The sequence below is a fragment of the Hyperolius riggenbachi genome, chromosome 7 (genome assembly GCF_040937935.1).
Source record: "Hyperolius riggenbachi isolate aHypRig1 chromosome 7, aHypRig1.pri, whole genome shotgun sequence".
Lineage (NCBI taxonomy): Eukaryota > Metazoa > Chordata > Amphibia > Anura > Hyperoliidae > Hyperolius > Hyperolius riggenbachi.
The window spans coordinates 40,671,792-40,815,970 of NC_090652.1; the positions used below are offsets into that span (position 1 = coordinate 40,671,792).

The following is a 144,179-nucleotide window of genomic DNA, read 5'->3' on the forward strand; positions in this document are numbered from 1 at the left end:
TTCAATACTTTACATTGAAGCGCTAACGCTCCCAAAATGCTGCAGGTCCTGCGTTTGCGTTTCTGGGAAACGCAAACGCTCCTGTGAAAGTTGCCCCATCCATTAACATCAGCTGAGCGTTTTGGCAAACTGCTAGCGTATCGCAGCGCTGCCAAAATGCTCAAAAAAAACGCTCTTGTGGGTTCCAGCCCTGACAGCTGATCTGCTGCATGCTTGTTCAGGGTCTATGACAGCCAGGCAACTGGTATTGTATTTTCCCCTGACATTTTGAATACATTTCTGCTTGATTACCTACTGGTGTGAGTGCCAATCTTTATTTATCACCCCTATGTTGTGCACCCATGTTCATATCTTGCTTTCTACTGTTATAGTGACATAATGTAAACCAACAAATAATGATGTGGTGAGCAAACAGATTAAGCAGACAGAAGGACCACAGTGTTCTGCACAGGTTCTCACAATCTATATTGCTATGACAGCACAAGGCCTCATTAGAACAGGATGTATAGATTATAATGCTGTAGGCCTCACAGGGACATTTAGTACTGATAAAGAGCTGGCCAAACAATGATTCATAAACCTGCTCACCATCAATTTACATTCCCAGAATTCTACTCTTCTACAGAAACTGTTTGTGGAATAGCTGTGTAATATGAGGAGTTCTAACAGCTTTTCAGGATAATCGGGTGAAAACATGGCAGCTATTGTTTCACCACATCCAGACTTCCCAGCCCTGGCTTTGAACTGCATGCCTCAAATATAGGTGAAAAATAATGCTAAAGTCCATTTATTTTAGTCATTCAACTTAAAAGGTGAAACTAATATATGAAATAGACTCATTACATGCCAAGCTAGATATTACAAGCCTTTGTTTGTTATACAGCTTATGAGAACCCCAAAATCTCAGACCATTAGAGGTTCAATAATCTCTAGGTTCAAAGTGGTTGATTCACAAAGGTTAATATTTTTCACCTTAACTGTAAGAAGTGCTAATGCATTAGATAAACAAATATGGAGAGATAATTCATGAGATAAATAGATAAGGAGAGCTAAACCATGAGTTATGTCAAATAAGGAGAGCTAAACCATGATTTATGTTAGATAAGGAGAGCTAAACCATGAGTTAAAGGGGCACTATGGTGAAAAATTATAAAATGTAATATATGTGCAAACATATACAAATAAGTACGTTTTTCCAGAGTAAAATGAGCCATAAATTACTTTTCTCCTATGTTGCTGTCACTTACAGTAGGTTGTAGAAATCTGACAGAAGCTACAGGTTTTGGACTAGCCCATCTCTTAATAGGGGATTCTCAGGGATTTATATTCAGAAGCACTTAACCCCCCTGGCGGTTTGCAAAAAATCCGCCAGGGGGCAGCAAATCTTTTTTTTAATTTTTTTTTCATGTAGCGAGACAAAGTCTCGCTACATGATAGCCGCTGCTCAGCGGCATCCCCCCAGCCCCTCCGATCGCCTCCGGCGATCGGAGATCCCGTTCAAGGAACGGGATCTCCTGGAGGGCTTCCCCCGTCGCCATGGCGACGGGCGGGATGACGTCACCGACGTCATCGACGTCGTGACGTCAGAGGGGACTCCGATCTGCCCCATAGCGCTGCCTGGCACTGATTGGCCAGGCAGCGCACGGGGTCTGGGGGGGGGGGGGCGGCCGCGGCGAGAGGAATTGCGGCAGATCGGCGGGTAGCGGCGGCGATCAGATGCTACACGCAGCTAGCAAAGTGCTAGCTGCGTGTAGCAAAAAAAAAAATTATGCAAATCGGCCCAGCGGGGCCTGAGCGGTGCCTCCCGGCGGCATAGCCCGTGCTCAGCACGGGCTTACCGCCAGGGAGGTTAGTGAATGGCAGTTGCTCTGTCTAACTGCCAAAAAAAGTTTGTAGCAAGCAGGGAAAATGGCCAGCATCATTGTTTAAGGGCTCATTCACACTACGCAACGCAAGCACGAACATGATTTCGTGCTTGCGTTGCCATCGCACGGTCAACGCACGGAATGTACCTCGGGGAGCGCTAGAGCGCATACGCCGGCAGCCTTACCCATTGGGAAACGTGTGCGTCGTGCGATTTTATGTCCCCAGAAACGTTACATCGCAACGCATGGAACGCACGCCTGTAGTGTGAATGGTAACATGAGAGTCTATGGACTTTCATGTTGCCATGTGGATCGTACACTATGTGCGTTGCGTCAAAACTGACAGCGCAGCACATAGTGTGAATGAGCCCTAAATCCTTTTTAGGGAATATCTTTATAAAGAATAAAAGCCTTGCTGAGAATCCCCTATGAAGAGATGAACTAGTCCAAAACCTGTACTTCTGTTAGATTTCTACTACCTACTGTAAGTGACAACAACATAGGAGAAGAGCCATTTATGGCTCAGTTTACTCTGGAAAAAACGTACTACTTATTTGTCTATGTTTTCACATATTTTACATTTTAAAATGTTTCGCACTTAGTGCCCCTTTAAGTTAGATAAGGAGAGCTAAAACATGAGTTAAGTTAGATAAGGAGAGGTAAATCTTGAGTTAAGTTAGATAAGGAGAGGTAAACCATGAGTTAAGTTAGATAAGGAGAGGTAAACCATGAGTTAAGTTAGATAAGGAGAGGTAAATCTTGAGTTAAGTCATTTAACCACCTGGGCGGTATGGACGAGCTCAGCTCGTCCATCACCGCCGGAGGCTGCCGCTCAGGCCCTGCTGGGCCGATTTGCGCCAAATAAAGAGCAGCACACGCAGCCGGCACTTTGCCAGCCGCGTGTGCTGCCCGATCGCCACCGCTCTGCGGCGATTCGCCGTGAGCAGCGGCGAAAGAGGGTCCCCCCAGCCGCCTGAGCCCTGCGCAGCCGGAACAAAAAGTTCCGGCCAGCGCTAAGGGCTGGATCGGAGGCGTCTGACGTCAGGACGTCGGCTGACGTCCATGACGTCACTCCGCTCGTCGCTATGGCGACGGTGTAAGCAAAACAAGGAAGGCCGCTCATTGCGGCCTTCCTTGTTTATTCTGGGCGCCGGAGGCGATCGGAAGAACGCCTCCGGAGCGCCCTCTAGTGGGCTTTCATGCAGCCAACTTTCAGTTGGCTGCATGAAATAGTTTTTTTTTAATTTAAAAAAAACCCTCCCGCAGCCTCCCTGGCGATCTTATCAGAACGCCAGAGATCATTTGTGAGTTAGAAAATAAGGTGAGATAATTTAACAGAAAATCTTTGTGAATCAGGCGCAAAGTGTCAGACTCTAATCAGCTAATTCATCAAAAACACCTGCAAATGGCTCCTACTTCATTAGTTTCAAGTTTTAAATTAAATTACTGAAATAAATAGAGCTTTGCACAATATTTAAATTTTTTGAGTATCACCTGTAATTTGAGGTTTACCATTAGGTACAAGAATCCACACCATACTATCATGTTCATGCATATTTCTACAAGGATCACCTCCAGTGAGGACAGCGGCCAGTCTCCGTTGCGTTTTTCGTTTGTGATTATCGTGCGCCGTTACCACAACAAACCTGATCGAGCACTTTGGCTTGAGATTTCCCAGCACGTCCGATCAATACATCAATAATAATGCCAACTCGTTGATTGGGCATGCTTGTGGCGGCACCAAATTATCACCCGACACAACAATATGATAATTATCAAATCGGATGGTCGATCGGCTGCCAAGTTCATAAGATGTAAGGCCACCTTAAGGGCTGGAACCCACAGGAGCGCTTTTGGCAGCGTTTTGGCAGCACTGCGATACGCTAGCAGTTTGCCAAAACGCTGGGCTAATGTTAATGGATGGGGCAACTTCCACAGGAGCGTTTGCGTTTCCCAGAAACGCAAACGCAGGACCTGCAGCATTTTGGGAGCGTTAGCGCTTCAATGTAAAGTATTGAAACGCTAGCAGAAACGCTCAGCAAAACCTAAACTGAGCGGTTTTGCTAGCGTTTTGCGGTTCAGCACACTGTAACAAAATGAAAAATAATTCACAGGACCAATCAGGATAAAAACGCAAAACGCAAAACGCTACGCAACCGCTGAGCAAACAAATACAATGTTGCAAAACACAACCAAAAACATGCATGAATCCGCTTGCAAACCGCTCAGACAAAACGCTAGCGGTTGCGTTTTGCGTTTGCTGATTTCAGTGGGTTCCAGGCCTAAGGGTCCAGTTCCACGGGCAGTTGATGGGCAGTGAAAAGACTCTCAAACTCTCACAACTGCTTGCTGCTGCCTGGTAACTACTTGCTGAGCACACAGTTCAATAGTCCGTGGAAATGAGGCCTTAGGGCCCTTTTCTACGGGCAGTTGGTAGGCAGTGAAAAGACTCTCGAGCTTTCACAACTGCTTGCAGCTGCCTGGTAACTGCTCGCTGCTGCCTGGAAACTGCGCAATGCTGCCTGGTAACTGCCTGCTAAGCAAACTGTAAACTGCCAGTGGTAATAAGGCCTTAGGGCCCTTTTCTTCGAGCAGTTGGTAGGCAGTGAAAAGACTCTCAAACTCTCACAACTGCTTGCTGCTGCCCGGTAACTGCTCACTGCTGCTTGGCAATTGCTCACTGAGTGTGCAGTTACCAAGATGCCTAATGCTAGGTACACACTATGAGATTTTCTGGTCGATTTACTGTCAGATTGATTATTTCAAACATGTTCGATTTGCTTTCCGATCGATTTCCATGCATTTTCCGATCGATTTCCTATTAAAGTGAACGGAAATCGATCAGAAAATGCTCGGAAATCAATCGAAAAGCAAATCGGACATGTTGAAAATAATCGATCTGACAGTAAATCGACTAGAAAATCTCATAGTGTGTACCTAGCATAAGATGCATTGCACTGGAGTCCCTTTTGAGCTGGGTCGTCGCAAAGGTCACAGTGCAGTAATGTCAGAAATACTAGGCAGGTTAGTGTAAGGGCCACAGGCAGCTGAACTGAGCACTTAGTGAGTAGTTCTAATACCAAGCAGCAGCCAGCAGTTACCAGGAAGCAGCAAACTGTTGTGAGAGTTCATTTAATGTATGTTCCAGCCCCCCGGCAGTCTGAAGTATGTTGACCAGGCCCTTGACCAAAAAAGTTTGGGGACCCCTGACTTAAAGGAATGGGGGGAGAACAAGAGGTGGGGTAATATACAGTATTCGTACAGGCAGTGTGTAAAGGTTACCTAGTGAGGAGTACAACTTGATCAAAGCCCGAAAGGGGAATGGCCTAAAGTAGAGCATATGCTTGTCGGAAAAAGTGAGTTTTAAGGGACCGTTTAACCTCCCTGGCGGTATTGATGTGTATGCTCGTCCATACAAAACATGCTGCGAATGGTATGGATGGGCATACACGTCCAGAAGTTCGCTCACCCCCCCACTGCTGATTGCGGCGTTGTCTGCCGGCTCCGTCTACTTCTGCTGCCCGTCTGAGTGTCCCTCCAGCCACAGGAATCCTCCCTGTCCAGTCGGTAAAACTAAGATGGCGACTCCCAGCTCCTAGTGATGCTCGGTGTGCGCCCCCTACTGACGGGCGCACATATAACAACACAAAATGAATGAATTCAAAAGTGTTTGTATTAGATTCAAAATACAAACATCTATATTTGAATCTAATACCAACAAGTATACATAGCTTGGCAGTTATTCCCCTCCTTCTCTTTTCAGAGTCCCAGAGTCCAGTACTAGTTGTTTTCACAGTTCCTGAGATATGTGCTTTGATTGCCTATTTGCCTGCTATTTCTGCCTTAGTTTTGTTCAGAGTTGTGGTATAGTCGTTCTAACGGCTGCTGTACTTTCTGGCGATCTTCGCTGCAGATTTTTTTTTGTCTTTACCTTTGATCTTTGGTTGACCTTTAGCTGACTGCTGTCATGGCCTCGAGTTCCAAAAGGCATCTCTCCGACCAAGCGCTCCTGGACATCTTGGAGGATAGTGACAGCGACGTGGATTCCTTGGTGGAGTCGACTGACAGCGATATGCCTGAAGACCTGTCATCTGCATCCGAGACCACCAGTGAGAGCGACAGCGAAAGCTCAGTTAGTGGGGTGTGCACCTGGTGCGAGATGGGCTGCCTGACTCAGGAACCGCCCCCTAGGTTCCCTTTTACTGGGTCACCTGGACAGAAGCGGGAGTGTGACCACAGCCCTCTGGCCTACCTTGAACACTTCTTGACGGAGGGTGATTGGCATGATTGCGCAGGAGACCAATCGCTACACAGCACAGCAGCTGGCTGCTCCTTTTAGCAGGTTCTCCAGGACCAGGAAATGGGAACCTGTCACCAGCGAGGACATCTGGCTGTTCCTGGGCCTCGTTATCCTCCAGGGAGTGGTGGGGAAGCCACTCCAGAAGTGGTACTGGTCCACAAATCGAATCCTGGCCACACCGTTCTTTGGGTCTGTGATGCCGGAGTACCGCTTCTCCCTCATCATGAAATTCTTGCACTTCAGCAACAATGAGGACATTGATGAGGACACCCACCCTGCACCCAAGCTGAAAAAGATTTGGGAGCTGTACCAGCTGATCATGTCCAAATTCAGGACCGCCTATACGCCAGCAGAGGCGTATCTAGGGATAACAGCGCCTATGGCAAGCATTGAAATTGCGCCCCCCCCCAAGATATTGAAAATACTATGGAGCAGAACTATATGACGGCGCTTAAGTATGCGATGACAAATAAGCTAAGCGTGCACTGTTCTCCCGCAATAGTCGATGTTCTTTTGGCCGACCCACATAACCTAGAACCCGGACATACTGTGCTGCGTATGTACTGTATGTCCCCTGTGCCCGTGCCGAATGATGTCCCTATACAGGAGAATGCTCGCTACCCGCGCTCCACTGCAGTGAGAGTACACGCAGGACAGGAGTTAGCGCGCTCCTGTATAATGACATCATTCATGCACAGGGGAGAAGGACATACTATGCATACACAGTATGTCCGGGTCATGCGAGTTGCCCAAAAGAACATTGATTATTGCAGGAGAACAGCAAGTGAGGGACAGGAAAAGAAAGTGGTATTTGCTTATACCACCCTACCATTACCACAACATATGCCTATTTAACCAGTCTTTCGGCTCTGGTATCCTATTTGGTCAGTGGACACTGGACAGTGGTAATCAATCAGTTCTTATTACCTTATAATATTTTAAATTTCACTGCTGCCACCAGCCAGATGTGATCTCTGCTGGACTGCTGCCCATGCCCAATGCCTCACAGAGACAGTCAATGTGCACACTCACCGCCAGCGCTACTGTATAGGTCCGCCGCCTGCCCGCAGGAGGAGAGGAGAAGCCAAGGGATTCTGTGACATTTACTGCTGTGCCGGTGACCTGCCGTGCAGTGCCCCCCACGTGTCACCTAACCGCCTGGTGCCAGCTACATCCACGCAAGACAAATAACATTTATATTGCGCTTTTCTCCTTGCGGACAAAAAGCACCAGAGCAGAGCAGCAGCCACTAGGGCGCGCTCTATTGGCAGTAGCAGTGTAAGGGAGACTTGCCAAAGGTCTCCTATTGAATTAGTGCTGGCTTACTGAACAGGCAGAGCCTATTTCCTGCTAGTGAGTCTCCCCTCCCACCTCCATTACATATGTGGCCAATCAGGAGCGGGAACGAGGATACAAGGCAGCGAGCAGCGCTGCAGTTGCTATGGCGACCAGAGACGCTGCGGGGACCTCCGTCCCCGCAGTGTTTCTGGTCGCCATAGCAACGCCGGCGCCTTCTCGCTGCCTTGTATCCCAAATCCGATCCCGCTCCTGATTGGCCACATATGTAATGGAGGTGGGAGGGGAGACTCACTAGCAGGAAATAGTGCGTGGATGTAGCTGGCACCAGGCGGTTAGGTGACACGTGGGGGGCACTGCACGGCAGGTCACCGGCACAGCAGTAAATGTCACAGAATCCCTTGGCTTCTCCTCTCCTCCTGCGGGCAGGCGGCGGACCTATACAATAGCGCTGGCGGTGAGCCAGCTAATACAGGGGGGATTCATTGCTTGTTGGGGATGCGCCCCCCCCCACAAGGGGGCGCCTATAGCAGGTGCCCTATGTGCACCCCTACAAATACGCGTCTGTACGCCAGAGCGCAATATCACAATCGACTAGTCTCTCATGGCTTGTAAAGGTAGGCTCAGCTGGATACAATTCATTGCATCTAAAAGGGCACGCTTTGGGGTCAAGAGTATCATGTTGTGTGAGTCAAAGTCTGGATACATCTGGAACTCATCTATACAGGGAAAGGCACTAAGTTTGACCCCAAGTATAGTGCCTATTGCTGGGAATACATGATGCGTTTTTGCGTTCGTTTTTGCCGTCGTTTTCGCTTTCGTTCGATTCTACTCTCGATTCACTGCTCGATTCTCCTCTCGATTCCTTATCTTTTCTTATCAATTACATTCACTTGAATGAGGAGAATCGAAACGAAAGTAGAATCGACCAGATCCAACAGGTTGGAATTTATCTATCGAACCCATCTATCTAAAGTAAAAACTTAACGTGTATTCCCAGCATAAGGCCTGGCAACTTCATCTGTGCTCACCCTCATTAATCAGTTGCTGGATAAGGGATACTGTTTGACGACGGACGACTTTTACACCTCGCCAGAACTGTACGAGTACCTGTTGTTACACAAAAACAGACGCTTATGGCATTCTAAGGGCTTGCTGCCACCAAATGCCACCCACGTTTTCTAGCAAAAAATTGAAAACTGGGGAAATTGAGGCCTGGCAGAAGGGCAAGATACTGGCGCTGCGGTGGCACGATAAAAAGGACGTGTGCCTTCTAAGCACAGTACACAGTGCTGCCAGTCCTCACAGTAAACAGAGGTGGAAAGGCAGTCCAGAAACCCTAAGTTGTGCTGGACTACAACCACACCATGGCGGGGGTGGCGGAGCGAGCTGACCAGGCCATGACATTCTTTCCTAATGCCTCCATGGCAGCACCTACGGGTTGTTGCCCCGCCCCTCAACCCCATAGGACAGGTAACTAGATAAATTTGACTCACACCCCCTCACACCTGTCTATGTTTTTCGTCCTCACCTCGGGACAGGTAGCTTCAGTGCATCTCACCGGCCACTTCGTGGTTTTTTACACCAGGTTCAGCCTCTCCTGGTGGGCCCTGTGATTACTAAACGTAGTCCTGCGGTAGCCCCCAACTCTGCTGGTCTCAGGGGGGCAGGAATGCTGCGGGGCTGTCAGGTAAGTGATTAAATATCACTTTATGCAGCATGTCCAGAAATCTCTATTCCTGTCAGGCAGCTAATGGCAGCCTCCGTGCGGATCCAACAAGCTCTCAAACCTGACCTTGTAGCTAGCAGTGCGGGTCCGCTCAGCCTCTGCAGTTCTGGGCGGCTCCCAGCGCGGGCCGCGCGCTGGCTGGGGAGGGATGCGACCGCTGATGCGGAAGTCAGCGAGTCGTCACTTCCGGATGCGCTCCAGCACCCGGAAGTAGTCTTTGCCGGCCACGTACGCCCACGCTGGAGGCGGGGGGCTACTTTAGATGGCGCTTTCGCAGCATTCGGCGTCCATTGCACAGATCCTCTCTGGTGCAGAATCTGGATGCCGAGCCGTGCGAGTGTTCTCTCTGCGCTGTCATCTCCTTTCGCCTCCGTTCTAGGTATGTGTGGGGGTATGTGCCAGGCAGGGAGGCTGCAATACTGGGTAACCGGCTATCTGACTTTAACCCTCATTCCCTCCTCAGACACTGCGGGAAATATATCCCTTCGGGATTATGGATCAAGAAGCGCATGTAGACCAGCTTCAACCTCAAAGGTATGAGATGCACTAGGTGAGTATAGGTATGCATTTAAAAAGAGAGCGAAGAATTAAGAGACATTCCTTTGTTCCCTGACAGCCCCAGAAGACTGACAGAGCTGCAAGCAGCTGAACAGCAAGAACACGTAGATCAGCATGTCAGCGATCCGCAAGACTACAGATATTATACGGACTATACAGAATATAGAGGAGCGTACCCAACTTACCAGGATAGATCACGATCACCGAGAAGGGACTATTACTATCGACCCCATTATAGGTCAAGGAGTGGATCTCCTAAGGAATATTATAGAGAACATCGCCACCACAGACAATCTTCAAGGCACTGTCGAGCTTGTGGTAAGCGACCACTACCGGACAAGCAAGTATGCCAGGAATGCTTCACTCAACTGTCCACGGAACTACAGCAGCCTGTGGAAGTCACAGAACTCATAAGGAAGGCAGTACAAGAGTCGATGGCGGAATATGCGGCCAACTTTCCACAGTCAAGCCAAGGACAGCCATTACCTTCTACGCCACAGGAAGAGATGTCGAATATAGAGGAAACAGAGGGAGGCTTTGACTTTAGCCTCGTGGAACCGTATATCACAGCGGTGAAGCAGGCAATTGAATGGGAAGACGAGGAGGATGAGCTTCAGAAGGACTCACGACAAAAAATAACTTACTTTAAACACCTCAAGAAATCATCAACCACTTTCCCCTTCATGGAAGAGATCTCAGAAGTTATCCAAGAGGAGTGGAAAAAGTTGGAAAAGAAAGCAAGCTTTAATAATAAATTCTCGAAACTCTATCCGTTGCCAGAGAAAAAATGCACTAGTTTTGATAACATCCCAGCGGTGGACGCTGCGGTCATGAGACTGGCTAAACACGTCACACTCCCACTAGAGGACGCCATCTCGTTTAAGGAGCCCTTAGAAAGAAAGACGGATGGGGATTTGAAAAAGGTATACTCAGTAATAGGAGGCACAATGAAACCAGCGGTGGCTTTAACTTCGGTAAGCCGGGCAATTAAGGCATGGGCAGAGAACCTGGAAACAGCTATTACGAATAATACAGATAATGAGTCATTGATCAAGTCCTTACAAGAGTTCAAACTGACGTCGGACTTTATAGGGGAAGCAGCGGTGGACATCATCCGATCCCTAGCTAGAGCTTTACTACACTCCGTCACTGCCAGGAGAGCATTGTGGCTCAGATCATGGTCGGCGGATCCCGCATCCAAGCACAATTGGTGCAAAATACCCTTTGATGGGAAGAACCTATTCGGGGAAAGACTAGACTCAGCGATATCTCGGGTCACAGGGGGGAAATCTGGGCTGATCCCTCAGGACCGAAAGCAGAAGAAGATATTTAACCAGCAAGGTCGCACCCAACAGGTTAGATTTCGCAATGCCAAATCTTACAGGCCGGGCAAAGACTACCGGCGTAACTGGCAGGGGGGCCAGGCGAACTTACAGAGAATGAACAGGCAGAAGGCCACCTCCACAACGACGAATTCCACAAAGGGATTTTGATGGTGTGCCCGCCCAGCTGGACCCCGTAGGAGGGAGGCTCCAGGGATTTGGGTCCATTTGGGCGGAGCATATTCGGAACCCATGGGTAATAGACACAATAACCCAGGGACACCGTTGGAGCTTCAAGTCACTACCTCCACACAGTCTTTTCGTGCCAACACGAATTCCAAACTCTTCGGAGAAGCAAAAAATCTTAAATCAATACATACAGGACTTAATCGCGAAGCAGGCGGTGGTCCCAGTGCCTCCCGCACAGAGGGGCGAGGGGTTATACTCACCTCTGTTTTTCGTAACGAAGAAGTCGGGGGAACTCAGGCCAGTCCTAGACCTCAGGACCCTAAACAAGCACATAAACATCCATCACTTCAAGATGGAATCTCTGCAGTCGATACTACTATCTATAAGGCAGGGGGACTGGATGCTATCAGCGGACCTCGAAGACGCCTACCTCCATGTGCCGATCCATCCCGATTTTCAACAATACCTGAGGTTTGCCATAGCGGAAGATCACCTCCAGTTCAGATGCCTTCCCTTTGGAATCAACACCGCACCCAGAACGTTCACCAAAGTCTTGGTTCAGGTAGTAGCTCTTCTTCGTCTCAGAGGTTTACGTCTACACCACTATCTGGACGATATAATCCTGCTAGCTCAGGACAAGGAGAACATACTATCCCAGAGAGATATTCTGCTAACGACGTTACAACAGTTCGGCTGGAGAGTGAGCTGGAAGAAGAGCCACCTCGAACCGGTGCAAGACATGGTCTTCTTGGGCGCAAGGATACGAACTGCTCAGAATCTAGTCTCCCTCCCGCAGGAGAAGAAGGACACAGTGATACACAAGGTCATGGGAGTTATCCAGAGGGCGACAATACAAGCAAGACAATGCCTCAGCATATTGGGAACACTAACATCAACAATACCGATGATTCCCTGGGCGCAATGGCATTGCAGGACATTCCAGTGGGGCTTCTTATCCCAATGGGATGGGGCGAGCATGCATCAATGGATTCAGTTGACCCCACAGATGAGCGACGGCCTGCAGTGGTGGACAGTGAGGGAACACTTGTCCAGGGCCCACAACATAGAGCGAAGGGTTCCCCTAGTGGTAACCACAGACGCCAGCAGCAAAGGTTGGGGAGCCCATTTCCGAGAACTATCCGCTCAGGGAACTTGGAGCCAACCAATATCTGCTCTACCGGCCAATGTGCTAGAGCTAAAGGCAGCGTATCAGGCGCTACAGTACTTCCTGCCGCTGCTGAGACACGAAGCAGTATTGTTAAAGATGGACAACAAGACCGCAGTTGCATACGTGAACAGGCAGGGGGGTACAAAAAGCCGGAAGCTCCTGATGGAGACGGAACAAATTATCAGTCTGGCGGAGGGAAACCTACACGACCTGAGAGCAGCTTACATTCCGGGAGTGGAGAATGTCAAAGCGGATTACCTGAGCCGGAGTTATATCTCCAACAACGAGTGGTCTCTCCACCAGGACATATTCCATACGATCTGTCAGAGATGGGGTACTCCGGAGGTGGATCTGATGGCCACCTCCAGAAATACCAAATGCACGAGATTTTACTCTCGCCAGTGGGATCCGAAGTCAGAATCAGTGGACGCGATAACAACAACATGGGACTTCCGATTGGGATATGTATTCCCGCCTACACCAATGATCAGCAAAGTACTCAAGAGATTAACCCAGGAGAGAGTAACCTTGTTAGCCATAATACCTCTATGGCCCCACAGGCCGTGGTTCCCCCTCCTCTGGAGTCTGAAGCTGGAGGCACCCTGGCAAATTCCGGTGACATCACACATGCTCAGCCAAGGACCAATTCTACACCACAATCCACAGATATTGAATTTAACGGCATGGCGGTTGAGGGGGATAAGCTGAAGAAGGCAGGTTGCTCTGACAAAGTGATCGAAACCCTACTTAAAGCTAGGAAAACTACAACGAACAAGACATACCACAATATATGGCGAAGATTCATGCAATTTGCAGAGGAAAACAAATTTGATTCAGCACAGCCCCTGCCAAACCAGGTACTAGAGTTCCTACAGACAGGGGTGGACAAACAACTGAGCTACTCAGCATTAAAAGTCCAAGTAACAGCCCTCTCGGCACTGACAGGAACCAGGTGGGCGGTGAATCCTCTGGTAACACAATTCCTTAAGGGAGTCATGAAAATTAGACCGCCTAGAAGAAATTTTTTTCCCAAATGGGACCTTCCTACAGTACTAGATTTCCTGGCAGGATCACCGTTTGAGCCTTTGGAATCATGTATGATATGGGACCTGACTCTAAAAGCAGTATTCCTCACAGCGATATCCTCGGCTAGGAGAGTCTCAGAGTTGCAGGCAATAGGAACAACGGAACCATTCCTAACCTTTTTCCCGGATAGGGTGGTCATAAGACCAATGCAACACTTTGTGCCAAAGGTTGTCTCGGTATACCACTTTAACCAGGACTGGACCCTGCCTACGTTCCAGGAACAAGATCAGGGGGAACTGCATAAACTGGATGTAGGAAGAACACTAAAACAATACTTGCAAGCAACTCAACCATTTAGGAAGTCGGAGAGACTCTTCATAGTACCTGCAGGCTACAGGAAGGGGGAGCCAGCTTCCTCACGCACGATAGCCAGCTGGATAGTAAAAACAATTCAGGCAGCCTATAAAGCCAATAATATGGAGCCTTTAGAACAAATTAGTGCACACTCAACGAGATCAGTTGCAGCCTCATGGGCGGCCTATGCCAAAGTATCGGCAGATAAGATCTGCCAAGCAGCCAATTGGCGCACTATACATACATTCATGCACCACTATAAAGTAGATCCATCTGTGAACTCTATGATACAGTTTGGCAGATCAGTACTATCTGTATTGCCAACTTAAGTTTCTTTTCTTTGCTTTCTGTATGGGATAAGAATTATGTCTCATTAAAGTGTTATTCCTTTGATGCACCAGCAAAATGCCCTCCCTTGTATTATTTACAGCATTCTCTAGTTAGATCCCGTAGGTGCTGCCATGGAGGCATTAGGAAAACGGAAAATTGTATACTTACCTACCGGTAATTTTCCTTTCCTGATGCATCCATGGCAGCACGGGAGACCCACCCCTTTGCTCGGTGAGGTCGAAAAAGTAGTAGACAGGTGTGAGGGGGTGTGAGTCAAATTCATCTAGTTACCTGTCCTATGGGGTTGAGGGGCGGGGCAACAACCCGTAGGTGCTGCCATGGATGCATCAGGAAAGGAAAATTACCGGTAGGTAAGTATACAATTTTCCGTTATTCTGCGGTCCGTAAGCAGCAGAAAAAATATTATAGAAAAATGTTCTGCAACCTTCTCGAACAGTGTCTGTGGAACGCTTTTGTTCTGTATAAAAAACGGTGTGAAAGAACTATGCCACACCATGACTTCGTGTGGAAAATCTGTGAGGCAATATGCCTGAAGTACCCCCCACCACAGGCATGTAGAGTGGGACGACGGGCGTCCTATGTCAAGAACCCGGCACGACTCACTGGGCGTCATTTTGCGGATCTGCTGCCATCGACTGCAAAGAAGCAACATCCTGCCAGAAGGTGCATGGTGTGCTCTTCAAAGACGGGTGAGGATGGTAAAAAAGTCCGTAAGGAGACCCGGTACTATTGCCCGGATTGTGATGTGGCACTGTGTGTGGCGCCTTGCTTCAAAGAGTACCACACAAGAGAAGTGTTCTAAACACTGTAAAGTATTTTTTTCCCCCGCATTTTATTTTGATCATATTTCTGCATCGTATTGGAGATGGATTTTTCTGTTTGTAATGATTCAATTTAAATTTTTTTTAACCATTATTTAGTGTCTGACAGTTTTATAATTATATATATTATTAATATTACTCAAAATGTATACCAGGCCTTTGATTAACACATTGTGGTAAGTTGCAAGAAAAAAATGTCAAGAAAATTAATTGTACCATTTTATCAGAAATCCCTGGGAAATTGAACGCCTGGGAGGTTAAGGCCTCGTTCACATTGTCAAACGCAGATGGCCATGCGTTCAAACCGCAACACATACGATCGCACTCCAACTGCATTTTTGTGTGCATTGCATGGCTTATCCCATTCACTGAAGTGAATGGGTCAGCCGCACATTTTGGGAAGTAAATGCGTGCAGCATGCGTTCGAAGACTGCACTGGTATGAACCGTATGCAATGTGAACATCAGACAGTGCAATCTATGTACTTCTGATGTTCGTGCTTGTCTGCCTCCTGCACGCGTTGCCGAAATACAGAATGCAATGTGAACGAGGCCTAAAGAAAACAAAGGTTGTTGGAGAGTGATGGATTTGTTGTGGAAAGGCATTCCAGAGGAAGTGTGAAGCACGTGAGATGTCTTGTATACGTGAATGCGAGGAGGTGATTTTAGAGGACAAAAGGAGCTCCTGTGCAGATCTGAGATTGCAATTGGGTTGGTATCTGGAAACGAATGAGGAGATGTACAGAGGAAAGAGATTGTGGAAAGCTTTGTAGGTTAGGTTTAAAGGGCAACCGAAAAGAAAGGAATATGGAAGCTACCATATTTCCTTTTAAGCAATACCAGTTGCCTGGCAGCCCTGCTGATCCTCTTCCTCCAATACTTTTAGTAACAGACCCTAAACAAGCATGCAACAGATCAGGTGTTTCTGATATTATTGTCAGATCTGACAAGATTAGCTGCATGCTTGTTTCAGGCGTTATTCAGTCACTGCTAAGCCCAAAAAAATCAGTAGGGCTCCCAGGCAACTGGTAATATGGAAATATTGCAGCCTCCATATCCCTCTCACTTCAGTTGCCCTTTAAGAGTTTGAAATTGACCCTCTCGCTAACTGGCAGTCAATGAATTGCTTGACAGAGAGGAGTAGCAGAGGAAAAGTGGAACGAAAGATGATTGAGACGAGCAGCTGAGTTCAGTACAGATTGGAGTCTGATAGTTGGTTGTCCACAAAGCAGTATGTTACAGTAGTCCAAGAGGATAATATAAGACCATGTACTAACATTTTAGATAGCACAATATCGGTAATTTTACAGATATTCTACTATCTGGAATCTGCTAGTAGAATATTGGTAAAATTACCAATATAGTACTATCCGGAATAGCCACTAGTAAAACGGCAGTATTATTACTGTTATACTAGTTCTGTATCCGTATTTCTTGCAGCCAAATTTCCTTTCATCTTTATTACATGCATCCATATTGTGCCCTATTCTGGGGTAATAAAAAAAATTTACAAAATACCCCAGGGGACATTTTCCAGTGATGTCCTGAAAAGTACATAAACTAGTTTGTCACACATCACCCATGCAGCCCAACTCTACGGTGACCTGCCTTGCATACGAGCAACCATGCTATTCTCTGAGCCATCGCTGTGCAACTTGAGAACTATTCAGCCTTCTTTTGCATAACAAGTGACTCGTGCTGGTAAAATGCAGCTTTGTCACAATCCATTACCCTTGCTAGGACACGGCTTACGTCAGAGTGTCACATTACAGTACAAACACCTGCCCGTTAGCATGTTGTTGCATCACATGGCTGCCCAGACGCCGCACAGCCTCAGCTGGTAATACAGGTATAGGCAATTGCAACGCTAGCTATTCTCTGTAGCAGAACTGGCCAATGAGATTCAAGTGCTTCACAGCTTACATGCAATTCATACAAATTGTATGCGGCTTTAAAGAGGAAGTAGGCTACCTGATCCGTGGGGCTGAGCGGATCAGGTAGCCGCAAAATCCGCCGCTCCCGTGGGCCGCAATGGCCCACTTTCATGACGCTGCACTGAGAAACTGTCTCTATCATAGCGTGCAGGGAGGCGGGGGAACGGCCAGAGGCGTGGCCAGGGAGAGAGAGCTGCCCAATGGCAGCTCAGGAAACCCTGTAGGAAAGCCCCTGGCGGGCGTTTTGAACAGGGAATTCCCCTCCCCTGTATTTACCTTAGAGTTAGCGACAAATCTTGTCTCTAAACTCGGGAGGCTATAGCACAGCATGGGGGGAGGGGGGGCAGAGAGCGGCGGGGTGGGGACACAGAGACATGTCATTAGGCAGAAGACATGTCTCTGTGTCCCATCTGCCCCTGAAGATCCACCTCAGGTTCTCTTTAAACTGGACCAACCATGTAAACTCTACTGATCATTATCGCATGAATAAAACATGGAAACTTGCAGATTCCATGCGCCAGACTGGCCTTCAGTGATTAAGAACGATCAAGGACATCCAATTCAAGGCAGAATCATGCAAATTGCTTAAAGGACAACTGAAGTGAGAAGTAAATGGAGGTTGCTATATTTATTACCTCTTAAGCAATACCAGTTGCCTGGTAGTTCTGCTGATCCTCTGCCTCTAATACATTTAGCCATAGACCCTGAACATGCATGCAGCAGATCAGGCGTTTCTGACATTGTACGATCTGACAAATTAGCTGCATGCTTGTTTCTGGTGTTATTTAGACACTACTGCAGCCAAATATATCAGCAGGGCTGCCAGGCAATTGGTATTGTTTAAAAGGATATAAATATGGAAGCCTCCATATACCTCTCACAGTACAGCTGCCGGTGGAAAAGGGCCCATAGAGTGGTGGCATTTCACTGGCCTTTTTTAACCTCCCTGGCGGTACAATAAATCCGCCAGGGGGCAGCGCAGCACTTTTTTTTTTTTTTAAAGCATGTAGCTAGCCTAGCGCTAGCTACATGCTTCCCCCCTCCCTTCGCTATCCCACCCACCCCTCCGATCGCCGCCAGCGCTTTTACCCTGCAGGGAATCCCGTTCTGAACGGGATTCCCTGTATGGGCTTCCCCGTCGCCATGGCGACGATCGCGATGACGTCAGCGGGTGTTCCGATCCACCCCTCAGCGCTGCCTGCCACTGATTGGCCAGGCAGCTTAAGGGGTCTGGGAGGGGCGGCGCGGCAGATAGCAAAGTGCTAGGTGTGTGTAGCAAAAAAAAAATTTATATAAATCGGCCCGGCAGGGCCTGAGCGGCACCCTCCGGCGGCTTACCCCGTGTCACACACGGGGTTACCGCCAAGGAGGTTAAGCTACATAACTATTTGATCGTCCCTTATGATTGGCAAGATGGGTCATTTTTCCCAAGTTGACACAAATTTGGTTGCAATCTGTAAGCAGTAGTGGCTGGTTGGTGTACTGGTTAAAAAGGGAACTGAAGAGGTATACGGAGGCTGTCATATTTATTTCCTTTTAATCAATACCAGTTGCCTGGCAGCCCTGCTGGTCTATTTCTCTGCAGTAGTATCTGAATAACACCAGAAACAAGCATGCAGCTAGTCTTGTCAGATCTGTCTTTTAAGTCTGAAACACCTAATCTGATGCATGCTTGTTCAGGGGCTATGGCTAATAGTATTAGGAAAGAGTCACGCTGCCTATCCCAGGGGCGGCTGACACCGTGAGGAGATTATGTGAAAGGAAGATGTAATCAATCCTCGAATATGTGTTATGAGGGTGAGAGAAAAATGTGTAATCCTTTGCAGAGGGATTGTGCATTCGCCATACATCTACCAATTGCATGGAATGCAGAAGAGCGTGGCACTTCCGTAGTAACCTCTGAGATACAGGACACCTTCCCGAAGAGGAATCTACCGTTGGATTCAGGGTGAGGTTTAGATCTCCGCCTAGAAGGACACTCCCTTCTGCAAACATATATAGGCGCGAAAAAAAAGATTGAAGGAAGGGAACCTGATTTGTGTTTGGCGCATAATAAAAGCCTATGGTAATTTTTTGGTTGTGTAATGTACCTTTAATTAGGTTGAATCGACCTTGTGGGTCCCCATATTCCTCAATTAAAGTAAAGGGGGTGTCTTTGGAAAGAAGTATCGCCGTTCCCTTCACCTTAAACTCTTGGACAGGACTACAGTATAATGTTCTGTAATATTTATTGTAAAGTTTAGGTACTTTGGGGTGTTTGAAATGGGTCTCTTGTAGACATACAATGTTGGCGTGTTCTTTACGACATAATTTAAGGACAGCTGACCTTTTTTTCTGGGACATTCAATCCCCTGACATTTAAGGACAGTAGTTTAAGTGACCGCTGGAATGTTGGTCACTAATAGATGCTCCCCAGGACCCGCACCCCCCCCCCACAACCCACTTTTAAACCCGCAGTTCGTTAGAGAAGAGAAAGAGACACAACAGGAAAGAGATATAGAGAAATGAAAAACGTAATGCGTATAGAGCACATGAGAAGCAAAAAAGTTGGCAATAGAAAATTGCTCACCCATATTGCTCGCCAGAATACAACATCCTGACATTGGATAATTTTGCCTAGGGGCCTCTTGGGCACCATTTTGTGACCGGCAAATCCCACTGGGGTAGGGGAACTCAATGAAAGAACCGCCGTCACGAGCCCTAGCCCCGGCCATGTACACATTACTAGTAACATCTTAGTAAGCAGCACGGTGGCGTAGTGGTTAGCTCTCTCGCCTTGCAGCGCTGGGTCCCTGGTTCGAATCCCAGCCAGGGTACTATCTGCAAAGAGTTTGTATGTTCTCTCCGTGTCTGTGTGGGTTTCCTCCGGGCACTCCAGTTTCCTCCCACATTCCAAAAACATACGGATAAGTTAATTGGCTCCCACTAAAATTGGCCCTAGACTACAGTACTTACACTACATAATATAGATATATGGCAATGGTAGGGATTAGATTGTGAGCTCCTTTGAGGGACAGTTAGTGATAAGACAACAGTGTTCTCCCCAGGGCTAATTAAGTGGGCGGGCCGCCCGGCTGATTTGAAGCCCCGCCCGCCTGTTGTCATGTGCTTGCCTGGAGCTTCTAGTAAACTTCACATAGGAGCGCTCCATTGCCTGCTTTCAGTCAGCGCCAGCCTCGCACAATAGCAAAGGCTGACACTACACTGCAGGAGCGCTCCTCTGCCTGTCAGCTCATGTGTTCTGGTGAGACAGGGAGGGATTGGCTGGGCGGGTTGTAAGGGGCGGGACTCCTGTTCCGATTCTCCCTTCTGCTCTCCGAGTATTAGGATCTATTTTATTACGGTGCCTCTCACTCTCGTGAATGAAAACAGAGAGAGCAGTAAAGCAACAAAAAAAAAAAAAACGATACAGCAGCAGCTTCCAGGAGTGAGATGAGAGCCACGTGGGTCTCCGGGACAGCCTCAGAGCGGCTCATGTAGTCTCTCCTTCTCCTCCAGACTGCAGGTAAACAACATGCCTGTGTAGTTGAAACCGGCAGCTGCACGTTTAATCCGGCTGGAGGGAGACACGGAGATCAGGAGAAGTGATGCCCCTTCACACCTCTGCATGTTTATTTATTTGCTGTGAGGGCAGAGGAGACACAGCCATGCAGAGCATCTGTCTGTAAAAAGGCAGCCCCCTGTGCACTTGTCTCCTGCTGGCCCCAGCTTTGTATCGTGTCTGTAGTGCTGCCCCTCCCCCTGCACACTGGGGACACTTAGTGGAGCTGAACTCTTGCACAGGACAGAAGGAAACAGAGAAATGCACCCTGTATTTACACAGTTTAGCCTGTCTAATTTGATCTCTTTCTGTGTCACATGACTGCAGAGAAGCTCATTTGAAAAGCACTAAATGTTAACATGTCTGCTTACAAGAAAGCAGGAAGTAGACACACTGCAGATTTATTGCAGCATTTGTATCAGCTGTAACAAAGAAATGTTTTTCTTTAAAGGACAACTGAAGTGAAACGGATATGGAAGCTGCCATAATTATTTACTTATAAGCAATGCCAGTTGCCTGGCTGTCCTGCTGATCCCCTGCCTCTAATAATTTTACCCTAGCCTCTGAACAAGCATGCAGCATATCCGATGTTTCTGATCATATTGACAGATCTGACAAGATTAGCTGCATGCTTGTTTCTGGTGTGATTCAGACACTACTGCAGCCAAATATATCAACAGGGCTGCCAGGCAATTGGTATTGTTTAAGAAGAAATAAATATGGCAGTCTCCATATTCTTCTCACTACAGTTGTCCTTTAAAGGTTATGCTGTTGTGCATCTTTTAGAGCAGAGAGCAAGTTCTCTGTTCAGGTCTGCTTAAAAAGGGATCTGAGCACCTTAATCTGAAACAATCTGCTGGGTACACACAATGCAATTTTCTGACAGATCTACTGTCAGATCGATTATTCCCAACATGTCCTATCTGATTTCTGCACAATTTCCTATAGAAGTGAACTGAAAATCAGATCAGGCATGTTGAAAATTGTCGATCTGACAATAAATCTGTCCGGAAATTGCATTGTGTGTACTTAGCAGGTACACCGGCTTGCCTCCTCATCCTCTTTTTATTCTGTAAGCAGAGTTGCATTCCCCCCTCGCATGCCACCCGGCTACTTTTTCATGCCACCCGGCTGGAAAAAAATTCTGGGGAGAACACTGAGACAATATATATATATATATATATATATATATATATATATATACACACACACTGTACAGCGCTGCGTAATATGTCGGCGCTATATAAATACTAAATAATAATAATAATAATATATTAACCTTCCAACCCTTTCAAAAACAGATAGGAGAACATGAAAATTAACCTCAGACATACTAATGGTTAACGAAGTATGTTATTGGATCAGAAATAATCAAATAACAAGAAAAGCACACTGTAAAAGTCCCTTCCCCTCGCCAACCCCCCTAAGCCCCTTAAGATGTGATGTTTTATTGTTACGGTGGAGCGTTATGAACGGCCCACCCCTCCCCCATATCCCAACAGACCCGTTTTGCTTGTCTCATTGGAAGGTGGTCCGCTCCCAAGTTTCTTACTAAAGGGTGGGGTGTGCCTCTAATTAAACCCCTGATTCTACCGCCCACTCTCCCCCAATCCTAAGTCAGATCCCCCTTTCCCCAAAAATCAACCCTGGGGATGGTAATGAGATGACGCACACGGAGACACAGCGCAGATCACGCTCCCTATGATATTATGCTTCTGTGAAGCGGAAGAAGGAGAGCCGAAACGCCCCCACACCTCCGAAAAAGAAAACGTGGCGGAAGGCATCTATAGTTGCTACCTCCCTGAAGGCACAAGAACATCCGGGCCCCCCTCCCAATCCGCCCTGCGTGCACTCCGACATGCGCCACACCAAGACATCCCCCAACATCTTTATCTTGAGGGCTCTCTGAATCACATGACGTATAGTTCACAAACATAGTATTCCGCCATCCCCAGACAGTAATAAAGATACAAAACTCCCCATGAACCCCCGTAATCGTTGTAAATATATTATGTGCTCGAGGAGAATGTTCCGTATCGTGGGAGGTGAGGCGCCGGAACCCATCCTTACATCAGAAAAAGGGGGGGCCAAGGGGAGCAGGCAGACAAGGCCCCTCCCCTCCACCCCCCATGCTAGGGCCCGTTTGCACCCCACCAAGGCCGCCCTCCCGGTTCACCTAGGTAGCAATCCTTAGGGAGTGTCAGGTTCCCCCACTGCTTACTGAAGAAATCTTCTGAGCCCATGATGACACGACTTCTTTATCCCACATAGATGAGGGTGACTGTTAGCTTTAAGGCTTCTGTCGTGGCTTCTTCAGGTTAGGGAAGGAAATGTCCAGCAAAGTGCGTGTGACAGTCCAGTAGGGGCTATGAGGTCCGCTGGCAGAGATCAAATGTATGTGACGATTATGATAAAATAAAACCCGCACCTCGTGATCATGTGGGCGATGGGGGCCATAGTACATGGGGCAGTATGTGGGCAACAGGGTAAAGGCACAACAGTACTTAAGAATCGACCCACTCTTTAACGTTGCCTGCGTGGTTTCTGCGGCCCTGCAAAATCCATAGTATCCGGATTCCATTCGGGGACCGCCACTGTAGGGATGTCCATAACTCGGAAGAACTCCGGGAGATCCTTAGGGTGGTGAATAGAAAAGGACTGGGTTCCTTTCATTACAATTAGTTGGAAGAGGAATCCCCACTTGTATGTGACTTCTTCAGAAGTAAAAGACTGTAATAGAGGCTTTAGCGCTTGCCGTTGTGCCAGCGTGGAGAGCGCCAGGTCCTGAAAGAGGGATACCACTGCTCCTTCCCACTCTAGGTTGCCCTTCTTCCTCGCTGCTACCATGATCTGCTCCTTCTCCTGGTAGTTATGCAGCCTGCAGATGATGTCGCGGGGCTGTTCCTCTCTTCCTGGAGCTGCCCGAAGAGCTCTGTCAAATTTGAGCTTTTGATCCGCCGGTCTATTTATAAGGCCATTAAAAAGGGTGCGCAACGTGGGTATAATATTGTCCGTAGTGACATGCTCTGGGACACCCCTCACACGTACATTGTTCCTGCGCCCCCTGTTCTGCATGTCTTCCATTTGAGTACGCATGGAGCAGGATACAGTAGACTGTTTCTCAGAGTCCTCACGCAACTTGGCCACCTCCGCTCTAAGCGATGCCATATCATTCTCCACCGACGTGACCCGCTCTGCCAGGCCGTTAATGTCTGCGTGGATGGCAGCAATTTCGGATCTCGTGGAGGAGACTATTCTTTCCGTCTGCTCCTCCATGTCTTGCTTGGTGGGGAGCCCCTTCAGGAATCTTCAGATGTCCTCCAGGTTAGTGAGGGCAGATGGGCCCGACTTCAGGGAGCTTGAGGTAGCCGGAGGCAAAGGCGCCGGGTCCGCCATGTTGGGAGTGGCCGGGGTCTCACTTAGGGCCTGGAAATACCTGGTCAGAGGTCTTTGTGCGGGGGTATTAGGGCACTGCTGGGCCGAGTCACTCTTCTTGGATCTTTTCATGCCACTTCAGATCGAGAAGGAAGGGATTCAAGGCTCGTTTGAGTTAGAAAAGTGTGCACATGGCCGGGAGCTGAATGAGACCACGTCCTCACCCTTCCATCGCAGGCTCTGCCCCCAGCTAATAGTATTAGAGGCAGAGGATCAGCAGGGCTGCCAGGCAACTGGTATTGCTTAAAAGGAAATAAACATGGCAGCCTACATATACCGCTCTCTTCAGTTCTCCTTTAAGGGCACCACCTCTGTAAGTAAGGGTTCAAATCTACCTATTCAGTAAGGAGTCCTTGACCAAAACTGCAAGGTACCCTATTGAGTGAGGCCCTTAGTGGCTGCAGCTCCAGCATTTTCAGACATGATAAAAGCGCTATTTTATCATTAACCACTTCACAATCACAGATTAATTTCCCTTTAAAAAAAAACACAGCACATTTCAGCCCTTCACCCATTCATTTGCCAATAACTTTATCACACCAAATTGATCTATATATTTTTATTCTTACACAAATTAGGCTTTCTTTGGGTGGTACTTTTTGCTAAGAATTACTTTGTATGCATTTTAAAGGGAATAAGAAACATACTTATTTCTCAGTTTTCAGCCTTTATGGTTTTAAAATAAAATGTACTACTGTAGCTGAAATCTTTATTTTATTTGTTCATTTGTCCCAGGTATTACTAAATTTAATTATGTCCCTAGTACAATGTATGGCGACAATATTTTATTTGGAAATAAAGGTATATATTTTTCAGTTGTGTTTCTTTTTAAGATATCAATAATTACAAGATATTATTTGCAAAACAAAAATATTTTTACTTGCCTGGGGCTTCCTCCAGCAATCATTCCTTCAGCGCATGCGACGCCCAGCCATGCGCCCCCAATCGCACTACTGGGAGTACACTACCGTGACAGAGTTCCAATTACAGGCAAACATTGCTGAAGAATGGAGCCACCTGGGAGGACAGTGAGGAAGCCCCTCGTAAGTAAAATACTGATCATTCTTACCTAACCTTAATCTGTGATTTTATTTTTACTTTTTGACCACTAGATGTCAGACTACCCAGGAAGCTCACAGTGAACTCATTGGAGTGTGCAAGGGGGCTACAAAGGACCCAAAAGCCCTCTTACTAAAATGTTATTGAAAACTAGTTTGGTCATCAGTGCATGGCATGGATTAATGTGGCTCTGGTTCGGTTTTAAGAAAACAACCAGTCTGTACGCATGTTGGATTATTGCGGCTCGGTACAATTAACAAGCTGACACATTGCATTCCAGCAGTTCTGGAGGTGTTATCTTACAGGGACAAGGGATAATTTGCATATTCAGCAGTAATGCATTGTGGGAAGCATCATATGATCACTCCATCCTGAATTATCGTAAATATCTTGTTTTAAGAAGGCAAACTTGTTTACCACTAGATGTCTCCACACTTAATCCTGTAAACTGCAAACAGTACACAGGAAGTGTTGTGTCTGTTTTACTTTCTTTGTGAATGGTGACAGGCATCTCTGAGATGCAAGTGATTAATCGTAACTTTGATAGGCTTTGGGAGCACTCAATCCCATTCATGGACCAGCAAAAAGAACACATGTGAATTTGCATGGTAGCAAATACATGGAAGTACATATAAGTGGGTGTGTATATTTAGCCCCTGACCCGCAAGTGAAGTTTTCAGGGGAATATATATTTGTGTGTACCAGAGAGCTGGAACTGGTTAAATTTGACCAATAAAATAGTCTGAAGCTGCATTTGATTGATCAGATTTCAAATTGCATGGACTATTTCATAATATAGTGCTGCATCATTTAGCATTGCCTGACACATTTTGCAGCCCCTCTGCCACTTCCTCAGATAAATCACAACTTCAGTTTACAGATACTAATTTTATTTCTATCTATTTGGGCAGTGGTAAAAAAAAAAAAGAAGAAAATCCAGCAATCACTATTTTTTGGAAATATTCTATTGGGATGTAACAAACCTTTTCAAAGGTCCCAGGACTGCCATGAATAAAAATTGCATGGAAATATGGTATAAATTGTAATCACCCCAATCACTCGCTTGCTGGCATCCCATGTGCAACTGGTCGTCCATGTTAAACAAGATCTTATGCAGATATTAAAAGTGCTTAGCTAAAGTTTGGTCTATAAAACATAATTCATGACTAGCAGTGTTGTAGGCTCCCAATCAATGTTGTCTTCTGCTGTAGAGTGATACATGGAGGGGGAATGTAAAGCGTAAACACTGATAACTTGTGGCTCTAAACTCAGATCTTCCCCTCTGCTCTAAAAGATAAGCAACAGTATAATAACATTTAAAGAAAAAGTTCCTGCTGCAACTTGCAGTGTGTTGTGCAAAAAAATTAGTTCTATTTTTGTAACAAAGGAGATTGCTTAAAGAGAACCCGAGCTGGGTTTGAACAATGTAATCTGCATAGTGAGGCTGGATCTGCCTATACAGCCCAGCCTCTGTTGGTATTCCAAACCCCCCTAAGGTCCCCCTGCACTCTGCAATCCCTGATAAATCACAGCCATACACGTTTGTCACAGCGGCTGTTTTTCACAATAGTGTCAGTCTGCTGCTCTCCCCACCTCTTGCAGAACTCCGGTCCCCGCCTGCCTCCCTTCCCTCCTCGCTGATTAAAGGGAAGGGAGGGGGGGCAGGGACCGGAGCTCTGCAGGAGGCAGAGGAGCAGCCGAGACTGACACTACAGATGTAAACACTGCCACACAGCGTGGCTGTGATCTATGTCTGATTTCAGAGTGCAGGGGGACATTAGGGGGGTTTGGAATACCAACAGAGGCTGGGCTGTATAGGCAGATCCAGCCTCTATTCAGATCATTCTTCAAACCCAGCTCGGGTTCTCTTTAAAGGGTTGTTATAGCTCCTGCCTACCTGGTCACATGGGTAAACTGTAGCAGCATTCCATGGGCATAGACATCACACCATTGCAGGGGGGGGGGGGGGGGGAAGAGGCTTTAAGGGCCCCAACCAACCAACATTTTCTCACACAAACCATGTGCAGGAGCGTGTGTAATTTTTTTCCCCGATTCCAGACACTGCTTTACAGCAGAACACTCCCTGCTGCCATTTGCTGGCTCCCAATCATGTGACCCACGAGGTTCGGGGCCCCATGCTATCATTTTTGCAGGGGGGCCCTATTAAGTCTAGTTACATCAATAACAATTGTAATGTGGGAAATAAGATACCTTCACCTCAGCAATGGGAAGCCTCCTGAGTGACCAGACAATTTCTAGAACCTCCTACAGCCCACTGTTCCAGTGCAGGGCCCATCTAGATCTATTTGACTTAGCAAGTCTAATAGGTTTCTGTACTGCATGCCTCTGTATTGGTCATGGGTAAAGACCATGCATGCTCAGTGGAAGGAGGTGTGTGCACAGGAGGAACAAACCCTTACAAAAGCAAAGGGACCCTGCGCTGCAACCCTGGTCTGTAGTAGGTCCTGGGTAACCTCTGACCGAATCAGTGGCTTTTCACGTGACCTCTCCCATTACCCTGATAGGATGGATCAGTGTATCAGGGAATGTAGCTGTCAATTACTGCTGTAAAGATGGATATGGCATACAAAAGGCAGTGTGAAAGCTGCATGAAGGCGACATCATATAACTTCAGTCAGTTAAGAACCTGGTGTGAGGGATATGGAGGATGGAATGTTGCCTGGTAGTCCAGTTGATCCTGTTTCTCATACATTTAGGCATAGACTGAAGCATGCAGATCAGATGTGTGACAAGAATGGCCACGTGTGTGATTCAGACTACAGCAGCCAAAGAAATTTGCAGAACAGTCAGGCAACTGGCAATTAAAATCCATATCCCTCACTTCAGGTTCCCTTTAAGATTGGAATTTCTGATCTTACGAGCAAGACACTGCTGTGAAGGTTTACCAGTGTGGTGAGTTTCCTGTAGCGGTTATTCTCTGATGTATGAGACACAGTGAGTATCCACTACACAACTTGCATGGCTTTACAGGTCACACAATGTACAGTTTATGCACACCAAGAAAAAGGGTAAAAAAAAAAGGCAGCCGTGTATGGAAATGTACACACAAGTTCAGTTTAATGGCAAATACTTTACAAAGACAGGTAAAATACATAGCGCAGTGCGGAGGTAATACAAAGTACATAGAACGTTTCAGAGGAATCCATAGGATACAGCTCAATATGTATAAAATTAAACTAAAAAAAAAAATAACCATAGAAACGACATGCATCACAGCTAGTAGGGCCGCTCCCGCCTGTCCTGTCTGTGGTCACCCCTGGAAGAGAAGGAAGAACAGGTTACACGCAAGCAGTGATAAGTACCTTGTTATGCTACCACTTATTTACTTTGGCTTCACCTCTCCTCCCTTTGTACGCTACAAAAACATCTGCTGTACAACTCACATTATTGCAATACCTTATAGTGGTTATGTACAAATTATTTGTTATATGGAAACTGGTAACTTAAAATCATAAGCTAATCTGTTGATGGAAGCTTTTGGATGGTCCAGAAACTTCCTGAGCCACCTTGATGCATGGCCACTGCTGTGCAGGACCCCTCTGAACAATAAGCGTGTTGGATAGATTCTCATGACCATGCTCAGTCATGTACAAGTGCAGCCCCGTGCTCACAATTGGGGTGTGTCTTAAAATAAATGTAGTAGCAATGATGTACAAAGCCTTCCTGGTGTCAGCCATATCTTCACGTATGACCAGCCTTAGGAGGGATTGCAGCCAAGGAACAAGATAGGGAAGAGATAAAACCGTGATTACATCGTTGTCCGGGCTACTGAGAGTTATGGGAAGAAATGATAGCATAAGCCACGGAAGGAAGAGGAAGTTCTGCCCAAGGCTCATTTCCACTGGGAATGTTTGTGCTAGATTTCACGTGAGCGAAAGCAGATCAGGAATATCAGATTATTGAAATCAATGGGCTGCTTCCAAATCTGTGCTGCATGAATAATATTCTGAAGCATTGCTTCAGAATTCTGGTCCGAATCCCCACAGCTGTGCACGGCAATGAGGATTCAGATGCTTCATCTGCATGCAAAAGTGCCTGTGTGTCAGAGAGATGGCAGTAGTGGAAACCTAAAGCAGAGGGCAGGGGTTCAGTGCCCTTTAGGAACCTTCAAATCATCAATATTGCTGATTTACTGCACTCAAATGACCTGATGCTAGATGAAAACATGCACCTGATATCTGACAGTTTTGCATTTTGTGGACTGTTTATTTTTGGTACGTTTTATACCATCACCATATTTGACTGTTCCCCATTTTAAAAATATTTACTCCGCTTTGGAAGTCTACATATCTTTGGAAAGACTCCACTTTGGAAACCAATAGTTCCCGTCTCGGGGTGTTCACTCCTTTCAAAGTGATACTCCCCACTTTACTAGAATTATTACCTGCTCGCTGGGCTGTGGGCTCAGTCCTTGCTTTGCTTGGTCATTTTTTATTCTATGTGTACTTCGATATAAAACATTGAACATTAAAATCCCCGCCTCCTCGCTGGGCTTCGTGCCGGAAACTCAGGTTGCCAGGTGAGTGTGCAGTTGGCAGCCAGCAGCAGTGGGCACCCCTTTTTCAACACCCACTAAGCTCAGGAACCACCAACACACGGCATAGTACACATGAAAGCTAACGATATTGGCCTTCCACCAGATTTCCAAAGGGGAGACATTATCCTTTAAAATGGGTGGTGGGGTATGGGGGGGAAAGAGGAGTAAAAAGTGATAGAATGCTATACAAGTAACTATTTTTCTTAAATTTTTATTCAGGAGAACACCGCTGCAAAAAAGCAGCAGAAAGTTTAAATCAGGCATTGCAGTCAAATCATTTTCCCATGCAGTAGCAGCAACACTTTTGCATGCCTGTACTATTGCTTCAACTGAAACACTCCATAATTAATGGTGACATTTCTGGAGATGGCATTATACATTTTCTATGCCATACAATAGGATGGAGGAAATGCTACGTGTCACTGTAAAAACGAATCTCACCTGGAATCCATTTTGCCTGGTCCAAATCCACCACGTTCACCTCCTCTGCCACCACGGAATCCACCTCTGTCACCACCCCTTCCTCTGAAGCCACCACGATCACCAAAGCCACCTCGTCCACCACCGCCTCCTCTTCTCTCTTCACCAAAACCACCTCCTCCACCTGAAAAGAAGGAAGACATTAAAGCAGCCATAGCATTTAGATCTCAGCCATAGAAAGCTACTTTATCTATGGCCAGGTAACACTCACCACCCATATGAGAGCCTCCTGGGCTTCCAGGTCCATCAGGTTTGGGAGCTTTGCATTGGTTGCACTCATTCCTCCAGGAGAAGTTCATGTTATCACAGGTTCTACAGGGGAGAAGAGAGCATTCTATGAGGGAACAAAATACATGAGAAGTTACATAATTGCTTGCTATCAGATAATAGAACACTTACGGGTTGGGACATTTCCAATCTCCAGCTCTCTGCTGTCCACCACCACCACTGGGGAATCCACCACCACCGCCACCACGGGGGCTGCTGGTTCCACCACGGGGGCTGCCGCCATCACCAAAACCTCCACGGCCCATTGGTCCTAACAGACAGAGAAAGATAAGCTGTGACGTCACAAACTGCTCATTTTTAAACCCCCCCCCCAAAAAAAAAAATCTTAAAAATTGATCTTTAAGAGTGAAAATATTTATGTGATGGCTGATACACACGATACAACTTCCCATCTGATCGACGCAGCAAATCAATTTCCACAGCAATTGAGCACGGTTTCAACACCACTCAAAGGACTCTGCCTTCTTTATTACAGCTATGCTAGTAAAGCTCATTTATATAAAGGTATGAGTGGTACAATTTGTCAAGCCCAGCCCAGAAGAAAGACTTTGGAGTTCCATTGCTTAAAGGTTGAGAACATGAATCAAGTGATCACTTGCACGCCGATTGGCATAGGTTGAGTAGAGACCTGCTTTAAGACCGGAGCTGGCCGAGTACAAAAGATATATAGCTACCCTTGTTTGTGTGCTTCTAGAAAAAATGCCCACAGAATTAAAACTCACCTCCACGACCTCCTCTGCCTCTATTGTTTCCACCTCCGCGGCTGGTAAAGTCAGCTCTGCGTGTTGCAAAGGAGACTTTAATGGGATTCCCGGAGAAGTCTTTGCCTGCAGGAGAAAGTGGAAATATATTACAGCAGCCATAGAATACAGGAAAATTTAGACAAAAACAGGGGTCCCCAAACATTTTTGGTCAAAGGCCGGGTCAACATACTTCAGACTGCTTGGGGGGCCAGAACATACATAAAATGTTGAGATATTACATTGAATCTAGGTATTGATTCCCCCAATCAGACCCGGAGGAGAACTCCCAGCAGCTGCCATTCAGTCATGCGGCGTCCGAAGAACGTATTTGTGCACCAGACAGTGAAGCATACTCAGGTGACAACCTGCCGTCCAGCAGTGTCACCTGATGCAGAATTGGATTGGAAGCCAGTGAATGACTGCTCGCTGGCTTCTACAGTATGTGGATGGGTGGTGCCAGCACTGCTATTCTATATGTGGGCCGCCGATATTTAATGGTGCTGTGGGCCACATCTATAAGTTATAAATCTTGTATTTGGGGGCCAGTTAAAAAAACCTCGGAGGGCCAAATTCAGCCCAAGGGCCGTAGTTTGAGGACCACCTTCCTACAACTTCCTAGCATTAGCTAATGTACCACATATCTATATATCACACAGACACTCACCATCAAACCAATCAATGGCGGCCTTGGCAGAAGGAGGATCATCAAAGGACACTGTTGCTTCACCCTTCAGCTTGCCAGTTTCCCGGTCTGTGTACAGGTTTATCATGGGCTGCCCAGTCTTCTTGTTTGTCTATTGAATAGAAAAGAATACTGTAAGGTTTAGAGTCAATCCCCATTATTCTACATTCCCACAAATGTGAAAGATTGAGGGAGCCATTAATGATCTTCTGAAAACAGAACTACATCGTCCCTGACCTAGAAAACCTGCAAAGTACGTTTTGACCTCAGTCTAAATACTTGTTCATGGTAACGCCAAGCACCGAACCCATGAAGAGTTAAGTAACCAGTGAAAAATTACATGATTCTAGTACAAAAGAAATTAAAATGAAAGCTACCCAAATCACACAGCAGTAGTCAGGTATAGGTACTACACAAAGTATGAAGACTTAACCAAAGGACTTGTATTCAAAAGGAATGTCTGAGCTGCAAAATAAATGGAAACCTACTTACCCGGGGCTTCCTCCAGTCCCTAGCAGCCGCTTCTTCCGGTTTATGTGAATGCTGATTACCTTTTCTATGTAATTTATGCATTTTTTATGTAACTACAGTTATATATGTTTACATAAGGATTCTTGTCAAAGTGTTCTATTTCAATGATGATAACTTAAGTTTGTTATCCTATATTGTATAGGAGCCACCTAGGAGAGTATGAACGCTACTAAGTTTGAACATAGCACAGCTGCATCCCCAGACTCTGAACAGACTTCCCTTCAGATTATTATGCTAGCTTGGTCTCCTATATACAGCAGCTACTTTGCATGTTCAGTGCAGTTTCCGGAGGGAGCCTTGTGTGCACACAAAGCGGACAGCATGACTCAGAAGAGGAGAGACTTGGCAAAAAGGCCGGGCAGTTTGCTAAATTAAGTATGGGTAAAGAAACCACAACAGCAGTCATAGTGGTGCATTCATATACACGGATAGGCTCACAGGGCCCCTTTAAAGAGACTGTATTGAAAAAATGCCCATGGGGGGTAGTCACCTCGGCAGGGGGAAGACTCTTGGATCCTATCGAGGCTTCCCCCGTCCCACAGCAGTCTCACTCTGCCCATGGATTGCACAGCCGACAATGTGTCAGGCTGTGCAATATTTACCTTTCCCTCTTCCAGCGGGGGGTGCTCTTGCAGCTCTCCGCTCAGAAATAGCTGATCTCAGTTGGGTCTGATCTACTGCGCAGGAGACTTCCGCCTGTGCAGTAGAGCGGACCCGACTGGGATTGGCTATTTCCGGGCAGAGAGTCGCTACTGCACTGGAAAGGTAAATATTTACATCCCCGCCATTCGGGGAGCTCCATCGCTGCCGCCGTGGGACGGAGGACGACGGGGAAAGCCTCAATATGATCTAGAGTCTTCCCCCCCCCCTCCCGAGGAGCGTACCCCCTACGGGCATTTTTTCCCCAATACAGATCCTCTTTAAAGACCCAGTGCTCTCCCCAGAATTTTTTTTCCAGGTGGGTGGCATGAAAACGTAGGTGGGGTGAGATGAGAGAATGCAGGGTCAGCACTTCTCTGCTTACAGCAGAGGAAGTGAGCTGATGACAGCCGGGTGCTCATTAGCCAGGTGTAGCACCCGGATAAAAGCCTGGGGAGAACACTTAAGACCCTCCACCATTCAGCTGCTGTGACGTGCAACTGCATGGTGCACAACTTCAACCTATAGTCATAGTAGGTGGACACCGCTTCAGACAGGTGAATCCGATGTACACAAATGGGTTTCACCTCCAGTCCTGAAAACTACACCTGGCAAAAACTGAATAGTGGCTTTACAGGTAGTGACCAAGCAGCTTCCCATATTACCGAACAAACCAGTCTTAAAGCGGAATATAACCCTGCATTTCAACTTTGCTCTAAAACATTTACAGTATATTATATGCAACCAGCATTGGAAGGGTTACACAGAGCTTTAAAGTTCCTGGACAGAACTGCAGATGCATCAGAAGCTTACATAGATACATTTTGTTTACATAAATGTAACTAAGTGTGTAATGTGACTCACTCTCTGACTAAGGCCTCATTCACATCAGGGCCGTTTCTGTGCGCTTTTTACAGCGCACTGCCCTATGCGATCAGCAAGGTATTTACTTTCCCATGTAACTAAATGTAACTGGTTCACATCTATGCGCTGCGCTGATGCATTTCTGTGCGTTGAGCTGGAAAGCGCACATCAATGCAAGTGAATGGGTGCGCTTTTTTAGCGCATAGAAGCGCATGCGTTTTTTACCCCTAATTGGAGAAAAAAATACATTTACATACAAAAACAAAGTTTGATTGACAACTGCTGCTGGTACAACAAGCAAAATGTGCTTTAACCCTTTCTGGACCAGCACCCTCTGCCCCCTTAAGGACCAGAGGGTGCTGGTCCCGTAAATCGCCGCAATGATCCGCCGCTCCCGACGAACACGCCGCTCTCTCCCCTCTGCCGTCGCTATGACGGCAGAGCGCTGTGCGCCGGTCAGGAGCCGCTTTCATTGGCTCCTGACCCTGTCACTCCATGTAAGCCAATGAGAGCGGCTTACATGAATGACAGGGCCAGGAGCCAATGAAAACGGCTCCTGCCCGGCTCACAGTGCTCTGCCGTCATAGAGGCGGCAGGGCAGCAACGAGCGGCGGGAGCAGAGCGGACCGAGCGACGGGGATGGGCAGGGGGCGCGCGGTCAATGGAACGTAGAGCTTACGTCTGGTCAGGACCGCAGCGCCCCCTGCCCGACGTAGAGTCGCACTCGCTCGGTCCGCAGGTAGTGCAACGCACAGAAACGCGCACTAAAGCGTGTGCGGTTTTTACCACGCGCTTTCACACGTTTTTCAGCGTAGCAGATGTGAACAAGGCCGAAGGAGCTGGAGGACAGCCAAAGAGTGTGTAACATTTATCAATTGTTACATTCTATTTAGTTAAATGTATCTATCTGAACTTCTGCATATCTCTCCACGCAACTTTAAACCTCTGTGTTTAACCCTTCCAATGCTGGTCTAGTAAAAAAAAAAAAAATGCTGGTTGCATATAATATGCTGTAAATGTTTTAGAGCAAAGTTGAAATGCAGGGTTATATTCCGCTTTAAGGGCCTGTTTCCACTGCCCCCAAATTGTGCCAGCTGCTTTCTTTCATAGAACACATTAGAATCGTCAGCTATTTAGGTGCGATTTGGCAGGGTCATAAATGGATGCGGCACCCCAGTGGAAACCCACCCTCAAGTCCAAGTTCTTGCAGAAACATTTAACATCCATTTCAAACTCAGAATAGGCTGACCTTAATAATTCCGATCTGCTTGAAGTAGTCAGCGACTGATTCCACTGTGACATTCTCGCCTAGGCCTTGTACAAAGATTGTGTTGTTGTCAGAGTTGTCTTGTTGTTCGGCTGTTAAAAGTTAAACAAATGGTTAGTCATCCGGGTCTGGTTAAGTCGCTTACTGACAAGCGAAATCAGCTGAAACATCTAACGCTCCTTAATACTCACCCATCTCGTTTCTGGGAGGTCCGCCTTCACGTGGTCCACCTTCACGTGGTCCTTTGGGAAGAGCAGAGACAAGCTTGGTGTTAGACATGTTGGCAGCAGACCATGTGCTCAACCCCGCCCTCACACCCCTCCCATCATTCAAGACACCCAACATGAACGTTCAGACTACCCATTCTCAGTGCCTCAGCACCACATGGTGACTTCTCAGTCAAGCTAACATTAACCCTACCGAGCCTTTTTTACCAGGCCCAGAACAGGCCCTCACAGGAGCAGACATCTGACCGTGCATATAGGTTTCACATAAGAGTTAAGCGCTGTACCCCTAATACACACTATGAACGCACACCGTGAGCCATTTGTAATGATATACACCATGGATGTTCACATCTATTACACACCATTCACCCCCAATGTTTACACCCTTCCTTTAGTTCTACAATACATCCATTTCGTACTTCCACCAGAAACTTTTTTAAAATAAAAGAAATATATGAACACCTCTTATAAACCTAACACCCATTGATCCAGTTGTTTATGATCACACAATGAGGTTTTACGTTGTATACCTGTTAACCAAGGACCCAGACACCATTTTTGTTGATTGATACACCTCTTTTTTTTTATAACACCTTAATGTTTCTTATTTTTGGTTTTAATACTTAAGTTGAACAGTTTCCCTTCTGTACATGCATATAATATATACACACACCAATATATCCATAGGCCCCCAGTGTTAACCAGATCCCAGCGACTGGCTGTAGGCTTCAACCACAAGCAGTATAGTGCAGTAGAAGGGACTGTTTTTTAAAAAAAAATTTAACCAACGATAAATATGACTCAAGGTAAATTTACAGGTGCTAGTTGCACTGACAGTAGGATGAAGCCTGCCTAGCCCCCATCAACATGAATGACCGCAAAATAAAAAAACAAAAAAATGAACAGTACAAGAATTTCGGTTGGAGATTTTTTTTTTTAACTCTTCACTTACCACCAAATTTACTGAATCCTCCCCGATCACCACCGCTGAGAAGAAGACAATTAGGAGAAATTGAAGGTTTTTGTTTTTTGATTCCCGAAGCTACACAGAAGATTTCTTTACTCCGTCACACACATTTGTCTAGTACTCTGAACAACTAACACACTTGCGTCTTGTTTGTAAAGAAAAATCAGGACATCTGTTTTACACCTTCAGCCTTGTGCGGCTTTTGGTTGTTTTTTTTCCTAGGTTTTGACCTGTAGAGCTTTATTTAAACATACTTCTCTCACAATCGTGCAAACACCTTAAGGTTTTGAGACTCACTCTGGTTTGTATAACGTAGGTTTGCGTAGAGCTGTGAGTGACCCAGCTTAAGTGTGAAATGAGAGACTGATTGGCGCACAGAATGGGCTGTACTAAAAGTCTTAAAGACAGCTGTATAAATGATACATATATCGCGCTTGATAAAGCTAAGTGTGAAAGCTGAAGAGACCTTGAAAACCTGTAGCACATAAAATGCAGAATTTGTTAACATAAAAGCAGAGCAACACAGCAAACATGATTGGCAGTTGCATTCCCATCTCTCTGCTGCTCAACCATACTTACCTAATGCTGTGCATGCTCTCCTTTCAGCAACCCCCTCCCCCCTAACTGGCAGTGACTCGCACAGATCCCACCTCCCACCCCATGCAATAGTCATACAGATCCCTCAATAGTACAGACCACAAAATACATCAGGCACACCAATTACACAGATGCTCCAATTACACACAGACCCCAAATATTACATACAAAACCCAACAGATTCCAAATCCAATTTTTACACACTTCAAGCACCCGTCTAAGTCAGATGTTTCATATTCTGATCAACCTTTTTTTATCTGAATATTTTAATAAAAGCAGACTTATCTAAGCCAACCTTTTACCACGTTGGATTTCTCTATAGTTCCGTTTTCAACACCACTTATCCACTGAGACCACCAGTAGATTATACCAGATCTATATTCACTTGATAAGTATTAAGAGTAAACCGTGAACTCATCTACCAGTCACAGGACATTTCTGTTTTTATGCAATATCACCAACCATTTGTTTTTTCTTTATTTAAACCTAGTGCAGAACACTGAGCCGTTTGGTAGAGTTGACCGTTTTGGTTAGAACCATACCTCGAAAGAGAACATGTACCAGTAGACCCAAATTCCCTGCCTACACGTTCCAATAAGGCTGACACAAAGAAAGTGCCTTATAGAAAATTAAAGTTGTTGAAGATAAAACCTTTAATCGCTAACTGCGAACTCATTGCAACCTTATAAAAATGCTACGTTTTTCCGTCAGGCAAGATAAGGCTGGCCACTTGTACTTTGTTTCAGACCTCTAAAGCGGTGGATCAGCCTTGTACAGACATTTAAGTCACCCTTTTAAAGGCAGTGTGAAACCTCATTCCTCTCTTTACAGCCACAGGTCAGAGTTGTCAGTGCTTAGGAATCAGTTGTCAAACACTGGTTATCAGGTGTTTTTTTTCCATTCTCCTGGATAATATGAATTCTCTCCTCATACAGTCTCCGTCACGCAGCGACTACAGACAGCCAAGCTCCGCCCACACACACTGCCCATGGTCAGAGACTTACCCCATGCTACCACCTCTTCCGCCGCGACCTCCTCTCCCGCCTCTGTCAAAGCCTCCGCGGCCACCTCCGAATCCACCGAATCCACCACCACGGCCTCTGCCTCTGCTGTCTGGTCCACCATAGCCACCCTCAGAGCCGCCACCACCACCACTCATGTTGGGAGAGTCCTGGTTGTAGCCTCCAGCTGTAGAAATTAAAGCTTTGTTAGGTTGTGTCATGGACTCCACTTCCAACTCAGGTAAAAACGAATGCCAACTTACATCCACCGCCGCCATACTGGGACTGTTGCCCGCCGTAGCTCTGTGGGGAGCTGTAGCTGGATTGCTGGCTGCCGTAGCTGCCCTGCTGACCACCGTAGCTGCTGCTCTGACTCTGCTGTCCTCCTCCATAGCTGCTGGACTGGCCACCGTATCCACCACCCTGCTGACCTCCATATCCTCCGCCGCCACCACCACCACTGGACTGCTGCCCATAGCTGCTGCCCTGCTGCTGTTGCTGGTAGGAAGAAGACTGAGAGCCACTACCGTAACTGCTGCAAGAAAACAGACAAATTACAAATGTATAGCTGTTTAAAGTTTCACCAATTCAATCTGATTCAGCGAAGAATGGTTAGAATTCCAGGTTATATAATGGTTTCGTTAGCATAGAAATACAGGCAATATTCAGAGCAAAGTTTAATCCCATGTTGGGAAAAATAAAATCCTAAAAAAACATTAAAGAGTGCACTTCTTCTAGCTCATTCTTTGATTAAATGGAACCTGAAGTAAAAGGAGTATGGAGGCTGCCGTCTTCATTCTCTTAATGTCAGTTGCCAGACGTCTGTGCTGATGCGTTGCCTCTAGTACATACATGTCAAACTCTGGCGTGTTGGCCAAAACTGGCCCGCAGACTAAGTTGGCCCTCAAGTGGTTTCCCCAATTTGTATTATGTTTGGCCCACTCCAGATCCACAGGGAGGCCATATGGGGCATGAAAGATGAAAGCAGACACCAGGGAACTGTATAGGGGTGGGGAGTGCAGGCACTAGACAACAGGGAACTGTATAGAGGAGGGGGCCATTAGACATCAGGAAACTTAATAAGTGAGGGGGCCATTGGACAAAAGAGGACTTGCCACTAGACATTGAGGTTAGCCCACAACTTAGTCCTAGTGTTTAAACTCAAGTACAAAGTGGGCCGAAATTAAACACCCCAGCTCTAGTGTCATGCACTTGCAATTGGTCATCAATCGCCTTTTGAATATGATAAATCCAGCAGTAACCTCTGACTGGAGGTTCCAATATAAATCTCCACTAAGAAGCACTTACCTGCCGGTGCTGCTGCTGGATGGAGGCTGCTGGGAGTAGCTGGAATAGGACGACTGGGATGATTGCTGCTGCCCTCCTCCGCTGCCACCATAAGGAGTCTGAGAAGACTGTGAGCCACCGCCATAGCCACTAGAGCCATAGCTCTGAGAAGACTGGGAGCCATAACCAGCTGGGAAGAAAGGGAACACATGTTATAGTGCTGACAATGCTGTACCACTACTAAATACTGAGCAAAGACCAGAATCTACATCTAACTGTGAAGACAAATTGATATCCATCACAGATCTAGTGTCCAGACCTAAGCACTGCTCTCCTACAACTACACGTTTCTAAGTCAAGAGCTCCAGAGTGACAACTATATATACATTCCCTTTTACTAACTGTAAGCGCTAAAATTCTATGCAAACTCTCCCACAGAAAAAAAGCACATTTCTCACAGGGGGCCTAGCATATGCGACAGCATCCTCAGATTCCTTTATAGAATGTACAGTATGAAAATGTTTGTACTTTAACATGCAACTCTGCATTTCATGTGGAGTCAATGAGGAGGGCGCTTCAGTGTTTGATATATCTAGCAGTTGCTACAGCCTTCCTATTTGTAATGGAAGGCATTGAGGAGTTGGAAGTGTGTAGTCCATTAATGGGAAACCAGTACACATCACACAGCGATGAATGGGGCACTTGCGTCATGCAAAGCTCAATGAACACAAAACAAAAGTCAGATACTCACAGCCCTGCTCCTGGCCATAGGACGAGCTGTAACCTCCACTCTGTCCATAGGAAGAGGATCCTGCAGACTGCCCATAGCTGCTGTAGCCCTGCTGGCCGTATGACTGGCCACCCTGTTGGGAGTAGCTCTGTGCAGGCTGGGAAGGGTAGTTCCCGTACCCCTGAGATGCAGATTGGGAGTACTCTGGAAAAACAAACAAACAAAGAACGTTCAGACTATTAAACATAATCAGCTCATCACCAAATACAGGAGCCCCACTATTAGCGCTAGTCTACTTTGGGGGATGTAGCATGAAACCGCATAGCGGAATTCAGCTAATGTGATTGGGCAAACAGCACCCTCTAGAGCTGCAATGTTTCCAATAGGTTGTAGTAAACTACATACACACTAGGCCTGAACGATTTTAGGAAAAAATTGAATTGAGCGATTTCTGTCTGAAATTGCGATTTCGATTCGATGCACGGTTTCCTTTCAAACAAGCTTTGTTCCCCCTCTTTGCCTAGTTGTTCCCTCCTGTCTCTCTTTGTGCCCCCTTTGCCTCTTCATGCCTCCTCTGGGTCTCTCTCTTGCCCCCTTTGTGTCTCTGTGCCCGCCTTTTCTCTCTGTGTCTCTGTGCCTCCTCTGTCCCCCAAGCTGCATCAGTTCTGGACATAGCTTCTAATGCACGGAATACTTCCTGTATGTCATGTGACATACAGGAACCTGGAGTTTTGCCAAGCACACTTCTTCAAATTCCCCCATGTGAAAATGATGTGATCGCGATAATTGCCGCTTTGACGATTCCGAAATTATGATCTTGGTGATCACGATTTCGATTTAAATTCGATTTATCTTTCAGGCCTAATACACACTATTTGGCCTATCACAACCCTGTGCTATAATAGAGTACTGACTGGAGTACTGCTCCCTATGAGTCTTCCTGCTTGGTCTCCTAAAGTAGACTAGCACCCCATTGCCTACTGTACATCACAAGACCGATTAATATGGTAACCAGGATTCAGTTTTGGTGAGCATCTGGCTGTTATCAGCTCACCTCCTCCTATGCTGCGAGCAGAGTTGCGCACAGAACCACCCGCCCTGCATTCTCTCATATCGCCCCACCCGGCTACTTTTTCATGCCACCCGGCTGGAAATAATTTCCAGGGAGAACACTGTGCTTACTGTAGACCCTGGTAGCTAACATTTCCTCTGTAGCGTAAAGTTGAATTTATGTACCTAGTACACACCATACAATTTTCTGTAAGATTTTCCTGCCAGATAGATAAAGTCCAACATATTGGAAATTATCTAACCCTCTATCTGCCTAGCAATTAGGCATTGTTCTACTCAGCAGGAGATAACCAGAAGACAATGCACCAGAGATAATGACCAGTCTCTACCAGTACTTTACAGAAAATTATCTAATTACAGAAAATCTACAAAAATCTAATGCTGGGAATACAAGGGTCGATCCGGCGGCCAATTAGCCGCCGTATCGATTGCCGCTCATCCCCGCTGGCACTTATCAACGCTCAATTCCCTGCCATTGTCCGCCGGCAGGGATCGAGCGGGCGGCGGAGCAGTGCTTTTCAGCGCTGCTAGATTTGGGCGCAGCCGGCGCCTCCATAGACTACAATAGGAATCACTCCTATTGCAATGCTCAGTGAGTAGCGTCGGCTCCGTCTTCTGAGTAGCTCGGAGCCTGCGCAGTAGCGCAGTACAGCCCGGAGGACGTCCGATGAAGTCAGGGCGCACGAGTGACACGCACTTTGGAGTGCAGAAGAAGCCCGACCTGGCAGCCGGCCTGGCTCGCCACCGGAGACCCCCGGGAGTGGCGCCAAGGGCACCTCCTGCCTGCCACGGGCTGGAGGATGCCCCAGGTAAGTGGATTTGGATTTTTTTTTTTTTTTATACAGTCCCTGAACCATCCCTTTTAAGTCATTGCCTGTGCTCTGTTAGGAAACGGATTTCAGTTCCACACAAACCTCCTGCTAAGGGGGGCTAATAAATGGTGCAGGGCATTGAAAGAATGGTGCATTAATGACTACATCTCCTGGTATGTATCGTAGTGCCCGGTGTGTCTGATCGTGCTGCCTGCACATTCACGCTGCCCATACTGCGCAGTGCGACCCTGTGCGGCAACATTTCATATTCAATGATGCTCTAGCTCTGAACCCCACAAATATCTCTGCAGCCACATCTCCTACACGGCCCAAATTTTCAGGGTAAGGAGGGAACCCACATAACTACCCCTCTGCCTCTTTCTGTAATCTATCTTGTGAACCAGCGGGGCTCAGGGACTGCAATTTGGCAGAGGTAGTTCGGAGGGTCCCCTCTACCCTGAAAATGGAAGGAGTGTAGGCTGTGTAGCTGCAGAGATATTTGGGGGGGGGGGGGGGGGGGGGGGAATTATTAAATCTCCCACTGAACATCTGTGTTACTCAATGAAGAAGGCAGCAGGAACAGCCATTACACTGGGACTGCAGCAGTAAAACAAAGAGAACCACAGGTTAGGGAGCAGACCCGTGACTCATGCTTGGTGCCCCCAATGGCTCACAACATTCACTAACCTCTGGGGAGGGGTGCTAGTTTAATATAAAGATGCTCAGATACCTTTAGGGGGTAAGTAGTTTTAGGATTTTTAATGCCCGGAAGTTACCAGCCACACACAAGAATTTAAAAGCTGCATATACCATAAGATGTAACACCTTGGCCAAAGATCTGCTTCTGAGCGTTAATCAGACCTTTTTTATTGAATACATAACTCGCATTCAATTTGTACTAGCGTAGGGGCGTTTTATCTGTTTTTCAGTGTGGGAAGGGAGAGAATATCCCACCATTCTCCCTACAGCTGGATATTATCTGCAACTTCATTCAAATAGATTGCTCACAGCCTGATCCAGCAACACACACTTCCCAATGAGCGAAGGACCTTGTGGACTCGCTCAGGTCACCAGGGATGGGCTTTCCAGTCCAGAAAAACACGAATTCGGAATTCAAATCAAGTATAATTACTTCAGGTGTGACCACAGGCAGCAGGGAGTTAACACCCAGCATTCTTTGGTGACTTCTGCATCATAAGCATTTCATGACTCACTATTGCACTTCCACTCAGGCCGGAAGGAGGAAGCGCGGTAGCGAGTCATGGAACACCGGTTTCATTACGCCAATGGTGTATTATAGAACACTGAAGTCCCCGTAGACTTCTGGGCAAAGTAACTCCCCGCTGCCTGTGGTCACACCTGAAGTCATTATACTTCATTTGAATTCTGAATTGGAGTCCTTCTGTACCCAAAGCTCCCCAGCCTGAAGGTGTAATCACATGATGGACTACATGTGGCAACCAATACAGTGGCTGGGCCACACACGTAGCTAAGGAAACAACCCCCCTCCCCCCTATTTACAAACTTCTCTTTTAAATACTTTTAAATCCTTATATAGTGATGTTCAATAAGATTCAAATAATTCCCAAATTCAGGATCACTCATTTCAAACATAGCTTGAAAATGGACCAATCAAATTCCTCCACCATGGCAGGATGGGATTGGTCCATTTTTTAAGGCGCATAAGTCAGCATTACAAGCCGCTTAGGGATCAGCCTTCGCCTAGCAACAGCCTCAGGCAAAATCCATGGTCGGCGCCTCTACGCAGCGTGTTGCCTCGACAACCAGGCCACGCCCAGCAGACTGCAGAATGGCAGAACACCGGCTCGCGGCACAAAATGGCCGCCGCCGATCAATGAAGACAAAGAGGACCGGCGCCCAATAAAAACCACCATACTTTACACAGAATATAATAAAGCGCATAAAGCAGAATATAACCCGCCCTCCCCCTCTCTACAGCCCGCCCTGTGCGGCTCTGACCGGCCGCCACGTGCGACCCCAGAGCGAGGGGCTGACGGAGCCTCCCTCCCCGCCAGGTTAGCGCCGTGCGCACGTACCGTTGGTCGCCATGGTTGCGTCTTCGGGTGTTACTGAAGAGCTGCGCAGCTTCTGACTTGGATCTCCGTGCCGCAGTGAGAGGGGCGGAGCCCGGCGGTTCCTCTTCAGCCTTCAGAGCGTACCATTCCGCCGCCCACTGCGGGGGGAGATCAGAGAACGCATTCGGCGCTGCAGGGCTCATGCAGAACAATAGAGAGCGGCCTCAGCCAATCCCGGCTGTCCTCTGCAGAGCGGAGCACGTGGTGCAGCCCGGCATTCTCTCTCCTGAGGGAGGGGGGTGGTGAGTAAGGAGGGGGCTACATACACAGTGCTTACTGTATTGCACTTTTCCCCATACAATATTACTTGTGGATGTAAATAAGCGGGCCTGAACTCAGAACTTCCTCTAAAAGATACGCAATAGCAAAAATAACCTTTAAAGGACAACTGAAGTGAGAGGAATGTGAAGGCTGACATTTATTTCCTGTTAAAAAGTACCAGTTGCCTGGCAGCCTTGCTGGTCTATTTGCCTTCAGTAGTGACTGAATCACACCAGAAACAAGCATGTGGCTAATCTTGTCAGATCTGACAATAATACCAGAGACACCTGATCTGCTGCATGCTTGTTCAGGGTCTATGGCTAAAAGTATTAGAGGCAGAGGATCAGCAGGATTGCCAGGCAACTGGTATCGCTTAAAAGGAAATAAATATGGCAGCCTCCATTTCTGTCTCTTTACAGTTGTTATTTACAGGAACTATCAGGGAATTAGACCAGATGAGATCTACTTACCTGGGGCTTCCTCCAGCCCCTGGAAGGCTATGTGTCCCTCACTGCAGCTCTGCTCCCAGCCCGTCTCCTGGGGTTTCCTCCATTGCAGACACCAACCTGGTATCTTCTGCGCCGATCGTGCTCGCGTAGCTGGTGCATTGTGTACAGGCGCACAACTGTCCCAGCCATGTAAGTGCGGCCATGCGCAGGTGCAGAAGATACCGACCTCGCCGGGTCGGAGTCTGCAACGTAGGAGAGCGGAGCTGCGGTGAGGGTCACATAGCCTTCCAGGGGCTGGAGGAAGCCCCAGGTAAGTAGATCTCATTCTGGTCTAATTCCCGGATACGTCCAGGCAGAATAAAAATCCACTTACCTAGGGCTACCTACAGCCCCTGGCAGCTGTCCTGTGCCCTCGCCGCAGCTCCGGTGGCTCCTGGTAGCGATGGGCGCTGACGTCATCAGGACCGTACTGCACAGTCGCAGGTCTACTGCTCCTGCGCAGTACACCCCTGATTACATCAGTGCTACCACGTGACCCGCGGCGGTGAAGCACACAAGAAGCTGACCTGGCGAGGTCGACTTCTTCAGCGGAGAAGACCGGGTGCCACTGGAGCTGCGGCGAGAGCACAGGACGGCTGCCAGGGGCTGGAGGAAGCCCCAGGTAAGTGGATTTTTGTTTTGCCTGGACGTATACCTTTAAAGAAGGACATTTCTTTGTTACATCTGATATAAATCTGCAGTGTTTCTACTTCCTGCCTCATGAACGCAGACTTATTGCTAACACCCTGTGTTTTCAGATGAGTCTACATGCTGTGGCAGTCAGCTGACACAGGAGAGATCAAATTACAACTTGTGCTTAGTAACAGATGAGGGGGAATTAGACAGGCTAATCACTCTAAATGCATACAGGGTGCATTTCTCTCTGGTTTCCTTCTGTCCTGTGCAAGAGTTCAGGTCCACTTTAAATACTGTAGCATATAGCACGTGTGTATACCAATAGCGTATGTACGGGTAGGGGTGACGTGATTACTTGCTGTGCTGTTGGTACAAAAATCATCTGACTCCAACTCCTCATTTTATGAAACCTCCGACTCAAAGTACTCAAATTTGCTCCAACTCCTTAGTCTAACACCAGGGCTGAGGAATTGGAACAAAAATCATCAGACTCCTCAGTTTATTGAAACCACCGACTCCAGGTACCCAAAATTGCTCTGACTGTTCGACTCTGATTCCACAGCCCTGCTTTTAAGGCTAATTGGCCCAGGCCTTGTAAGGTTATTCACCTTCCCCTGGATACACTGCGATATCTTAGGGTTCAGGAGAGTTTTTTTTCTATCTGGTTGAACTTGATGGACAGATGTATTTTTTCAACCAAACTAACTACTGTATGATACTATGTTACATGACACCAGATCAGTGTATCGTTGTATAAGCGCATACATATTTATCACATATCTGAACAATAAGAAACTAGATACGTAATCTTGTAATGCTAGTCTTCTACACGGATCGACAGTTGTTTGATATACCACGCTGATCAATCCGTATCAGATTTGAATTTGATTGGATGGTGAATGTTTCCTACACCACACGGCTAACTCATTTTTCAACAGATTTCAGCAGAAATCTATTGAGCACTGATCAAACTGCGAGTATTGTACTGCTGGATGCAGGACAATGTTTTGAGGCTATTTATCTCCCAGTGCCCCTGCCCTGCTTTCTTGCACAGAGGTTTTCCAACATGGCCGATCAGACCAGTGGTGGACAAATCCAACGATGGGCCCCTGTGCAGAATAAATGAAGCTGGCCCCATGTGAGTGGGCGTGGTCATAACAGATCATGGTTGGATCCAAACAATGCCAATAAGATAAAAGTACATGAACTTAGGTCACATTCTCTAGGCACTGTATTAATGTAGCATGCATTTTAAACTTGTATATGACTGGGGTACAAGCTATTACCACCGCTTAGGGCCTGTTCAGACTATCTGCGTATGAAGAATGCGTTTAAAATCAAAGAAACGCAAGTAGAAAAACGCATGCGTTTTTCTTGCGTTCTAATGCGTATTCTATTGCGTTTTGCACACACACGTGACCCAGGGGAAAAAAAAGAATTATGGGAACCGCAGAGGGAAACGGACGCTAAAAACGCAATAGTACGCGTTTTTGATACGCGTCCATAGACTTTCATTGCGTCCGTTTCTATGCGTGGACGCACAGAACTGCGTGCAGCAATGCGGATGAGAAACGCATGCGTCTCATACGCATACATGTGAACTAGCCCATTCAAAAGCATTAGGAGCCGTTTCTATGCGTTTTTGGTACCCGTACGCATTCCCTGAAAACGGCTAGGAACGCATATAGTCTGAACAGGCCCTTAACTTGAGTTTCAGAGAGAGATACATGGAGAAAGCCTAGAGAATAATTAGGCCCTAAGTAGTGCAATTGCATGGGCCCTAAAGGACATGAAGCCCCTGTGTAACTGATGTGCTTGGCGGATCGGTCAAAACCAGCGTTATCAGCTGAACGACCGACTGTGCACACGCCCGATTTGACGTCCAAACGACCGGACGTTTGGAAAAGTCTGACGTGTGTATGAGCCTTATGTCCGCCTCTGGATCAGACATTCAGTCAATTAACTCAGCCAGCGGCAAATAAATCCACAGATTTCATCGAATTTGCCTGCAAATCAGTCAGATAACTTTGATAAGTGTGTGGCCAGCATGAGAGTGGCAGTCAGTGCTAGCTTTTTTCCTGTGTTGCCAATATGAATGAGGCTAATACCTTCAGGACAAAGAGGTGGGACCAGAGCTTAGCATACAACAGTATAGTGTGACCATCTACTGTCAGGCCTGCACCCCCACACAATGGCTGCTTCCCACTTCCACATCTGGCCATTGTTAGTGCACAGCTTCCTCACTCATGTGCTAATGAAGAGAAACAGGACACACAACAGGACAAGGCTTACCTACTGCAAATATAAAAGAAATGAGTCTGTAAAGAGACTAAAGGTGACCATACATCTAGTGATCTGGCTGTATGATCGGCCATTTAATTTAAACATTTTATAAGATCGAGAGGGAATCGAGTGTGTTTTAGAATTCCCAGTCAATGAAAAGTGTCTGATATCATGTCGAATCGACCAGCTTAGTTGATCGAGTAGGATGCAAGATATCGGTCCATCGCACAGGAATCGGTTACTGTTTACATATTCGATCGACACTGAATCGATTTGTGCATTCAGAGCATGGAGACACAACATCGGTCAGATCGATTAGTGAAGGTGAATCGCATATCGTTTGTTCTGTGTGGGTCACTAGTCAATCGACTTTAGATCAACCATACTGAAGTCGATTGCTTTGTCGTCTGAATTAGAATCGCTAGATGTATGGCTACCTTAACCACTTGCCGACCGCGCACTCATACCGCGCGTCGGCAAAGTGGCAGCTGCAGGACCAGCGACGCAGTTCTGTGTCGCCGGCTGCAGGCTAATTAATCAGGAAACTGTTTCCTGTCATTTCACGGCGGGGGGCTCCGTGATTAGCCTGCGGGCCGCCGATCGCGGCTCGCAGGCTAAATGTAATTGTTTACATTTTTACAACGCTGCTACAGTAGCAGCGTTGTAGTAGATCAGCGATCCCCGGCCAATCAGCGGCCAGGGATCGCTGTCACATGACAGCGGGAAGCCTGTTAGAGGCTGCACAGGACAGATCCGTTCCTGTGCAGCCTCCGATCTCTCGGGGAAGGGAGGGAGGAGAGGGGGAATCCTGCGGTGGAGGGGGCTTTGAGGTGCCCCCCCGCCACCCACAGCATGCAGGAGCGATCAGACCCCCCCAGCACATCATCCCCCTAGTGGGGAAAAAAGGGGGGCGGTCTGGTCGCTCTGCCTGTCATTTGATCTGTGCTGGGGGCTGTAGAGCCCACCCAGCACAGATCTGAAAAAGCAGCGCTGGTCCTTAAGGGGGGGGGGGGGGGCGTAAAGGCTAGGTCCTCAAGTGGTTAAAGGAAATGTCAGCCAAATCAAGCTATGCAAGTTCTACTGACCCGGGGCTTCCTCCAGCCCCTTTGCAGCCGACATTTCCCACGCCGCAGCGCCCCTCTCAGCCGCTGGCCCGTCCTCGCCAGTGCAGAGGCCGACCTCGCAAGGTCGTCCTCTACTGCGCCTGCGCGAGCGCTGCTGTCAATCACTCAAATTTATGCTGGAGTGTTCTGTACAGGCTGCAGTATTCTGTGCAGTGTAGGGTATTTGGACACGAGGTGTACAACAGGGCTTTTCAACCTTTTCAGAAATTGTACCACTTTGATCGCATGAAATTTTCAAGTACCACCAGTGTTTTTACAAGATATCAACAACTCAATAAGTGAAAAAAATGATAAAGTGTGCACACTTATTATTATTGTATTTATAAAGCACCAACATATTACGTAGTGCTGCCCCCAGCATAGGTACAAAATTGCCCCCAGTATAGGTAGTATGCTGTTCCCAGTATAGGTAGCATGCTGCCCCCATATAGGTATTATGCTGTCCCCATATAAGTAATATGCTGCCCCATTATAAGTAGTGTGCTGCCCCATTATAGGTAGTATGTTGCCCCCATATAGGTAATATGCTGCCCTCATTATAGGTAGTATGCTACTATAGAATAGGTAGAAAATTGCCCCCACTACTGGTAGCTCACCTGGCTCTTCAGACCTGCAGATCAGCACGGCGACCATCAGACCTGCAGATCAGCACGGCGACCATCAGACCTCCAGATCAGCACGGCGACCATCAGACCTGCAGATCAGCACAGCGACCATCAGACCTCCATATTAGCACGGCGACCATCAGACCTGCAGATCAGCACGGCGACCATCAGACCTGCAGATCAGCACGGCGATCATCAGACCTGCAGATCAGCACGGCGACCATCAGACATGCAGATCCGCACGGCGACTATCAGACCTGCAGATCAGCACGGCGATCATAAGACCTGCAGATCAGCACGGCGACCATCAGACTTCCAGATCAGCACGGCGACCATCAGACCTGCAGATCAGCACGGCGACCATCAGACCTGCAGATCAGCACGGCGACCATCAGACCTGCAGATCAGCACGGCGACCATCAGACCTGCAGATCAGCACGGCGACCATCAGACCTGCAGATCAGCATGGCGACCATCAGACTTGCAGATCAGCACGGCGACCATCAGACCTGCAGAACAGCACGGCGACCATCAGACCTGCAGATCAGCACGGCGACCATCAGACCTGCAGATCAGCACGGCGACCATCAGACCTGCAGATCAGCACGGCGACCATCAGACCTGCAGATCAGCACGGCGACCATCAGACCTGCAGATCAGCACGGCGACCATCAGACCTGCAGATCAGCACGGCGACCATCAGACCTGCAGATCAGCACGGCGACCATCAGACCTCCAGATCAGCACGGCGACCATCAGACCTGCAGATCAGCACGGCGACCATCAGACCTGCAGATCAGCACGGCGATCATCAGACCTGCAGATCAGCACGGCGACCATCAGACCTGCAGATCAGCACGGCGATCATCAGACCTGCAGATCAGCATGATGATCATCAGACCTGCAGATCAGCACGGCGACCATCAGACCTGCAGATCAGCACGGCAACCATCAGACCTGCACATCAGCACGGCGACCATCAGACCTCCAGATCAGCACGGCGACCATCAGACCTCCAGATCAGCACGGCGACCATCAGACCTGCAGATCAGCACGGCGATCATCAGACCTGCAGATCAGCACGGCGACCATCAGACCGGCAGATCAGCTCGGCGACCATCAGACCTGCAGATCAGCACGGCGACCATCAGACCTGCAGATCAGCACGGCGACCATCAGACCTGAAGATCAGCACGGCGACCATCAGACCTCCAGATCAGCACGGCGACCATAAGACCTGCAGATCAGCACGGGACCCAAGCGGCACCCAGCAGCCGCGCAAATCGCTTCAAATCCAGGAAGTGACGTCACTTCTGCATCTAAAGTGCAAAGTAACTATGTGCTGCTCGGGTCCCGGGGTGATCTATAGGTCTGACGGAGAGGGAGGAAGGGCGGGCAGGCTGTGGAGAGCGGTGCTGGCACCGACCCGGCACGTACCACCTGGCCAGCTGCGTACCACCGGGTGAAAAGCCCTGGTGTACAAAATACTACCCCGAAGGGTTGGACTATAGCTAAAAAGACGTGTAGGAGGCGGCCAGGATATAACTTAATTTTAAATCATAAAGGATAGAAGTAATTATATCTCACCGCACACGTCACCAGTCAGGTGACCCAGGAAGAGGTGAGTGGCTGCGCGCAAGGAGCTATTAAGTGGAGAATGCAATCTACCGGATAACTGCAGCATAAGTACGAGGACCACAATTCTGCCTTGCACCAGGCATGCTCGCTCACACAGGTGTATTCTTATATGGCGAGTATACCCCAAACTCTATATTTTAAGAGGAAAAGTTGGATGGTCGTCTTATACGCCCAGTCACCTTATACGCCAGTACAGTACGGTATTTAGCCAATCAGAGAGTGCAAAAAATGACCAAAAAAAGACTCCTTGGAAAGATTCGGCATTGGTGGAAATCGGAAATTTCTACGGATTCAGAAATCGGTACTTCCGAGCATCCCTGGAGAGTATGAATGGTTGGAGAGAAGCAGATGATGAAGACGGTTTCTCAGGGAATATAGTCATCTTACCCTGGGAAGATCCAGCCTGGCCTATTGCCTAATCCCCCATGCAAGGCTGGGAATTGCAGCTGGAGCATTAGCTACATGTGAACGTTTATTGTGACTCGTTACATAATTCGCCCCGCAGCTCACTTATTACTATAGCAGTGACAGTCACACGATGGCGACCTTTGTCATATCAGAGGCTGCTGACTTCCTCCTTGTTTTTCCCATCAGCTGCTTTGGATGTACAAATGTCTCTTTGTGTCCGCAGCTGGTGAAGTGCGAAGCTAGTGAGTGTTAGTTCATGCTATGTTCCCTGCTAAATATCCTGAGTATGATTCACATTCAGCCTCTGGTGAAGTAGGGGGCCATTGTGTACAGGCTGACACAGACCTATGAGTGTACAGAGCAGTGCAGGGCCATGGGTTGCACAACACAGGCAAGACATGTTCTATGCTGTCTGCAGCCTCTGCCTCCCCCCTGTGCTCACACTGGATGGTTTCTTCCATACTGGCTCAGTCCAGTCTGGGGATGGGCGGGAGGAAGTGATTGCGCAGCACTAATGAAATGTGGGTCAGGTCAGACTCTGCAGCACAGATTCATGGAGGACACAGAGAGAGAAAGAGTGATTTGTACCTGGATACTGTCCGTTTGTGTTGAGAGTGTATTTAAACTTGTTAGTATTATTTTGGATTTATATATTGTTTTTTATTTATATAATACCAGCTTCTCATCTCAACAAATACAAAACAGACTATAGTCATGACGAGACAAATAACATTGATATCTGCACTTTACTCCTGGCAGACTTAAAGCATTTGAGCTGCAGCCACTAGGATGCTCTCTGTAAGCAGTAGTAGTGTTAGGGAGTCTTGCCCAAGGTCTCTTTACTGAATAGGTACTGGCATACTGAGCAGGAAAAGCTAAGTCTGCTGTATCAGAGGCCGAGCCCTTAACCAGCACACTATCCAGCCAGTGTTGGGCCAAAGATACGCACAGTGCAATCAAACATCCAGCAACACAAACTCTAAATACTGTATATGCATACTTCATGTTCAATACCCACATTATACAGCTGTATCAAATATCTGTATTTAAAAAAAACAACCTCTTGGGGATTCTTACCTTGGGAGGGAGAAGCCTCTGGATCCTAACAATACTTCCTCCCTCCTCCTCCATCCCTCTGTTGTTTTGCCGGGACCCCCCCGAATTGCAGCTAAGTAAATATTTACCTACTGCGATCCTGCGCAGACACTCTAGCGGCTCTTCATTCGGGTTAAGGCAGAAAAAGCTTGTGAAGAAACGCGGAAAAGCCGCAGGATGAGGCGGCTGTTTCCGCGTCTGACGCGGCGGTTTGCGCGCACAGGCCTGCTACTGACAGTCTGACCAGGCGCGGGGAGGCCACCGCATGTGCAGATAGCGGTGCGTCTCACCCCGCGTGCAGGCCAGCAGAGACATTGCAAAGAGTGACTGGTGTGGCTGGGACTGATAGTCCACACAGGTTCAGAATGACGCGTGCGCGCGCTGAGAGGCAGAGTTTATATGACAGCCAGAAGAAGGTCAGCTGACCAAGCTGGTCAGCTGACATTTCCACCACCTTTCATTGGTCCAGCACTTAGGGGAGGCGCTGGAAGCGCTGATGTATATATACTGGGTGCTGGTCATTTCTCTGGTGTCTGGCGTTGCGATCACTATGTGGTAGCACTCAGGCCTTGTCTGTACTTTGTTCTAGCATAGTTTCCAAAGGTGTTGATGATCAAGGCGTTCACACCTTAGCATTAGGAACATTGAATTGTATTATTTGTTATGACCTTCTGCCTGCTTGTACCTTGCTATTTCTGATTTCCTGTTGCCAAACTCTGCTCGGTCATGGACTCTGTATTTGCCTCCTGATTCTGTACTGTGCTATTCTGATACTCCGTTGCCAAACCCTGCCTGTTAATTGGATTCCGTATCTGTCTCCTGAATCTGTACCTTATCTGTCTGTGTGTTAACGACCTGGATTGCCCGACCTCGAGAACTGGCCTTACTGTTAGAGGCAGTTCCCAGACCTGTTAGTGACACCCTCTCATTGGTGTCACTCACACTCTGTCCTTCCGACTCTCAGCCTAGCTCCTCCCCCGGGAGAGTCTAGGCCAACGGAAGGAACATACTTCTGTGCAGTACTCAAAGTATTGCTGTTGCTCTTAACACTCACTTGTTATCTCAGGTGTCCAGAGGTTAGTAGATATCTGATTATCAGTGATACTGCAGATCATCAATAATCGGGTATATTCTGTATTCCTGGTGAGACTGCAGTTCACTGGTAATCAGACCCTCTCTGTGTTACACCGATCGTTACAAAGCTGAATTCGATCGATCCGCTCTACTGCGCAGGCGTGAGTCCTTTGCGCCTGCGCAGTAGAGCGGATACGATTGGCCTTGGCTATTTCCGCCTAGCCTGAACGAAGAGCCGCTAGTGCCCCTGCGCAGGATCGCAGAGAGGTAAATAAATCTCTGCTTGTCAAGCTTATCGGGGAGGTTTCGGGGGAGTCAGCGCTGGATTCCCTGAAGCTACAGGGAAGGGGGAAGTCTCGTTGGGACCCTGAGCCTGACCCCTCCCGAAGTAAGTATCCCCCAGAGGGCTTTTTTTAAAATACACAGTCTCTTCTAAGCAAACCTGTGAGATCCACAGGTGTAAAATTGAAATACTTGCCTCGGCAAAAGAGAAATCAGAGGCTTCCCACATCCTCCTCCCGACAACCTATCCATCGCTGGGAACCTCAGAAGTGTGCAGTTGCGCTCCCGTATGCAAACAAGCATGGCCGGTCTCTACAGGTATAGGACCGCTTGCAAAGTAGCAACAAGCCATCGCTCGGGCTTGTCGGAAAAAGCGATCCTGTTCAGCTCCAAGCTACTATGCGAGCATGAGATGGCTGCGCCTGTGCGTTTGATGAAACAATTGGGGGATGGGGGATTAACCAGAGGCTTCCCTCTACTTAGATAAATAGAGTCCAGTTTGCAGTGCGATTCGGCAAACAGGACGTACAGGCACATCCTGTCAATTAGCAGTGCGTGCGCGCTCCTGCCGCTCGTTCATGGCAGGACTGAATGAAAGATCCGGACTTCCATAGAAGCCATCTTCATTCATTAACATGAAAGTAAAAAGTAAACATAAAAAAATTTACTTCTTGTGAACACAGGATAAATTATGCAGCACCATCTGGTGAATGAAAAGTAAAATTAAAATAGAAATACAGTATAAAAAACATCCCCTATAGTTCTTAAACCACCCTCCCCCTCCCCCCTTCCAGTTACTAAAATAAAACACTTGTGTACAAAAAAAAAGCCGAAGTGGCGGCAGTGAAATTAGGTACTCAGCTTTTTAAATATGTATCATGTCATGAGGGTATGTTACTGTTATTTTTGCAAATAAGGGCTTGTAATTATTGATAGGGTACAGGGAGAAAACAAAAAACTGAAAAAAATACACCTTTATTTCCAAATAATATATTGTCGCCATATATTTTATTAGGAACATAATTTAAATGTTATGACAGCCAGGACAAATGGGCACATTAAATGTGTAGGTTTTATGTACAGTAGCATTGTTAATTTTAAAACTATAGGTGATGGAATTTGAGAAATAGTGTATCTTTTAATTCCCCCCCCCCCCCTTGTTTTTGCCTAATAAATGCATAGAAATTAAAGTAATTACTGAAAACAAGCATCAACCACAAAATGCCTAATTTGTGATGAAAAAAACAAGATGTAGATCATTTTTGTGTGATAATCAGTGATAACGTTATGGCCAAATAAATGGGAGGAGCGCCGAAATGTAAAAATAGCTCTTGTTGGGAAGGGTAAAATAGCGCCAGTGGAATGAGATGGTAAAACACACAAGGGGAAAGAGAGCCCATTGGTCCCGGATTTACAACTCTGAGGCCTGTCAGCACAGGCGTTCTGGCGCCCTGAACTCCGACCCTGAACAAAGGCCACACCTCCAAGTAAATATATTCTGAATTATAAATCCCTGCCTTATGTCAATAACTGTCCTTAGAATCTTACACTATAATCACTGTCTCATATTGTCCATAGTGACATGAGACAAGTATTAGGGTGTAAGTGCCTGAGGTCAGTGATCTGAGGAGGAGAGGCCGCCTCTCCAACACAAGGCACCGGTAGGCACGTGCCTACAGTGCCTTATGGAAAATCCAGCCTTGGCACCCATTCAGGCCTACATTCTGCAGTTTAAGGGATAGACACAATAGATAAAGGGAAGCTGTGTATAAGTTGGTGGTGTGGAGGATTAAGGCGGCTACACATGACTCGACGGCCATTAGATCGAACATCTGATAGATCCCTTTCAGATCGAATCTGATCAGAGAGGGGTTTATTACCTGCCCACACACTGCACACCAATATTGGAAATCTAACTAATGTCACCGTCTCCTGGGCCTCCCCTATGTAATGAGTCATCCCCCCCCCCTCAGTAGGCCTGTAATGACAAACACAGCGTTACACAGCGCTCAGATGAATATACCCGCAATTACCAATATGGTTCAAGGATGTATTTAAAGAGACTCTGTAACATTAAAAAGATCCCCTGGGGGGTACTCACCTCGGGTGGGGGAAGCCTCCGGATCCTAATGAGGCTTCCCACGCCGTCCTCTGTCCCACGGGGGTCTCTCCGCAGCCCTCCGAACAGCCGGCGACTGTGCCGACTGTTAGTTTAATATTTACCTTTGCTGGCTCCAGCGGGGGGCGCTGTGGAGGCTTTCCGTTCCGAACTACACGGAAATACCCGATCTCAGTCGGGTCCGCTCTACTGCGCAGGCGCCGGAAACTTGCGCCTGCGCAGTAGAGCAGACCCGACGGCGATCGGGTATTTCCGTGTAGTTCGGAGCCGACAGCCGTCAGAGCGCCTGCGCTGGAGCCAGGAAGGTAAATAATGACGTCACCGCTGCCCGGACTCCACGGAGGGCTGCAGCGAGACCCCTGACGGATGGAGGACGGCGTGGGAAGCCTCATTAGGATCCGGAGGCTTCCCCCACCCGAGGTGAGTACCCCCCAGGGGATCTTTTTATGTTACAGATCCTCTTTAAATAATCAATATGATTTATATATACAGTACATAACTAAAAGGGTTCCTATGTTATAGACAGTCCTACGGGTACGCTTCTGAAACAAGGCTTGAGTTAGTCCTTTCTTATCAATAGTATTTCTCCTCCAGAAGCGCTCCACCATAGACAACAATGCTGTCACCACCACCAGGAACACCCTAAAGGATCCTCACTCACCAAATAAGGTGGGCCAGCAATGACATTGGCCTTATCTCGCCTCTGGGGTATTTGATAGGCTCCCCACACCCTGTGGCAGTCAGATGCTATCCAGATATCACCTCTCCTTTCTTCCTGAATGTGACCTCAATGCAAACAAATGCTATCATTGCGCAGGCATCTTAGCTTAAAAGGGTATTTATTAAAAAAGGTTCCACTCACATGTTACAGGTAGTTGGTAAGCCTGTGGAGTGTTAGGAACGGGCTCCACCCCGTGCGGCCTCCCGGGCTGGCCGCCGTGTGCTGGTATCCCAGGGCTTGCTCGCTCCACCACGCCACCGCGTCCCACTACACTGTCCGTGTTACTTCCGCATGTGGCTCCTCCCTATCGATTTCGTCATGAAGATGACTCATTCAGGGGATGGAGCCACCATGCGGAGATTGCTGTAATAAGGCGTCTTGCTACGCCCCTTTGTGACGTCGCACCCCCGCCTCCCAATAGGCTCCGTCCGCTTCCCGGCCAGTGCGCATGCCGTCATTACGCTACACGCCTCCCTCTACTTGAAACTCACTTCCTTGCGTGTCAGTGTGCGTTCCGGAGCCCGGGAGGCTTTTGTACACATAAAAAACTTTATTTAAAACTTTATTACAAATTCTATTCATGTTAAAAAACCTTCTATAAGGATCAGTGTTGGATTCAATCCCCCTAACATGTTTGCTAATTTTAAACATCCTCTTACATCATATTATACCAACTAAACTACGTGACCCCATGTTACTTCTCTACAATTCACCGTATTTTCATTCAAATTATTTGTGGAGCATCCTCCGCTCCACAAGCTTTTACATTAGAAGCAGCGTATTCAACATAACATCATATTTCATTTATATCACCAGACCCAATCCTCTACTTTATAAACACATTCTTTCTAATTTGTCTATCCCCACATTATTTCCATATAAATTATCTCCATGATCTCTATTTCCACATTCTTTCCATATACATATTTTACATCTTCATAAGGACGAGGTTATAATCAGTACATTCATTTACATATTCATATTCATATTGTCTCCCTCTAGTGGCCTAACCCCATACTGCCATAATATTATTTTATTTCACACATGCAAAATTCCTTCCCTCTCTTAGCTGTCATCAATAAAACAGTTGAGATCTATTTCCACATTAAATCCCTTTGGTTGCATGGTTTCCATCAAGAAGATCCACTCAGTCTCCTTTCTTGAAATTAATCTAATCCTGTTTCCCCCTCGCCATGGTATGTTTATCTTCTCAATTGCACAAAAATTCAGCCCACTTGGGTCTCGGTCATGTTCTTTTCTAAAGTGCTCGGATACACTATGCCCCCTCACCCCCTTTCTTATGTTCCTTACATGTTCAGCTATTCGCTCTGTTAATTCCCTTTTGGTCCGACCTATATATTGCTTCCCACACCCACACCAAAGCAAATATACTACCCCTTTGCTGTGACATGTGATGTTTTGTTCTACCTTGAAGGATCTCCCATTCTGAAATGATACGAAACAATCTGTTCTCACTCCCTTGGCCCCTCTACACGAGAAGCACCCCCCACATGGGAAAAATCCTTTCCTCTGCCAAGGCATCAACTGAGGGGCTTTTGGTGGATTTACACAGCTAGGAGCCAGTATATTTTTTAAATTATTGGCTTTCCTATATATCATTTTAGGTTTATCAGGCAGCAGTTTTTTCAAAGTGACATCTTCCAACAAAATACCCCAATGTCTCGAGATAATTCTCTCCAAATTCTTATGTTTAGTACTAAAATCTGTGATAAATGCAGTTTGATATTTTTGTTGTGATCCTCCTTGATCCCTTTTACCCTGTAATAGATCTCTTCTTTCCCTTTTTCCCACTTCAATCATGGTTTTTTGCAAACTCTCCTCATCATAACCTTTCTCAACAAATCTATCTATCAGAACCTGAGATTGCTCCACATATTCCCATGTGTGAGTGCAATTCCTTCTCATCCTCACCATCTGGCCCCTTGGTATCCCCCCTATCCACCTAGGGTGATGATTACTATCTACTGGGATGAAACCATTTCTATCTGTGTCTTTAAAGTGGCTTTTCGTCAACAATCTAGTGCCCTCCTTCCTTATGTCTAAATCCAAAAAATTAATGGTGCTTCTACTGAACTCCACATTGAGTTCAATATTCCAATCATTATTATTCAATTGTGAAATAAACTCTTGCAAGTGCTCTACCGACCCATTCCATAACCAGAACAGGTCATCTATATATCTAGACCAGTGACTCAATGGTATCCCACTCTGTGCTTCTACTTCCAAAATACCCTCCTCCCATCTAGACATAAAGAGGTTGGCCAAACATGGAGCATACCCCGCCCCCATGGCACAACCTCGCTTTTGCAAAAAATAATCTCCTTGGTGCCAAAAATAGTTCCTTTTAAGTGCAAAATTTAATAATTCCAAAAGAAAAATTCTTTGTTTCTGCTGCATTTCATCATCCAGTGTGAGATAGTGTTCAACCGCTTCAAGGGCCAGATGGTGAGGAATGTTTGTGTATAATGATGAGACATCGGCAGTCACCAGTACTGTGTCCTGTCCAACCCCCATCTCCTCAATTTGGTTCAACATGTGTTTTGTATCTTTAATGACATAGGGCAATTTATCCACTAATGGCTGAAGGTACCCATTTAGAAACTTGCCTAACTTGTGGGTAATAGATCCCAACCCACTGATGATGGGCCTTCCCGGTGGGTTGATTTTATCCTTGTGTACTTTTGGGACCTGGTACACTATCGGTACCCTGGGTGCAGATGGGATCAAATATGAAAACTCCTGATCATTCAGGATGCCCTCATCCAATCCCTGTTTCAACAACCCTCTCAGCTCCTTCATATACATGTTTGTGGGATCCCCCCTCAGTTTTACATATGTTTCTGGATCACAAATCAGCCTGTCAAGTTCCTTTGCATATTGTTCTTTACTCAAAACTACTACTCCCCCTCCTTTATCAGCTGGGCGGACTACTAGTTCTTTCTTGTCCAACATCTCCTTAGCTATTTTCCTCTCATCACTATGTCCATTCTCAGGGATTTTCCTAATTTCATTCTCCACCATTTTTTTAAAAACCTCAATGGACTTACTCCCTGTCTGGGGGTTAAATGTTGATGGATTCCTCAATCCTGAGTGGCGGTATGGGTCCACTTTATTGGCTCTGTTGTTGGGGCTTTCTCTTTGTGCAAAATATTTTTTGATGTTAAGTTTTCGTGTGAACTTTTGCAGATCAATGTAAGTTTTAAATTTATTCAGTCCACTCCTTGGGGCATATTTGAGGCCCTTATCCAACAGACGGATCTCTCGGTCCTCCAATTCTACTCCACTCAAATTATATATTCCTTCTCCTCCTAATACCTTCTTCTTTTGAATTCTCCTCCCTCCCCTGGATCCCCTTCTGCCTCTCTTTTTCTCTCTTTTGGTGGTGTATGAAACTCCACCACTTTCCGTTCCCCAGACTCCTCGCCACCCGGGGTTCTCCATCCTGGAGGGGACCTTCCCCTCCAACCCTCTTCTAAAAAAGGCCTATACTGTTGTTCATTCCTCAGAGGGTCATACCTGTTATAGACAGGAACCTGGTATCTATTATAGTGGCCTCCCCTAGATTGTGGTTGGTACGGTGCCCCTCCCCCTCTGTAATAGTGTTGTGGGGGGGTCTTTGGTGGTCCCCAATATCTATTCGGAGGAGTTCGTGGGTTCTTTTTAGGGGTCCTGGGGTTATAATACCTATTCGGTGTTCTCGGGGGGTGATATTTTGGTACAGGCTTTTCCTGTTCCCCATCCTCAGAGGTATCAGATACTTGTATTACCACTTCTTTTTTCTTATTAGTCTGGCATCTGTACGCTGTCTTATTTTTAAACGCTTCCAAATCTTTTTCATATCTAAATTTCCTATCTTCTATTATAGTTTTTTCTGACTGTGTCAGTGAGTCACATAATTTTTGGGACAATTTTTTATATTCATCTCTTTCTTTATTGGGGTCAAGTTTTGTTTTTATGTCTTCTATTTCTTTAGATAATCTTTCCAACCTTGCCGTCTTTCTTTTTATACTAATCCTTACCATAAGCAACCCACACTGAGTGAGCTGTTCCTCGCATTCCTGATCGTTTATTTCATTTTCCTCTCCATCATCTGGTAATATGTCCCACCGAAATTTTTTTGGAACATACCCTTTGCCCACATATTTGTTCAATATTGCAATGTCCCACCATGTTGTTTGCTCCTTGTACATAGTATTCTGTAACTTTCTAAAGTTATCCTCTAAGGTGTTTTCATGAGGCCTACATTCATTACCCAAAGCATCATCAACATTAATATGCCTAGTTCTCCTGTACTCAAATACATCCATCATCAAGCTTGCTGTATAAATACTCAATATGAGGAAATGTCAAACACAGCGTTACACAGCGCTCAGATGAATATACCCGCAATTACCAATATGGTTCAAGGATGTATTTAAATAATCAATATGATTTATATATACAGTACATAACTAAAAGGGTTCCTATGCTATAGACAGTCCTACGGGTACGCTTCTGAAACAAGGCTTGAGTTAGTCCTTTCTTATCAATAGTATTTCTCCTCCAGAAGCGCTCCACCATAGACAACAATGCTGTCACCACCACCAGGAACACCCTAAAGGATCCTCACTCACCAAATAAGGTGGGCCAGCAATGACATTGGCCTTATCTCGCCTCTGGGGTATTTGATAGGCTCCCCACACCCTGTGGCAGTCAGATGCTATCCAGATATCACCTCTCCTTTCTTCCTGAATGTGACCTCAATGCAAACAAATGCTATCATTGCGCAGGCATCTTAGCTTAAAAGGGTATTTATTAAAAAAGGTTCCACTCAGATGTTACAGGTAGTTGGTAAGCCTGTGGAGTGTTAGGAACGGGCTCCACCCCGTGCGGCCTCCCGGGCTGGCCGCCGTGTGCTGGTATCCCAGGGCTTGCTCGCTCCACCACGCCACCGCGTCCCACTACACTGTCCGTGTTACTTCCGCATGTGGCTCCTCCTTTTTTAATAAATACCCTTTTAAGCTAAGATGCCTGCGCAATGATAGCATTTGTTTGCATTGAGGTCACATTCAGGAAGAAAGGAGAGGTGATATCTGGATAGCATCTGACTGCCACAGGGTGTGGGGAGCCTATCAAATACCCCAGAGGCGAGATAAGGCCAATGTCATTGCTGGCCCACCTTATTTGGTGAGTGAGGATCCTTTAGGGTGTTCCTGGTGGTGGTGACAGCATTGTTGTCTATGGTGGAGCGCTTCTGGAGGAGAAATACTATTGATAAGAAAGGACTAACTCAAGCCTTGTTTCAGAAGCATACCCGTAGGACTGTCTATAACATAGGAACCCTTTTAGTTATGTACTGTATATATAAATCATATTGATTATTTAAATACATCCTTGAACCATATTGGTAATTGCGGGTATATTCATCTGAGCGCTGTGTAACGCTGTGTTTGACATTTCCTCATATTGAGTATTTATACAGCAAGCTTGATGATGGATGTATTTGAGTACAGGAGAACTAGGCATATTAATGTTGATGATGCTTTGGGTAATGAATGTAGGCCTCATGAAAACACCTTAGAGGATAACTTTAGAAAGTTACAGAATACTATGTACAAGGAGCAAACAACATGGTGGGACATTGCAATATTGAACAAATATGTGGGCAAAGGGTATGTTCCAAAAAAATTTCGGTGGGACATATTACCAGATGATGGAGAGGAAAATGAAATAAACGATCAGGAATGGGAGGAACAGCTCACTCAGTGTGGGTTGCTTATGGTAAGGATTAGTATAAAAAGAAAGACGGCAAGGTTGGAAAGATTATCTAAAGAAATAGAAGACAAAAACAAAACTTGACCCCCATAAAGAAAGAGATGAATATAAAAAATTGTCCCAAAAATTATGTGACTCACTGACACAGTCAGAAAAAACTATAATAGAAGATAGGAAATTTAGATATGAAAAAGATTTGGAAGCGTTTAAAAATAAGACAGCGTACAGATGCCAGACTAATAAGAAAAAAGAAGTGGTAATACAAGTATCTGATACCTCTGAGGATGGGGAACAGGAAAAGCCTGTACCAAAATATCACCCCCCGAGAACACCGAATAGGTATTATAACCCCAGGACCCCTAAAAAGAACCCACGAACTCCTCCGAATAGATATTGGGGACCACCAAAGACCCCCCCACAACACTATTACAGAGGGGGAGGGGCACCGTACCAACCACAATCTAGGGGAGGCCACTATAATAGATACCAGGTTCCTGTCTATAACAGGTATGACCCTCTGAGGAATGAACAACAGTATAGGCCTTTTTTAGAAGAGGGTTGGAGGGGAAGGTCCCCTCCAGGATGGAGAACCCCGGGTGGCGAGGAGTCTGGGGAACGGAAAGTGGTGGAGTTTCATACACCACCAAAAGAGAGAAAAAGAGAGGCAGAAGGGGATCCAGGGGAGGGAGGAGAATTCAAAAGAAGAAGGTATTAGGAGGAGAAGGAATATATAATTTGAGTGGAGTAGAATTGGAGGACCGAGAGATCCGTCTGTTGGATAAGGGCCTCAAATATGCCCCAAGGAGTGGACTGAATAAATTTAAAACTTACATTGATCTGCAAAAGTTCACACGAAAACTTAACATCAAAAAATATTTTGCACAAAGAGAAGGCCCCAACAACAGAGCCAATAAAGTGGACCCATACCGCCACTCAGGATTGAGGAATCCATCAACATTTAACCCCCAGACAGGGAGTAAGTCCATTGAGGTTTTTAAAAAAATGGTGGAGAATGAAATTAGGAAAATCCCTGAGAATGGACATAGTGATGAGAGGAAAATAGCTAAGGAGATGTTGGACAAGAAAGAACTAGTAGTCCGCCCAGCTGATAAAGGAGGGGGAGTAGTAGTTTTGAGTAAAGAACAATATGCAAAGGAACTTGACAGGCTGATTTGTGATCCAGAAACATATGTAAAACTGAGGGGGGATCCCACAAACATGTATATGAAGGAGCTGAGAGGGTTGTTGAAACAGGGATTGGATGAGGGCATCCTGAATGATCAGGAGTTTTCATATTTGATCCCATCTGCACCCAGGGTACCGATAGTGTACCAGGTCCCAAAAGTACACAAGGATAAAATCAACCCACCGGGAAGGCCCATCATCAGTGGGTTGGGATCTATTACCCACAAGTTAGGCAAGTTTCTAAATGGGTACCTTCAGCCATTAGTGGATAAATTGCCCTATGTCATTAAAGATACAAAACACATGTTGAACCAAATTGAGGAGATGGGGGTTGGACAGGACACAGTACTGGTGACTGCCAATGTCTCATCATTATACACAAACATTCCTCACCATCTGGCCCTTGAAGCGGTTGAACACTATCTCACACTGGATGATGAAATGCAGCAGAAACAAAGAATTTTTCTTTTGGAATTATTAAATTTTGCACTTAAAAGGAACTATTTTTGGCACCAAGGAGATTATTTTTTGCAAAAGCGAGGTTGTGCCATGGGGGCGGGGTATGCTCCATGTTTGGCCAACCTCTTTATGTCTAGATGGGAGGAGGGTATTTTGGAAGTAGAAGCACAGAGTGGGATACCACTGAGTCACTGGTCTAGATATATAGATGACCTGTTCTGGTTATGGAATGGGTCGGTAGAGCACTTGCAAGAGTTTATTTCACAATTGAATAATAATGATTGGAATATTGAACTCAATGTGGAGTTCAGTAGAAGCACCACTAATTTTTTGGATTTAGACATAAGGAAGGAGGGCACTAGATTGTTGACGAAAAGCCACTTTAAAGACACAGATAGAAATGGTTTCATCCCAGTAGATAGTAATCATCACCCTAGGTGGATAGGGGGGATACCGAGGGGCCAGATGGTGAGGATGAGAAGGAATTGCACTCACACATGGGAATATGTGGAGCAATCTCAGGTTCTGATAGATAGATTTGTTGAGAAAGGTTATGATGAGGAGAGTTTGCAAAAAACCATGATTGAAGTGGGAAAAAGGGAAAGAAGAGATCTATTACAGGGTAAAAGGGATCAAGGAGGATCACAACAAAAATATCAAACTGCATTTATCACAGATTTTAGTACTAAACATAAGAATTTGGAGAGAATTATCTCGAGACATTGGGGTATTTTGTTGGAAGATGTCACTTTGAAAAAACTGCTGCCTGATAAACCTAAAATGATATATAGGAAAGCCAATAATTTAAAAAATATACTGGCTCCTAGCTGTGTAAATCCACCAAAAGCCCCTCAGTTGATGCCTTGGCAGAGGAAAGGATTTTTCCCATGTGGGGGGTGCTTCTCGTGTAGAGGGGCCAAGGGAGTGAGAACAGATTGTTTCGTATCATTTCAGAATGGGAGATCCTTCAAGGTAGAACAAAACATCACATGTCACAGCAAAGGGGTAGTATATTTGCTTTGGTGTGGGTGTGGGAAGCAATATATAGGTCGGACCAAAAGGGAATTAACAGAGCGAATAGCTGAACATGTAAGGAACATAAGAAAGGGGGTGAGGGGGCATAGTGTATCCGAGCACTTTAGAAAAGAACATGACCGAGACCCAAGTGGGCTGAATTTTTGTGCAATTGAGAAGATAAACATACCATGGCGAGGGGGAAACAGGATTAGATTAATTTCAAGAAAGGAGACTGAGTGGATCTTCTTGATGGAAACCATGCAACCAAAGGGATTTAATGTGGAAATAGATCTCAACTGTTTTATTGATGACAGCTAAGAGAGGGAAGGAATTTTGCATGTGTGAAATAAAATAATATTATGGCAGTATGGGGTTAGGCCACTAGAGGGAGACAATATGAATATGAATATGTAAATGAATGTACTGATTATAACCTCGTCCTTATGAAGATGTAAAATATGTATATGGAAAGAATGTGGAAATAGAGATCATGGAGATAATTTATATGGAAATAATGTGGGGATAGACAAATTAGAAAGAATGTGTTTATAAAGTAGAGGATTGGGTCTGGTGATATAAATGAAATATGATGTTATGTTGAATACGCTGCTTCTAATGTAAAAGCTTGTGGAGCGGAGGATGCTCCACAAATAATTTGAATGAAAATACGGTGAATTGTAGAGAAGTAACATGGGGTCACGTAGTTTAGTTGGTATAATATGATGTAAGAGGATGTTTAAAATTAGCAAACATGTTAGGGGGATTGAATCCAACACTGATCCTTATAGAAGGTTTTTTAACATGAATAGAATTTGTAATAAAGTTTTAAATAAAGTTTTTTATGTGTACAAAAGCCTCCCGGGCTCCGGAACGCACACTGACACGCAAGGAAGTGAGTTTCAAGTAGAGGGAGGCGTGTAGCGTAATGACGGCATGCGCACTGGCCGGGAAGCGGACGGAGCCTATTGGGAGGCGGGGGTGCGACGTCACAAAGGGGCGTAGCAAGACGCCTTATTACAGCAATCTCCGCATGGTGGCTCCATCCCCTGAATGAGTCATCTTCATGACGAAATCGATAGGGAGGAGCCACATGCGGAAGTAACACGGACAGTGTAGTGGGACGCGGTGGCGTGGTGGAGCGAGCAAGCCCTGGGATACCAGCACACGGCGGCCAGCCCGGGAGGCCGCACGGGGTGGAGCCCGTTCCTAACACTCCACAGGCTTACCAACTACCTGTAACATGTGAGTGGAACCTTTTTTAATAAATACCCTTTTAAGCTAAGATGCCTGCGCAATGATAGCATTTGTTTGCATTGAGGTCACATTCAGGAAGAAAGGAGAGGTGATATCTGGATAGCATCTGACTGCCACAGGGTGTGGGGAGCCTATCAAATACCCCAGAGGCGAGATAAGGCCGATGTCATTGCTGGCCCACCTTATTTGGTGAGTCAGGCCTGTAATGAGTTTGGAAGCAGCTGAGCTCTCCTGCCTGCTGGCACAAGTCCTGTGTCTTCTCTCCATTAGTGCATGTGCGGTCCCGGCCATGTGCCTCCCAGATTGTAGCGGATTGGCCAGGGTGGGCACTGCTGGAGCTTACAGACTACAGGGGGCTGGAAGAAGCCCCAGGTAAGTAAAAATCCGTTTTTCCCATTCATCTCAGGGTTCTGGTTATACTATAAAAACTGAAATTTAGTTATCTACTCTTAGATAAATGGATGACAATGTAAAATAATCCCCCTATTGTAAAAAAAACGACTTTGTATGCTCTTGTAATCAGCAAATATACTGTATTTTTTGGACTATAAGACTCACTTTTTCTCCCCCAAAAGTGGGGAAAAAAGTCACTGCATCTTATAGTCCAAATGCAGGGAGTTCCTGGCTTGTGAACGCCTGCCGATACGAACCTCCAACCCACCGCAATGTCGGGGACTCCCTGTACTGTGCCCATGCAGAGGAGGACACGGGGGACAAACGGAGGACACGGGGACACAAAAGGACATAGAGGGGGACACAAAAGGACATAGAGGGGGACACAAAGGGGCATAGAGGTGGACACAAGGAGGACAGAGGAGGACATAGGGAGACACAAGCGGTATAAGGGGGCATGTGGTGCAAAGGGGACATAATCCACAAGATTCCCCTTCACCATGCATACACCAGGTTTAGTATATATATTTTTCCCCTGGTTTTGTCCTCTAAACCTAGGTGCATCTTATGGTCAGGAGCGTCTTATAGTCTGAAAAATACAGGTAATCGTTGAGCGCCAGGAGAAGCTCGCTGTTCGGCCTCCTCTCTGTGCTCCTCTGCTAAAGAGATGCATTGCTGTGGCAACGGCTGACACATCACTGCAATCTGGACCAAATGTGTGGATTTTCTGTGCACAGTATTCGGCAGAGGAGGTGGGGGAGCATGTGGAAGAAGCTGCCCAGTAGCCACCAGGACATGACCACTTTGATTGTCAATGGTGGAAAGAACACTGGATTAACTACAATCTCAATATCTCATGATGGACTGGAATAGTAGATGGGACACCACGAGAATGGACTAACTGCCAGCTGCAACCTGGACTGGCAGTCAGGGCTCGCCAGGAGCAGACTGTAGAACTGGACTGACAGGCACAGTTAAAGACTGACAGTAGTCAGGACAGTGGTCTGGCTGTCAGACAGATCAGAATGCAGACTAGACTGTGTTCAGTGGACTGAGACAGACTGTGGACTGACTGAGGCAGACAATGGAGAAAACCTGTGGACTGGTAAGGAGAACAACTTGACACGTTGCAGCTATACAAGCGACCAGCACTGAACACTGTTTGCCTGGGAGTGCACATTCCTAGTGAGTGTTTGGGAAGGAAGCCAAGTGACAGCAGTCACACCATGCTGTAAGATGTCTGAGGATGGTCCTAAAGGAAGAGGATGCCGTTGGAACCGGGGAGCCTATTGCTGGATTAGGACGAGTATAATATTGTCCTCCTGTGACGCCACCCACCAATCCAATTATGTGTGGTCCGGTATTAGTCATGGAGAGCAAAGGAAAAGAGGCGCCCAATATATATAACACTTTAAAATCAATAAAATAAAGAAGGTTGAGGTGGCTTACCTCATAGTAGCCAGAGCCGTCTATATGCCAGACTCGGGGCGCCTCTCTAGAGTCTGACATATAGACGGCTCTGGCACTTTTGTTTGGCCTGAGGAAGTGGGCATAGTCCCACGAAACGAATTGCCTGTGCTTAATTATCCATTAAACTTCCTTAATTAAGTGAGTTTGTCATCTATGAGGTAAGCCACCTCAACCTTCTTTATTTTATTGATTTTAAAGTGTTTTATATATATTGGGCGCCTCTTTTCCTTTGCTGTACCCTACTCCCCCCACCTATTCTGGAGGGGGGCCTTGTACACCCAAGTTTTTTGCTAAGAGAGTGGAGTCGGGTGTAAAAGTGCCTAAAGTGGTCGGTTGCCCCCAGCGCAACCCACCTTTGTGAGTATCCTTTTTTCAAAAGTACTTTTGATACTCAATACTTGTGACATACTGCACTATTTGGGCTCCCATTTGTCTTTTTCTTCCAGTACTAGTCATGGAGAGAACCGGAAGACATAACTGTATCACTTTTGTTGTTATGTCTTCGGACACCCACCAATCCCATCTTACTATGCCACAGTTGTCATTCAGGTCTCAACCACTAGGGGCTTCTGAAGGCGATTGCACTGTGAGCAATATAAATATTTAGGAATGGATGATGTACCTATACATGGAACAATCTCAATTGTGTGTACTATCGGTAAAAAGTATTGATTTTGCACTGGAAATGGGGTATTTTGCTGCCACCACTCACCAGATTGAAACAAGGTAGAGAGACCTCGGAACTAGCTGTTCCTAAAAGAAAGAAAAAGGTTATTTGCAACCTAACTAGCAAATCAAACAGTTTATAAAGATAATGTGGTAGTGTGTCTCTTCTGAGGACCGAGTTCAAGTATGTATCAGAAATAATCAGATAACAAGGGCAAAAACTGGAACAATTAAATTGTTAATTTATTAAAAAAAAACTATACACAAGAAAATATAGAGGAAAATGCTGTAAAGTATATCTAGCAGTTGAAAAGAGGATTGGTTGGAGAGAAATAAGCTGAAAAGAGAAAATTATAGAGACTGTCTAAAAAGTTCAAAATACCATCTCTGACTGAGTCCAATGAGTGGTAAAGTCTTTGTTCCGAATAACCCAAAGTATTGCATTTTGGCCAGTGTACGGCTGGCGTGTCGGTAGATGAAATACGACAAACAGATGATGGACTAAGCACATCTGATTTGCATGCTTCTTCAGGGTCTATGGCTAAAAGTATTAGAGGCAGAGGATCAGAAGGATGCCAGGAAACTGGTTTTGTTTAAAAGAAAATAAATATGGCAGCCACCATACCCCTGTTACTTCAGGTGTCCTTTAAACTGAATGCAAACATTTACCTTCACGGCTGCAGCACAGGTGCAGTAGCAGGTTTGGAGTCTATCGGAAAGCCACTGCTGCGCCTGTCGGCTGTATTTATGGGGGCTGCCAGCTCTGGATCCCGGAGGGTGAAGAGGATGAGGGAAGCCTCATTAGGATCCAGAGCCTTCCCTCTCCAGGGGTAAGTAGCCCCCAGGGGCTGGGGTTTTATTTTGTTACAGTTTTATTTTAACATCTATTTGACCACCTCTACCTGTAGTCACCCAGAGTGCCATATATACAGTGCTGCCCTATAGTTATTCATACCCCTGGCAAATTTTGACTTAAAGTTAGTTTTATTCAACTAGCAAGTAATTTTTTGACAGGAAATGACATAGGTGTCTCCTAAAAGAAAAGAAGACTATGTACAAGAGGCATTATTGTGGGAAAAAAATAATTTCTCAACTTACTTACTCATTTACTGTATATCTGAGCAAAAAGTGTCCGGTCCAAAAGTATTCACACGGTTCACAAATTGTCACAGTCTGTGGGAAAATCCAAAGTTCTATACCATTCCAAATAGTCCAAGCTGTTCTAAAGTATCCTATTTACCCTTATTAATTGGTAACAGCTGTTTTAATCCACTCAACAGGTGAAAAACAGCAGCTCTCTGCAGTTGGTTTGTGGACAGTCATGGCTAAGATAAAGGAGCTCAGTGAGGACCTGCAGCTACGCATTGTGGCTGCTCACAAGTCAGGAAAGGGCTACAAGGCCATTTCTAAATGTTTTCAAGTTCCAGTGACTACAGACCGAAGTATTATTAAAAAATACAAGTTGAGGACGTGGTCGGAAGCCAAAAGTGACACCTGTGCTGGCCAGGAGGATAGTGAGAGAGGTGAAAAAGAATCCAAGGATCACCACCAAGGCCATCCTGGTGAATCTGGGCTCTGCTGATGGCAATGTCTTAAGGCAGACAATCCAATGGAAAGTGCATACTACTGGGTTCCATGGATGCAGACCAAGGAGGACACCACTTCTCCAGATAAGGCACACAAAAGCTTGCTTGGCCTTTGCAAATGCTCATCTGGATAAAGAAGATGTCTGGTCTTTTGTGTTATGGTCAGATAAAACAAAAATTGAATTGTTTGGTCACAATGATGTTTCCTTTATTTGGCATAAAAAAGGAGAAGCCTTCAACCCAAAGAACATCATTCCCACTGTCAAACACGGTGGTGGAAATCTAATGCATTGGGGGTGTTTATTCACCCAATTGATCAGGGAACCTAATCACAGTAAACAGCACCATGAAAAAAGAGCAATACATGAGGATTCTCAACAACAACATCAGGCAGTCTGCAGAGAAACTTGGCCTTGGCCACCAGTGGACATTCAGCATGACAATGACCCAAAACACACAGCAAAAGTGGTGATGAAATGATTAGTAGACAACAACATTAATGTTTTGGAGTGACCCAGCCAGAGTACTGGCTTGAATCCAACTGAGAATCTGTGGAAGGAGCTAAAGATCAGAGTGATGACAAGAAGACCCTCCAACCTGAAAGATTCTGAGCTCATTGCTAAAGATGAATGGTTAAAAATACCCATGGAGACATTCAAAAAGCTGATCTGCAATTATAGGAAGCTTTTGAATGCTGTAATAGCCAATAAAGGCTTTTCTATTGATTGTTGAGAAGGATATGAATAATTTTGGATTGGACATTTTTTGCTCAAATGTAAATAGTAACATTTTCCACAATAATGCCTCTTGTACATCATCTTATTATCTTTTGAGAGACACCTATGTTATTTCCCATCAAAAAATGAATTGCTGGTTGAATAAAAGTATTTTTGAGGGTGGGTGCACACATAACGGGAAAGGTCATATTTTCTGTCATGTGCGTTTTTTAGTGTGTGCGGTTTTAGTGTGGGTTTTTTTTGTGTTTGCATTTTTTCCACATATGTGTTTTCTAGTGTTTTGCGTGCATTGTTACGCGTTTGCGGTTTGCATATACAAAACGCAAATGCGTTTTTCAATTGCGTTTTATGCTAATCACTAGGAAGACAACAGAAAGCAGAAATACATCAGAAAACAATACAAAAAAAAACACATATTAAAATGCATGAAAAGCGAATACAAAACATTGACTGTAACGATCTGCTAGTGTATGAGGGCACTAGCAGACAGACAAACAAGAGAAATGTTACAAACAGTGACAGTAGAAGGCGATCCTGTCACTGGTACAGATATAAGAATGGTCAACAGGCAGGGTCGGTAACAGATCTGACATATAAGGTACAAAATCGGCAGGCAATAACAATGTGATTATACAGGCCGAGGTGGGCAACAGATCAGATTGGCAGAGGTACAGAATCAGCAGGCAAGAGCAAAGTGAGTATTCAGGCGGAGGTTGGCAACAGATCAGATTGGCAGAGGTACAGAATCAGTAGGCAAGAGCAAAGTGAGTATTCAGGCGGAGGTTGGCAACAGATCAGATTGGCAGAGGTACAGAATCGTAAGGCAGAGAGTAGTCAGAGAAACAGGCAAAAGGTCAAACACAGAATAAAAATCAACAATAATATATATTTATTCCTGAGCTAGTGTGAAATCCTCGGGGTCCTGCCGGTTCAAAGCACACAGGGATCTGACTAAGGTCTGAAGCCTTCACTGCGAAGTGTTAGCTAGAGCAGACAGTGAGCAAGTGTCAGCACAGCTCTTAAATAGCCCAGGTAAGCAGGCAACCACGCCCCTAAGCCGCTTGGCCAAACAGGAACCGGAGGTGGAGCCATGCGTGTTAGCTGACAGATGATCAGCTGACACGCTTCCTTAGAGCATAAGAGTGGCATCGCCGACAGCCAGGGTCGGCCCTAGACTTTTTGCCGCCTGAGGCAAGTTTTGAAAAAATTATTGCTGCCCCCCTCCCTCCCCGAGCTGGAGGGGTAGCGGGCAGGACGGGGGTATTGGGCCTAGCGGCAGGGAGGCTCCCTCGCCTGGGTCCCCCGTCCTCCGCTCCCCTCCAGCCTTAAATAGATCAGAAGCGCTACTCGTAAGAGGCAGTGGGCGGGGAGGAGTCACCTCTTCCTCGCTCGATCCAGCGTGCGCTCCACTGACGTCACTTCCTGCAACGCCATCCACTTACAATACAGTGGGCGGCGTTGCAGGAAGTGACGTCAGTGGAGCGCACGCTGGATCGAGGAAGAGGTGAGTCCTCCCCGCCCACTGCCTCTTACGAGTAGCGCTTCTGATCTATTTAAGGCTGGAGGGGAGCGGAGGACGGGGGACCCAGGCGAGGGAGGGGGGGAGTCCGACCCCCCTCCCCGCCGCTAGGCCCAATACCCCCTCCTGCCCGCTACCCCTCCAGCTCGGCGGCTGGCTCCCCGCACCCACCGACGCGCGGATGCCGCCCCTAGAAATGTGCCGCCTGAGGCAAAGGTTTCACCCCGCCTCATGAGCGGGCCGGCCCTGCCGACAGCGCATGTGTCCACCCTCATTTGCCATCTGAGAATCATGCGGCCGGATCTCCGCATGAACGCTGCTGACACCATCCCTGACAATGGGCTCTATTCACAAAAAGCCAAAATTTCCACAACATTTTACCGCTAAATTTCCGCAAGCGGTAAACTCCGCATTTTTTACACATTCACTAATATTTTCCGCATGTTTTCCGCATGCGGGAAAAAAGATGTGGAAACAGCCATTATTCATGCGGGAATCATGCGGTAAAAAGGTTGCATGAAAAAGTGTTTAAAAAAAAAATTAAAATCCAGCAAGCCTCCAGACTTCATTAAAGTCAATGGGATGCGGAATATATCACCTACTACTTGTAGGTGATAAAAAATCGTTAAATAACGACGAAATCATGCGCCTGAACATTTGAGAATTGATTTTTTTATTGCGGAAAATACCGACTTTTGCGGAATCCCACATTTTTACCGCACTTTTTCCGCATGCGGAAAAAACATGCGGAACATTTTGAGAATGTCAACTTGACGGTGTTTTGGTCGCAAACTTCCCGCATGTACTTTATGGCATGCGGGAAGTCTTTGAGAATAGAGCCCAATGCGGGCAGCCGCACCGGAAGTCCCAGATGTGCTGCCAACGGATGAAGCCGCGAGTGAACTGGTAAGTGCAGATTTACTGACATTGACTTTCATTATGTGCGTTTTTGATGCGTTTTTGCAACAAAACCTGCGTTTTTAAAAATGCATGTTTCTTATATGCGTTTTTTTCATGCGGCCCATAGACTTCCATTAGCAGCACGTTTTCCGTAACGTTAACATTTCTGCTAAGTGTGCACCGAGCCTAAGTCAAAATTTGCAAGAGATATGAATAATTATGGGCAGCAATGTAAATCCATCAGCAGATGGCGCCTGTGTCCCCAGCTGAACAGAAAGTGAAAGCTACTCTGCAGTCTTCTTGTACTTTCACTTTGATTCAGAAGTTGGAAGACACAACTTATGTCGGCTTGTTATAGACAGTGAATTCTGAGGGATTTGTCTTGGAGAGTGAGCTGGGAGCGGCCGCCTCAGTTTGACCATACAGGACAGGCGTACAGAAGCCAGGTAAGCAGAATCTGCAAGGAGATCCCACACAGCAGATATTAGGCAGCCTGTGTGAGTTCAGCAATTCTGCCTCTTGCTGCTTTTCTATGGGGTGGGGCAGCTGCAGCAACTCCTGACTGAGGAGAGCTTACAGTATATTTCCTTTCAGTTGTGTTCACACTCAGTAGCTTCTTTTCCTGTATGTGTCTATGTCGAGATACTGTCATCCATGGTTTTGTACAATCTGCAATGCTTACATATGTTATATCAATTGTCAACAAAGGTTCCTTCACACGTCATAGAATAGTTCTATTTCCAATGCAGAAAAATTTTATTTACAGGTCGATTGCGCCCCGCCCGTCCCCCCCAATCACACCTGTATCCTCTTTAGGAAGCAAAACTACTGTTTCCCCACCTAATATACAGGAAAGGCATTTGGCGCTAATCTACTTTAGGGGACCCAGCAGGAAAACTCATAGGGAACAGTTCTCCGATCACAGTACCCTCTTACAGCACAAAGCATTGGGATTGGCCGAATAGTGTGGGCGTAGTTTACTACAACCTATTAACCTCCTTGGCGGTAACCCCGTGTGTGACACGGGGTAAGCCGCCGGAGGGTGCCGCTCAGGCCCTGCTGGGCCGATTTACTTCATTTTTTTTTTGCTGGACGCAGCTAGCACTTTGCTAGCTGCGCCAGCACCCCGATCGCCGCCGCCGCGCGCCCGATCGCCGCTATCCGGTGCGGGTGGATCGGGTCTCCCAATGACGTCCCGACGTCGCTGACGTCGGTGACGTCATTCTGCCCCGTCGCCATGGCGACGGGGGAAGCCCTCCAGGAAATCCCGTTCTTTGAACGGGATTTCCTGATCGCCTATCGCCGGAGGCGATCGGCGGGGCTGGGGGGATGCCGCTGAGCAGCGGCTATCATGTAGCGAGCCCTCGGCTCGCTACATGATTTAAAAAAAAAATAATTAAAAAAAAACTGCTGCGCTGCCCCCTGGCGGTATTTTTCATACCGCCAAGGGGGTTAAAGGACTTACGAGGCCAAATTATTAAAAAAAAAAGGTAAAAAAGTACCTGCATCTCTTTAAAAGACACGGAGGACGCCATCCGCGCCCTCCGTGTCATTCCGCCGGGTCTCCGCCGCTCAATAGACCCCCCGGCCTGGGACCCGGCGGAATGACGCGGATGGCGTCCTCCGTGTCTTTTAAAGAGATGCAGGTACTTCACTGTTTTTAACTTTTTTTTTTAATAATTTGGCCTCGTAAGTCCTTTAAAAGCCTATCAGTTCGAGAGGGTACCATCCACCCACCCAATCATGCCAGTGGAATTTCCCTATGAGGTTTCCTGCTGGGGCCCAGGCATTTTACCTTCTGAAAAAGTGGTTGCCTGGTGCTAAATTGCTTGTTTAGCCTAAGCCAGATCACTCATTAGGTGACTAGGGACCTTAGAGCTGTCCAAGCGCTTGGTTGGCCCCTCCTCTAATGCTGCCTCCCACACCGCCTTACCAATAAGGCCAGGTGCCATGCAGGGGAAGGTGTTTTTTCCACTTTGCATAATGTTTGGCCCACTCTGGACCATCAGAGAAGTTATATTGGAGTGTAAGCCCTAGATCATCAGGGAAGCCATATGGGAAGGAGGAAAGCACTAGATACAAGCAGAGGGAAAGGGGCCACTAGACACCAGGGAACTGAATAGGGGAGGAAGGGGGGCTACTAGACACCAGGAAACTGTATAGGGGAGGGAAGACCACTAAACAACAGATAATTTTATAGATGAGGGAAGCAGGGGGGCATTAGACACCAGGGAACTGTTTAGGGGATGGAGGCCGATATTAGACACCTGGGAACTTTATAAGGGAGAGAAGTGACCAGTAGACATTGAGGTTGGCCCACGACTTGGTCCCAGAGCTTAATTTCGGCCCACTTTGTAATTGAGTTTGACACCCCTGATATAAAGGGTGATTAGTGATGAGAGGAAGAATGGCCAGTAGTAAAAAATATTTATTTTGGTCGTTCATTTTTCATCATGGCCTGCCTAGAGTTGTGGATGAAGGAGAGGGAGGGGAAGTCGTTTGCCAAAATGAAGAAGGCGTGACTGCTCCATGAAAAGAAACACAGGGACAACAGGAGCCCAATTAGAGCAATATGTCACCAAATTGAAAAATGTATAGGAAAAGAATGGTGATACACCGTTAGGTTGCAAAGGGAGCAGCCAATCACTTGAGTCTGGTTTCACACTGCAAACTGACAGTGCGGCAGCCGTCTGCTGCATCTGGCCAAGCAGGAAGTGACGCGTGGTCACTTCCTGCTTCGGGGTATGCAGAGGTGCAAGAAGTATATTGTAAAACTTTCTTGCGCGCTGCAAAGTCACGTCGGAAAATGTTAAAAAATCCCTGCGTCGCCATAGACTAATATGATTTCCGGGCTGACGCAGATCACCACAGAAGCCGCATGGTAATGTATTTCTGGACCAGGGTCAGATCGAGGACTTCTGGCGGACCGCACCGCGACGCAGGTAATATGAACTACCCCATAGGTTTGCACTGGAGTGCTCTAGAAGTGTGTCAATTTGATGCACTGTACCGTCCCCGTGTGAAAGGGCCCTGAAGCAGGTGGAGAGTCACACTTGGGTGTCCAGAGTGGGCAGGACACGGTCGCTATCTTACAAAAAACAAACGTGTACTGGGTGGCAAAACCCCCTGGGACCAATAGCACTCCTGCAAGAGAGGATGAGAAGCACAGGGGGAAGGGGGGGGGGGGGGGGTTGTAAGAGGCACCCAAAGGTATGTAACTAAAATGAAAAAGGGGAGGTGGCTTACCTCAATAAGGACAACTTCATGTAACAATGGAATTTATTATGCACTGGCAATGTGACAACGGGTCTAAACCCACTTCCTAAGGCCAATTGTAGTGCCTATAATCGTTAAAGAGACACTGAAGCGAAAAAAACAAACGTATGATATAATGAATTGGTTGTGTAGCATGGATAATTGCTAGAACATTAGTAGTAAAGAAAATATTCACCTATTTAGTGTTTTTAGAACATTGCATCATTCTCTATTTGCAGTTTACACACTACTCAGCATTCTAAATAATTTTACAGAGCAGGCCAGTGAACTATTGAACTGTCCTCTGCAGAGAAAAATAAAATACAGTGACTGACAGTTGAGACAATAAGCTTCAGAAGACAGAGCTCTCTGCGACTTTGAAAGTCAGGGTGCTCAATGGCTCTTTTGCATAGATAACAACTGGAGTTTCTTAACTCTTCCTGTACTGGAAACAATATTAGACTTATGCTGGGAATACACAGTTGTTTTTGGAGGCAGATAGATGGTTAGATAGATAATGTCCGATCTCCCGTTTTGCTGCTCGATTCCTGATAGAAGTAAATGGAAAAATATAAGAAAAATGAGCAGAAGATAAGACAACCGACTGCAGAATCGAGAGGCAAAAACGATCGAGCGGAGAATTGAGCGGTAGAAATGAACCGTGTATGCCCAGCATTATGTCTCTGTTCCTAATCTTTTATTTCTAGATGTACTACACATACAGCCAGGATCTTCTCAAAAAATTAGCATATTGTGATAAAGTTCATTATTTTCTGTAATGTACTGATAAACATTAGACTTTCATATATTTTAGATTCAAATACACACAACTGAAGTAGTTCAAGCCTTTTATTGTTTTAATATTGATGATTTTGGCATACAGCTCATGAAAACCCAAAATTCCTATCTCAAAAAATTAGCATATTTCATCCGACCAATAAAAGAAAAGTGTTTTTAAAACAAAAAAAGTCAACCTTCAAATAATTATGTTCAGTTATGCGCTCAATAGTTGGTCAGGAATCCTTTTGCAGAAATGACTGCTTCAAGGCATGGAGGCAATCAGCCTGTGGCACTGCTCAGGTGTTATGGAGGCCCAGGATGCTTCGATAGCGGCCTTAAGCTCATCCAGAGTGTTGGGTCTTGCGTCTCTCAACTTTCTCTTCACAATATCCCACAGATTCTCTATGGGGTTCAGGTCAGGAGAGTTGGCAGGCCAATTGTGCACAGTAATACCATGGTCAGTAAACCATTTACCAGGGGTTTTGGCACTGTGAGCAGGTGCCAGGTCGTGCTGAAAAATGAAATCTTCATCTCCATAAAGCTGGGCCTGAGCCTCCATAACACCTGAGCAGCGCCACAGGCTGATTGCCTCCATGCCACGCCGCATTGAAGCAGTCATTTCTGCAAAAGGATTCCCTACCAAGTATTGAGTGCATAACTGAACATAATTATTTGAAGGTTGACTTTTTTTGTTTTAAAAACACTTTTCTTTTATTGGTCGGATGAAATATGCTAATTTTTTGAGATAGGAAATTTGGGTTTTCATGAGCTGTATGCCAAAATCATCAATATTAAAACAATAAAAGGCTTGAACTACTTCAGTTGTGTGTATTTGAATCTAAAATATATGAAAGTCTCATGTTTATCAGTACATTACAGAAAATAATGAACTTTATCACAATATGCAAATTTTTTTAGAAGATCCTGTACAAATCATTATATCATAATTTTTTTTTCCGCTTAGGTTTTTATTTAAAGATGTATTTTCTCTCAAATGTATGTAATATTTCAGAGTAAAATATAGAGTAAATATATTTTTTAGAAAGCTGCACAAATATATTTTATTTTTACATTTATGTAAGTTTTTTTTAATGTGTACGAGCCTTTTCAGATGTGTTTTTACTGGCATATGTGCAATTGTTTCGCTATGTTTAATTTATTTATTTTCCTAGTGAAGTGTTTTTGTTCATGAAGTCATTATTATTTAGTATTTATATAGCGCTAACATATTCCGAAGCGCTGTACAGAGTATATTTTCTTAAAGGTTACCCGAAGTGACATGCGACATGATGAGATAGACATGGGTATGTACAGTGCCTAGCACACAAATAACTATGCTGTGTTCCTTTTTTCTTTCTCTGCCTGAAAGAGTTAAATATCAGGTATGTAAGTGGCTGACTCAGTCCTGACTACAGGAAGTGACTACAGTGTGACCCTCCATGATAAGAAATTCCAACTATAAAACACTTTCCTAGCAGAAAATGGCTTCTGAGAGCAAGAAAGAGATAAAAAGGGGAATTTCTTATCAGTGAGGATCACACTGTAGTCACTTCCTGTCTGAGTCAGGACTGAGTCAGCCACTTACATACCTGATATTTAACTCTTTCAGGCAGAGAAAGGAAAAAAAGGAACACAGCATAGTTATTTGTGTGCTAGGCACTGTACATACACATATCTATCTCATCATGTCACATGTCACTTCGGTTATCCTTTAACTGTCCCTCAGAGGGGTTCACAATCTAATCTCTACCATAGTTATATGTCTATGTATGTATCATGCAGTTAGGGCCAATTTAGAGGGAAGCCAATTAACTTATCTGTATGTTTTTGAGATGTGGGAGGAAACTGGAGTGCCCGGAGGAAACCCGCACAGACACGGGAAAACCATACAAACGTTGTGCAGATAGTGCCCTGGCCATGATTCAAACAGGGAACCCAGCGCTGCAAGGCGAGAGTGCTATCCACTACGCCACCGTGCTGCCTGGTGGCATGGTGGCATAGTGGTAGAATTCCTAGCTGTTATAATCTATACAATGTACATGTCTTAGATATCTACAGTAAACCCCCCATTATCCAGAAGATCCAACCAGAAAAAAACACGGGGCTTACAGGATGCATACAGCAACTTTTACTCTTCTTTATACAGCAATATACCTGTGTTGCATTAATTAAAGGGGCACTATGGCGAAAAATTGTAAAATGTAAAATATGTGCAAACATATACAAATAAGAAGTATGTATTCCCTTTTAACCACTTAAGGACTGCAGTCATAAAACCCCTTAAAGGGAAGGTTCAGGGTGAGGTAAAAAAAAAATCAAAATAAAAATCCACTTACCTGGGGCTTCCTCCAGCCCGTGGCAGGCAGGAGGTGCCCTCGGCGCCGTTCCGCAGGCTCCCGGTGGTCCCCGGTGGCCGACCCGACCTGGCCAGGCCGGCGGCCAGGTCGGGCTTCTTCTGCGCTCCATTGTGCATTTCATGCCAGCGCGCTGACGTCATCGGACGTCCTCCGGGCTGTACTGCGCAGGCTCAGAACTACTGAGCCTGCGCAGTACAACCTGGAGGACGTCCGATGATGTCAGCGCGCTGGCGTGAAACGCACATAGGAGCGCAGAAGAAGCCTGGCCGCCGGCCTGGTCAGGTCGGGTCAGCCACTGGAGACCACCAGGAGCCTGCGGAGCGGCGCCGAGGGCACCTCCTGCCTGCCACGGGCTGGAGGAAGCCCTAGGTAAGTGGATTTTTATTTTGATTTTTTTTTTACCTCACCCTGAACCTTCCAGAACAAGCGACACCCATGCTAACCTAGAAATAAAAAACACATATATAAGTAGATAAATACTACTTCTACTTACATAACAGATGTATTGTGCTATCCACATAATGATTCCTGTGAATTTTATAAAGGAAAAGCAGAAAATCCTATTCTAGGCAGTGACCATCTTGCTAAGCTAATGCTGACATCATATCCTCCCTGACTCTTGTTTTCCCCCCTCCCTTCTCTTGCTCATTGTATATTCATTAGCTGCCCTCCTCCCAGAGTCTTCAGACACTCCGGTTTGTAGAAGGTAAAAGAAGAAAAAAACTTGCGCTCAAACAAAATAGCACTGGCCCTTTAAAAATCCACACGGCGCTGCTCTCTTGGACTGGTTGGTGCCAGTAACTGTCAAAAACAAGAGGGTAGGGAAAGAAACAGAGAGCGCTCCGTAGTGCATTAACTGGGGTATGCTATTAGGCAAATAAACTTAATACACTCACATTTAGTAGTAGAATCTAATGCGACCCACTTGGGCACAAGGGGCAGATTAGGGTCTGATCTGATGGGTAGCAGTGACAGGTGGTAACAGGGGGTGATTGATGGGTGATTGATGGGTGATTAGTGGGTGTTTAGAGGAGAGAACAGATGTAAACAATGCACTTGGGAGGTGATCTGATGGCGGGTCTGCAGGCGATCTGAGAGTGTGGGCAGGTTAGGGTCTGTTCCGATTGGTAGCAGTGACAGGTGGTGACAGGGGGTGATTGATTTGAGATTGACAGGTGATTGACAGGTGATTATAGGGGAGGATAGATGTATACAGTACACAAAAGGGTGGGGGGTTCTGGGGAGGGGGGGGGTCTGGGGAGGATCTGAGGGTGTGGGGGGTGATCAGGACAGTTAAGGGGTTAATCTAAAAAATAGCGTTGACAGATAGTGACGGAGTGATTGATGGGTGATTAGGGGGGTGATTGGGTGCAAACAGGGGTCTGAGGGGGTGGGCAGGGGGGGGGTCTGAGGGGTGCTGTGGGCGATCAGAGGGCGGGGGGGCAGATCAGTATGTTCGGGTGCAGACTAGGGTGGCTGCAGCCTGCCCTGGTGGTTCCTCGATCACTGGGACCACCAGCGCTGGAGGCAGCCTGTATAATACGCTTTGTATACATTACAAAACGTATTATACGCCTTAGATGCGGCTATCCAGGGGTTAACAACCCACCGGCGCTTCCGATTGTCCGGCGGGTTGACGTCGCGGGTGGACGGAGCCTATTTCCGGCGAATGCACGTGCATCACAGCACGTGATCCCCGGCACGGAAGAGTCCCAGGACCCGACGCCAATTGGCGTTACGTGGTCCTGGGCATGCCACCTTGCCGCCGCCAATCTACAGTGGGCGGTCGGGAAGTGGTTAAGGCCCTTAGAACCCGAAATAATCATACCACCAGGATGTTAAGTAAATATGCTCAGAATATTGAATTGGACATCTTGTGTGTAGTTCTGAATGAAATCAGTGATAAATATGTTCGATGTAATTCCATTTTTATAACTTTGGAACTAATTATTTTCCTTTTTGTTTTTCCGAAGCTTACAAAAGCAATGGACGAGCTCCTGGAAGAGCTTCAACTGAAGAAGTACAAAGACTCAAAACTGAGCCTCAGAGAAGTTCTGTGCATCCGAAAAGAAGATGAAGACAGATTTTCATCACGAATGGCACCATCATGGAGTTTTTTGAGGAAACTCATAGCATTGGACGGAACTGCACGAAGCACAAGCCAGGATGAGCTTGAAGATGTTAGTCCAGGGTTCGCCACTGAGGAAGGTTCTCTTGAGGTGTTTGAAATGGCATCTAGACCTGTATCCCATTCAGTCCATCCTTCGGATGTTCTCTGCGCTGTCATGCATTGTTCAGACGGCTTTCTACAGCAAGAGATTGTGACCAAATTGGCCATGTGCCAGTTTGCTGTCCCTCTGCTGCTCCCTGCTGGTGATGGTTTTCATTACACTTTGATGTTATGGGCCATGAAAGATATCGTAAAAAGATGGAGACCGCCTTCTTTACTAAGTTCCAGAGGATTTAAAGAAGAAAACATAACTAATATCTCTTTGCCAATCTTCACTTTTGTGAGACTAGGCAGCTGCAGCCTATCAAAATCTAAAGTACTCAATAAAACACTGAGCCTCTCTCACGCTCATCATGACTTCTTCGTATACCGAGACATGGAATGCGGTTACTCTCCCAGAACGATCTCTGAAGGTTTGCTAGAAATGTCATGGTACTTTCCAGGAGGTAACGGGAATGCAAGCATCTTTAAGGAGCCCATAGCCGTCTTAAATCTGCATGGAGACCTCAGTTCCAATGACAAACAATTCAGCTTTATAACAAAGGTATCTTCTGCTGTGTTCATTTTTATGGAAGATATCCAGTTGAAGCATTGCAACTTCTTAGAAGGCTTTACCGAAGATAGACCGAATTACTTCTTTATTATTTGTCCACCCAAAGGCCAGGCTGTCAGTGAAAAAGTTAAAGAGAACCTAAAAAAGCTTTCTGTATCCCTAGGCTTGAAGAATAACAACTTCTTAGTGAAAGATACATCGATGAATGAGGCTGAAATTGTAAAGCAGATACAAATTATTATGAGAAAATTGACAGAGAATCCTCTTAAAAACAGAAAACTTGAAGACCTTACGCGTGATGCCGACTTATTTGAAATTCAGGTAGATGAAAAAACAATGGAATGCCAGAAAGGTAAAAAGCTTGCTGAGAAAATATGCTCAACAATTACAGACGTACCAATGTATAAAAGAAAAAATTTGTTTCTGCAAGGACCAATCTGGAAGCAAATTACTAAAAATGAAAAAGAATTGTGCAGGATGAAGAAATACCATGACGCTGATGTGGAAGCCTACAAGTCACAGCTTATAAACCAAAACCTAGATTTACGCAAACAGCAGTGCCAGCAGGAGTTGCAAGATGATATGAAGACATTTTTGAAAGCTCTAACCGAACTTTCTCCAACAGAAAAACTATATTTTTTAAAATGGATGAAGTTCTTTCTTGACAATACTGCTCGATCCAGTTTATTAGACTTGCAAGAGGGGTACATAAGATATTCCACTAATGTAGCAGAACTGCAACAAATTGACCTTGAGATGTCAGAAAGCTCACTTGGAATTGAAAACTTTTTGCGAGAACTAGGACAAATGCATGAGGCTAAACTGATCATTCCAAACCGTGAAGACTTCAAAGCCGAATGTAAAAAACTCTCAGGAATAGCAGCCGATCTTCTTCTTCAAGGGTTTCCAGTGGAGCTAATAGATGGAGATACTGCCAGCATTCCGTGGCAGTGGATTACAGATGTCTTCCATCAGGTGGACACCAAAACAGGAGGACACTGCACGATGAGGGTAATTACTGTTCTTGGAGTACAGAGTACAGGGAAATCCACCCTTCTGAATACAATGTTCGGTTTGCACTTTCCAGTGGCTTGTGGGCGTTGTACCCGAGGAGCTTTCATGACCCTCCTTAACGTTAACAAAGACTTCAGTCAGGAGCTGGGCTGTGACTTCATTTTGCTAATTGACACTGAAGGACTTAAGGCTCCTGAACTGGCAAGCTCGGAGGACAGTTACAAACGTGACAATGAACTGGCAACCATGGTTGTTGGGTTAAGCGATATAACCATAGTTAACATGGCCATGGAAAACTCAGCAGAAATGAAGGATATCTTACAGATTGTAATTCATGCTTTTCTTCGGATGAAAGAAGTAGGGAAGAAACCCAACTGCCAATTTGTACATCAGAATGTAAGCGATGTGTCTGCCCATGTTATGAATATAAGACACAGGAAAAAACTGTTGGAGAATCTGAATGAAATGACGAAAGCTGCTGCAAAAATGGAAAAACTAGAGGGGATCACATCGTTTAATGATGTCATGGATTATGACCTCAATGAGCACACTCATTACATTCCCGGTCTGTGGTACGGTGTCCCACCAATGGCACCAATAAACACTGGATACAGTGAAGGTATCCTTTCCCTGAAAAGGGATTTACTTAAGTTCATGAAAGAGAAGCTTCAAAAGCCACAGACTATCCCAACATTCCTCACATGGCTTCAAAGTTTGTGGAATGCAGTCAAGCATGAAAAATTCATCTTCAGCTTTAGAAACAGCTTGGTGGCTGATGCCTATGATCACTTCTGTATGAAATACTCAGAACTTGAATGGAACTTTCGCAGACAGATGTATAACTGGATGACGGAGTCTTTGAATTCTATCAGGAATCAGCGAGAAAGGGTAATAGTCGATGATTTGCAGATCAGATTGAATGTTTCTATGCCTAAACTACTTGATGAAGAGGAAACACACATGAAGGATTCACTGAATACATACGTGGAAAAAGAACTGGAGAATGCACATCTGGTAAAAAAGTACCTGGAAAACTTTTTGAACAGTGTAAAAAGTCTTAGGGGGGAAATTTATGAGGAGCTGAATAGAAGACTCTGGGAAGCGGTTTATATCCAGAAGACTAAATGTGACATACAAAATCTTAAGGATGGTTATAGTGCAAAGATGGAAGCTAAAGTTAATTCTCTTCTAAGATCATTCAAGAATAAAGAGGAGAAGATCAACGAGAGAGAACTAGAAACACAATTTGAAGCCATGTGGACAGACACAGTGAAAAGCTTTCTGATCAATCGCATACCAAAACATGATGTTGACCAGCAGATGCTCCAGCAGTTGAGGAGGGAGATGCAAAACAAGGCTGGGAAAATTAATGAACAACTGATAGACACTGATAAGCTTTCTAAATTTTCAGAGGCTTCTTTCGTGATGAAAGATGAACATGTTGATCTTCAGTGGTACAGAAAATTTGAAGACATGTTCTGTCACAATGTCTTAGGGAAACAAAAATTTTACCAGGATGACTATCACTTCAAAACACAGAAAGTAGCTGAAAACCTTTTAGATCAGTGCACTCAGTACATAGAACAAAAAGTTTCTACAAGAGAAAATTATCATGAAACATTTTGTCAAGAACTGCTAAACATGGTCAATGTTAAACTTCAAGAGAAAGCGGTGGCTAAGCTGCACACCACTGACCAGTTTGAGCTTGACCTTAAGCTCCTCATCCTAGGCAGAGCAGCTCCAAAGTTTCAGAAAATGCATGATGAATTTGTTCAACTTAATGACCCATTTTCCTGTCTTGAAGCGGCCAAACATCAATATCTTTCAATTTTCAAAAATGTTTTCCAAAACAAAGATGAATGCAGGAGTAGGGCGCACCGATTTTGTCAGCTATGCTTGAAGCCAGCCATAGAGGACTATGTAAATAATCACCTTGGGAAAGAGATAATCAACGACCTACTGAATGGAGAAGACAATGCTAAATACATGAGTCGGACATTCTTCCAGCACCGTGTGCTCAGCAAACTGATCGAAGACAATAAGTTTGACAAATACGTTGAATACATTAATAATTATGAGCGGTTTGTTAAGAAAAGCATTTTGGAGTTTATTAAAGAAAAATATGGAAAGCCAAGAAGTTTGGCAAATTTACAATTAAGCATTGTTTTTTCAATCATTCATAAACTGAAACAAATTTTGCAAGAACCGCAGATCAAGGAAAGTAAGAACGTGTCAGCTTTTCTTTCAAACATCCAAAAGATATTAGAGAAAGATTTGGTGATGTCACAGGACAATATTAATCTGATAGTTTTCCAAAATTCTTCACCTGTCAGTCAGTTTTCTGCCGATGTTGAATCCTACCTTCCAGAAATGGGAGACAGCCTCATAACAGAAATGGGATCTTCAAGTATTGAGTCTGTTCTAGCAAAAGTGACCCTTAAACCTGAGGAGGAATTGTTTAAGAAGGTGATTGGATGCGGAAAACAATGTCCATTCTGTAAAGTTCCATGTGAGGCTGGATGTGTTGACCACACTGAGCACTTTGCCACAGTCCACCGACCTAAGGGTTTGGGTAGATACCGATTCATTGATTCCAATGTCCTGTGCTCTGCACTTTGTTCTACAGATGTGGTCACAGAGAGGTCCTTCCGAAATTTGGACACAGATTGGAAACCTCATCCTTACAAAGAGTACCAAACCTTTTATCCCGACTGGAGAATCCAGCCAGATCCAGCTATCTCTGCTTCTGATTACTGGAAATTCATCTTCAAGGAGTTTAACAAACAGTTTGCAAAGGAATACAATGCTAAACCTGCCAACCTTCCGAAAGAATGGCATGACATAACCAAAGATCAAGCCATCAAGAGCTTGCACGAATCCTATTATTTGGAATAAGATTGTGCTTCACTTCTATACCCTTTATTACGCTAACCAACATTTTTTTTATGGTGAAAGTCTTTTGCATTTATTGTAAATTCAGAAGTTCTTAAAAATTATTGGCATAGGTATGTTTTTGCCATTTAACTGGGCAGAGGATAAAGCAAAAAATATATCTTTACTTCCTTACATCTTTTTGATCTTTAGTGTCCAAAACCCTTCAATCTAAACTAACCCTAACTTTACCCTCAGCCCTATCTCTAAACCTAATCTTACCTTTCTCCTATACCATTCCTACCTTAATGCTAGGTACACACCATACAATTTTGTGTTAGATAGATGGTTTAATAGATAATTTTCATCATGTCCAATATTATTTTCAATCATTTTTCTGGTCGATTTATCATAGAAGTGAATGGAAATTGATAAGGAAGGATAAGAGAATCGAGCGGGAAATCGAGCGGGAAAAATGAATCGAAAATCGATCGAACAGAAAATTAACCGAAAAAACGCATTGTGTATACCTAGCATTATCCTCTTTGAAAGTTCTAATGTTAACCTTGTACCTAACCTTAATTTTTGTCAAATACCTAAAATAAGGTAGTGTCCATTGAATAAAATGTGCTGTAGCTATTTTATCCCTGTACATTCTTATTCAGTTCTAACAAGGTAAAGGAGTAATAAGTACTGGTAATCAATTTACTTTAGGCAGCATCACTCCTACAGAGAAACTTTTTCAGTTCTTATGAGGTCAATCCAGTTAATCCACATACTTCAGCCAACAGTCTAGCTTATTGACATTCATTATGCAGATATTAATTGTTTAAAGCAATATTTAAGTAATAAAATAATGATTTAAACTTACCTGGGGCTTCTTGCAGCCCCCTGGAGTCCTCCTGTGCCCCCGACATCCTCCTGATCCCTTCCGGCCAGCATTGGTGACCCCGCTAAGCCGGGCCATTGCCGCAAGTCGCCGGCTACTGTGCATGTGCAGCCCTGAGCTGCTTGCAACAGACCAGCTTAGCGGGGGTCGCCGCTGCTGGCCGGAGGGGATCAGGAGGACGTTGTAGGCACAGGAGGACTCCAAGGGGCTGCAAGAAGGCCCAGGTAAGTTCAAATAATTTTTTTTTCAACTTACAGTGGCTTGCAAAAGTATTCGGCCCCCTTGAAGTTTTCTACATTTTGTCACATTACTGCCACAGGCATGAACCAATTTTATTGGAATTCCCCGTGAGAGACCAATACAAAGTGGGGTACTTGTGAGAAGTGGAACGAAAATCATACATGATTCCAAACATTTTTTACAAATCAATAACTGCAAAGTGGGGTGTGCGTAACTATTCACTTGACTGAGTCAATACTTTGTAGAACCACCTTTTGCTACAATTACAGCTGCCAGTCTTTTAGGGTATGTCTCTACCAGCTTTGCACATCTAGAGACTAAAACCCTTGCCCATTCTTTGCAAAACAGCTCCAGCTCAGTCAGATTAGATGGACAGCATTTGTGAGCAGCAGTTTTCAGATCTTGCCACAGATTCTCGATTGGATTTAGATCTGGACTTTGACTGGGCCATTCTAACACAGGCTGCCCTGGCTTTATGCTTAGGGTCGTTGTCCTGCTGGAAGGTGAACCTCCGCCCCAGTCTCAAGTCTTTTGCAGACTCCAATAAGTTTTCTTCCAAGATTGCCCTGTATTTGGCTCCATCCATCTTCCCATCAACTCTGACCAGCTTCCCTGTGCCTGCTGAAGAGAAGCACCCCCAGAGCATGATGCTGCCACCACCATATTTGACAGTGAGGATGGTGTGTTCTGAGTGATGTGCAGTGTTAGTTTTCCGCCACACATAGCGCTTTGCATTTTGGCCAAAAAGTTCCATTTTGGTCTCAACTGACCAGAGCACCTTCTTCCACATGTTTGCTGTGTCCCCCACATGGCTTGTGGCAAACTGCAAACGGGACTTCTTATGCTTTTTGGTTAACAATGGCTTTCTTCTTGCCACTCTTCCATAAAGGCCAACTTTGTGCAGTGCACCACTAAAAGTTGTCCTATGGACAGATTCCCCTACCTGAGCTGTAGATTTGTGCAGCTCGTCCAGAGTCACCATGGGCCTCTTGACTGAATTTCTGATCAGCGTTCTCCTTGTTTGGCCTGTGAGTTTAGGTGGACAGCCTTGTCTTGGTAGGTTTACAGTTGTGCCATACTCCTTCCATTTCTGAATGATCGCTTGAACAGTTCTCCGTGGGATGTTCAAGGCTTTGGAAATCTTTTTGTAGCCTAATCCTGCTTTAAATTTCTCAATAACTTTATCCCTGACCTGTCTGGTGTGTTCTTTGGACTTCATGGTGTTGTTGCTCCCAAGATTCTCTTAAACAACCTCTGAGGCCGTCACAGAGCAGCTGTATTTGTACTGACATTAGATTACACACAGCTGCACTGTATTTAGTCATTAGCACTCATCAGGCAATGTCTGTGGGCAACTGACTGCACTCAGACCAAAGGGGGCTGAATAATTACGCACACCCCACTTTGCAGTTATTGATTTGTAAAAAATGTTTGGAATCATGTATGATTTTAGTTCTACTTCTCACTTGTACACGACTTTGTATTGGTCTTTCATGTGGAATTCCAATAAAATTGATTCATGTTTGTGGAAGTAATGTGACAAAATGTGGAAAACTTCAAGGGGGCCGAATACTTTTGCAAGCCACTGTAAATGTTCCTTTAAAGGTGCCCATGCATCTAGGGATGTATGGGCAGATCGACCAGGAGAAATATTTCTCCCTGATCAAATCTGATCAGAGAGAGATCTGTTGGCCGCCCATATTCCGGATCGAATTTAGTATGATATCTCTTGGGCAGTGGCCTTGTGATGCTGCCTCCATCCCCTTGCCAATGTTCCCCCAAATGTTAATCTGCCCCTCCCGCATGTGCGTGCATTCCAATCTGCCACAAGTGTCCAGCGGCTCTTGCTTCCTCATTGGCGCCCCAGGTGACTGCTGCATATTTTTGAATTTTTAAATAGCTATTTGAAAAGTAGTACTGTACTTATACACAAATCAATACAAGTACTTTAAAAATATATGACCATTATGGCTCCAATCAGTGTTGTTGCAGCTCTGCCTTCTCCCACAGGCCTCTATGCCATATCCCAAGCACCTCACTTGGGAAATGGCATCTTACTCACATGTTTCTTTGCCCACCCCCACCCACGGATTCACTTACTGAAGCCATATTTTGCCATTTGATATATTGGAAGGAGTTTGTGGTTGGCAAAGGGAAGGGGTGAATAGTGTCTGTTGTACTACCTTCCAGGTGTCACTACAGGGGGCCAGGCCATAAAAATGTCCCACAAACCCCAGAGTCTGCCTCCAGGAGCCGATAGGAAGCGACCAGAAGGTTTTTTGTGATATTCTTACTAGAAATGTAGATCTTTTGAGTGTGTGAGTGTGTATGTGTGTGTGTGTGTGTGGGGGGGGGGTGTTTAGGGGGGTTAAGAATGGATCAGTCAGGTGTTATTTTGGGGACTGAGTTGGTCAAAAAAATAAAAAAACTTTACATAAGCTTTAAAGGCAAACAGACCTTCAACCGGGGACTATTTAATATCTGCAATTAGTGTCAGCTTCTCTGTTTGCTTGAGCATTTGCATTACCTCTCTGTGTCTTAGGGCCTGTTCAGACTATGCGCGTTCCTAGCCGTTTTCAGGGAACGCGTACGGGTACCAAAAACGCATAGAAACGGCTCCTAATGCTTTTGAATGGGCTAGTTCACATGTATGCGTATGAGACGCATACGTTTCTTATCCGCATTGCTGCATGCAGTTCTGTGCATCACGCATAGAAACGGACGCAATGAAAGTCTATGGACGCGTATCAAAAACGCGTACTATTGTGTTTTTAGCGTACGTTTTCCTCTGCGGTTCCCATAATTCTTTTTTTTACCCTGGGTCACGTGTGTGTGCAAAACGCAATAGAATACGCATTAGAACGCAAGAAAAACGCATGCGTTTTCAACTTGCGTTTCTTTGATTTTATACGCGTGCTTCATACGCTGACAGTCTGAACAGGCTCTTAGGGGTGGCTGATGTATACGGCCTAAAATAGCGTGGACTGTAACTGGACTCTGTATAACTGTCTGGGGATTTCCATCACCTCATCAGAACTGAATAAGTTACTCCGAGGGATTGATGGAATGTATTGTATTAGCATTACAGTATTGTATCGCATTATCCATCATCAGAGTGTAAAATTGTTTATTTTCACTGCAGATAGCAGTAGAAGGTTGCCTATCTCTGGTCTTTGGTAAAGGCAAAACTCTCCGTGTCTGTGTCTTCATTCTGCCACATCCTTCCCTTCCTCCTGCTGAATAGACATATAGACAATAGAGATCCTAGCAACAGCTGAGTCGCTTCAGCAGAAAAGGAGGGTGTGTGTGTGGGGGGGGGGGGGGCTGAGGGAAGACACAGGCACAGTGGGATTCTTGCCTTTGCTGATGACAAGAGATAAGCAACCGTCTACTGCTCTCTGTAGCAAAAGCAAAAATAAAATATTTCTTCATGTCTTCATTTCCAGGAATCCATTAGAAAATCTTTTCGGGCTGTTCATAGCAACTAACCATGACTTATAGGGAATCTGAAATGAAAATAAGCCTGTCAGGCCTGTATGACTGACCATAGCCCAGCCCGTAACACCTGCGCAAACTCCTGCCTAACACAATACTACAATACACCCTGCAGGTAGATGTAGCATACAGACTGACAGATAGTAATACACCAAACAGAAACTGATAACTCTGGCAATGCAAATGGGCACAGTGTATACAAGCATATATATGATAGTCACCTGAGGCCTAGTGGATAAGGCTATCCAGACGAGTGAATCTAGAGGCAGGAAAGCCACGAGCTCCAGGAAGTAGTAAGCAGGTCCAAGATAGGACTAACCAATCAACAAAAGGCAGAATTGAAAGCAAACCAATAATAGTTCAGTGCATCAGCTGATCAGCTGCAGGACCGAGGCAGAGGCGAGAGATGCTCCATTCTCGGCACAGTGTAGGAGGGGGCGCATTACTCACACAGCTATCATTCCCCTATTGTATTTGAAGCAGAGAGAAATAAAGAAAGGGGATACATGGCAGTGACTGCAAGCCAGATAACTAGAGATTAAGCTGTTGGGAGGGGTTGGGGTCCCTGGGGTGCCTCTTAGTCTAATAGCAATCGGTGTTCTGATCAGCTGACATGCAAGCATGCACGTGAGAGTTACTGTTTACATCAGCGGAGCGCTTACTGAGAGCGTGTCCTCCGCCTATCCAATGAGGTCTGCGGTGCCTCCTGCGTTCCACTGATGTCAGCGGCTTGCCGAGACCTAGAAGTCTGAGCTGTAGCCCGGGTCTCAGCATTCCCCCGCTGACTGGGTGCAGCAGACCTTACAAAGCCTTAAGAGATAGTGAATTGTATGTGTAGTACAGCTAAGAAATAGAGCCTTAGCAGCTAAGGAAAGAGTCTCATTTTATTTCCAGTACAGAAAGAGTTATGAAACTTCAGTTGTTATCTATGCAAAAGAGCTTCTCTGAGCTCTCTGACCCAACTTGGGTCGACTACAGTGCTATTTTCTGAAGCACTTAAGCCACATACACACGCTTAACAAAAGTCTTTTACTATAAACAACTTTACAAACAACTATGATTAAAAAGTTGGAAAGATATGTCTTGGCGTGCAGACAACTATTATACACACAGAACGACTTGACGGACAACTTGATGAACAATTTACAAATTTATTATTACTCATCTGGTGAACGACTAATATGTTCTAGCTAGTATTGGAAGTAATTGAAAAGTCATAGCAGACTTCTGTACACATTGCTATGTTGGACACAACTTCTCTCAGTTGTTCGTCAACAGTTGGATTGACTTGAGCTGCGTCTTATCAGTTGTGTATGAGCCTTTATGCATCAAAGAAACTGTGAAAACAGCTCTAGATAAGCTCTTACTGCAGGGAAGTTCAAAGGGCCATTAACTGCTCTGTTTCATCGTTTAAAATACAGACTGTAGTTTGTAAGCTGCAAATATTAGAGAATGATGCAATGTTATGGAGAAAAAAAAAACATGTAACTGAAAATAAACATATGAGGCTCTTCTTTGCTACTAATATTCTATTAATTATCTGTGCTACACAAACAATTCATTATATTACTAGTAGACCCAAGCCCGTTTAAAAATGGGCTCTAGGTATGTTTTTTGACAGCGCGAGCACACACGCTCACGCGCGAGCGTGCCTGCCGCTCGCGCAAGCGGACACGCCCGCCCGGCTCACTGGCCCTGTCCTCAAGTCCCAATGGCTGTCTGAGTCTGTGCTGCGCACATGCGCAGTAGCAAAAAGCATGGACCCAGCGACATGGAGACAGGTGTATGCAGGGACACCTGTGTCTTATTATATAGGATACGTTTTTCTTGCTTCAGTGTCACTTTAAGTGACCCATTTAAAGTGGAGTAGAAAAACAAATATTTATGAAATGATACCTTCTAATGACCACCTAAAAAAACATATTTTTCTTGACTAGCACAGTACAGAAACTGTTTTATTTGCTGTATGCCGAAGATGGTCCGTTAGAGCCTAATAATACAGTATTGACTTTCATGCAGATTTAAAGAACAGCTGAAGTATGGAGGCTGCCATGTGTATTTCCTTTTAGGCAATGCTAGTTACCCGGCAGCCCTGCTGTTCTATTAGGCTGCAGTATTGTCTGAATCACACCAGAAACAAGCATGCAGCTAATCTTGTGCAGACCTGACAGTAATGTCAGAAACACCTGATCTGCTGCATGCTTGTTCAACGTGTATGGCTAAGAGTATTAGAGGCAGAGGATCAGCAGGACAGCCAGGCAACTGGTATTGCTTAAAAGGAAATAAATATGGCAGCCTCCAGATACCTCCTACTTCTGTTGTCTTTTAAAAGGAATCAAATTGCTAATTTTTTTTTACAATATTCATTTATTGATTATTTAGTCAGTGTTTGCCCATTGCAAAATCTTTCCTCTCCCTGACTTACATTCTGAAATGTATCACTGGTGGTGACATCTTTAGTCCCATCAGGTGATCTGTACAGAATGTTCGTTTACTTCGGGCCTGAGACCACTGATGCAGTTGTGTCCGCTTTTCAGTTAAACATCAATGTTAGAGATGCTGAAAAGCGAGCAGAAGCGGACACAACTGCATCAGTGGGCTCAGGCCCTGAGAGTTCTCAAGATTGCTTGCATGGCTGTTGGAAAAAGATGTTATTTCCTTTCAGTGCAACAAGGTTCCCAGACAGCAAACTGTCATGACATCACACTGTGGGAGGGGTTTCACCACAATATTAGCCACACAGACGCCACTGATGATTTATTAGAGAAAAGGTAAATATTGGGAAAGGGGGTGTCAGCTACTGATTGGCATGAAGTTCAATCCTGGGATAAAGTTCCTCTTTAACCATTTAAGCCCGCGGGTATTTTTCACCTTATGGACGAGAGGCATTTTCACCTGTCAGCGCTCCTCCCATTCATTCCCTAATAACTTTATCACTACTTATCACAACAAAATGATCTATACCTTGTTTTTTTCCGCCACCAATTAGGCTTTCTTTGGGTGGTACATTATGCTAAGAATTATTTTATTGTAAATGCATTATGATTGGAATAATAAGAAAAAATTGAAAAAATTCATTATTTTTCAGTTCTCAGCCATCATAGTTTTAAGATAATTCATGCTACCATAATTAAAATCCACACATTTTATTTGGCCATTTGTCCCGGTTATTGCAACGTTAAAATTATATCCCTAGTACAATGTATGGTGACAATATTTTATTTGGAAATAATGGTGCATTTTTTTCTGTTTTACATCCATCACTAATTTTTTGCCCAATATTTAATAATTATACGCCCTCTTGTCATAAATATTTTTTTTCTTCCGTAAAGTCAGTAGGTGTATTTTACTATTTGGCCACAAGATGTCCCCATTGAGCAAAAAATCCTATTAGCGTACTTTGTACGCTGCGCAAAGTTTTACGCGCGCAAAGTCAGGTGCACGCGAAAAGTCGCCTAGGGTTCAATGGCATTGCGTGCGTAAACTTTTTTACGCGCAAAACTTTGCGTGTGAGTTTATTTTACCACGCCTAAACTGAGTTTAGGCGTGATAATGGGCTTTTCAGCAGCGTGCTAACAGTTAGCACCGCTTTGTGAATCAAGCCCATTGTATCATTACATTGTAACTAAGGAAGTGACGTAGGTTTCCATAGGAAACCTGGAATCATATGGCTGGCAGGGAGATTGGCGGCGGAAACCAGCGGAAATCAGCATCGGGAGTGCGGCGGCTGTATGTAAAGAATAAACACTGTTTTTGAACAAAAACAGTGTTTATTCTTGGCGGACATGCTCGGATTGGCACAGGGGAATTTTGTCCCCTGCAGCCAATCTCCCCTGCTAGCAGCAGCAGCGCAATCGCGGACATCTGCCCGCACAATCGCATGCAGACCACCCAAACTGCAGGGACGTGACTAGCACGTCCCTGCAGCTCTAACTGCTGCCGCTGCGGACGTGAAGCTCACGCCAGCGCGGAATAATTGGTTAAAGGATACCCGAGGTAATATGCGACATATTGATGTATGATGAGTTACAGTAGATGACGTATGATGAGTTAGACATGGGTATGTACAGTACAGCACACAAAACTATGCTGTGTTCCTTTTTTCTTTCTCTGCCTGAAAGAGTTAAATATCAGGTATGTAATTGGCTGACTCAGACAGGAAGTGACTACAGTGTGACCCTCACTGATTAGAAATTCCAACTATAAAACACTTTCCTAGCAGAAAATGGCTTCTGAGAGTAGGAAAGAGATGAAAATGGTCAATAGTTCATAGATTTTAGCTCTGGCATACTTCAATGAATGTGTCATTGAGCAAAAACAATAAAACAGTTAAAATGTAAAAAGTAGATTTAAACATAAAATAAAACTGAACAATATCTTGAAAAGTCATTTTAGGAGAAGGAAAATAGATACAATTGTTTAATTCATTAGTTTATTTTCGCCTCGGGTGTCCTTTAATGCAAAGTTTATGAGGCTTGGAATTGAGCCAATCTAATGCGCTTCCTGGCAGTTTTTATTGGTCCGGTTTGAAGCTGCGTACAATGGGACCGATCCAATATTCTTTTTCTCCTAAGTTTTCTCCTAGTAGATAATTTTCAATTTATTTTTTAATAACATTTCAGCACTCTGCAATTGAAAAAGTACCAAAGGGTATTTGAAAATTAACGTCTTGCTTGCTGGTGGCTTAAAAGACATTTTTGATAAAATGTGAAAATACCACCTTAGAGAAAACGCAGGAGAAAAGGTGAATTGAATCAGGTCCCATAACCATTAAACCTTTCCTAAGCATACTGGTTAAAGAGTACCTAAATTATAAATGACACTACGCTTTAACCACCCTGGTGTTCTATTAAGATCGCCAGGGAGGCTGCGGGAGGGTTTTTTTTCAATAAAAAAAAAACTATTTCATGCAGCCAACTGAAAGTTGGCTGCATGAAAGCCCACTAGAGGGCGCTCCGGATGCGTTCTTCTGATCGCCTCCGGCGGCCAGAAGTAACACGGAAGGCCGCAATGAGCGGCCTTCCGTGTTTCGCTTACCTCGTCGCCATGGCGACGAGCGGAGTGACGTCATGGACGTCAGCCGACGTCCTGACGTCAGCCGCCTCCGATCCAGCCCTTAGCGCTGGCCGGAACTTTTTGTTCCGGCTACGCTGGGCTCAGGCGGCTGGGGGGACCCTCTTTCGCCGCTGCACGCGGCGGATCGCCGCGCTGCGGCGGCGATCAGGCAGCACACGCGGCTGGCAAAGTGCCGGCTGCGTGTGCTGCTTTTTATTTGATGAAAATCGGCCCAGCAGGGCCTGAACGGCAGCCTCCGGCGGTGATGGACGAGCTGAGCTCGTCCAGACCGCTCAGCTGGTTAAACCTAATAAGTTGCCAAGATATATAAAATCACACATGATAAAGCGTGATTTCTCACCCCCAGGGTCCGTATTCCACATATGGTCTTTTTTTTCTTTCCAAGCCATAGGTGCAAAAGGATGCTGGGAGATTGATGTCATAACTCCACCCCTCATGTCCATGTGATCTAATCTAGGCAGACAGACAGACATCTGAAATAAAGCCCCATACACACGCTCAACAGCGATCTTTTATGCAGCACAATTCTCAAACAGCTTTTGCTTGCTATTGTTCACACAACTGATAAGACGTCAATTCAACAGTTGGATTGACATCTTATCAGTCTTATCAGTTGTGTGAACAATAGCAAGCAACTTTTTTGGGGGGTTGTTCAACTTGTTTCACAACAAAGGTTGTTTGATAATTGTGCTGCATTAAAGCCCGCTGTTGAGAATGTGTATAGGGCTTAAGAGTTATAGCAGACAGACATGATAAGATAGGCTTCTGCAATAAATTTTATATGTTCATCTAACTGTACACAGTGCCTAGACTACATATATGTATTGCCATTCAGACCTTTTTTTTGGCTGGAAGTGGTCTTTAAGGACTCTGCCTTTGACACAGGAGACCAGGGTTCGAATCTCGGCTCTTCTTTGTCAGTAAGGCAGCACTTATTCAGTAAGGAGACCTTGGGCAAGACTCCCTAACACTGCTACTGCCTATAGAGCGCACCCGAGTGGCTGCAGCTCTGGCGCTTTGAGTCCTGCCAGAGAAAAGTGCAATATAATTGTTCTAGGTCTTGTCTTGTCTAAATTCTTGCTCGATTGGCAAGATTGGTCTGAGTATGGACAGCTTACCCCTTGAATTTAAGGTGGGGTTTTCATGAACCTAGTTGGAGAGTTCAGGCGGATTACTTGGGTTTCTTCTGTGATGTTCATGGATTCAGTTTATGTTTTACCATTGTATCGTTTTACATTGCATGATGTTTTAGTTTATACTTTTGCTGTTTGAAAAAACACGTTATAACTTCACATTCTGTTATACATTTGATGTTCCTTTTGTCAATGGTTTATTCTGATATTTGTATGACATTTCTGTACTATGATGAAAGGGTTTTCCCAACCCCACCTTCTCTATATTTTATATGTTTTTTTCAAGTGAAATAAAGCTTTTTGGTAAATTTTCACTCAAGTCAGAATTATTTGCATTTGATTGACTGTCTAGATTTACTGTTTGAAAGGAGTTGCTGAGGGTGTCGGCATTACCGCAAGAGGTCCCTAGTTAGTGGCCACCCCCACCGTGGCCCGTTATGGGCATGCTCTGGAGTATGCATCTGAAAAAAGAGAGACAAAGATCTGGCACTTCTGCAGTTTATTGTAGAAAATAGGCATACAGCTCATGCCAGGCTGGTGTAATGAGAAGTCCACAAACCTGGTGGGTGGTGTAGAGGTGGGTGCAGGGGCATTGGTTGCCTGATAGTCATTTCAACTGTTAAGGCTTTATTTGAGGTTGAGTTCTGCCTTGAAAGAAGCCTTAAAGGACCACTATCGTGAAACATTTTAAAATGTAAAATACATTTAAAGAGAGCCCAAGAGAGAGCTCTTGGCTTCATACTGTGGCAAGAGAGCTCTTGGCTTCAAGAGAACCCAAAGTGGGTTTGAAGAATGTGATCTGCATACAGAGGCTGGACCTGCCTATACAGCCCAGCCTCTGTTGGTCTCCCAAACCCCCCTAAGGTCCCCCTGCACTCTGCAATCCCTCATAAATCACAGCCTTGCTGTCGACACACAGCGTGTCGCAGCGGGCTGTGTTTTTCTCTAAAGTGTCAGTCTGCTGCTCTCCCCGCCTCCTGCAGAACTCCGGTCCCCGCCTGCCTCCCTTCCCTCCCCGCTGATTAGAGGGAAGGGAGGGGGGCAGGGGGCGGAGCTCTGCAGGAGGCGGGGGAGCAGCCAAGACTGACACTACAGATGTAAACACAGCACGCACAGCATGGCTGTGATCTATGTCTGATTGCAGAGTGCAGGGGGACATTAGGGGGGTTTGGAATAGCAACAGAGGCTGGGCTGTATAGGCAGATCCAGCCTCTGTATGCAGATAACATTCTTCAAACACACCTCAGGTTCTCTTTCATACTGCAATAATCCTGGTACTACCTGCTAATGCACCCTTTCTCCTGCCCGGTAAAGGCACTAAAACTCAGCAGGCACTTCTGGTGACCAGTGATGGGCTCAAGAAATATTGGAGAAGCCTCTGGTGGATTCAGAGGTTTCCCTCTAGTGAGGTATCTAACATTCGTGTTTTAATGAGTATACCACCACACTCATACTGTAGTAATCTTCAATTAGAATATAAGGACACTCAATACTGTATATACCATATTTTTCATACCATAGGACACTCCTGACAATAAGACGCACCTAGCTTTAGTGGACAAAAACCAGAGTAGAAAAAAATATACTAAACTCGTTGCGTTCCTAGTGCAGGGACATCTTGCGGATCTTCTCCCCTCAATTCCCCTAATTATTATGTCCCCCTTGTCGCTTTTATGTCCCCCTTCTGCCTTATTTGTACCTCTTGTGTCATTCTCTGTTCCTCCTCTGTCCCCCTGTGTCCTCTTTTGCCCACCTTATGCCATTCTCTGTCACCCTGTGTCTCCTCTGTATCTCTGTGTTCTTTGCTCCTTGATCTTCTATGTGCCCCTGTGTCCATCAGTTCCCTGTGTCCCCTCTGTCCTCCTTTGCCCTGTGTCCTCCTGTCTCTTTCTCTGTCCCCCTGTGTCTCTGATGTCCTCTTGTGTCCCCTCTGTCCGGTTTCTCCTCGGTCCCATGTGTCCTCCTGTATCTCATCTGCCCCAGTGTGCACACCTAGTAAGTGATATACTGCTACCGATGTAATTGATGTGGCAGGTGTTTAGCCCCAGGATGTCCATGCAGCCATTCAGTCCCTCCCTCCAAGTGAACGGCACGGCTCCAGCTGACACTGAGCGAGTTCAATGATTGGCTCAATGACAAAGCCTTGGTCCTACCTGCAAGACCATCGGCTCCAGTCAGAACAGCAGGCGGCTGTGATTGGCTTGTTGGGTTGCAGCACTACCGCCTGATTGGCCGCGCAGTGCCTGGAAGCTCACGCAAATTTATCTTCAATAAATTCAAAGAAGCTTGTGCGGTACAATAAATCGGAGTACAATCAAAGAACTCTTTAGAAGTAGGTTTTAAAATGAATGCAGAAAGGCTTTTGGCTTCATAATAACTACTTGTATGCAAACAATTTGAGTATGGGCAGTAACAACTTGTATACAGTATGTACTGTATAGGCTACAAGAACTAGTTCATTTCAAGTTAACATACTTTTAATCAGGCCACCTAAACATGTAGTAGAAGAAAAAGTTCATAAACGCTCTGAAACCCCCACCTGAAGCGCTCACTCTCCAGTGCAGGATCTAGCAAGCCTAGCCGGTCCACTGATGCACACAAATTGCATCCGCAAACCAGATGAAGGTACAAAACGCTGAAATTTATTGTTGAAAAGTCCACATAAAAGACAAGGGGCTCGATTAACTAAAGAGTGATAACGCTTTTGTGCGCGATTTCTAGCTCGCAAAATAGGAGGTACAAGGCCAAGGAGGGTGAATACTTTTGCAAGGCACTGTTAGTACCCAAATTAGGCACTTTAGTCCCTACAGGTACACTTAAGGTGCCCATACACTAACGCGATTGCCCGCCAATAGACAGCAGATTCATCACTGTGATTGAATCTGCTGTGAAATCGATAACACAAACGTGGACCGATCTACCGATTTCCATCTGAAATCGATCGATTCCATCGATCTGCCCAGGCGGAAAATTTCACTCGATTGCCGGCAGGTCGGGAGCGTGTCGTTAGCGGCGTTCGATACGGCGAGGACTGAGGCAGCAATACATCACCTGTCTGGCCGGCACAAGTCCCCGCCTCCTGCAGTCTCCCACTTCTTCCGGCGTCTTCACTTCCTGTCCCGTCCTGTGAGGAAGCAAAGTTCAAACAGTAGAGGGCGCTCTACTGTTTGAACTTTTTACTCGTGACAGGAACTGAGGGGAGGTGTAACGGTCGGTGTCAGCACACAGAGAGTATCTGATTATTGGTGATCTGCAGTATCACCGACAATACAGATACTGCATATACCTGATTATTAGTGATCTGCAGAATCACCAATAATACAAGTATGGCTAACCTCTGGACACCAAATAACGTGTAAGTGTTTTGGTGCAACCGTAACTTTAATTGTTTGAAGAAACCTCACCAGAGGGGCTGGTGAGGTACTATCAGTACACGCAGCGTTCACTAGCGTACAAGTTCCAGCAATCTGGAGAAACAATACTGAAGAGGCTGAATCTCCTGGGGAGCGGGTGATTCAGAATATACTGCTGGGAAATGAACACCCGAGGGGCGGGTGAGTCAAACTGTACTGCAACCTAAGAGATACAGAAATACTGAAATGACAGATACCTAGTGAGCCGGTAATTAAGGCTGAACTATAGCCTAGCAGAGTAGCTTAACCAGCGGAGCTGGCGTAGTAAACACCTCACCAGTGGCGAGGGCCCACTGGCGAGTAAAATGGTCAGGCAGGCAAGGGTCGGTAACAGAGAGGTACGTATCGGTACAAAATCGTGAGACAAGAGAGTAAACGGTAATTAGGCAGAGGTTCAGCAACAGATAGACATAGGCGAAAGTACAGGATCAGAAGGCAGGATCAGAGTCAGAGGTAATAGCTAAGAGTCATACACAGGATATCAATACAGTAGTAATATCCTAGTCTGGGTGTGAAATCCGTGGCATCAACACCCGGGAACTAGTCTACAAGTAACAATAGCAATACTGCAATATCCTAGACTAGGTGTGAAATGCTTAGTATCAACACCAGGGAACTAGCCTAAGGTCTGCGCGCTAACACGCAAGTACGACAACAGACAATCCTACAATGAAGCCCGGAGGCTTATGAAGCAGAGGAGACCCCACTGGCACACCCCCTAGAATCAGCCAATCCTGGGCGCCGTGGGACTCCTCTGACGTCAGCCGACCGACAGGTCAGCTGACGGCCTTCCTCCCCGCATAAAGGTCCCGTCTGTGCGGCGAGCCCCTGCCCGAAAGAACGTTCCGTCCTCGGCATCCTGGACGCCGAGGGTACGGATGGCCGCATGGAGGCAGCTGCGGCAGCAGTGCTGTTCGCCGCAGCTGCCTCGTTTCTCACAGGAGGATGGAGTATGCTGGAAGAAATGAGACTGCGGAGACCCGGAGACTTGCGCCGGTGGACAGGTAATGTATTGCGATGAATTAGTTGGCAAAGCCCTGCATACCCTGGCAAGCGAAAGCGAATGCTGATTTGCTTAAGCTATGCCTCATGAATAGGCTAATTAGGCTTCATCTGCTAAGCCAGGTACATAAGGGTTCACTTGGTTGATTCACACACCCTTTTTGCAAAATGTATTGCAGCTGACCAGGGGAGCAGGGGCGGCGAGCAGGCGGCAGTGGCAGCTCCGGTGGCAAATCCAGGATTTTCAAGGGGGGGGATTCCTGATAGGTCTCTTTTGGCAAGCCGCACACTACCGCGCATGTGTTTGCCCACAAAATCCACATGATGCACAGCATTTCTCCACAAAATACACACAATGGGCAGTGTTTCCCTACAAAATACACATGATGCAGTAGTGTTTCGCCAAAATATATATAATGTGGCAGTGATTAAGTAGCCAGATAACCACCCTTTATTATGGATAACGAAATTACCCCACCCCTCTTTAGTATAGGTGACCAGATGACCCCCATTTATCACACAGGTAGCAGACCTGAAAATTGAAATGTGGGCAACATTCACTAGAAAATCGCAATGTTTTTAGCAGTGACCAGAAAATCGTAATGTGGGCAGCAGACACCTGAAAATCGAAATGTGGGCAGCAGTCACCAGAAAATCGTAATGTGGGCAGCAGACAACCGAAAATCGCAATGTGGGCAACAGTCACCAGAAAATCGTAATGTGGGCAGCAGTCACCTGAAAATCACAATGTGGGCAGCAGTGACCAGAAAATCGTAATGTGGGCAGCAGACACCAGAAAATCGCAATGTGGGCAGCAGTCACCAGAAAATCGTAATGTGGGCAGCAGACACTTGAAAATCACAATGTGGGCAGCAGTCACCAGAAAATCGTAATGTGGGCAGCAGTCACCTGAAAATCACAATGTGGGCAGCAGTGACCAGAAAATCGTAATGTGGGCAGCAGACACCTGAAAATCACAATGTGGGCAGCAGTGACCAGAAAATCGTAATGTGGGCAGCAGACACCTGAAAATCGCAATGTGGGCAGCAGTCACCAGAAAAATCGCAATGTGGACAGCAGACACCTGAAAATCGCAATGTGGGCAGCAGACACCAGAAAATCGCAATGTGGGCAGCAGTCACCAGAAAATCGTAATGTGGGCAGCAGGCACCAGAAAATCGCAATGTGGGCAGCAGTGACCAAAAAATCGTAATGTGGGCAGCAGACACCTGAAAATCGTAATGTGGGCAGCAGACACCTGAAAATCGTAATGTGGGCAGCAGTCACGTGAAAATCACAATGTGGGCAGCAGTGACCAGAAAATCGTAATGTGGGCAGCAGTCACCTGAAAATCACAATGTGGGCAGCAGTGACCAGAAAATCGTAATGTGGGCAGCAGACACCTGAAAATCACAATGTGGGCAGCAGTGACCAGAAAATCGTAATGTGGGCAGCAGACACCTGAAAATCGCAATGTGGGCAGCAGTCACCAGAAAAATCGCAATGTGGACAGCAGACACCTGAAAATCGCAATGTGGGCAGCAGACACCAGAAAATCGCAATGTGGGCAGCAGTCACCAGAAAATCGTAATGTGGGCAGCAGGCACCAGAAAATCGCAATGTGGGCAGCAGTGACCAAAAAATCGTAATGTGGGCAGCAGACACCTGAAAATCGTAATGTGGGCAGCAGACACCTGAAAATCGTAACGTGGGCAGCAGACACCTGAAAATCGTAATGTGGGCAGCAGTCACGTGAAAATCACAATGTGGGCAGCAGTGACCAGAAAATTGTAATGTGGGCAGCAGACACCTGAAAATCACAATGGGCTTGATTTACAAAACGGTGCTAACTTTAGCACTGGCCCTTAGCACGTCTAAACTCAGTTGAAATGTGAGAAGTAGTGATCGTGCGCAATGTACCGCGCGCAAAGTTTTGCGCGCACTGCACAGAGCGCAGGGCGCTCCGCGCGAAGTGCCCACTAAAGCCTATGGTACTTAGCGCACGATCTGATTGAGAAAACTGGTGCTAACCTACTTAGCAACCTGGTTAGCGCGCCTTAAGACTTTAGACGTGCTAAGTAGGTTAGCACCTCTTAGTAAATAAAGCCCAATGTGGGCAGCAGACACCTGAAAATCGCATTGTGGGCAGCAGACACCTGAAAATCGCATTGTGGACAGGAGACACCTGAAAATCGTAATGTGGGCAGCAGACACCAGAAAATCGCATTGTGGGCAGCAGACACCTGAAAATCACAATGTGGGCAGCAGACACCAGAAAATCGTAATGTGGGCAGCAGACACCAGAAAATCGCATTGTGGGCAGCAGACACCAGAAAATCGTAATGTGGGCAGCAGACACCTGAAAATCACAATGTGGGCAGCAGTGACCAGAAAATTGTAATGTGGGCAGCAGTGACCAGAAAATCGTAAAGTGGGCAGCAGACACCAGAAAATCACAATGTGGGCAGCAGACACCTGAAAATCACAATGTGGGCAGCAGACACCTGAAAATCGTAATGTGGGCAGCAGTCACCTGAAAATCGCAATGTGGGCAGCAGACACCTGAAAATCGTAATGTGGGCAGCAGACACCTGAAAATCGCAAAGTGGGCAGCAGACACCAGAAAATCGTAATGTGGGCAGCAGACACCTGAAAATCGCATTGTGGGCAGCAGACACCAGAAAATCGTAATGTGGGCAGCAGACACCTGAAAATCACAATGTGGGCAGCAGTGACCAGAAAATTGTAATGTGGGCAGCAGTGACCAGAAAATCGTAATGTGGGCAGCAGACGCCAGAAGATCACAATGTGGACAGCAGACACCTGAAAATCGTAATGTGGGCAGCAGACACCTGAAAATCGTAATGTGGGCAGCAGTCACCTGAAAATCGCAATGTGGGCAGCAGACACCTGAAAATCGTAATGTGGGCAGCAGACACCTGAAAATCGCAATGTGGGCAGCAGACACCTGAAAATCGCATTGTGGGCAGCAGGCACCAGAAAATCGTAATGTGGGCAGCAGACACCAGAAAATCGTAATGTGGGTAGCAGACACCTGAAAATCGTAATGTGGGCAGCAGTCACCAGAAAATCGTAATGTGGGCAGCAGTCACCTGAAAATTGCAATGTGGGCAGCAGTCACCAGAAAATCGTAATGTGGGCAGCAGTCACCAGAAAATCGTAATGTGGGCAGCAGACACCTGAAAATCACAATGTGGGCAGCAGACACCAGAAAATCACAATGTGGGCAGCAGTGACCAGAAAATTGTAATGTGGGCAGCAGACACCTGAAAATTGTAATGTGGGCAGCAGACACCTGAAAATCGTAATGTGGGCAGCAGCAGTCACCTGAAAATCGCAATGTGGGCAACAGTCACCAGAAAATCGTAATGTGGGCAGCAGACACCTGAAAATCACAATGTGGGCAGCAGTGAACAGAAAATTGTAATGTGGGCAGCAGACACCTGAAAATTGTAATGTGGGCAGCAGACACCTGAAAATCATAATGTGGGCAGCAGTCACCTGAAAATCGCAATGTGGGCAGCAGTCACCAGAAAATCGTAATGTGGGCAGCAGTCACCAGAAAATCATAATGTGGGCAGCAGTCACCAGAAAATCACAATGTGGGCAGCAGGCACCAGAAAATCACAATGTGGGCAGCAGGCACTAGAAAATCACAATGTGGGCAGCAGTGACCAGAAAATTGTAATGTGGGCAGCAGTGACCAGAAATTCGCAATGTGGGCAGCAGACACCTGAAAATCACAATGTGGGCAGCAGACACCAGAAAATCGCAATGTGGGCAGCAGTGACCAGAAAATCGCAATGTGGGCAGCAGACACCTGAAAATCACAATGTGGGCAGCAGACACCTGAAAATCACAATGTGGGCAGCAGACACCTGAAAATCGCAATGTGGGCAGCAGTGACCAGAAAATTGTAATGTGGGCAGCAGACACCTGAAAATCACAATGTGGGCAGCAGTCACCAGAAAAAAAAATGTCATGCACCTGTGAAAAAAAAACCAATTCACTTACCTGACAGAAGTCTCCTCTCCCGGCATCTGGCGTGCAGCTCCCCGAGTCCTCCTGCAGCACATCTCCCGCGCTGACAGGCAGAGTGCAGGGCTATGACAAGATGGCTCCCGAAGCCCTGTACTGGAGACACAAATAGTCTCCAGAGCAGGGCTTCGGCAGCCATCTTGCCGTAGCCCTGCTCTGCCTCTCGGGAGACTGCGGGGCTGCGGGGAAGAAGTTCTGCACCTGGCTGGGGGGTCCCGCAATTGAGGGCGTCAGCGCTCCCCCCCACACACGGCTGGCGGGCCCCGGGCCCCCCTGCGGCGGATGGGGATCCCGGCGCACACACATGAGCAGGCGGCAGCTGCACTATACCAGTGGCTGCCGCTGCTCAGATTCAGGAGGCACTTCCGGTCTAGGTGCGAGGGGGTGGTTCCAGACACCCGGAACACCCCCTTCCGTGCGCCATTGGTTGTGAATCGATTTCATGCTGAAATCGATTCAAAATCTATTTGCAGTGTATGGGCAGCCATTAGATCCCTCTCTGATCAGATTCGATCAGAGAGGGATCTATCTGTTGGCGGATCTGGTGGGAATCGACCAGTGTGTGGCTGCCTTTACTTACTTGTTGTATAAGCTGCTGGAACCAGGAATGCTTACTTTACCTTTGTGCTCTACCTCCCGGAGCATAAGCTGGTACTTGCCAGGTGAGAGCCACACCCTCAGCAGTGTCAGACAATAATATTTGTATTATTCTAAAGGTTAAGAAGACAAATTCAACACGAAAGTGAAAATAGACTGAGGAAGGATTTCAGAGAAGCCGAGGGTATGTTCCCAGCTCCAGACATACTTTGCTTCTCCTTGGTTGTGTTTTGCCTCTTCATCTCCAGCTTTCCTGAGTGGAAGACGCCTGAGGAACTGACTGACGGTACGTGACAAGCTTGGCTGGTTATACCGACAATTTATCAATATAAATGTGAATACGGCTATAGCATGATTTTTTCGGTAGAGAGTTTACTGCAAATAGGGCGTGCCTCTTCATGCACACGATTCAACCGTGCATCCATCAAGCCTCCTCAAAGGTCACATATGTCCTAAATGTTCATCTTAGCTCCTCCGAAGAAAAAAAAACATATACCAGAGAAAGGCTCAACTAAAAGATAAACGGTTACATAGCTATGAGCAAAATAAATATATATATATATACTACTCACTGGGTCGCAGCTTGGCTTCCTATTGGAGGAAGCTAGAAGAGGCGGAGAGCAGCGGGGGGAGCGTATTATCGAAGGGGAAGATGCTACGAGGTTGACCAACAGCCTCACATAAATAAAGCAGGCTAGCGACAAACAGATTGTTGCCAGCCTAACGGTCTTTTAAGGGGGTGTAGCGGGGGGGGGGGGGGGGGGGGGGGGGGTTCTGTCAGCGGCGATACAATGACCCAGAGGCATGTCATTGTGCATATGACTTGCCTTTGGGTCCTATTAGGTTTCCAGTATGCCGCCTCAGGTTCTACTTTTATTCAACCAGCAAGTGATTTTTTGACGGGAAATGACATTCACCCAAAAGATAATAAGATGATGTACAAGAGGCATTATTGTGGGGAAAAAAACATATCTCAACTTTTATTTACATTTAGGCAAAAAGTGTCCAGTTCAAAATTATTCATACCCTCCTCAATAATCAATAGAGAAGCCTTTATTGGCTATTACAACAATCAAATGCTTCCTATAATTGCAGACCAGCTTTTTTGCATGTCTCCACAGGTATTTTTGCCCATTCATCTTTAGCACTTTTTGATTAAATACCCTGGAACATGTATAAACCAATAACATTGTTAAAACTCAGATCGTTAGATATTTTTTATAGGTATGCAATACCATCTGAGGTTTAACAATGTTATTGGCTTATACATGTTCCAGGGTATTTGATCAAAAAGTGCTAAAGATGAATGGGCAAAAATACCTGTGGAGACATGCAAAAAAAGCTGGTCTGCAATCTATTGTATTTTACAGGTTGCTGTGCGGTAGGCTATTTAGGAGTGGCCAGAATCATGGTCAAGCATAGATTTTGTAATAATGGTAGCCCTTTGGAGTGCCAATGACCATTCATGGACTTGCGTGTATTTGATGCAGTTTGTTTGTTCGCATAATTTTGTATGCACATCATTTTGTATGTGTGTAATTTGCACTAAGTGTTAACATTGTGATGGGTGGGGCAGGTGCTCTGCCCGGGTGGGGTTGGACACCCTGGCCTATATCTTCACCCATTTTGTCTTGTGTTGCTGTTATACACCTGATGAAGGACCTGCATGTCCGTAACATGTAGTGTCCCGTAATACAGCAACAGTTTGCCTTCAGTGGTGTGCCGCCTCTTTCTGCAATTTGGTTATACTTCAGATCAGGTGTTTTTGTGGCTACACTTATTTTGGGTGTGAAGATCATAATGGCCACACTTTTTTTATGACCCTTATGAGTAGGGCTGCTCAAATCCGGATATCTCCCAGTAAACCTGGGTTGAAGGAGGAAGTGTTTGTAGTCACGTGATGCGCGTGGAGCGCATCGTGGGAGGCGCCGAGGGACGGACCGAAGAAGACGTCAGACAGGTAAGATTGTCCCCCCGCCCACCCTGCTCAGGTTTACTGGGAGATATCCGGATAGCAACTATCCGGATGTCTCCCGGTTCCGGATTTGAGCAGCCCTACTTATGAGATGGGCCCCAAGCCCTTGAAGTGAAGGAGAGGCAAAGGAATGGGTGTGAACATTCAGGGGTCCCCATCAAAGTTTCGCTGGGGGGCCCCATGAATTGTAGTTACGCCACTGCTATGTGATATCTGCTGCTGTTTTCCAACAATAGACAATGGAGACACTTATGGTGTGTACACACTTGAAAGATTAATGAAAGATCAATTTTACCTCCTTCCATGTAGTATGAGAGCCAGACCTACACAGTCTATTCTATGGAGCTGAACTCAGATAAAAATCTTTGCAAGATGCTGCACACAAAGATGCTGTACACACACATTCAACAGATCAGTATCTGCAAAAGATCTGTTCCTGCTAAAGATCAGTTCCTGCAAAATGCATTCATAGTCTATGAGATCGGCAGATCTCATACACACCTTGTTTAACAAACATTAATCTGCAGATCAATCATCTGCAGGGCTGAAGATCTATCCTGGTGGATCTGATCTGCAGATGACTGTCTGTTAAACAAGGTGTGTATGAGGATCTGCAGATATCATAGACTATGAATGCATTTTGCAGGAACGGATCTTTTGCAGGAAGTGATCTTTTGCAGATACTGATCTTTTGCATGTGTGCAGCATCTTTGTGTGCAGCATTTTGCAAAGATTTCCATCTGACGGGGAGTTCAGCTCAATAGAATAGACTGTGTAGGTATGGCTCTCATACTACATGGAAGGGGGTAAAATTGGTCTGATATCTTTCATTGATCTTTCAAGTGTGTACACACCATTAAGGTTGCCACTAATGATCCAATCTTTTTCATCCAATTTTACCAAATCTATGTAGTAGAAAAGTAAATTGAGTAAATATATTGAATAGATACTATAGGCAGTTCCCTTATATTACATAAATATGGTAAGATTGGATGAAAAAGATTGGATCATTAGTGGCCACCATTAGACTCGCCATAACTCGCTACTCCACCCTCTTAGCAAGTGGGTAACCTGTGGTGCTCCTCATCACCAAGTCACTGAGGGAGTACCCTGGAGCTGTCACTGGCCAGACTATATCTTTTGAGAGGGGAGCTATACTGGCCATACTTGGTATGGTCAGAGGGATGGTGGGAAGGGAGTTCTCCTGTCCACATTTGCTATGACACGAGGGAGGGGATGGTTATGTGGCCATACTTGTTTTACAGGTTCTGATGGCTGACCTGTTAGGCTAGGCTCACACTGGAATGTTGCATTCTCTATAAAAACTGGATCGCATTGCAATGAAGGAGAAAAGTCGCTTTGTGCGTGTGGTGTGCGATGTGATGTATGCACTATGCAGTAGAGCAGGCAGTCATTGACAAGCATGCGTCACTCCAACTGTAGATGCACACGTGGTCCGATACCACACAGTATGCCTGGCATTTTGGTGACTGTTCCACCACACCGCAGTGCTGATGTGCAGATGTGATCGTACCATCTTTATAACTAAGAGGCAGAGCGGCGCACCTGTTACGACTGCTGACTACTGCACATGTGGCGGGAGAAGGAGGGCGCGCACCTCAAGTGTGGCTGGTGTGCACGGACTTGTGGGGGAGAGGAGGCGTGCATGGTGGATTCTGTAAAGAATCAGGATTACTGGCTACAATATAATTGAATCATGTTAGCAAGGCAATTATATTGCCTGACACAACGTACCACAATGCCCCAGTGTGAACCTAGTTTTATATATGATGGGGCCAGTTATGATCATAATCAGCTAATTACAATTATGCATCGATTTTCTCAAAAACTACAAGGTCTTTTATTTTTATTTTTTTAATTTTGACGTCTACCCACTATTCTCTTTAACTTATTTTACGATTTTGGCTGCAATAGCTTGTAAGGGGGCTTTGAAACTAACCACTAAAATCTGCACAAAATTATGCAAAAATTACATAAAAAATTACGCAAAATTACAAATGATTACAATTGCATACAAAATTATCATTTTCCCTGAAATTTCGCATCACGATTATGATGCGTAATTGCGAATTACGATGCATAATTACGCATAGGCGTAATTTCTGCTCATCATTAACGAGGATATCACCAAGAGGGGCAGAGTGCAAAGCAGTAAAGAGGACCCCATCGAATGTTATCATGTTAGGCCACAATGGTTGGTAGTTACGTCCATACAATTATAGATGGCCACCGGATTCGACCATCTAGTACAGGGGTCCCCAAACATTTTGGGTGGAGGGCCGGGTCAACATACTTCAGACTGATGGGGGGCCGGAGTATACATAAAATGATGTAGAAGTCTTTGTGGGCCAGACAGTGAAGCATACCCAGGTGACAACCTGCAGTCCCATTGGACAGCAGTGTCACCTGATGTGGAATTTGATTGGAAACCAGCGAATTACTGCTTTCTAGCTTCCATGTGGATGGGTGGTGCCAGCACTGCTACTCTATATGCGGACCACCGATATTTAAAGATGTAGCTGACCGCATCTATAAGTAATACATTTTGTGTGTGAGGTAAAAAAGCTTTAGGGGGCCGCAATCGGCCCGCGGGCCTTAGTTTGAGGACCACTGATCTAGTAGATCCCTCTTCTACCAAACTTGATCAGAGAGGGCTATTACTGACGCACACTGCACACAGATTTTCAATAGATATCACAGGACACAGGTACGCCATTGGCGATGGAGAGAGGTCAGAGGACACGAGAGGAGTGCATCAGTGGCCAGGAGAGTGTGAGCTCCACTGCAACACCCTCCAAGGTTTCTGGAAGCACATTTTAGATGGGGTGGGATCCATGGGTCATCCAGAAATCTACTGATGCTATCGCCGAGCATCCTACTTACCGCTCCTTTTCCAGCAGAATCTTTCCAGCTTGGACGATCAATAACCAAAATATATCAAAATTATGATCGGGAAGTCAATTTGTGGCATCGATCTCTGGCAGATTCCATCATAATGATCAAATCTGCCTGGAAAATCGAGGGAGTGTATGGGTACCTTAAGTTCAGGCGCGTTTGCTTTGTTTGAACCAGCACTGGCACCCGATCGACCATCCGATTAGATAATTATTATTGAATCAGATGACAATCGGTGCCGCAAGTGTATGCCCGATTGACGATGCGAACACTTTCGGGCAGAACATGCTGATTAGTGTTGATCGAACACCCAGATGTTCGGGTCGGCTCTGCCGAACATCGTCCAGATGTTCGGTATATTCGGCCGAACACCGAACCCTACGGAAGTCTATGGGGACCCGAACCGTGGGGGGGCCGCAGAGCTAGCGGCGGGGAGGGGAGATGGACCCTCCCTCACCTGGGTCCCCCGACCTCCGCTCCCCTCCAGCTTTAAAAAGTTAAGTAGCATCCGCTACTATTAAGAGGTAACGGGCGGGGATCACTCACCTCTTCCGCGTTCCAGCGTGCGCTCCGTCGTCACTTCCTGCAATGTCGTCCTCTTACAATACAGTGGGCGGCGTTGCAGGAAGTGACGTCAGTGGAACGCACGCTGGAACCGGAAGAGGTGAGTGATCCCCACCCGTTACCTCTTAATAGTAGCGGATGCTACTTAACTTTTTAAAGCTGGAGGGGAGCGGAGGTCGGGGGACCCAGGTGAGGGAGGGTCCGTCTCTCCTCCCCGCCACTGACAGACGCGTGTGAGGCAGAGCTGCAGCTCATAGCTCTGCCTCACACGGAAGCTAATGCGGGCAGCAAAATCCATGACCAAGAAAGTTGTGGATTTTGCAGGGGAGAGGGAGGGTGCGTTACGGGAAATTTAGATAGTTTAAAGCGGCGGTAATACGGCGGTTTAGTTAGGGCTAAAGTTTTAAACAGATTTATTAAATAAAAGTACATTTTTCAAGACTTCAGAGTCTCTTTAAAAAACATTTTTTCTTTGCATATTTATTTATTTATTTATATTATTTGACTTGTACCCACTCTTCTCCTTAACATATGTAGCAATTTTGGTGTCACTACCATGTATGGGGTTTTTGCTATTCACTGTCAAAGTTAGCTGATTACGATCCTCACTGGGGACAGTGTTGGGCGGGCGAGGTGACATCACAAAGCCGATTCCCGAGAGATTTCATGCTAAAAACGATTGGGAATCGGCCTGCGGTGTATGGGTAGGCAACAGATCCCTCTCCGAGCAGATTCGATCAAAGGGACATCTGTCACTTGGTGGAACTGCTCATACATCGTCTGTTGGCTGGATAGTGTAATGGTTAAGGGCTCTGCCTCTGACACAGGAGGCCAACGTTCGAACCTCGGCTTTGCCTGTTCAGTAACCCAGCACCTATTCAGTAGGAGACCTTAGGCCATTCTCCCTAACACTGTTACTGCCAATAGCGCACGTCCTAGTGGCTGCAGCTCTAGCAATTATGTCTGCCACAAGAAAAGCATGATATGAATGTTCTGTGTTTGTTTGATGTATGGGAACCTTAGCTTATAATTTTCCTTTTGTTTCCAGATTGCAAGAACCATCCATCACAACGTTCACCAAAGAAGAATCACAAACTATGAAGCTTCAGACAGAGACACACAAATAAACAGATGTGATTGCAGATAACCCTTGCGGATTACAAGGAGGCACTTTCTGTACCTGGCAGGCCCGAAGAGACTGCAGACAAGCTAATAGACATCGTGCCACAGAAGGGAGAGGCAGCCTGTAAGAAGTTCCTCATACTCAGTCATCTGTAAAACATGTGTGACAGGTTTCCAGCCTTGATGAAAATGTCACCACAGGCTTTCAACAGTGAGTAAATATTTACACTGACCTAAATGGACACATTAAGCTTGATTCACAAAGCCGTGCTAACTGTTAGCACGCTTGTGAAAAGCCCTCTATCACACCTAAACTCAGTTAGGTCGTGATAAATTCAACTCGCGCAAAGTCCCGTGTGCATAGTTGGGTGCGCGCGATGGCGCACCCAATGCGCCTATAAGGTTGCATGGGGTGCAACCTTAAAGGGAACCTTAACTGACCTAGGGGTAAAGAGTTTCACTTACCTGGGGCTATTACCAGCCCCCTGCAGCAGTCCTGTGCCCTTGGAGCCGCTCTGGAATCCTCCGGTCCCCCGCTGTCACTTAGTTTCGTTTTTGACGACTCACCAGTCAGCCGGCCACTATGTGTATTATTGGACGCATTCCCTACTGCAATTAGCGCTGTTGCCGCATTCCGCACGCGTAGACATGCGGCAACGCGTATTTTTGTACTCGTTGCGTTCCGCAACAGTGCTAATTGCAGTAAGGAATGCATCCAATAATACGCATGTCGGCCGGCCGAATGGTGAGTCGTCAAAAACGAAACTATGACCTGGCCCCGACCACTATACAGCGCCGAAGGGCCCTCCGACCAGTTACTTTGGCGCTCCAGAAAGCCTCAATTAAATATCGATGGGGGTTTCCCTTCTCACTCACCTTTACTAAGGGGGAGAAAATCTACGTCGCCCGCACACTGGAAGAAGGCCGTAGGCATATGGAGGTACTGGGAATACCGCTCGAGAAGGTCGCAATAGCCCCTCTACCGCAAAGAATCACGCGCCCGTCACGGGTGTGGTCGACACGGCCTACCAGACTTCGACCAGCGCAACTTCGTACCTCTGAGGCCTAAAAAACAACCAGACACTGGTGTCATGCGGCGTGAGTATACGAACTTCGGAAGAATCACACTGCATTGCTTTGCAATCTATAAGTAAAATGCCTTGCCTAACATCCCCCCTGTTGTCTAACTGCGTACTTGACCTGCCCTGCTACATACCTAGCGCAGGGCCTATACGCCACCGCAAATAACTACTCGTCAGCTAACATGACCTTCGCTACAAACTATACGGAGTACTGACAATTGAACAACCTTCTGAACCTTTAATACCAGTGCTCTTAGCCCCCATCATCTCTCATTTCACATACTGACTAGTTTGCAATCTGCATGGCAGACGACCCGCTAGCAGGGTGAGAACCCAACACAGGACTAAGCGGTTGGAGTTGGGACACCCGCGCTAAAGAATTTTCAATTTTACAGGGGGCTACAGTAACCCAGCCAGAAACTATCTGGATCCTCATCGGAACGCTTTGGGAACACTCCCTAGAGATGCATTTGACTGCCTATTCACCAAAATACAATAGAACAATGCACCCCCCTAATAACTATAAACAGCGATCTCACTGATCATCTATAGACGGGGTTAATCAGCTGAACTATCTATAGATTTGATATGGCAGGGCCTAACACACAGTGTGAATTCTCTCTTTTCCTCTGTTTTAAGAATTGGTTAACAGTTTATATTTGCCCACTAAGTGGTGCTGCTGCGCCACTATTACTATCTTTCTTCTCTCTTTATCTTCTTAGGGATTTTTACTTAGAGTTCTACAAGTTTGAAGTGGCAGCATGTAGCTTTGTAAGTGCTGCCTCACAACGAATGGATTGCATACTCAGAGTTATATCTCTGTCTATGCTCCGCATTACCGAAGGCTATTTGCCTGATAATGAGATCCTCCTGATCTCAAATCTCTGTTCAGTTTTTACTGTTTGGTATAATTACATGCATTCTTCTAATCTTTTTCCCTCAACAGGTCTGTGGAAGGTCTGTTGAGGGAAAAAGACTATTACTAAATGTGACAAGGATACACGCATAGGAAGTAAACTAGCTATACTATTGATAAAGCGCAATACTGGTAAACTAATTCTCCCTACCTAAATGGCTTCATTTAATATACTGTCCCATAATGTGAAGGGACTTAACTCCCCAGCAAAAAAAAAAGGAAAGCCTTCATCGATTATCAAAAATGTGCCCCTGACATTATCTGTCTCCAAGAGACGCACTTCTCTACTACATCGACCCCTCGCTATTTCCACAAGAATTTTAAGCGCTACTTTACTTCCTCTGCTGCCAGCAAACATAGGGGAGTTATTACTTTACTGCATAACTCTCTTCCACTGCGTATAGATAAGACAGTCATGGATGATGAAGGGACTTATGTAATCCTGTATGGGTTTATTCAAAACAAAGAAATATGCTTAATCAACTCCTACTGTCCCCCCGAATCCCCTATCCCCACTATTAAAAAGATCCTTAGACTTCTAGAAGACTTCCCGAAAGCACAAGTTATCTGGGCCGGAGATTTTAATATTGCACCTAATCCTAAATTGGACAGATCGTCTCCCACCCCATCAGCTAGGCAAATACAGCAATCAAAAGCCCTCCAAAACTGCATGTCTACACAACATTTGATAGATACCTGGAGGGAACACAATCCTCATTTAAGATCTTATTCATTCTACTCACATGCCCACAAATCATATTCTAGAATTGATGCTATCTACCTATCTTCTTCCCTAGTCCCTAACTTAATCTACTCTAGAATCCACATAAGCTCATGGTCAGACCACGACATCATCCTAACCTCATGTACCTCTCTCACTACACCCCTGACAAGACCCCCCTGGAGGCTAAATGAAAGCCTACTCACCAGCAACGAAACAGTCCTTGACTTAGAGGAACATTTAACAGAATATTTCAGAACAAATGATTCTCCGTCCACCAAGCCCTCCACTCTCTGGTTTGCCCATAAGGCAACAATTAGAGGCCAGTTAATCCGTATAGCTGTGCAGCATAAAAGACGCAAGACAGAACAACAATCTAACTTAGAATTCAAACTAACCAAACTAAAGATAGCACATGCCCAGAACCCCACGCCTTACTTACAGAGACAAATTGAGACTACCTTAGCTCAGCTGGGAGTTATTCTGTCTTCACGCACTGAGAAGGCAATGCGATGGACAAGATCCAAATTATATGCACAATATAACAAACCAAACTCCTGGCTGGCTAAAAAATTAAGAGAAACCCACTATTTAAACAAAGTGCTACAAATACGCACCAAAACGGGATGTGTCACCTCAGATCCCTTAAAAATCCACCAGGAATTTGCCAACTATTATTCTAACCTATATGCACCTAAACCATCCACGAACTCGACTCCCCAACCATATACTTACCTGAGGGGAATCCCAATGCCAGTACTTAAACCCGAAAATGCCTCTACCTTGAACCTACCTATCACTAGCGAAGAACTAAAAGAAGCCATTAAGCGCCTTAAAAATGGCAAGTCCCCAGGGCCTGACGGCTTCTCAGCCATCTATTACAAAAAGTTTAGGACACAAATTATCCCTCACTTGCTAAAATTTTACAATACAATTCTGCAAGGAAATACCCCCCCAGCTGAGTTTTTACAATCTATGATAGCGGTGATTCCCAAGCCTAATAGAGATCCTCTAGATGTTAAAAATTACCGCCCCATATCACTACTTAACATAGACTATAAACTCTTCACCTCCATCCTTGTCACAAGGTTAAATAAATTCCTATCCCCCCTGGTCCACAGAGACCAGGTCGGATTCATACCTATGAGACAAGCACCAGGCAATGTTCGAAGAGTTGTGGGCCTTCTTCATGTTGCAAGGAAGAACAAAACCCCTTTAGCACTTGTTGCTTTGGACATGGAGAAGGCCTTCAACACCATTGACTGGGACTTTATGGTCAGTGCACTACAGAGGGTTGGGATTGGAGGCAACTTTCTACAGGCGATAAACGGCCTGTACTCGTCCCCTACGGCTCAATTAAAATTACCTGCTATATCTCCCATTAACATACCGATTGGAAGAGGGACAAGGCAACGATGCCCACTCTCACCAGCGTTGTTCGCTCTGGTAATTGAGCCCTTGGCAGAGGAAATTAGAAGATCATCTGATATACAAGGCATAACTATAGCAGGGAAAACCTATAAAGCTAACCTCTTTGCAGATGACCTGCTATTAACACTTACCTCTCCCCATACCTCGATACCGAACTTATTAGCGCTGGTGAAATCATTTGGTAAAATTTCAGGCCTCTGCCTTAACATTAGTAAAACAGAGGCCTTCACCAATGTCCCCCGACAGCAAGCAGAGCACCTGACATCTACCTTAAACCTCACACTTCAGCAAAAATACATTACTTATTTAGGTGTAAAAATTCCCTCAGATCCAGCAGATCTATATAGTATAAACTACAAACCCATGCTCTCACTGCTGCTAAGCGACCTGCAGAAATGGAATCTCCCTATGATCTCCTGGTCTGGCAGAGTACAGGCGGTGCGCATGAACCTCCTCCCGCGACTTCTATATTTGTTTCGAACCCTCCCAGTCATGGTAACCCAGAACAATCTTAAAGACCTTCAAAATGCAAACTTTAGATTCATTAGCAATAACAGAAAAAGCCGCATAAACCGCGCAACTATGCATTTAAATAGAACTAGGGGAGGAATGGGGGTACCCAACCTTATAACATACTACAAGGCAGCGCAAATAGCACAATTAGCACAAACACACTCAAAATTTAATACACCGCTTTGGGCACAAATTGAATCTGATCTGTTGCTCCCTTATTCCCTCCCGACCCTACAATGGTCCATGTCTCCTTTACCTCCCTCAATAAAAAATCAATCACCCCTCTCGGCCCACTCCCTTTCCATATGGCGACCTCTTAGGTTTAGAAAACAGCTACAATCAAAAATCCCGTCACTCCTTCCATTATACAATAACCCTATGTTTAAGCCAGGGCTGGATTTGAGGGCGTTTGAATGGTGGAAAGATAAGGGGATCACCCACATCAAACACTTGTTTATAAACGATAAACTACCATCCTGGGATCAGTTTAAAGCTAAAATGGAATTTCCTCCCTCTGAATTTTTTGCTGCAATGCAGATATACCATTTCCTTAAAACTATGGGCCCAACTAATTCCCCCATCCCACAACGCTCACCATATGAGGCCTGGTGCGACCTTAGGCCACTAGAAGGAGGCCTTATATCGCTACTGTATTCCATCCTTTCACAGCCCCTTGCACCTCAAAAACTTAAAACAATGCGAACGTGGGAATTGGAATTGGGAGTTGAACTTTCCCCGGAAAGATGGTCAAAGTGTTGCACCACCCTTTCCAAGGGTAGCAACTATTACTCCCACATTGAAACCAATTACAAGGTCCTTCATCGAGCATACATTACACCATACCAGTTACATGGCATGGACCCAACTAAATCAAAGCTATGCTTTAGAAACTGTGGTAGAGTGGGAGATATCAAGCATATATGGTGGTTTTGCCCGGTGGTGCAGAAATACTGGGGGGAGGTCACCTCGCTAATAAACACTGCGCTGGAGACTTCCTTATCTCCAGATCCTTGTATGCTCGTTTTTGGCGATAAGCCTCCAAAGTGGAAACACCCACATCACAGATTAGCACAACATGTAGCAAAGGCTGCGAGATCACACATAGCCAAACAATGGTTACAACCAATGCTTTCCATCCATCTAACTGATAGCATAATACTCGATATCATGATTTCTGAAAGGATACTGGCTATCATAAATGATACTTTTGATGTGTTTATTAAGACCTGGCAACCATGGATGAATGCCTCGACTCTCCTAGGATTGCGCTCCTGTGCATTTGCATTATGAACCTATATAATAACCCCATGGTTACGACTTTCTTATTGTCACCTTCTTTGAATCCCTGTCACCTTCTTTGAATCCCTGTACCATAGACCATACAAAAATAGAATGCATGTACAATACCTGTTTACCTGTTTTTCTTATCTTGTTTTTATTTAGCACAGCCCCAAATGGGGCGAAAGAATAATTGCTGTAATTTGTAATTGGTTTCTTTTAACCTAATAAAACTATTTGAAACTAAAAACGAAACTAAGTGACAGCGGGGGACCGGAGGATTCCAGAGTGGCTCCGAGGGCACAGGACTGCTGCAGGGGGCTGGTAATAGCCCCAGGTAATTGAAACTCTTTACCCCTGTTCAGTTAAGGTTCCCTTTAACGTCACACTATGCGACGTTAAGGTCGCACCCCATGCGACCATATAGGCGCATTGGGTGCGCCGTTGTTTCGCGCGTACCGCGCACCGCAAAGTTTTGCGCGCAGGACTTTGTGCGCGAGTTGATTTTTAAAACGGTGGTAACCTAGTTAGGATCTGCACTTCAGCCCACAATCCACAACCAAGTGCTAACAATGCTCTAAATGAAAAGCCACAGTGCAAAAAAAGGGGGCCTGTGTCCAGGACCCTAAACATTGGTGCATATACATATATCTAGTGCAAACAAAAAATAAACAATAAACGAAGTTGCTGACCAAAAAAAACAGTGCATCAACATGAAAAACATTTAGAAATGCTAGATTTGCATGCTTACTGAGTGGTAGGATGACCAGGCGTGGGGGATGCTGCCTTACACGCTCACAGACTCCAGTCTGCTTCAATCGAGGCTAGTTTGAGTTGTGAGCCTCGCTGTTTAAATGCCGATTGAGCAAGGTGGGCGGGGACACTGCGTTCATAGTACGTGGCGGCCACGTACTAGACTCATACAGAACAGCGCTATTAGTCTGCGCCGTCGGCATAGTCATGTTGCAATTGGACAGGGCGGGGTTAGGCACTGGAGGCGCGGCTAACTAGCCGCGTCAACGGCAAGTGTCATATCACTGCATGCGACTAATTCGTCGCACGCAAATGACTAGGTAATTACGTGCGACCCTAGGGTTGCACTTAGCACCACCCTATCAATGCGCACAATGGTGCGTTCCAGTCGCACAACAGTGCGTCAGTGTGCGTTCCAGAAACCCAACCTCCATACCACGCTGCGTTTATCATTACATCACTATTGAAGAATACATACTGTATTTAACATCATATAATAAATATACAACATTACTCATTATCTTCAAATCCAATATTGAATCAATACAACAAATTGTATACAAATGTAATACATAAATACAATAAAGGAAACCCTATTATTTGAGACACTGTTATTGTATTTGTTCTTGGTACTCTGGTGCCATCTTGTGATGGAAAGTGGGGATGCTTCATCAGATTATCATGCATTCTGTCTTTTCCATCTGAAAAAACTTATATCACAAAATACCTTGTTAAAACTCATCTTTTCAGGACATATATTTTATTATATCTGACCATTTTTTCATTTTTCTGGGGCGTCTGCTACTCACATACAGACCCCCATGGTCTTATATCAATCCTAAAAGGTGATACACCCTGCCTCAGAATTCCTACAGTATACCACAGCATGCACCATCTTGTGTCAAACATCATTCAGCGTATACAGAAGGAGGTGATCACCGTGACTGTCAAGAAAAAGACCCCGCGAGGATGGATTTGAAATATTGTTCAAACACATCTGCTACTTACTTGCAGTCAGATGTGTGGTCTCTGTTACTCACAACCAGGGACCACATGTATCTATACATGTATGTGTGGAAAGGACAAAGCAGTGAATACAGCTAATACTTTACTCACCTCATGGCTCCTCATTGTTGCTCATTATTATCCTGTAAATTCTAAAAAACATGATATACAAAAATAGAATCATTTCTTCAGAAAACGGCCATAGTTGTAATCCTCATTTAAACCCCATGGGTTCTGGGTCTCCAATTCATGTATCCATCTGAGTTCCTTCTTTAACAATACAACGGATATATTCCCCCCTCTTTCACTATTCTTCACATGCTGGATACCCATCATTTCCTCGATCTGCATTTAAACAGCGAGGCTCACAACTCAAACTAGCCTCGATTGAAGCAGACTGGAGTCTGTGAGCGTGTAAGGCAGCATCCCTCACGCCTGGTCATCCTACCACTCAGTAAGCATGCAAATCTAGCATTTCTGAGGGCTCGTTTCCACTGTAGCGGTGCGGAATCGCCTGGATTCCACCGCAGAAGAAATCGCAGGCGGCTGCGTTTCCGCATGCGGATTTACCCACGATTTCGCATGCGATTTCGCAGGGCAAGGAGCCGGGCGAATGTAACCATGTCACTGCCTGTGTAAAGCTCCATTGCTTTACATGCGAAATCGCATGCGAAATCGCGGGGAAATCCGCATGACAAAGCCGCATGCGATTACCCTATTGAATGCATTAGCGGCGATTCGCCCGCATTCCTGCCGCACGCGAAATCTGACGACCCTGTCGTGCAGATTTTTCCCGCACGCCGAAACGCACCCGCACGACGCACAAGTGGAAACAATCCCATCCACTTGTATTGCCTATGCGAATCCGCATGCAGTGCCTGCATGCGGATTCGCTATAGCGGAAACGAGCCCTAAATGTTTTTCATGTTGATGCACTGTTTTTTTGGTCAGCAACTTCGTTTATTGTTTATTTTTTGTTTGCACTAGATATATGTATATGCACCAATGTTTAGGGTCCTGGACACAGGCCCCCCTTTTTTTTGCACTGTGGTTTTTCATTGAGAGCATTGTTAGCACTTGGTTGTGGATTGTGGGCTGCAGTGCATATCCTGGGTTACTGGGTGTGGACCTCAGCTCACAATTCCAACGTTTTATACAGGTGAAGATATAATACTATCCTTTTTCCTTTTTTGAGACAGGAGATCCCTCTTTTTCACTATTAACCTTGGCAGGTGTGAGCTTCTGGGGTACACATTTTTTGGGTTCTTGTATATGTATGCGCATGCATGCCCTCTAATTAACACAATTTTTGCACTTTTAAGGGATCTTTTGACACTTGTTTTATACAATTTTATTATTATCACTGCACTAAGCACTTTATTAGCAGGTAAGAGCTGCTTTTGCACTAGTATTCATATTTTTGCATTTTTTGCACGTTGTTACGAGAACTGCTTGATTGCTAGTATTAGCTGTAATATAATTGCAAACTTTTTTTGTTCATATTATGAGTGTACCAAGATATGTAATGTGAAGACCAGGTGATCTACATATTGGGAGATATATATGTATTTTTTTTTGCGTACATCAAAAAAGGGCGTCGGGGAAAAAAGGGTGCGGGGTGTAAACGATAGGCAGTAATACCGTTTATAAAAATATTGTGTTGTATTTTGTTTACAAATAATGTTTTCACAAATTTATAAATCATTAAATAATGTGTATGAAATCGGCAATTGTGAAAACGTTAATCTTCCCTGTTTCAAAAGTGAAACTTTTATAATTACGTTTGTTAAAAAAAAGGATAACATATGTTTAATCGTTATAATTGTATATTATTGTGATTAACCTTCATTTATCGTTTCTTCTTATAATAAAATCTGAAAATATTGTTTATAACGATGATATAACTACGTTCGTAATAAGTGTTGTAAAACATTAGTAAGTATTACTAAAACTTTACTAAAAGTATACCTAACCCTACTCTCACACAGAACCCTCCCTGTACCTATCCCTAACCAGTGGTGTAGTGAACGGTTCGCCGGCGAACGGTTCCAGGCGAACATTGGTGGTTCGCGTTCGCCTGCGCCAGGTGAACTTTTACGGAAGTTCGATTCGCCCCATAATGCACTATGAGGGTCAACTTTGACCCTCTGTATCACAGTCAGCAGGCACATTGTAGCCATTCAGGCTACAGTAAGCCCTGGAGCCCCCCCCCCCCCCTTATATAAGGCAGGCTCCGGCGGCCATTACACTCACTCGTGTGCCTGCTAGTGAGAGGAAAGGGACAGCTGCTGCAGACTTGTTCTTCTAGGGACAGATTAGTTAGGTTCTAGGCTGCTTTGCTTGCTCCTGGCTGATTGTTATTGCTTTATAGCACCCTAGCTTTTGTCAGAGCTCATCCTGTACTTTTTTTTTTTTTTACTGTGTGTCAAACTGACACTTTTGTTGCATGCACAGCCTTGCTAATTGAAAGTGTGTGTGTGCCACTGCCAGCAGCCCAGCACATTCAGTGACTGACTGCCTGTGTGTGTGACAGGGAGCTGCACATTGTACTACCCAGTACTGCATATACCCAGTACCTGTTGTGTTTACTTAACCCACCTCATCACTGCATATACCTAGCTTTGTGTTGAGTGAACCCAGCTCACTGCATCCTACTACTACCTGTTGTGTTTACTTAACCCCACTTCATCACTGCACATAACTACCTGTAGTGTTGAGTGAACCCAGCTCACTGCATACACCTACTACCTGTTGTGTTTACTTAACCCACCTCATCACTGCACATAACTACCTGTAGTGTTGAGTGAACCCAGCTCACTGCATCCTACTACTACTACCTGTTGTGTTTACTTAACCCACCTCATCACTGCACATAACTACCTGTAGTGTTGAGTGAACCCAGCTCACTGCATATACCTACTACCTGTTGTGTTGAGTGAACCCAGCTCACTGCATCCTACTACTACCTGTTGTGTTTACTTAACCCACCTCATCACTGCACATAACTACCTGTAGTGTTGAGTGAACCCAGCTCACTGCATATACCTACTACCTGTTGTGTTTACTTAACCCACCTCATCACTGCACATAACTACCTGTAGTGTTGAGTGAACCCAGCTCACTGCATATACCTACTACCTGTTGTGTTTACTTAACCCACCTCATCACTGCACATAACTACCTGTAGTGTTGAGTGAACCCAGCTCACTGCATCCTACTACTACCTGTTGTGTTTACTTAACCCACCTCATCACTGCACATAACTACCTGTAGTGTTGAGTGAACCCAGCTCACTGCATCCTACTACTACTACCTGTTGTGTTTACTTAACCCACCTCATCACTGCACATAACTACCTGTAGTGTTGAGTGAACCCAGCTCACTGCATACACCTACTACCTGTTGTGTTTACTTAACCCACCTCATCACTGCACATAACTATCTGTAGTGTTGAGTGAACCCAGCTCACTGCATATACCTACTACCTGTTGTGTTGAGTGAACCCAGCTCACTGCATGCTACTACTACCTGTTGTGTTTACTTAACCCACCTCATCACTGCACATAACTACCTGTAGTGTTGAGTGAACCCAGCTCACTGCATATACCTACTACCTGTTGTGTTTACTTTTTTTTTTCAAATTCTTTTATTGAAGTATTAATACAGTGTACAATTAGAAATGCAGTGACTTTCATTTATGAAAATAGAAGCTCCTGATATAAAGATGAGCAGTTTAAAGGCAAATGCAATTCTTAGGTATATAAATCCAACATGAAATCGGGTTTAACAGGCACAGAAAACTCCAGTGACTTGCTACAGTGAAGATTGCTTCAAGAGTAGTGTCATGTGGGTATCTACCTTTAGCATGAGAGACGGTATATGCTCCCGAGTTTTCATGACAGCATTGAGTGTGTATAATACTTCTAAACAATAAAGTATAAACGAACATTAAACCAATTGGGTCCAAGGTTTCCAGACTAATAATCCTTCCTTGCACAAAATAGTTCAACACCTAGGGGGGTCAGTGCTATGTGGGAGTGGGGTTTAGACCAGCATCTGTGTAAATTCTTCCGAATATCGGTATACCATCCAGAGGCGCCAAATTTTTGAGAACTTCTCATCTCTCCCTTGTGAATTATATACTATGCGCTGTAGGTCATATATTATATCCAACTCTTTTACCAGTTCGCACATTGTAGGGAGTTCTGTGGTACCCCATTTCCTTACAATTATAGTTTTGGTGGCATTGAGTATATGGCGCACCACTGAACCCTTGTAGGCCCTCATACTCCAATTATTTAGATTAAGTAAGTAGGTTTGGGGATTGAAGTCCAGAGGTCTATTGGTCATTTCCTTTATCAATTTTTCCACTGTTTTCCATAATTGTGTCAAAGCTGGACAATTCCATAAAATATGGAGTAAAGAGCCAGTGTGAGCTGTACATCTCCAGCAGGAGGAATCTCTTTCAGGAAATATTCTGGCCAGCTTGGCTGGGGTGTAGTACCATCTCGCTAATATTTTATAGTTTAGTTCCTGGATTCGCGACATGGTAGATGTTTTTTGGGCGTATATGCACATTTTTGACCTCTGGGCTTCAGTGAATGTGATGTTTAGTTCTTTTTCCCAGGCACCAAAATATGGTATGTTATCCATATCTTGGGTAACAAGCATGGAGTAGATAAGTGACAAGGTTTTCTCCATGGGCTCAGTGGCTTGACATATCCGCTCAGGTCGCGCATATCTGAAGGTCGGACACCCAGTGAGTATAGCAGATGTCTATATTGTAGGTATCCCCACCAATCAAGTCTGGGTTCTCCTACATTAACTCTCGGAGCGGTTAAAGAGTGCCACTCTCTTGCTGTACAGAAATATTTTGCCCTCAGTGGTGTATTGAGCTTCCAATTTCTAAGAGGGGCATTTGAACATCCCATTGTAAATTCAGGATTGCCTATAAGTGGAATTAATGGGGACGGCCATGGCGAGAAATTGGGCAGTGCCCGTGTTTTGGAGAACACCTTCAGGGTATTGCCTACCAGCTCTGAGGTTGACCAGTGAGTCTTTGGAGCCCGGGACGACCAGGGCAGATTCGCCAAGGGGAACGGAGTAAGAGACTGCTCCACTCCAACCCATTGTTTGATATGACCATGTCTATGCCAGTCGACCAGTCTGGTCAGAACTGCAGCTTGGTAATACCTTTGAACGTCAGGGATGGCCAGTCCTCTTAGAGGTTTGGGTCTGTACAGGACATTTCTATTTATCCTGGGTGGCTTCCCCTTCCAGATGTAGCTATTAAATGTCCTCTGCACCTTTCTCAGGAATGCTGTGGGTATAGAAATAGGGAGGGTTTGGAACAGATATATTAGCCTAGGCATTACATTCATTTTTATGATCGCTATCCTACCCATCCAGGAGAATTGTGGTCGATCCCAGTTTTTCAGGTCAGCATTGAGAGTGTCTAATAGGGGTGGAAAGTTTTTGTGGAATAAATCTGCTAATCTCGGGGTAATTTTGGTGCCCAGGTACGTGATATAATCTTTGTTCCATTTAAAGGGGAAGGACGTGTTCAGGGAGGTCTGAGTTTCATTTGGTAAGGAAATATTAAGCGCCTCACATTTATCCAGGTTAATTTTAAAGAGTGAGAGACTACCAAAGGCATTAAATTCTAACAGCAAGTTGGGTAACGTAATCATTGGGTTGGAGATAAAGAACAGCAGATCGTCTGCGTAGGCAGCAATTTTATGAGTTTGACCATTAATGCAGAAACCAGAGATGTCCCTGTTTTTACGAATTTTGCACAGGAAAGGCTCCAAGGCCAGGGCAAATATGAGCGGTAAGAAAGGGCATCCTTGCCTCGTTCCGTTCGAAATTTGTAGGGCCTCTGATAAAATTCCATTAACTCTTACCCGTGCAGTAGGGCGGGAGTAAAGTGCTCGGACCCCATTTAGAATTTTTCCACCAAATCCAATGTGACCTAACACTTCAAGCATCCATGTCCAGTCAACCCGGTCAAACGCTTTTTCAGCGTCGGTGGATAATAGCATCAACGGGGTGTTGTTTGACCGGGCCGACTGCACAATATTCAATGTCTTTATAGTGTTATCCCTTCCCTCTCGTTTTGGGATGAATCCCACTTGATCCCAGTGTACTAGGTGGCCCATCCACTCTGCCAATCTATTGGCAAGGATTTTTTAGAAGATTTTTAAATCCAGGTTTAGCAGAGAGATGGGCCTGTAGCTCGCACAAGCTGCTGGGTCTTTTCCCTGCTTGTGTATAACTGATATGTGGGATTCAAGTGTCTGGGTCGGGAAGGATTCCCCTTTATCTGGGTCTAGTATGTTGTTAAAGGCGGTGCACATATGGGGAATAAGAAGATGTCTAAACCTTTTATAATATTCGATCGGCAGGCCGTCTGGCCCTGAAGCCTTGCCCGCTTTAATCTGGGTAATTACCTGTGCAATTTCTAGCGGGGAGATATCTTCTTCCAAAGCTTGTATCATTTCAGGTTGTAACTGGGGCATACCAGCTTCCCTTATATAGTCCCTCATAGCCTTCCCATGAGTCACCTTCCGATTATCTGTTTGACCTGGTAGCAAGTTATATAGTTTATGATAAAACAGTTTAAAGGTATTTGCAATGGATTCACTTCGTATATGTTTTTGGTTGTGTGAATCTACAACTTGGGGGATGTAATTCCGTTGCTGTTGCTGTTTTAAGGCCCGGGCCAATAACTTCCCTGGCTTGTTCCCTGACATATAAAACGCGGATTTACATCGAAAGGCCGCCTTTAGCGTTTTATCTCTCATTATAGTTCTTATCCCCTCCCTAGCCTTCTGCAGCTGTTCAAATGTCTGTGAGTCCCCGGAGCGCTTATGGCTTCGTTCGAGTTCATGGACTTTCCGTAGTAGTTCAGTAAGATCTTTTCCTTTTTCTCTCTTTAGTCTCGAACCCAATTGGATTAAAAATCCCCTCAGAACACATTTATGTGCCTCCCAAACTGTGGTAGCTGGCACTTCTTCCGTGACATTCTGCTGGAAATATGATTCAATTTCTGCCTCTATTTTACGTGCAGTGTCTTTGTCAGAGAGCATTGAAGAATTAAGTCTCCAGCTGAACGGCGTGTTTGTTTTGTGTGCGCAGTTGAGATCCAGTACCACTGGGGCGTGATCAGAGTAGGAAATTATACCGATGCCTGCTTTAAGGGTTTCTGAAAGGAGGTTATGCGATATCAGGATAACATCTATTCTGGAATAAGAATTGTGCACTCCAGAATAGAATGTGTAATCTTTGGTAGTTGGATTGAGCAATCTCCAGACATCTATTAGCTGCCTTTCATGAAATGCCTTCTTAATCTTATTTATTTTGGAGAAGGACAAATATGATTTGCCCTGGGAAGAATCCAGTTCAGGATTTAGCGTGACATTAATGTCTCCTCCGATTATAACACTACCCTCAGCAAAGGTGTCTAACGTGTCCAGAAAGTGTATTAAAAAGGACGTTTGTTCCAGGTTTGGGGCACAAATAGAGCATATTGTATATTTGCGCCCTAGTATGAGACCTTTGATCATGACGAATCTGCCCCGGCCATCCCCCAGCACCTCTACATTTTCTAATGGTAGGTTGTTACTCAGCAGGATTGCCACACCTTTTGTTTTTGAGTCAGGTGAATTGCTCGTATATATATATGTGGGAAGCGTTTATTGGTTAAACGTGGTGTATCCTCACCTCTGAAGTGTGTCTCCTGTAGCAAGATTACCGTGGCCCTTTGTTTCCACACATCATTTAACAGGGCTGTCCTCTTTTCTGGTAAATTTAACCCCCTGGTGTTTATAGATAGAACCTTTATTTGTGCCATCTGTTAAACCGATTAGTGGCATTTGAAGCTGGAATACACTTGGACCCATAGTATAACTTTAAATCAAGTTTTTGAACAGAAGTAAAAACAATGAACATGTTATGTAGGATTTTACATAACGTACGTTGTAACATAGTACTGTAGAGTGTGATAGCATACGCGTTCACAGTCACAAGGACTGACCTATGTGGGAAAGAAGGAACCATTGAAGGCAAGACTTCTCTCCGAACCTTCCCTCCCCGCTCCACTAGCGTTGTAAGGTTTTTCATGTTCTCACCCTAGCCCGATATTCCCATCTTCTCTAGCTTTGCGTGGCAGTATGTGAAAAATAGCATAAGTATAGGGCCTTTAATCCCCCCCCCTCCCCCCTCTGATCTTTCCCCTTCCCTATGGCCTATTATTTCCAGTAGTGTTCCCCATAATGGATTTTCTCTTTGCTTACTATCCTGTGGCTATCTCTTTTTACATAGTGCCTATGTCCTATCGGAGCGTGTATGATATATCTTACACTGCACATCCAGTCATCTGCATGCTCCAGCCCATCTGAGAACAGGGGGCAGCGATTTCAGGTCACCGTTTGCATTCTGCAATGGAATTAACCTAGGGCTGATGGTTGAGTATAGGAAGCCCCTAATTTGAGAGTTCCCTGTCCCCCATCAGACAATCTAGGTGTTGCAAAAGTATAATTATATGCATTGAGAGACTACATTATAGATTCCTCTTCTCTTGCCGCCATATACCCCAGATAGCCAGAGCGCGCAGCAGTAGATCATTTTGATAGCCCTTTATGTATATGTTCTAGTTGCATGCAAACAATAGGCAGATATAGGCTGGACAAGTAGCTAAGTTCAGTAAACTAAAAGTCATATCCCGCAGTACCAACAGCCAAGTATGATCATTTCAAAGTATGCTCCGGATCACAGACTGTGTTGTGCGATATTTGATCATGTCTATTTCCGTCTTGGATACGGAGTCCGTTCATGCACTGTCACATATTGTGTTAGGTACCCAGGAGCACAATGTCCTTGTATGATTCCTGTTGGGTGTCCACAGGTATGGAGACCTCCAGATTAGAGTCAAAGCGAGGCAGGTAATCCCTAGCCCACCCAACCTATGCTGGAGCCCTGTGTACGAATAGGCGCGCAAAATCGGGCGGAATATGGGCTCTAATGCTAAAGGTAATGTCCCCTTATCGCTCTTAGCTGTTCCGGCGGGTAGGAGCTCTTACGTATATAGTTAAACCATTTCCCCATATATCACTCCATGTAAGGTCAGGTCCTCCAGGTTTAGGCCTAAGATGATGCCTCCATAGAGTGTGGCTCCTGGTAGGGGGTTGTATGTGATTCATGTAGGTATGGGGGGTACCAAGCCCTTTTTATGCCAGCAAATATAGACCAGTATAATAAAAAGGAAAATAAACTTATCTGGTATCTGATGGGGATATGGGTGATCGAGGGTTTGCTTACATTTCCTCGTGCGATTTCCTCCGATTTTGCTTCTGCTTTTTCGGTCGTTGTGGAAGGCCTATAGCCAGCTGCTCGGGGATCCACTCTGGCACTTCCACCTCAGGGAGATCCAGGGACTGAAACAGGTCCGGCAGTTCAGCTGGATTTTTCAAGGTGAAGGACTTGTCTCCCTTTGTGATGATTACCTGGAATGGAAACCCCCAACGGTAGGAGGCCTCATTTTCATGCAGAAGTTTCAGGAGTGGCTGTAGGGCTCTGCGTTGGGCAAGGGTGCTTGGTGCCAGGTCTTGAAAAAAGGTAAGTGGATGCCCGTCGTGGTGTATTGCTACTCGATTTCTCGCTGCCTTCATTATGCATTCTTTTACACCGAAATAGTGCAGCCTACATATAACATCACGCGGCGGGTCGCCCTCCTTTGGCATGGATTTGAGGGAACGATGGATTCTGTCTATCTCCATCGCCTCTTCTGCCCTGTTTCCCAAAAGGCCGTTGAAAATGGCGGTAACGGTACTAAGTAGCTGTTGTGAGGTTACGGATTCGGGCAAGCCTCGCAGGCGTATATTATTGCGCCTGCTTCGGTTCTGCATATCTTCTAATCCTACTCTCAGGTGCGTGTTTAGTGTTTGTTGCTGAGAGTGCGCTGCCTGTAGTTTTGCCAGATCCGCTTTTACGCTTGCCATGTCTGCCTCTAGAGCTACCAACCTGGTATCGTGTGTTGTTACCTCCGCTCTGAGTGTCTGCAGGTCTGCTCTCGTAGCGGCTGTTATTCTTTCGGCTAGATCTGTTAGGTCGCTTTTTGTAGGCAGGCTGTGTAGGTAGTCTCGGATTTCATTCAGTGAACGAGCCGTGGCTTCTTGCTGCGTAGTGTCTGAGGCCTTCTCGCTCGTGGTGGCAACAGCAGCAGTGTCGGCCATCTTTGGTTGAGTCTTTTCTGTAGACCTGAGATATTTGGTGACCGGTTGCTGTACCGTGGGATCCTTTTTTGGGTCTCCTGCTTGCGTGTTTCTCTTCTTGGAAGCAGTAGCCATACTCTGATGTAGTTTCGCCGAGATAATCTAGTGTTTTCTAGGGTGTAAGGCTTTGTAGAGCGGGGAGCTCAGCTCCGGCACGTCTTTACCCGCTCATGGCTGACTCCGCCCACCTGTGGTGTTTACTTAACTCACCTCATCACTGCACATAACTACCTGTAGTGTTGAGTGAACCCAGCTCACTGCATATACCTACTACCTGTTGTGTTGAGTGAACCCAGCTCACTGCATCCTACTACTACCTGTTGTGTTTACTTAACCCACCTCATCACTGCACATAACTACCTGTAGTGTTGAGTGAACCCAGCTCACTGCATATACCTACTACCTGTTGTGTTTACTTAACCCACCTCATCACTGCACATAACTACCTGTAGTGTTGAGTGAACCCAGCTCACTGCATATGTCTACTACCTGTTTTGTTTACTTAACCCACCTCATCACTGCACATAACTACCTGTAGTGTTGAGTGAACCCAGCTCACTGCATATACCTACTACTTGTTGTGTTGAGTGAACCCAGCTCACTGCATACACCTACTACCTGTTGTGTTTACTTAACCCACCTCATCACTGCATATACCTAGCTTTGTGTTGAGTGAACCCAGCTCACTGCATACACCTACTACCTGTTGTGTTGAGTGAATCCACCTCACCGCATCCTAGTACCTTTACTGTTCAGTGAACCCAGCTCACTGCATATACCTAGCATCCCCCCGAGATGGACAAAATGGACAAACCAGGTAGAGGAAGAGGTAGAGGCAGACCCAGAGGAAGGCCACCAGGCACCGGCAGGTTTGTGCGAGGTGGCGTTGCTGTGATTTCGTGCGGACCTGCCCCAAAATACAGTGCTCAGAAGAAGGCACGTGCCATCACTTCCCAAAATCGTGAGGAGGTGATTGAGTATTTAACACAGAACACCTCATCTCCCGCAGCCACCAGCGCTACAACAAGCACCACATCCGCTGCATTTGACACTTCACAGGAGTTATTTGGTGGTGAAATCACAGATTCACATCCACTACTGCAACAACAAGAAGAAGGCGCAGGTACACCACCTCCTACGTCTGAGTTAGGTGGCGATAGTATGGACGTAACATGTGTGGAGGGGGCTGATGAAACACCTGAAGTTGGTGCAGTTGAGGAGGTGTCTGAGGAAAGTGCAGCTGGCCAGGAGGATTATGATGACGATTATACGGATACCACATATGTTCCCGGTAGAGGAGATGACCAGGGGGACAGTTCAGAGGAGGAGTCAGAGAGGAGTAGGAGGAGACGACTCCATGATAGAAGCAGAGGGAGCTCGTCCTCAGAAACAGCTGGGGGCAGTGTCCGGCGCCATGTATCGCCAGCTATGGCCAGACATCCAACATGCCCTTCAACGTCAGCTGCTGATGCCACCGTAGCGCCATCAGCCCAGGGGGGCTCAGCGGTTTGGAAATTTTTTTACGTGTGTGTCTCAGATCGGAGCAAAGCCATCTGTTGTCTCTGCCAGCAAAAATTGAGCCGTGGGAAGGCCAACTCTCACGTAGGGACAAGTGCCTTACGAAGGCACCTGGAGAAAAGGCACAAACAGCTATGGCAAGAACACCTGAGGAAAAGCAGCACCCCTCAAAAGACAAGCCGCGGAGAACAACCGCGGCAGCCGTCACAGGGGGCTTCTGCTGCTCCACGTTCCCATGGTATTGTTCGTGGCTGGGGGGAGGAAGAATGGCTACACTTAAACAATTTAAAAATACAACCATCTAAACTTTCAACCAATTTAAAAATACAACCATCTAAACTTTCAACCAATTTAAAAATACAACCATCTAAACTTTCAAACAATTTAAAAATACAACCATCTAAACTTTCAAACTATTTAAAAATACAACCATCTATCATTTTCAAAAAATTTAAAAAAAGGGCAAAAAAACTTGCCCTCCGTAAAACATTCTTGGCAAATGCTTTCGACTTGGTTTGTCTTCCGCTGGCTCAAGGGTCCATCTGACCACAGATGCCTGGTCTGCAAAGCACGGTCAGGGCAGCTACAGCATGGGTCTCAGCAGGCTCCCACTTCGGGCCAGAATCCAACCTTCATTCCCCGCGGTGACAATGGCAGACTTGCCCTCCATAACGGATTCCCGTTAAAGGATTTAAAGTTAATTCATTTCAAATACACAGCAGGGCCTCGAAAGTCCGTCTCCTGTATTGTTATTTTTGGTCACTACCTCGGGGCGGGCGTGCATGCCTGCCTGCTGCCCTCCTTGGATGTGTAGTGGTAGCCGTTTCTCAGGCTCCACACCGGATTCCATCCCTCATTCCCCGGCCATTACCCGGGGTCACAAATGGCAGACTTGCCCGCCTCCATATGATTCTCGTGAAAGGAATGTGGTGTCATCTTTGCCCGCCATAACTGGTTCTCGTTAAAGGATTTAAAGTACATTCATTTCAAATACACAGCAGGGCCTCGAAAGTCCTCCTCCTGTATTGTTATTTTTGGTCACTACCTCGGGGCGGGCGGGCGTGCATGCCTGCCCGCTGCCCTCCTTGGATGTGTAATGGTAGCCGTTGCTCAGGCTCCACACCGGATTCAAACCCCTCATTCCCCGGCCATTACCCGGGGTCACAATGGCAGACTTGCCCGCCTCCACAGGATTCTCATTGTAGCGGTACTGAACAAGTACACAGCAAGTAGAAAATGTAATTTAAAAACAAAATGTAATCTTTTTAACAATGCCATGGAAAGTTGAGAAGGAAGTCACACATTACCTGACATCACTGAGTGAGGAAGAGCAATCTCGCCATGTTGCGCAGTAGTCCAGCATGGCCGTCACTACACAAACAGCTGTTTGCGGTGCGTTACACAGTGAGTTTGGTGTGTCAGTGTGAAGCAGTACTCTAATTACACTCCCTGATTGATGTATACACATGCAAGATGTTTTAAAGCACGTTAGGCCTGCAATTTAGCATTCAATGTGATTTCTGCCCTTAAAACGCTGCTTTGCGTCACATCCAGATTTTTCCCCGGGACTTTTGGCATGTAACCCACTCCGCCATGCCCCCGTCCAGGTGTTAGACCCCTTGAAACATCTTTTCCATCACTTTTGTGGCCAGCATAATTTTTTCTATTTTTCAAAGTTCGCCTCCCCATTGAAGTCTATTGCGGTTCGCGAACTTTTCCGCGAACCGAACCTTCCGCGGAAGTTCGCGAACCGAAAATCGGAGGTTCGCGACATCTCTATCCCTAACCCCTAGGCCCCCCCTGGTGGTGCCTAACCCTAAGACCCCCCTGGTGGTGCCTAACCCTAACCACCCCCCTGGTGGTGTATATTGCACTGTAACTATACTTAACCCTACTCTCACACAGAACCCTCCCTGTACCTATCCCTAACCCCTAGACCCCCCTTGTGGTGCCTAACCCTAAGACCCCCCCTGGTGGGGCCTAGCCCTAAGATCCCCCTGGTGGTGCCTAACCCTAAGATCCCCCTGGTGGTGCCTAAACCTAACCACCCCGCTTTATTATGTGGATAATAATGATTTACAAATAGTGACTGTAAAAAATATATTGCAATTTACGTTACGTACTAATCACTTTATTTTGTGAATTATAATGTTTTACAAACATTAAGGAATAAAAAATTTAAAATTTAAATGTTTTAGTTAACCCCCCTGGCGGTATGAAAAATTCCGCCAGGGGGCAGCGCAGCAGTTTTTTTTTTTATTTTTTTTGTTAAATCATGTAGCGAGCCCAGGGCTCGCTACATGATAGCCGCTGCTTAGCGGCATCCCCCCGCCCACTTCGATCGCCTTCGGCGATCTCCGATCAGGAAATCCCGTTCAAAGAATTATGTAAATCGGCCCAGCAGGGCCTGAGCGGCACCCTCCGGCGGCTTACCCCGTGTCACACACGGGGTTACCGCCAAGGAGGTTAAATACGATAAATATGTTTAGTATTTTTATAAACGTTTTTCGTCACGGGCGCATTTTCTAAACTTAAATCATCACAAGCGCAGTCATAAAACATTAAAAATCTCCGGGCGCCGTTTGTAAAACGGTAATAATCTCCGGCGCCCATTTTTCCTGTTCGGCGCTCATTAAACGATATTTATTATGGGAGTGAATGGCAGCGCCCTTTTTGTCCACTAGCTGCCTGCGCCCTTTTTTCCTGTTACCGTTTTTTTTCAATAGTTTTCAATTTTGTATGTGGTTTTGCTGTTTAATGAAAGTTATATATATTTTTTTATACAATCAATCTGATTCTGATTATTCAGTTACACAGCCGGAATCATTTCTTTTGAGGGCTCTATATCTATATTATGGTGATGTTTTGTGTAGCCCTGCAGTAATGAGACTGTGATTATTATAGTGCTCACACATGTTAAAAATAGAAGGCTAGCGACAAGGAGATTGTTGCTAACCTGATGCTTTTTACGGGGGGCACAGCTAGAGGCGGCAATACAGAGACACAAAGGCATGTGATTATGCACAGAACATGCCTCTGTGTTCTCTTAAAGGAGAACTGTAGTGAGAGGTATATGGAGGCTGCCATATTGATTTCCTTTTAAGCAATACCAGTTGCCTGGCAGCCCTGCTGAGCTATTTGGCTGCAGTAATGTGAATCACACCAGAAACAAGCATGCAGCTAATCTTGTCAGATCTGACAATAATGTCAGAAACACCTGATCTGCTGCATGCTTGTTCAGGGGCTATGGCTAAGAGTATTAGAGGCAGAGGATCAGCAGGGCTGCCAGGCAGCTGGTATTGCTTAAAATTAAATAAATATGGCAGCCTCCATTTACCGGTACCTCTCACTACATTTCTCCTTTAAGATTTAAAATAAGGTGGGGCAGGAGAAAAAAATTATACATACTTCATCTCAGGTACAATAAGTAGAAAACAGAATTTGGGCACTAATAGGCTGCAGTGCAATTACCGTGATTTTATTCATTCCTCAAATTCAATACAATGACAAGAGCAGCCTGACAGCCGTTTTGTGAGTTACACTCGCTTCCTCAGGGACCAAACAACAATTGTTTTTGTTGGTCGAACAACAGTTGTTGTTTGGTCTCTGACAGCTGTTAGGCCACTCTTGTTGCCATGGGGCTCAATTCACAAAAGAGTGCTAACTGATAGCACAGGCGTGCCATGCAGTTAGCACGCGAAGTGCTGCTCACGGACTTTTGCACTTGTAAAGATTTGCACCCGTGCAATAGCTAACGTTTGCGCAAGATAACGCGGATGTTTGCGCACGATCGGGCACACAAGTTTGTGTTATCACGCGCAAACATTAGTTATCGTGCAGACGCAAATCTTTAAGCGTGCAAAAGTCCGTGAGCAGCACTTCGCGTGCTAACTGCATGGCACGCCTGTGCTATCAGTTAGCACTCTTTTGTGAATCGAGCCCATTGTCTGTATGGGATATGAGGAAGGAATAAAAGCACTGTGATTGCACTGCAACCTATTGGTGTCCGGATTCTGTTTTCTACTTATTGGACTTATGAATTGTTGCTGTCAGGAGGCACAATAGGTCACTGTTAAATACCCTCAATTGGATTTCCAGTCAGCATCTAGTACCAATCTACCTGTTGTTTCTTCTATATTGACACATCTCAGGTACACTTTAAAACAGCTTTTATTTTTTTAATTCATGCATTCCTTAAAAATTGTCTCTAGACTAGGCTGGGCATATGACTATGGTAAGAATTAGAATACGTACACTGTACAGCACTGCGGAAGATGTAGCCGCTATATATTATTGATAAAAACGATTGGTTGTGTAGAAAATTCAAATGCATTACTTTTGCATAGTTGGTTAGTTTGGTTGAAAATAGACATCTGATCATCAAGTTCAACCAGGAGAAAAATCAATTAAATTAATAAATAAATAAGAAAAAACATTTTCCAGTCGATCCAGGGGTAGGCAAAAATCCCTTACAAGGCTTAGCCAATTAACCTTTAACCATTTCCCCTCCCTGGGATGAGTAACTACATCCCTGCAAAATCCCTGCGCGTGCTCCTGCGCTCATTACTGCTGCCGTGCGGGGGTGAGGGGCATCATGTGAAAGGACCACTCTAGCGAGCGAAAAAGTAAGCAGTTAAAATTTGACAGACCTGACAGGTTTTGGACTAGTTGGTCACCTCATGGGGGATTCTCAGGGTTTCCTTTGTTGTCAAAAGCATGTCCTAAATGGCAGTTGCAAAGTCTAACTGACAAAACAGTGTGCAAGTGAGTAGGGAGACTGACTAGTATCTTACTATTTTGGCAGTTAAACTGCCATTCAGGAAATGCTTTTGAAAACAAAGATAGCCCTGGGAATTCCCAATGAAAAGATGGACTAGCCCAAACCCTGACACCTCTGTCAGATTTCAACTGCTTCCTTTTTTTTTCGCTGGAGTGGTCCATTAATGCTTCTGGACAAACAGTTACCTGTATTCTGCAGTCACATGATAAGCCGTGCTTTGAGAGAAGAGATTCATCTGACAGAAGCAAGTTACACTAAACAGAAAGAGTACTTTGTGTGGCAGATAAAAGCAAACAGGTATTACTTTCTGGTTGACCCTCATAGTTCATTATCCCCCAAAAGAGTAAGGTTCACACTTCTGTGTTCTGCCAATTTCACAGAACACAGAAACGGATCTGTCAACGGATCCTATGTTTTGTATAACATCCGCTCGCTCTAGTGCATTTTGGATTCATACTGCAAACCAGAACACAAATTTATGGCCTGTAGCATTTTTCTGGACACAGAATATGCTGCGAATGCCCACAAGGTCAATGACCGCTGATGGATAGGATCAGACCTTCTCAGTGGGCTGTTTGCCCCATACTTTCCTGCACACTTCTGTTACCTGTCTTCTGTCACCTTCTTCTGTCATCTTCTATTTCCGCTGCCACTCCTGCTGGTGCTCAGGTCCGACACCACTGGGGACAAATGCTGCTATATTTATGGGAGACCATTATGGGCCTCCCCACTGTGTTGTAACAAGCCAATGGCTTCCCCAGGTAGACCCAGCAGTGGCAGTATTGGCAGACAGGACGGGTGGCAACGGCAGACTGGATGCACGAGTGCATTGTATGAACCAGGTGACAGACACTGCAACGGACACTGTGTTGAGCACAGCTTAATGTGAATCAAGCATAATAAAGGTAAATTGGGACACAAACATCTATAACAATATCTAAATCCAAGTGGGCAACCCTGTTCTGCTCAAAAGGAGCACAGAAGTGCCATAGCCAAGAGGCACTGATTAGCAAATTGTCATATAAAGAAAATTTGCTGCATGCTTTTCTCATTTCTGAGTATACCACAAGTTCTTTTTTAATGATGATACATTTGAATTGTTATTTTTGTTATTTCTTTCCTACAGAAAGACAAGACGCTTTGTACAAGATGTTGAGCTTTCATGAAACCTCAAAAATCTCATTGAAGGACGTCTTGGAAATTGGGACGGAGCATTTGACTGTGACCAGCCCACAGAGTATAGATGATATTCCCATGCATTTCTTAAAGAAAATTCTATCTCTAAACAAATTAGCACGCAACACACAGGTTATACAAAACAACGATCATGAGGTTTGTTTTGATGAGGAAGAGAACGAAATAGATGCTCTGCACCCCCTCGATGTTCTGTGTACTCTCCTCCATTGTTCAGATCATTTTCTACAGCAAGAGATTGTCACCAAATTGTCCACATGCCAGTTTGCCGTCCCTTTGCTACTGCCGGCTGTTGATGGGTCACCCTGTACTTTGATGCTGTGGGCCATGAGAGACATTGTAAAGAGGTGGAAGCCCCAGTCTTTAGCCGCTAGTAAAGAGTTTAGAGAAGACAATTTAGTCAACATAGACATGCCAATTTTCTCTTTTGTACGGTTTGGTCGAAGTGAGATTTCAAAGTCTGAAATTCTTAATAAAGTTGTCAGCAAAGCACATTACAATGATTTTTTCATCCATGGTAATATGGACTGTGGAAATATAGAGCGTGAAATATCGGATGGGTTAGTGGAGATAGCTTGGTTCTTTCCTGGTGGCAGTAGTGAAACAGACTCTTTACCAGAACCTTTCAGTATAACCAACCTTCGTGGGGACCTTAACGCCCATTTTTCACAGTTCAGCTTTCTAACACAGGTATCATCAGCTGTATTTATCTTTGTTGAAAATGTTGGTGAAGAACAAGTTCCAGTGCAGTCTAATTACAACAGAACGGACACTGAGTATTTCTTCATTGTTACTGATACAACGAGCAAAGACCAAGAAAAGCTCATAAAAAAGGTGTTTCCTCTGCTGGATATCACCAAGAGTAACATCATAATAAAAGATAGACGTTGTAATGATGCAACCCTTGCAGACTTGATACAAAATGAAATAAAGAAGCATTTGAAAAACCCTCTTAAAAAGAGAAGTTTAGAAAATTTGTCAAAAATAGCTTGTGAATTTGAATTTAGTGTGGATGAAACCTCTCATGGATGTGGAGTTGCTGAATCAAGAGCAGAGGCAATTACTGCTGGAATCACAAAGGTCACAGAGTATAAGCAAACAACACTGAAACTGCAGGGAGAACTGTGGAAACAACTGACCGCTCTAGAGAAAGAGTTTTGTAAACGGAAGCAACAAGGCAATGAAGATCAAGAGACCTACGAGACCCACTTGACTAACCAATGTAGGGAACTGCATCAAACACGAAACCAACAAAGCCTTTCAGAAGGAATGCTTCAGTTCATATCTGCAGTCTCTGACATGTCAAGTGACGATAGACAATTCTTCCTTAAATGGATGAAGTTCAAACTTGATTCACTCACAAGAACGAACATTTATGATTTACAAGCTAAATATGAACAGCTTTTAAAAGATGAAAATAAATCACTAGCCAGACATGACGAATTAAAGCAGTTAGATCAGAAATTATGCGACAGCGCTCTAGGAGTTGAACATTTCATGCGTGAATTGGGGCAACTGTATGAGGCCGAATTTCATGCCTTGAAGGACGAAGAAATGACAGACAATGTAAAAAAAATCAGTACACTTCCTGGTATAGCTGCTGATCTCTTGTTGGAAGGATTCCCTTTGGAGCTGATAGATGGAGATGCCTCCAACATTCCCCTGCAGTGGGTCACTGATGTTCTGAAAGAAGTAGATATGAAGACAGGGGGCCAATGCAAGATAAGAGTAATAACTGTGCTGGGAGTGCAGAGTTCAGGGAAATCCACCCTTCTGAACACCATGTTTGGTTTGCAGTTCCCGGTGGCCAGTGGAAGATGCACAAAAGGAGCCTTCATGACTCTTCTTAAAGTAAAAGATAGATCCCAGGAAGAGCTAGACTGTGATTTTATCCTAGTGATTGACACCGAAGGTTTGAAAGCTCCTGAGTTGGCCTCTCTGGAGGACAACTATGAACATGACAATGAGTTGGCCACACTAGTAATTGGGTTAAGTGACATCACCATACTCAACATCTCCAATGAAAATACAGATGAAGTGAAGGACATCTTGCAGATTGCCATTCATGCATTTCTCCGTATGAAAGATATAAAAAGGAAACCCAATGTTCAGTTTGTGCATCAGAATGTAAGCGATGTCTCTGCTCATGAAAAGACTTTAAGAGGCAGAACAAAATTACTGGATTTAATCAGTGAAATCACAGAATTGGCAGCAAAGATGGAGAAAAGAGGAAAGGTTACATTCAATGACATCATGACCTATGATCTGAATGATCACAACTGGTACATTCCTGGACTTTGGCAAGGCGTTCCACCAATGGCATCTATAAGTTATGGATACTGCACAATGGTTTTTAATCTGAAAAAACATTTACTTGAAAACATAAAGAAAATGATCCATCCTGACAACAATGCTCGGAGCATCTGGGATTTTCTTGAGTGGATTAAAACTTTATGGAGTGCTGTGAAACATGAAAGTTTTATATTCAGCTTCAGAAACAGTCTTGTAGCTGAAGCTTATAACAAACTCTGCATAGAGTACTCTCGGTGGGAGTGGAACTTTCGTAAACAAGTTCACAGGTGGCTTACAGAAACTGAGACAACCATCAAGAACACGCCATTGGAAAAACTGTTAGAAGACACATCAATTGATCTTGAACTGGAAAATGTTCTACGGAACGGAGAGGCAACTATGCAAGACTTATTGAAAACCTACTTCAATAGCAAATCTGAAAATGTACACCTAGTTGAAAGGTATAATAAAAACTTTTGTTTAGACATCGCATGTCTTTGTAATGAGCTAAGGATTTATGCGACAAGTAAACTCGCTGATGCCATAAGGGTCCAAAAAGGCAAATGCAAAATACAGAAAATCAAGGACACCTTGCAAAACACCATGGAGGTGAAAGTCACCAGTCTTCTACTCAAATGCAAGGAAGAAAAAAGTAACTTAGGAGGTGAACAGCTGAAAAAAGAATTTGATGCCATGTGGCGAGAATCCTCTTTGGAGTTAAAAAGCTATGCCTTGGCAAAGCAGAGAGTCAACAAGGAAATGTTGCAACAGCTGAAGCAAAATATGAACCTTAAAGGAAGTTTTATTATGCGGCAATTACTTAGAGTTAAAAATTTGGCCGATTATAAAAGGGATGCCTTTGAATTAAAAAACAACCACTTTGAAAGCTGGGTTGATGAAAAAACTTTTGAAGAAATTTCAAAACATGAATGCTACGAAAGGTTAAGCGAGTTTGCCACTTCGTTGGTTAACAAGTGCAAAGATTATGTGGCATTAAAAATAGGCACAAAAGAGGACTTTGATGAAACATACAGTCGGGAGTTACTCACCATCGCTGATACTGAAATCATTGAGCAAGATGTTGCAAGGTTTCACATTACAGATTCCTTTGAATTTGATATCAAACTTCAGATTATGGGTAATGCAGTGGAGGGTTTTCAGATGATGCACGATACATTTATTCAAGAAAACGATCCAGTGGTTTGTCTAGAAAGGTTAAAACCCCACTATTTCTCTGTTTTTGAAAGTATTTACCAAAAAGATGAGTCCCAGCACAGGGCCAAAGAACTGTGTGAGCTTGGCCTGAAGCCAGCTGTGAGAGCACACATCAGCCAACATCTCGGCGAAAAACTACTTGATGACTTCTTAAAAAGCAGTTCTGAACAATATGGCAGCAGAAGCATCTTCCAATTCACTGTGCTTAAGAAATTGCTGTTAGACATGAATTTTCGCTGGTATATGAGATACATTCATTCTTATGAGCGTTTTGTTCAAGAATGGATTTGGAAAGACTTAGAGACAAAATATGAGGGCTCAGAGAAGTTTAAATCCTTCCAGGTACAAATTCTTGAAACCATCATGACGAAGATCCTAATGGCTCTTAAACAAAATGCAAGTGTTGAAGGGACAACTGTTTCTGACTTTTTAACAAATTTTTCGACAAAACTACGGAATGATTTAGTCATTTCGCAAGATGTAACCAGGATGGTTCTTTTTCTCAACACCAGCAACATTGGCCAGTTTGCTGAAGACGTTGAAAGGTTTCTTCCTGAAATACACTCTCAACTTGAATGGGAGATAAAAACTTCAAGTTTTCAGTCTGTGCTTTCCAATGTGACTCTAAAGCTTGAACATGAGCTGTTTAAGAAGGTGATTGGTTGTAGGAAGCACTGTCCTTTCTGCAAAGTTCCATGTGAAGCTGGAGGCGTTAGGCATGCAGAACATTTCTCCTCCCTGCACCGACCAAAAGGATTAGCGAATTGTACATGGAAGGCTGATGGCAGACTGGCAACGTCTACTTGTTCTGCAGATGTAAATTCAATCAAAAAATTTCAAAATGAGGATACTGGTGGAAGACCACATCCATACAGAGATTATCGTGATATCTATCCAGACTGGCACATTGAGGGTGACCTGACAGAATGTTCTGACTACTGGAAATACGTGTTCCAAATGTTGAATGAGGAACTTGCCGTAGGGTACATTGCAGAAAAAGCAGAATTTCCAGAAGACTGGAGAAGTGTAACAGAGGAGGATGCAATGAGGTGCCTAAAGCTTCAATTTAACATGAAAAAAGAATAAAAACATTACACCTATGCACTCATTAAGCAAAATAATAGTACACTGATGATACAGATACAGTAGAATACCTTTATAGTAAACTCCAAAGGACTGGGAAAAGTGGTTTACTATATCAGACGTTTACTATATCAGAAATGGTCAAGCACAAGCACATATACTATACTGTAGTACTGGACTTTAATTCAATCAAGTAATAATTGGGAGTCTTTTTTTCGTTTCAATGCTTCAGCAAGCAAGCACAGACAGTGTCTGAGCTACACCAAAATGCACAGTGCTCAATATCCAGGGATTTGCATGCAATAATCACGCAACAGCTTGCACAGGAAGCATAGGTATCACTAGTTAATGCAGGTACAGTACTTATAGTGTGTCCACGTGTCTCTGCAGCCTTGTTGATGCTGTAGCATTGCAGCCATGCACAAACAAGTCACAGATGACAAGCGATTCCCACAGTAATCATGCAGTAGGTTATACAGCAAACATAGATCTCACTGGCTGGTGCTGTTTTTCTTTAAAGGTTATTATACTGTTGGTTATCTTTTAGAGCAGAGAGGAAGTTATGAGTTCAGGTCCGCTTTAAAGAAAATCTGAATTAAAATTAAAATAAAAAATCATACTCACCTATGGAAAGGGAATGCTCTGGGTCTTCCTGTTCTTCTTACGGTCTCCTCTTTCCAGCGCTGTTGGCCATATTCAAATTTGCCGCCACGGGAGGCTTCGGAGGGCTTCAGGAGCCTGAGTCCTCCCAAAGATGGACGGCTCCGTACTGCGCCTGTGCGAGCATGTGAGAGAGCATGTGAGAGAGCATGCTCCGGCATGCGCAGTACAGAGGGGCTCGTCTTCCGGAGCACTTGGGCTCCAGAAGCCCCTTGAAGCCACACAGAGCAGTATTTGACCCAGAGCCTCCATATAAGTATTTTTTTTATATAAATTTACCTTCAGTTTTGCTTTAAAGGGGTTCTGTGGATATATTTAAAAAAGAAAAGCTGACACTTACCTGGGGCTTCTACCGGCTCCCTGCAGCTGTCCTGTCCCGCGCCTTCCTCCGTTCCCCGCCGCCGGTCACAGTCCAATTATTCGTCTAACTTGTCTCTGGAAGCT

General features: G+C 45.4%; 3 protein-coding genes across 4 annotated transcripts in view; 2 read left to right on the forward strand and 1 right to left on the reverse strand.

The window, feature by feature from the left end:
- Nucleotides 1–27,998: 27,998 nt before the first annotated feature.
- FUS (FUS RNA binding protein) lies at nt 27,999–43,869 on the reverse strand. Its single transcript, XM_068243952.1, has 14 exons — nt 43,749–43,869; nt 39,830–40,012; nt 39,100–39,268; nt 38,055–38,326; nt 37,795–37,978; nt 36,179–36,213; nt 35,191–35,241; nt 34,982–35,091; nt 31,681–31,810; nt 30,996–31,100; nt 30,385–30,523; nt 30,197–30,297; nt 29,947–30,109; nt 27,999–28,224 (listed from the first exon to the last, which is right to left on the reverse strand). Exons 1-14 carry the CDS (start codon nt 43,759–43,761, stop codon nt 28,185–28,187), a joined length of 1,695 nt encoding a protein of 564 aa, XP_068100053.1. The 5' UTR covers nt 43,762–43,869; the 3' UTR covers nt 27,999–28,184.
- LOC137524274 (up-regulator of cell proliferation-like) lies at nt 43,858–86,623 on the forward strand. Of its 2 annotated transcripts, none has more exons than XM_068243951.1 (2): nt 43,858–44,029; nt 81,848–86,623. In XM_068243951.1, exon 2 carries the CDS (start codon nt 81,860–81,862, stop codon nt 86,564–86,566), a length of 4,707 nt encoding a protein of 1,568 aa, XP_068100052.1. In that variant the 5' UTR covers nt 43,858–44,029; nt 81,848–81,859; the 3' UTR covers nt 86,567–86,623. The 2 variants fall into 2 exon arrangements, with proteins under 2 accessions (XP_068100052.1, XP_068100051.1); XM_068243950.1 differs by lacking the exon at nt 43,858–44,029 and adding an exon at nt 73,816–73,928.
- A 19,995-nt stretch (nt 86,624–106,618) lies between these two features.
- LOC137524276 (up-regulator of cell proliferation-like) overlaps nt 106,619–144,179 on the forward strand; it is a 37,691-nt gene continuing 130 nt past the window's right edge. The window contains exons 1-3 of the mRNA XM_068243953.1: nt 106,619–106,732; nt 112,950–113,234; nt 138,418–144,179. The exon at nt 138,418–144,179 is cut by the window's right edge and continues 130 nt beyond it. Of these exons, the coding sequence (XP_068100054.1) occupies nt 113,183–113,234; nt 138,418–143,078 (4,713 nt within the window). The 5' untranslated portion in view covers nt 106,619–106,732; nt 112,950–113,182 and the 3' untranslated portion in view covers nt 143,079–144,179. The remainder of the gene's footprint in view (nt 106,733–112,949; nt 113,235–138,417) is intronic.

What these genes read in the sequence shown, in the direction of transcription:
- FUS (XM_068243952.1), bottom strand. An exon ending in AGGCAGAGGAGGTCGTGGAG is followed by an intron (nt 30,524 to 30,995) that starts GTGAGTTTTAAT and finishes TCTGTCTGTTAG; the next exon opens with GACCAATGGGCCGTGGAGGT. An exon ending in GATTGGAAATGTCCCAACCC is followed by an intron (nt 30,298 to 30,384) that starts GTAAGTGTTCTA and finishes TCTCCCCTGTAG; the next exon opens with AACCTGTGATAACATGAACT.
- LOC137524274 (XM_068243951.1), top strand. Translation starts at nt 81,860, where the DNA reads ATGGACGAGCTCCTGGAAGAGCTTCAACTGAAGAAGTACAAAGACTCA.